Source organism: Engystomops pustulosus, chromosome 11 (genome assembly GCF_040894005.1).
Source record: "Engystomops pustulosus chromosome 11, aEngPut4.maternal, whole genome shotgun sequence".
NCBI classification, from domain to species: domain Eukaryota; kingdom Metazoa; phylum Chordata; class Amphibia; order Anura; family Leptodactylidae; genus Engystomops; species Engystomops pustulosus.
Genome location: NC_092421.1, coordinates 35,707,761 through 35,843,710, shown reverse-complemented (window position 1 = coordinate 35,843,710; position 135,950 = coordinate 35,707,761). Strand labels below are relative to the sequence as shown.

The 135,950-nt window shown below is 43.5% G+C and overlaps 4 protein-coding genes across 10 annotated transcripts; 1 reads left to right on the top strand and 3 right to left on the bottom strand.

The window, feature by feature from the left end:
* Window positions 1-4,974: 4,974 nt before the first annotated feature.
* On the bottom strand, window positions 4,975-25,455 carry TBATA (thymus, brain and testes associated). Of its 3 annotated transcripts, none has more exons than XM_072129990.1 (11): window positions 25,293-25,455; window positions 21,294-21,353; window positions 17,967-18,022; window positions 15,420-15,667; window positions 13,569-13,733; window positions 11,621-11,706; window positions 8,485-8,628; window positions 8,084-8,165; window positions 6,388-6,514; window positions 5,697-5,746; window positions 4,975-5,288 (listed from the first exon to the last, which is right to left on the bottom strand). In XM_072129990.1, the coding sequence occupies exons 3-11, from the start codon at window positions 18,011-18,013 to the stop codon at window positions 5,209-5,211; spliced, it is 1,029 nt and encodes a 342-aa protein (XP_071986091.1). In that variant the 5' UTR covers window positions 18,014-18,022; window positions 21,294-21,353; window positions 25,293-25,455; the 3' UTR covers window positions 4,975-5,208. The 3 variants fall into 3 exon arrangements, with proteins under 3 accessions (XP_071986091.1, XP_071986093.1, XP_071986092.1); XM_072129992.1 differs by having other exon boundaries at window positions 13,596-13,733; XM_072129991.1 differs by lacking the exon at window positions 25,293-25,455 and adding an exon at window positions 23,406-23,506.
* Window positions 25,456-37,061: 11,606 nt separating this feature from the next.
* Window positions 37,062-61,615, bottom strand: LOC140106602 (protransforming growth factor alpha-like). 5 transcript variants are annotated; one of them, XM_072131121.1, is made up of 7 exons: window positions 61,473-61,614; window positions 48,548-48,682; window positions 45,567-45,648; window positions 44,990-45,110; window positions 42,391-42,531; window positions 38,860-38,918; window positions 37,062-37,233 (listed from the first exon to the last, which is right to left on the bottom strand). In XM_072131121.1, the coding sequence occupies exons 3-7, from the start codon at window positions 45,640-45,642 to the stop codon at window positions 37,226-37,228; spliced, it is 405 nt and encodes a 134-aa protein (XP_071987222.1). In that variant the 5' UTR covers window positions 45,643-45,648; window positions 48,548-48,682; window positions 61,473-61,614; the 3' UTR covers window positions 37,062-37,225. The 5 variants fall into 5 exon arrangements, with proteins under 5 accessions (XP_071987222.1, XP_071987221.1, XP_071987223.1 ...); XM_072131120.1 differs by having other exon boundaries at window positions 48,548-48,679; XM_072131122.1 differs by lacking the exon at window positions 48,548-48,682 and having other exon boundaries at window positions 61,473-61,615.
* Window positions 61,600-88,705, top strand: SGPL1 (sphingosine-1-phosphate lyase 1). Its single transcript, XM_072131117.1, has 14 exons — window positions 61,600-61,856; window positions 68,860-69,025; window positions 71,690-71,757; window positions 74,333-74,480; window positions 77,071-77,150; window positions 77,404-77,532; window positions 78,958-79,046; window positions 80,423-80,531; window positions 81,857-81,955; window positions 85,098-85,244; window positions 85,492-85,730; window positions 85,934-86,080; window positions 86,957-87,077; window positions 87,256-88,705. The coding sequence occupies exons 1-14, from the start codon at window positions 61,845-61,847 to the stop codon at window positions 87,394-87,396; spliced, it is 1,695 nt and encodes a 564-aa protein (XP_071987218.1). The 5' UTR covers window positions 61,600-61,844; the 3' UTR covers window positions 87,397-88,705.
* A 3,313-nt stretch (window positions 88,706-92,018) lies between these two features.
* Window positions 92,019-105,083, bottom strand: PCBD1 (pterin-4 alpha-carbinolamine dehydratase 1). Its single transcript, XM_072129382.1, has 4 exons — window positions 104,903-105,083; window positions 96,776-96,907; window positions 96,496-96,576; window positions 92,019-92,471 (listed from the first exon to the last, which is right to left on the bottom strand). The coding sequence occupies exons 1-4, from the start codon at window positions 104,903-104,905 to the stop codon at window positions 92,373-92,375; spliced, it is 315 nt and encodes a 104-aa protein (XP_071985483.1). The 5' UTR covers window positions 104,906-105,083; the 3' UTR covers window positions 92,019-92,372.
* Between the last annotated feature and the right edge of the window lie 30,867 nt (window positions 105,084-135,950).

The window sequence follows — 135,950 nt, the reverse complement described above, 5'->3', positions numbered from 1 at the left end:
CCAATTTTTTTAACGGATAGGACAAACGATCAATTAAAATATTGGCAGTGGGAAGTGTTTTCTATTAAAACGTATTGCATTTAGTGTAGCTGTGTGCTGTCTGTTCTAAATACAAATAGCACAAGGTCAATTTTCACTGTTGTGCATATGCGCTGATGCTCTTATGAGGAATTAAAACGTTATAGCCCTCAGAATATGGCGACAGATAAACAAATGAGCTCTTCTTGCCCTATATTAAGATCCATCCATCTTTACATTAACTCTATGCAGCTCCTCAGTCCCTGCCGAATCAATATTTGCCTCACAGCATGCTGCTGCCACCAAGAATATAAAATTTAACCTATATATAACCTTAATGAACTCTATTCTAGGAGTCCATGTGCAACGTCTGTGCCAATGCGCATGGCAGAGCAATAGTTGCGAATAAGCCCTTTTCCTATGCAGTACATATAGAGGTAATTGAGCAGCGGTAGATTCTGCCTGGATAGGCAAGGGTTAAAGCATGGTAATGTCATCATCCAATGATGTTCCACTTTTTGTAACTGGAGTGTGATTGGAGAAGGAGACCACCTGACTAGGGATTAACTAAACCGTTAGTCAGGGGAGGAGTTAGAACAGAGTTCCAGAAACTTTAGAGAGAGTAGCTCTCTTCAGGCCGAGATCTCAACACAGGAGGAGCTCTGAGCACAAGCTCTGACTACAGGCCTGCTAGGCCTCAGCTCAGCAACTTCACATAGAGTGACACAGGACAAAGCTGCAGCTTCCAGGATTGGACACAGCTACATCCCAGCCTGCCCCTGCATCCAAGCTGGTGAGACAACTCCTGAGGTTCACTCTCCAAAATCACTCCAGTACTGCACTTGTACAGAATCGTTTGGCGTGTTGTTACCGTTGGTTGAATAAAGAACTGTAAGTTACTTTTATGCACAACATTGCCTAAGTCTGGTCCCTGCTACAGCTGCATCACCACCAAGTGCGCCCCATCCATCTACCAGGGACACACACACTACAGACTCTAAGGAGAACCAGTACATCAGCCCCTCCCTCCATATTTCTTGCACACACCACCTGCTGGAGACCTGCCAGGCTGTAGGACAGCCCTCTGTTCCCCATACCAAGCACCGTGACACTAGCGTGCCTAGACCGCAACCGCCAGCCACTCCGGTATTCTGGGCCCCAGCTGTCTCCAGGCCCCAAGAGAAGGCTAGGCCCCAGTGGGGGATGTTGCAAATGGTTCCATTTTTACAAACTGTGGTCTCCCTACTCAATAGTTCCTGTTGGACATTCATATTTGCCCACCAGAAGTAAGTGACAATAGTGGTGAATGCACTGGAGGTACCAATGAATTTAATGAATAGATCATGGCGTACTCAACACCAACACAAAGCTGACGAACTGTAGGCTGTGACCATGCTGTTCAGTTTGTGACCTCAAGTGCAACAAGACCATCCTCTACATGACCTTCAGTACATTGGAAGTAAGAGCAATTGGTCTGTAGTCTCCCTCCTCTCTTTGGCATTGAGTCCTTAGCCCCAGGAGGTATATAAGACATTTTTCATACCCTAGTTATACTAGATTCCCTTTTGTGAAATAGTAAGGTTAATATGGCACTAAGTTTACCCGTACATGTTTTCAACAGCGATGGAAAGTTGCCATGGGGGGCCTTGCACAAATTTAGTCTTTTTAACTCAGCAGAAACCTCAGCAGATAGTAGTTTAATAGAGTTTTGCAGATAACACAAGTTTCTTTAATTTCCTCAGTTGCATATCCTGGCCTACTCTGTTAATGCTGTCTGTTGTGTCTCTTTGCTGTCTCTAAACTAAAACAGTTGAAGTAACTGTTTAATTGGGCCTGAAAATAGCAGTTGTCTCCACCTTAGTCTTGAATTTAGCTATCTGCTTCATCCCGGGCTACACTTCCTTCAGGATAATTGTCAAACTTGCGGGATGTGGATCCTCTGGACCACTGCAGACGATGACACAAGCCACTACCTGGGACCGGAGTCTAAGTGGTACCCGGTTTTCACCAGAGCCCGCTGCAAAGCGGATTAGACAAGCTGCGGCGTTGTACCACCAGGTCGTTCCTCAGGCGTGACTTGTCTGCAGTGGCGACCAAGGTTGAAGTACAGAAACAGCAGTCAAACTCGAGGTCACAGTGCAGGCACAGGGTCAGGGCAGGCGGCAGAGATGCAACGTCAGAGTCCAATCCGGGGTCAGCAACAGGAGGTCAAAGCAGAGGGGTACGAGAACACAGCACACACGACTGCAGCACGGGGGAGCACTGGTACACGGGAACATGGAGGAGCTCATGTAACACAGGAACACGGAGGGACACAGGAACGCAGGAGACACAGGAACGCAGGAGACACAGGAACGCAGGCAAATCGCAATAGAGCTTTCCCTTAGGCTGTGAGACACAAAGATCAGGCAAGGGCTTGCAGGAAGACACAGGCTTATATAAAATTAGTGAAATGGCCAGTGCCAATTAATGGCCAAGCCGCGGGAGCAGCAGAGGATGCCGCGGGACCCAGGGAAAGTGAGAGAAGCCGGCCACCGGACCCCGGGGAGGCACGGTGCACCCGCGATCCGAGACAGGAATCGCAGGAGCACCCGTGACAATAATGTAGAGTGTTTTGGCATTTAGGCCAAAAAATTCATTTTTAGATTAGCAATTGTGCTATACTCTTTCCATTTACAGATGTAATGAGCTTTGCTCTGTGAGATGCACAGAGCTTGGGCTATTTTTTTAAAAACCTAACCCTGCAACTTACTCACGCTGTCTGGTGTGTTCCTTGCCTAAATTATGTTATTTGATCTGCAACACCCCTGCCAATGTATAGGCAGAGGAGTAGTTGCGAATAAGCCCTTTTGTCTGTGTGTCCCCAGTAGGTGAGCCTGTACAACTCACTAGACAGGCAAGGGTTAAATCTGTATTTGATATTGTTATCATCCAATGATGTTCCACCTTTGTAGTGTGATTGGAGAGTGAGACCACCTGACCAGGGATTAACAAAACCCTTAGTCAGGGATGGGTTAGTTCCAGGGGTTGTGTTTCAGAAACTTCTTAGAGCACTTGCTGTTGGAACCCAGCTCTCCTAGAGAGCGCATCCATTAGATTACTGAGTGACCAGAGACAGCGTGTGGTACACACCTCTAGTGCCCACACACACAGGACTCCCAGGATTAAAGCTGCAGCTTCCAGCATTGGACACAGCTACATCCCAGCCTGCATCTACAACCAGGCTGGTGACCCAACTCCTGAGGATCACTCTCCATGACCACTTTCCAGTCATCCAGACTATCTAACAATCCAGCCTCTGTACTGAATCGTTTGGCGCTTTGCCTACTGTTGGTTTGAATAAAGAACTGTAAGTTATTTTTGCACAACATTGCCTCCGTCTGGTCCCTTCTACGGCTGTCACCATCGAGGGCGCCCCCATCAATCCTCCAGGGACTTATACTACAGACACTAAGGTGTTGCCCCAGGGAGAAGCAGTACATCAGCCTCTCCCTCCATATTTCTTGCACACACCACCTGCTGGAGACCTGCCAGGCTGTGGGACAGTCCTCCGGTCCCCATACCAAGGACCGTGACACTAGCGTGCCGAGGCCGCAACCGCCAGCCACTCCGGTATTCTGGGCCCCAACTTCCCTAATGTTATCTTCACAAAACAGCATTAAATATAGTAGTAATAGATTATATGCAGATGTTATTTGTTCACTCTCATAGAAGGCAAAGTCCCGGTGCATGGAGAGGCCTTGCGGGCATATTGCAGCAAAGGCTTACCGGTAATACCCGCAATCGCCCAATCGCATCTTGCCGCAGATCGTTTCTCCCTGTGACGTCATCAGGGAGAGGCGATCTATCGCCATGACAGCCTTGGGTCTTCCGAAGACCGAATGCTGTCTCGTTTTTACCCATTAGTTACAATGGGCTAATTGCCCATTGTAATGAATGAGGAGGAAAATCTTTAGTATGGCAGTATATGATAGGATCGATCAGACAACCTAGGGTTAAAGTTCCCTAGGTGGTCTGAAAAATAGTAAAAGTAAAAATAAAAAAGTAAAAAAAAAAAATTTACAATAAAAAAACTAAAAATCCAATCACCCCCTTTCCCTAGAACTGATATAAATATTAATCAACAGTAAAAATCATGAAAACATTAGGTATCGCCGCGTCCAAAAATGCCTGATCTATCAAAATATAATAACAGTTTTTCACTGTGTTTAACCCTGCACTTTTTTGCCATTTTGAAAAATATAAAAAAATCAATAAAAAGTGATCAAAAGGTCGCACAGTCGTAAAAATGAAAGCAATGAAAACGCCATCAAAAGTCGCAAAACATGACACCTCCCAACTATGAAGTATGAAAAAGTTATTGGTGCCAGAAAATGGAAAAATAAAAAAAGTATATTTTTGTACAGGAGGTTTTAATTTTTGAAAACATTATAAGACCTATACAAATTTGGTATCCTGTAATTGTACCGACCCAAAGAATAAAGTAGACATGTCATTTGGGGCGCACAGTGAAAGCTGTAAAATCCAAGCCCACAAGAAAACGCCGCAAATGCATTTTTCACCATTTTCACTGCATTTGGAATTTTTTTTCCAGCTTCCCAGTACACAGTATGGAATATTAAATACTGTAACTATGAAATGCAGTTTGTTACGTGGAAAATAAGCCCTCACAGAGCTCTTTATGTGGAAAAATAAAAAAGTTATAGATTTTTGAAGGTGGTGAGTGAAAAATGGAAGTGAAAAAACTAAAAAGCGCCGGGTCGTTAAGGGGTTAAGCTGATTCATGTACTGGTATGACTTAGACAATACTACTAATATTTCTAGCTAAAGACAACCTCTTATGTGAGTAAAAAATATATTAAGGCAATACAAAGGCTGGTGTAATTTACTTATGTTTTATATGAATATTCACTTTAGTGTTGCTTGTGACTTTGGTTACTGGAAATAAACCACCCATTGAGGTGAAATAAATTTATTGTATCAGTAGCTTTATGTTTATTAAACTCAAACTACAAAATTGTCTGAAGTGAATTTTATGTTGATCAGATGTTGACAACTGAGAATGTTCAACAAGGGGTAAGAAAAGTGTGTGAATAAAAGCCAAAATTTTCTTGCATCTGAAACAAGACACTTGTCATAAATTACAATTAAACAGAATCATTGAAGTTTTTCTTCCAACTTCTAGGGTGGTTATTTTTCCTGGTCAGGCTTGCCTTGATTTTCACTGTCTTCCGCATGTATCTGGAGTACTTCAGCAGTTCCAATGCGTTCTGAAAAAGAGAGAGCATTCAACTGACCAATAGACCAAGACAGATCCGAAAAAACATTCACATTTGTATTTGACACAAAACCACAATAGTGAAGACATGCTCAGTCCAGCGAATAGAGGGGGCTAAACTGTAATGCTAGGAGATGCTGTCCAGTCATGATTCAAGAACTGTGACCAGTCATGCATCTGGGAGCAATTTCTAGGTTGATAATAGATGGGATGGGTCATAAGAAGTCAGGTCCAAACATCAAATCACAGGTTTGGATTTCATTCCAATTCAAATGAATGTGACAGCTATAAACCCAAGCATAAACCGAAGAGGCCACGACAATCACCTTTGGATAGATAATTAATTACAGATTCCAATTTTCCCCAGAATTATAAATGAATCGTGAATGTTTTTGGTTACCTGGCTTATCTTCTTCAGGAATAGGTTCTGGTTTCTGTTTGTATTCGGACCTTAGACACAGAAAAGTGAAAATAAGATTCTTGCCACTAATCCAACATAACTACATGTAGATGGTACAGCCCATGGCACAGCTAGGGCTTCTGAATCCTTCTTTGTGGTGGAGTCATGGACTCTTAAGAGAGTGAAAACCACATAGAAACAGCACTGTCTACAGTTCAAGTCATTAGGCATCCTGAAAGTCATGCTTGAGGTTAAGGGGGCTGGCTTATAAGGTAGCTAAGTGGCAATGTTTTCCTTATGCCATAATTTGCATATTTCCCAGAAAACCCCAGTAGAGCATCATTGGCCCTAAGTCTTTACATACCTGCAAGTTGGACGTAATTAGACAATTCTCCATAAGAAGAGCTCTTACTTCCCATCTGAAGACATGGGATATTTCTTACATTCGAATCATCTTATACCTGGTATCCTCATTTCCATATAAATGTTCCTTAGTTGCCTAGTTTATGTATTGCTCCCACCATGTAGCACCATTGACAGCTGCCTCCTCTGTTTATACTGGATTCCAGTTGCTTATGGCTACTTTTGTAGTATGGGCAAAACCTAATGCATCATACGTTTGTTGTACCTTTGATATGGACCCTATATGAAAATGGTTTCTTGATTCAATCGTTTCTGAAAATTTGTTTACCTGTTTAGATTTTTCATCTGTAGGTACTCATCTCTCGACAAGAGACCGGTGTTGTTCTGGGATTGTAGGGATTCCTGTTGAATATTGGCAGTAGCTGTCTGGATCATATTCATGACTAGGTCTTTTTCTGTGGAGCATTACAACTTTGATGAGCTTTAAAAATAGCTTTTTAACCTTGTATTTGTGTTTAAGCTTGTAAACTTTTACCAAAAATCTTTATTTATATAACAGGCTGAGCATACAGTAACTTCTTGTTTTGTTTGCTCTGGACATCCAGTGCAGATGGGACATAGTATGGAGATTGTTCCATCTATAAAGTGCTAGTCTATAACATACATCATCTAAAAGTCAGCACTTCAACAATTATTAATAGCTTATGAACTTAAAGGTAACTTAACACAAGGATTTAGCCCTTAAATTGTTACCATCCTGTTATTTTTTTTTTAATAAATATTGTTTATGAAAAATAAGAAACAAACAGTAATTAAAGGGGTATTCTCGTCTGGGCACTCACATTCAGTTTAATTAATCTGCCATATGTAAACATTTCTTCAATTAGATGTTATTAAAAAAACTGTTCCTTTATGAAGATAATTTCTCATAAATGTAGCCATGTTGTCCCTTATAAACAAGATAGCTTCCTCGGATACGGCCACCTCTGCTGCAGTGATTGCACAAAGAAACAAAAGGTTATTGTATATAAAATGTCTGGGAGTCACTACATGTCGCACAGCCGTCCTGTGGTAATGATTGCTGAATCCTGGTGGTCCGGCAGGACTCTATAGCGCAAGTCTGGCCACAGCTGCCAGAGTGTGACGTGGTCGTATCCAAGGAAGCTATCTGGTTTCTAAGGGACAACATGGCTACATTCATGGGAAATTACCTTCACACAGGAACATTTTTTTTTATTAACATGCAATTGAAGAAATGTTTACATAAGGAAAATGAATTTAATTAAATGTAAATGCCCAGACGTTATGTTCTAAAAGGCAATAACTGGGTGTCTATTACTATTGAGAACATCCAGGTCTTATAGCAGTTTGCAGTGGTGAAAAAACAGAATTAATGGTCACTGGTAATGCTACAGTGGATACTGTGGAAGTCAATGGCCAGACATGATCAGACATTTGGGGAAAAACAAAAAGGGGAAAGAAGCGCTCACAGCGTGAGGTAAAATTACATGCTGCATGTGTGTATGGTGGTCACCAGGTCTGGTTGTGCTTATCCTTTGGCACAACTCTAGTGTAGGTGTAAAAATAAAGCAATCTAAGAGCTTTTAGAGTTGCACTCCTCTATGCACCCGAGTTGGAAGAGGATGAAGGCCAGTGTTTTTGTCTGAATGGTGGCTTATTCTTGTAGAAGACTTGTGGTCATGTGGGAATTTAGGAATGTTGGATCGTTCTTGAAGATTTGGAGATACACCAATAACAAGTGACATTGCATGAGATTAGGAGCTCTGGTGTAGGCGTATTGGTTGATCTGTATAGGTGCAATCTTATCATTATCTTCAAGTCTGGATTGCTAGACTGTCTGGAGAACGTTGTGCTTTTAGCCGTTCTTTAAGAACAATAACGAACCATAAGTTATGGTGAACCGGGGCACAATGGGTAAAAAAATAAAGCTATAATGTAACAATACTCTTTTGACATAGGAATAGAAACATGATGTGGCATATTGTGTTAATACTTGCTCTCACCTCTCTGGCCAGCTGTCAAAAGCCACTGCTGGATGGCAGACAGAGAATCAGTTTGTAGAATCTGGCAAAGCAACTCCAGTATCTATTAACAGAAGAAAGAAACGTGTTACAGCGGCAGGTCAGTGTGACCTATTGGACATATGAAATACTGATGACTGGTCCACTTTGTTGGGACAGAGCTTGGATACATCAGTTATATTTAGTGTGTGGAAAGGTCAGGTGTACACAATGTTTCCAAAGAGTGACCAACATATCTAAGATCATGCACATGACCTTTAGGTAACTTTTGATCTCTATGAAAATGAAGCCATCTAAAAACCAACAGTGTTCTATTCGTACTAATACAATGTGGATGTGTCATGTGATGACTTTCACAAATCTCTCTATTTTCTCTAATTTACCAAAAGTTCTTGATCTTGGAGTTGAGTGCTTGTACTCCTTCCTTTGCTGGTTCGGTTTCCTTTTCGTGTCAAAGCTCTTGCAGATGCAGGTATTATACGTCCAGTCGCTGCTGAGTATTGTGTAGATCTTCGTGGCTCTTCTACCTAAGCAATGAATTATAATTGGCTCATTTTTCTAGAATCATGATTCTTATAACCTTTCCATTGGATGAGTAATCAATTACAGCACTAGCAGCTAGATGCTTAAATGTACATTCTATTAAAATATGAAAATAGTTATTCCATACAATGAGCCCTGTGATTGAAAAAAAGAAGGCAGGAAATCTGCTCTTAGACATCTCAGTACACCAAAATATAAAAATGTTAGAAAGTAGTGACAAAGAATTAAAACAATCATTTATGTATTATAAGATAACAAAAGAATATATATATGATCTGTAATTATAATCACAGTATAGCAGCATTAAAACAATAAAAATGAAGTCTATTCCAAAATGCTGCATTTTTCTTTGGTTCCCAAATCCATTGACATTTTTTTTGCAGCTGCTCACAAATAGGTTTTCTGGTCAAGGGGTGGTTCAATTTGCAGTCCCTTGGTCTCAGCTGTGGTTTGAGTAATGCAGGGCCTGCATAAATTCCCAGGGCTCAGTTCACTCAGGGCTAGTTATACTTTGTCCTGTGATCTGTAATACTGTCTGTTTCTGTTTGGCTGGACCTGAAACCCTGAACTTGTAACTGAGCCTTTATCCAGCCTGAGCTGGTACCCTGAATCCCAGTGTATCTGAGCTGGTATCCATCCTGAGCCGGTACCCTGAACTCCTGCTTGATCCACAACCCTGTTTCTTGCCTGATCTGAAAACTCAATCTAATCTGGAATCCCAACATGATCTGGAACCCTGGCCTGGAATCCTGTATCCAGTCTGACCTGGAATCTTGTCTCCTGCCTGATCCAGAACCCTGTACCTGAACCTTGTATCATGCCTGAACCCCAACCTCATCCAGAAACCTTAACCTTGTATTCTGCCTATATTCTGGAAACCCATACTATAACTTTTTATGTTGGGACTTTTTTTTACCTTTTAATCTTCACAATTACACAAAGGTTGAAATCTGTTAAAATTATGAATCTGCAGGTCAGCTATGGCAGCACGCTTTATTTTGAGATGTTTTGGCGGTGGATTAAGCTAGGGGAAAGGCAGTGGTCTTTACAACATTTTGCTATCTGTGACCTAATTTACAAATCTATTGATATATTTTGCTGTAGACATGAATTTTACATTTTATAGCCTTGTGTGAGCTACAGATATATTATATTATTACAAATATATTATATTATATTATTGTATTCCTTTTTTTTGTATCAGGTTTTGATTATTTCCCACTGACATTGTAGAGTAGTCTGCTTATATATACTTTTCAGGGTTGTAGTAACACAAGTTATTGTAATACCAGATGGCTATGAACTGCCGTTGCCACCTTGTGGTTAGTTTTTATTCTATACCTATCCAGATGTCCAGGAGGAATGTGGTTTAAAGTAGAATATGTTTTAAGAATCTTACGGTATAAAATTAGGCAATTGGTTAACTATACCCCCAATATTCTTTATTATTCATTCAGGACTGACAAGTTAAAGTATGGAAGATGAGTGACAATGTCTATACACAGTAGAGGCACAGAACGATGGTTCTGTAGAATGTGTATGTCAGTCAGAACTGGAATATTTTGTAAGTGTACATCCACACAATTTTTTTTTTGTCCCAGTGGCAGTTGGGAACCTGCCACCTCCTGAAACCCTGTAATACCACAGAAAGTAGCTTATCTGGCAACTTTAATATGTGTTTTTATAACGGGCCAGCGCTGCAGCATGCCTATAAAAAGAATTTATATTCCATTCTCTCATGCAGTCAAGGAGGTGGGAAGTTCGACAGAGTAGTCAAACTGTCGCGACTTCTGATGGCCGCATGCACCCTTCCCCCTTCCATCTCCTAGCAAAGCCAAGCCATGCCCTGCCGCAGGGCATGTCACGGCTGAAAGACAGATATCAGCCCAAGCTACAGTCAGAAGGCAGGACAGCTTGACTACTTCATCAAGTTTCCACCTCCTTGACTGCATGAGAGCAAGGAATATAGGTTCTTTTCACAAGAATGCTACAGCACTGGCCTGTTTCAGGAGGTGACAGGTTCCCTTCAAAATTTTGGGTGAACATGGGAAAAATGATTATCAATAAAGCTTCATTACAGACACCTTTGATAATTCTTACAGTTTATTATTGTAGGCTGGGGCTACAGTTCAATAAATTAACATCATCCAGAGATCTGTATGTAACTAGAGATCATCTTTAAGTCTGGTGTCCTTAAAGCGGTATTCTTATCTGGGCATTGACATTTCATTTAATTTCTCTGCCATATGCATGCATTTCTTTAATTGGATGTTACCCTTGTAAAGATAATTTCCCATAAATATATTCATATGGTCTCTTGGAAATGGAGGACAGCTGTCATTGGAATGCCCAGATAAGAGGACCCCTTTAAGGACAATTCAATCAGCCCTCCAAACCAAAGGTTCTGCCTCATTTTTATGTAGTGAGTTGCTCTGCAAGATGATATTGAAATGAGTCAGTGGCTCCTGTTAATAATAAAATTATAAACCCCCGACTCTGCATTGTAATCCTGTGAATTGAGTCAGCCGGGTGCACGTACTGCCTGTATTTATTCTGTATAGAGCTAGAAGCAATAAAATATAAATTCCGCGGCTGGTAAGGGGGGGGGATATTTTTGTGGCCACTTTTCATCATCAAAACAACCAAAATATATCTGATGGCCTCCATTTTGTTTCTGTCCGAAAAAAATGTATAGGATTCTCTGTAGAACTAATAGATGTATATTTAAAATGCATTTACAAATGTGAAGCAATCAGTATCTTTTGCTGAATATTTTTTACACTAGAAAAAGGAGTAAGCTGGGATTTGCTGATTGTGCTCCTCACCCCTCCCCTCTCCATAGGAAGCTGTGCTTCCGGGCCAAAGTGCTCTAACTTTTTTCCGGCCACGGCACGGTAAAGCCACCATATACGTTTGCGCGCATGGGGCCTAAGAAGGTAAGTTCTTACAAGGGTTACACTGCAGTATAATTAATACCTCCTGTTTCAATGGCTGTTTGTTTGTCGTGCAGACTTTTTCTGCAAGTTCTCTCAACTCCTCCCTCCATGCTTCAGACATGGAACCTGCAGAACCGGAGATTATATTTAGTGAGTGATGGATTTACAGTTTAGTTTCTCACCCTGTAGCTGAATACAAGAGCACATCAGTTAGATTGAAAGTTGTTAAGAACAATACACTGAATTAGATACAAGACAGTAAAATGTTTTTACAACATAGAAATGTATCAAGAAAATTTATCCTAAAATTGTTATTCTGCTTAATTCATTTTCTGTAGCAATGCCAGAGATACGTAAGGCCCACGTTTACTAAACTGCACTATGTTCAGTTTGCCTGTGTACAGGGAGCGCAAGATTCTCCATTTCTGGCTCCCATTCTTCATGAATCTGGTGCCCCCTGCACTGCCCTGACAGAGTGCACCAATTTTTGTTGGTGCACCTTTAAAGGGAACCAGTCATCAGAAATTGGCCTCGTAAAGCAGCTTAGTAGCTTCTAGATGATGTTTCTTTTATCACCTGGTTTGGTGGCATCATCCAGAAAATCAACTTTGAAGTGAGATGTAAATTGGTTTCATGAAGTCAAGGAGGCGGAGAGTTTATAACTGAAGTCAAGCCCTTACCTGTCTTAGAATGCCCACTTTATTGTAATTGATGGTCCTGCATCCAGGGACATCTTTGATCAGATTTCCAGAATGCATGATATCATTCCCATGGGAGGAGGTGTTCGGAGGAAGGGAGAGTTTAGTTTCAGTGGTAAACTCTCAGCCACCATGACTTTATACATCTGCAACACCCCTGCCAATGCAAAGGGTTAGGTAGGTGCTGTGAAACTCATCCCTCTTCATGCTCTGTGAGCCTGATCACCTCACAGCGAGGAACTATAGAAATGCAGTTGTAAGTCTCTGCCTGTGATCAGTATTCCTGTGTAACTGAGATGGTAGGATCGAGCAGGTTGGTTGAAAGGGCTTTCCACTTCACAAGGGAAGGTTATAAAATCCCTTTTGGGTAGGAGCTTGTGGACTGTCTGTCGATCTGTCTATCAAAGAGTCCAGGAAGTCAGCCCAGGAAACAGAGGTGTTTGGGGCAAGCTTCTCTGACACCTTTGCCTGTGAGAAGAGAGCTCCAACACAAGGATTCTACTCCAAAATTCCTAGCCTAGCCTGAAGCTAGCCTCCATCCAGCTAACGTTTTGCTGCTGTAATGGCCATTGCCTGTTGCCAGTAAAGAACTGTAAGTTATTTTTCACCAACGTGCCTCTGAGTGATCCCTGGATCCAGCTGTATACCATCATGGCTGCCCCATCCTCCAACACCAGGGATCCTAATCTACAGAACAGGGTTAGCCCAGGAAGAAACCTACTCTGTCAGCCGCTCTCTCTATTTTCTTTCACACACCACCAGCTGGAGACCTGCCAGGTGGTGGTCGAGGCCTCTGCCTTCGATACCAAGCCCTGTGATGACCGCCCAGCCCAGCTGCTAGACCATATACTGATCGTGGTTTATTGGACCAATTACTGATGACAGGTTCCCTTTAACATAGGGCTTGTCACACAAATCTGTCGGACTTTGCATGATAAATGTGGCGCACAGTCCAACTGGCACTTCTTAAATACCTGTGCAAGAAGTTTGCACAGAAAATAATGTGCAGAGTCCAACAGAAAACTGGCACAGGCGCCTTAGTAAATGTGGGCCTATACCCGTCTCTATACAGCCATCCCGGCAACAATGAATTCACCTTGCTTGACCTGTCGCTATATTCATTAGAGAGAAGAGATTGTTGGGTTCCATGTTATTCCCTATTATGTACATAGTGGATAACATTAAGTATTTGCCAACCCCTTTCTGAGCACAACTTCCGGGCCAGGTTTGACTATTACATGTTTAAATCCAAATAGCAAAATCATCTGAGTTTTTCTTATACTTTTATACCTGCCCCAAGAAATGGAACCATGTTACCATGTGGGTCTCCTATAGGTAAACTGGGTACCCCCAGGAGGTTTGTTGGAAGCTTGCTTTTTATCATGGGATGAGGGTAGAGAGGAGAAGTGACGTTCCACTCATCATTCACAATACATATTGGGATTCCGTTGAGCCCTGTTGTAAAAACCACACACAATTAAGTTCAAACAGTCCTTTTACTAAAGAAAATATTTTTAGAATCACTGGTAGGATATTTGCTCAGCTCTGCCTGCTCTATAACATGCTGCCTGCAGATAGGACACTGTGTACAATCTACTTAGCTCATTCTTTCTATAACATGCTGCCTGCAGATTTGACATGATGTACTCAAGTAGCACTGCCTGCTCTATAACATGCTGCCTGCACAAAGACCACTATATATAATCTGCTTAGCTTCTCCTGCTCTATAATAAGCTGCCTGCAGATAGGACCCCACGTACAATCCACTTAGCTCATCCTGCTCTATAACCTGCTGCCTGAAGATAGGACACTATGTACAATCAGCGCAGCTCCTCCTGCTCTATAACATGCTACCTCCAGATAGGACACTATGTAATATCTGCTCAGCTCCTCCTGCTCTATAACCTGCTACCTGCATATAGGACACTGTGCTCAGCTCCTTCTGCTCTTTAACATGCTGCCTGCATGTAGGACACTATGTACAATCTGCTCAGCTCCTCCTGCTCTATAACATCCTGCCTGCATGTAGGACACTATGTACAATCTGCTCAGCTCTGCCTGCTCTATAACATGCTGCCTGCAGATAGGACACTGTGTACAATCTACTTTGCTCATTCTTTCTATAACATGCTGCCTGCAGATTTGACATGATGTACTCAAGTAGCACTGCCTGCTCTATAACATGCTGCCTGCACAAAGACCACTATATATAATCTGCTTAGCTTCTCCTGCTCTATAATAAGCTGCCTGCAGATAGGACCCCACGTACAATCCACTTAGCACATCCTGCTCTTTAACATGCTGTCTGCCTATAGGACACTATGTACAATATGCTTAGCTCATCCTGCTCTATAACCTGCTGCCTGAAGATAGGACACTATGTACAATCAGCGCAGCTCCTCCTGCTCTATAACATGCTACCTCCAGATAGGACAATATGTAATATCTGCTCAGCTCCTCCTGCTCTATAACCTGCTTCCTGCATATATTCACTAAACCACAGATGTAGCACAAAATATCTTTGCTCTACACCCCACATTCTTAGTATAACTACCTGCAGATAGGACACTATGCTCAGCTCCTTCTGCTCTTTAACATGCTGACTGCAGATAGGACACTATGTACAATCTGCTCAGCTCCTCCTGCTCTATAACATGCTGCCTGCAGATAGGACACTATGTACAATCTGCTCAGCTCCTCCTGCTCTATAACCTGCTGCCTGCATACAGGACACTATGTACAATCTGCTTATCTCTATAACCTGCTGCCTGCATACAGTATACTATGTACAATCTGCTCAGCTCTTTCTACGCTATAACATGCTGCCTGAAGATATGAGGGCCAGAGAAAGGGCCACAATAAGAAGAAGAACAGAGGGGGCACAATAAGAGGGAAAGCAGAGGGGTGGGGGGCACAATAAGAGGGAGGGCAGGGAGGGGGAACAATAAGATGGAGAACAGAGGAAATCAGGGAATGGGGCATTGTAATAATTGTGATAATATATAGTGTTAGAGCCATTATTCTAGGTATATACTGTATGGCATACTAGGGGGGGTGGGATAAGTGGCGGAGCGCTTCTTCACCCTTGAGGTTGGGAGGTATGTTGTATATATTGCCTTTCTAATGTCATCCAGAACATACCTTGAATATGTGTAACACGATGGGGGTGGGGGTTATGCCTGGAAAAGAATGAGTGTTGACTGAAGTTTCCAAAACGAGAGTTGCTTTTAGTTGGGGGTCTCATTGCCTCATCACTGAAACGCAGTGGTGTATTCTGGGCAAGATTTTCCAGTTTTCCAGCCAAATCAGTGATATCTTGACTTTTAAACGTACTAGAGACTGGATTCTTCAAACGTTCCATCTTTTCTTTTGCAGTTATATGGTTGTTGCTATAAATCAAAACAAAAGCTATTAATATTTCTACACGTGAGTGATGTGCGCATCCGCCTAACGGTAATGTAATACAATTGTATGGGTTTTCTGTTTATTTATGTGCCATCTGAGTGATGGAAATTTACATTTAAATCTATGTGAAAGAACTTCTCCGGGACTGTATAAATATATTACAGTCCATAAGCACAATCGCAGAGCATTGTGGAGAGAAATATTCATGTATTCATCTGTGGATGTCCTATATGCAAATGAATAGCCCCATCTGGAGTAACTTCATGCCACAAAGGATTGCTGACAGACGACGGGTAATCTACCAAATTCTGATCTAGCATCTTAGCACACAGACATTCTTAGACATAGTTCTTATACATATTGGGGCACATTTACTTACCCGTCCTTTCAAGAAAGTGCACTGTCCGTGTATAATGCACTCTGGCGCAATTCACTAAATCGTGCTGATATCCTGCATATGTCACTTACCCGTTCAGGTCCGCCGGAGTTCACCTTTTTCTTCCTGGTACATGTAGCGGAATTTGGCGCAAAATGGAAAAAGTTGGGAAACCCGATGAAAATGTGGCCACAGAGCCCTTAGTAAATGAGCCCCATTGCCTTTGATACTCCTTTAATTGTGATATTGTGAATCCTCTATTGACTTCTTTTTATTGGTGTAATAATGTATGTGAGAGCAAACAGGGAACGATACAACCCATCCCACGCTTACCTTATAGCTATGAGATTGTGTCTCCTGTTGTTACATTAGGACATTTATTAATAATGAAGAAGCACACCACTGGCACACACAATCAGCCAATCACAGCTGAGAGCGCCGCGCAAGTCATCCCATTGACAAAATGCTACATTGTTACCCTGGCCAATGAAAAATATTTAAACCTTTTTCTTTTACTTGTCCCACTATGGGACAGGAAAAAGCAATCGTGTGATTGTTTGTTCATTATTATATCCTGCAATACTGATGTATTGCAGGGTATTAGCAGTAACAGCCTATGCTGACATATAACAGGACCTTACAGGCATTTATTATGTGCAGCCCTGTGGTATCATAGTATATAAGCCGGAAAGAGACGCAAGTCCATCAAGTCCAACCTTTAAGAATTAAATAAATGTTTTATCCCCATAACCCGTGATATTTTTTCTCTCCAGAAAGTCATCCAGGCCTCTCTTGAACATGTACATAGAGTCCGCCATAACAACCTCCTGCGGCAGAGAGTTCCATAGTCTCACTGCTCTTACAGTAAAGAACCTTTGTCTATGGTGATGGTAGAATCACCTCTCCTCTAGGCGTAGAGGATGCCCCCTTGTTATAGCTCAGACCTCGGGGTTTCCATAGCAAAGACCGGCACCCTCTGAAAACGCTGCAGGGGGCGCCGATCAAGCAAGGAATCTCCCTGCAGCCATTTAAACGCTGCAGTTGCCGGTATAGCTCTCAGCTCCAGTCATCCCCCCGCCTCCTCTCTGATGTGTATCTCATTAAAAAAGCCACACCCCATGCCCCCCTTGAAAACAAGATGAATAAAAGTTTTTATAGAACATTGAAAACGTGAATAAAACAGTTAAGAAACATTGGAATGCCTCTACACCGGTCTGTAAGGTATTGTGTCAGGCTTAGTATTGATGTTTGAGGTGACAGGTTCCCTTTAAATCCTTAGTGACAGAGCTGTGTGAGGGCTTGTTTTGTGTGTAACAAATTGTCCTTCAAAATGACAGTATTTATTATTCCATGCCGTGTACTGGGAAGTGGGAAAAAAATTCCAAATGCGATGATATTAGTGAAATGACACATTTGCAGCATTTTCTAGTGGACCTGTTTTACGGCTTTCACTGTGCTGTATAAAGTGTCATTTTTTGCAAGATGATTGATCATTTTTTATAGACTGTAAGCTCTCGCGAGCAGGGACCTCACTCATTTTGTTCCATATAAATGTTTGTGCTTTGTCATGTTTTATTATATTTGTATTTGTAAAGCGCTGCGGAATATGATGGCGCTATATAAATATAGATTATTATTAAATGTTTTATGTGTTGCGTTTTGGACATTTGGTTGCTATTTTTTTTTTCTTTAACGTACTTCTCTATTTTTGCATGCTACCTTAAAAAAGTGTATTTTATGTTTTTTGTGGTCATAGGGCTAGTTACAGGAAATCTTTCACTAAGTATTAGCTCTCCGGGCTGATTATTCATGCCTTTCACCACCGGCGTCATGCTAGGGGCATGAATTCACTCCTTCTGCGGGATAGATACCTCTCTCTCCAACATGGTCACATAGCTGGTACTTACTGCGTTTGACGTAATACAGGCTGTGGATCATTTGTGTCGCTCGGCATTTTATTGTCCTGTGTCATAAAGAGAAGCACATCATTACATTGTTGTAATCTCATCATTTGCTGGGTAGTGTATAGAAGAAGGTCTGCTGTCCATGCAGAATACAATAATCATAGACAAATATGTTGCAGAGAACAATCCCTTTAACGAGAATACACTGTGTACTCCCTAGTGCACGACTTACAGATTAAAAAAAAAAAGATACAATAAAAAGCCTGAAGTCTGGCAAGCTAAAATACACAAGATTTAGCAAAAACTACTTTTAAAAAAAAAAAAAAGCTGCATAAATTGTCGAAGCTGTGATCTCACTCCAGCTAAGAGGTGATGTAGAAGTGAAATAACACCTCAGGACAGAAGTGTTAGACTAAAGTGTTTTTATTGCTAAATTATTTTATCCCCTATCGAGAGAATAGGGGGTAAATGTCTGATTGCTGGAGGCTCTAACTTTTGGTATGGAGACTTCTAGATTCTCTCCAATACTGAGTAAAACTTAATGGGACACATTTACTAAGGGTCCACAGACCGGGATTCCATCAGGTTTTCCAGAATATTTCCATTTTGCGCTGTTTTGCGTTGAATTGCCCCGGGTTTTTGGCACTCGCAATCAGATTGTGGCGCATCGGCGTTGGCTTGCATGCGACAGAAATCGGGGCCATGGTCGTCAGACCCGAATCCTCGCCAGACAATGCACAGCGGGATCACGACAGGACCGGGTAAGTAAATATGCCCCAATGTATTGGTTGAAAAACCCATTGAGCTCAATAGCATACAGGATAGACCCCCAATGCACATACATTTATCCCCCACAGTAGGTTACTTATGATAAGTTTGGTGAAAATTAATGTTTCATACACTAAACTGTCAAGAATTATGTCATTTTAAAACTCCCCATAGTAAAATTTGTTACGATATTTACGCTTGTTGCTTGCTTAGTCTTGCTAATGTCATGGTTTTCATACATATGTTGGTGCTGGTGCTTTAAGCTGCATTGTGTGACAACCGACTAGGTACAGTGCACAGTGTTTATCCCGAATCCAGGACTAATACACTGGTGGCTAGAAACGTAGCATTAACAGTTACATGGGGATGAGTCCTAAAATTTGGGGCTGAGGAGAATGGGGGGGGGGGGTTACTGATATTGGACCTTACATGTTAGCAGCTGGTTCAGGTGCAGTGTGCCGCCAGGTACTGCCGCTGTATTGCACCTGACTAGCGCTTTGATAATCCAGTGTTGTTGGCTTGGTGTGCTGGTCTCAGAACTGGTAATTCTTGGGGATGAGGGGAGCGTTGTGCTGGGAATTCACTGTGGGCTTGTGGTTGCAATCATCTCCTCTAGTGTTAGTGCTGAAGAGGTGGCACGACACATGTTGTTCTTCCTCACGTAGCCCTCCTTGCGTAGCTTGTTGGTCCTTTGTTAACCAATACCAGTCTGCTACCTCTAGTGCTGTGGACTAGGAGGTGTTGGAGAGCCTTCAGGAGCGGTGCCACGTATGGGATAGTCGGTTTGTTGGGGCGGCCTAGACATTTGTAAAAATTATGGATTGCAGTGGCATAGGCAGTAGGGCAGGGGAAGCCCCACTCATGAGGCCCAGGGTGACCAGATCCGCTGGAGCAGCATTGGGGGGGGGGGGGGATTCCCGCAATTCCGCTGCCAACTAATGCGGGCTGTTGGTGGGCACATTGTTGGTCTAGCACTGCAGCATCTGCAACTGAGTGCGTGTCCAACCATGTGGGCGCCGGACTCTTTGGTCTCAGGTTTGGCAGGCGCTGTTGGCGGGGTCGTTCGGGAAAGGCCAAAAGAATATTAGTGAAAACGGGGGAGGGAGAGGAAAGGAGAGGGGAAAAAGGGAAAGAAAGCCGGAGAGAGGTTTGTAGGCAGCTGCTATTGTTGATCTTAATGTGACCTCCACTGTACATTTTGTAATTGCACAACTTCCTGCTCTCTAACAACGCACTTGTACCATTTTCTTGTAGGCTTTGTTTTTATGGCTTTCACTGTGCGCTCCAAATGATATGTCTCCTTTATTCTTTGGCTCTGTATTTTTGTTTTGCCGTCTTCTGATTCAAATGTCTTTTTCATACTTTCAATGACCTCTATATATATAACACTGACCCATCATTACATCACTACTGACAATAGATGATGTCACAGCTTATCTCCTCCCCCTTCTGTGCAATGATCTCTATATAGATAACATTGACCCATCATTACATCACTACTGACAATAGATGATGTCACAGCTTATCTCCTCCCCCTCCCTGTACAATGACCTCTATATAGATTACACTGACCCATCATTACATCGCTACTGACAATAGGTGATGTCACAGCTTATCTCCTCCCTCTCCCTGTACATTGTCCTCTATATAGATAACACTGACCCATCATTACATCACTACTGACAATAGATGATGTCACAGCTTATCTCCTCCCCCATCCTGGACAATTACCTCTATATAGATAACACTGACCCATCATTACATCACTGCTGACAATAGGTGATGTCACAGCTTATCTCCTCCCTCTCCTTGTACGATGACCTCTATATAGATAACACTGACCCATCATTACATCACTACTGACAATAGATGATGTCACTGCTTATCTACATTTCCTCCCTGTACAATGACCTCTATATAGATAACACTGACCCTTCATCACATCACTACTGACAATAGATGATGTCACAGCTTATCTCCTCCCCCATCCTGGACAATGACCTCTATATAGATAACACTGACCCATCATTACATCACTACTGACAATAGATGATGTCACAGCTTATCTCCTCCCCATCCCTGTACAATGACCTCTATATAGATAACACTGACCCATCATTACATCACTACTGACAATAGATGATGTCACAGCTTATCTCCTCCTCCTCCCTGTACAATGACCTCTATATAGATAACACTGACCCATCAATACATCACTACTGACAACAGATGATGTCACAGCTTATCTCCTCCCCCTCCTTGTACAATGACCTCTATATAGATAACACTGACCCATCATTACATCACTACTGACAATAGATGATGTCATAGCTTATCTCCTTCTTCTGCACAATGTCTGTGCATGGTATTGCAGCTCAACTAATTCACTTAGTTGGGACTTGGTGCTCATTCTAGCAGAGGATAAACAGGTATTTGTGGCCATCCTAAAGAACCCCTTAAAAGGTTACCACAAGCAGCATACACATAAAGTAGAGTTACTAATTTTTATTGCAGAATCTTTGTATGTAAGATTCCTGTGTAAGAAGAAGAAGTTTCATTTACCTGTTATGTGTTGCTATGCAGATGTAAATGTAGGTGAATGGAGCTTGCTTGTTCAGACTCCTGTGAACACAGAACAATACCCATTAAATTAGTATTTTAAGACAGGCTACGTTACCATAGAGCTCTGCCTGGACAGCACAACACTAAGTGAGAGGTTCAGTGGATGACAATGCTCATAGGACCCTGGACATACCACAACATACAATGGAGGAAATTAGCGGTCCCCTTGTCACACAATAATCCATTGTCATTGATTTTACCTTATTACATTTGTATTGCAGTGTATAAGATTTATCTCCGGTGATGAAACCTAGAACCTTCAAATTGATGGCCCTCCATAGATATAGGTGCAAGGACTACGCTACCCAGATTCTGCACATTTACACAATCCTTATACTCCCTCAACTTTTTTTATTTTCTGCAAAATTTTGGACCAACTTACTAAAATGTAAATCAATATATGTAATCCCTATAACATGTTTCCCTAAAGACACATTGAAATCAGAAGATAACACTACATATCAGGTCTGTAACTTACTCAACTTTATTAAAGGAAACCTACCACCATGGATCTACCTATTAAGGTAGATCCGATGGTAGGTGCCTCTAATGTTTGTAATGATAGCCCTGTTTAGGGCTAATCCTTTAGTCCCCTTTATCTTTTTTAATTATTAATTGTGATAATATGCTAATCTAACAAAGAGGCTACTGGGGCTTGGAGTAGCCGGAGCTGAGGCTACACGCCGCGACTACTCCACGCCGCAGTAGCCTCCTTGATCCTCCTAACCAGATATCTTCAGCGCACAGCTACACGGAGTTGGCGTTCTGCTCATGTGCAGAAGGCAGGGCACCGGCTCGGTGGTCTCGGGTCTAAGGCCAGAGCTACTGCGCATGCTCAGAACGTCGGCTTCTAGGACGAGGGCGCGCAGCTACGAGGAATTGCGTGCTGAAGATATCTGGGTAGTAGGATCAAGTAGGCTACTGGGGCGTGGAGTAGCTGCGCCGTGTAGACTCAGCTCCGGCTACTCCACGCCCCAGTAGCCTCTTTGGTAAATTAGCAAATTTAAAGATTAGAAAAGATAAATGTGACTAAAGGATTAGCCCTAAAAAGGGCTATCCTTACTTACATTAGAGGCACCTACCTCCATGGATCTACCTATTAAGGTAGATCCGGTGGTAGGTGCCTCTTATGTATGTAAGGATAGCCCTTTAAAGAAGTTAACTTTTTGTACGTATACAATTGAAAGCTGCGCCATGTTGGCACTTTGCGATGTTGGTTTTGGTTGTTGTTTAAGCAATCAGTCCCTAAAAGGTTCACCATCACTTTTTTAGCCCATTCGGTCCATGTCTCAAACAAGAGAATGATAAAACCTGCAGCCTCATATTTTCATAGGGGTTTACTGAAGCTACTACGGCACTGGTCTTGTATGGTGGAGGGTCTTGTTACTTTTCTTTCTTTGGCAAAATTTGATTGATCTCTTCTCCTATAGCAGATTTTAAGGAATGTCTTCTGAAGACAACTATTTTTACATTTGAGCCTGATCTGAAAACCATCTGATCAATACCATTTGAACAGTATTGTCAATGGAGGTCATAGTTAGCTATATACATAATTAAATAATTACACAATGGCCATTCTTTGTATGGTTAGCCATGTAATAATAGACAGATCAGGTAGCATGAGAGCAGATTATAATCTCCATAGAACAGTATCTGGTAATCTGCCACATTCTCTGTAGAGTTAGCAAAGCACAATGCACAGATTAGATGAATGTGGAGTAATGTCCGGATTTTATCAGAACCGGCTGACCTCTCAATGTATGTCCCCAACTGATTGAGAACCATTGCTCACAATTCAACTGTTTTTTGTGTGTTAATTTTGTAGAACGTGTAGATGATATCTATATTTTTTAAGCAGTTGAAGCTTCCAAAAGAGATTCCTAAATAATGGCACTGCATAAATGTCACAGCTGGTAGTATATGAGCCGCCCTAGCTGATAAATATGTACAAGACGCTTAAAATCAATAAACAAAATATACATGCGCTGACTATAAAGGACGAGACAGTTGGTTATTGTTATTAAAACTGCAGCGGTTAATCGGGTGACTGACCAGGTTTATCCATTGTTCCAATGTTGGAAGTGGAGTATCCCAAAAACTTTCCCATGATGTAGTAGGTGTCCACTGTAGTAAATCCCTCTACTGTGCTCCGTGTTTGCTTAAAGTCAATCAGAAAGAAGCAGTTTAGCGTGGGAGCCCCGGCCGGTGGTTCGACCACACACTGTATCGGAAGTTGATAGTGACGTCACCATGAATTACGGATGGGGCAAAGGGACACAGGTGAACTTGCACCAAACGCTTTTTCGAGAGCAACGGCTCTCTTCCTCAGGGTAGAGTTCTACCTTCTCTGCTTTTGCTGGAAATTATGAACTTTCCGTCATTCTCTGCCTAGGATTTACATCTAATGCTGACTAATGTTTGTTTCCAATATGTTTGCAAAAAATTTATATTTTATATTTTTTCAGCCTAACATCGCAAAGTTTCACACATGGAAATGGTTAAATATCTGAAGTGCTTAGCTTTGTCTCAGTCTCATTTTATAGAAAATGAATTCTCATTATGTGTTTTAAGCTTATACTATCTTCGGGAACTTATGTTTGTTGAGTGTTATGCTTATTTGTGTAGAGATTTCTGCAGTGTGGTTGGGAAAACACAGTTGTCATTAAAGCAAATAACTTAAGAGCTGTCAATACAGGTGTAAATACAGTAGTCGTATGCCAAATGAAATATATGGGGTGGGGACAGTGGATGTCAGGAGGAGGCTAACATTCAGTATGTTTTATACTTATTTAATGCTATATCACTTCAATTAGGGACATCTATGAAATGCCCAGAGCTACTTTCGCCATACAATAAATAATGAACTGATGAATCGTCATTCAGAGTCACCAACACGTTCAATGATACAGAAAAGGGGACATACAATGGAAAATTCATTGGTCAAATTTTGGGGTAACTGTAAACATGGCTGATTTATTTGTAGATGATGATGAATCAATTTACAAAGAATAATCAGAATGCCTCAGGGATCACACCAAAATTTTTCTAAGAGTAAGACGTAAAGGGGTGTTCCCATTTCAGCAAATAAATGTTACTGTGTATAATGAAATGTTTTCCAGTATACTATCTGCATTACTTTTTACTAGTTTTCTAGATCTCTGCTTGCTGTACTTTTATAGGAAGTTTACTTCTATGTTTACTTCCAGTGGACAGAAATCTGACCATGATCATGTGATGTCACATGGGTGCACGGCTCGTTAAAACCGATCTGCTTACTCCCCGATCCTAATGAGCTGTGCACCTGTCTGACCATGGTCAGATTTCTATCCATTGGAAGTAAATACTGAAAAATTGTATAACTTGTGGGTTAATAAACTACCTTATTTTTAATGTGTTGCCTTCTTGAGGGTGCGTTCACACATGGCATTTTGGATGCATCAAAACGTGTGAGTCGTAACACATGCGCCAGGATAAGTGGATCAGGATCAGAACGAATGCGTTTTTAAATGTCACAAGGCATTTGGCTACTTTGGAAGCGTTTTTCTTCATTGCTGTCAGTGTAAACAGATGTGAAAATGTTAACACAGTTGCTTTCACTTCCAGCAATGAAGAAAACGCTTCCAGAGTAGCCAAACACATTGTAACATTTAAAAACACATGCGTTCTGACGCACGCATCCTGACACATTACAAACGCCACGTGTGAACGCACCCTCAATGTAGAACCTCAAAAATGCATCGGCGAATAGGAATAGGTCATGTATGACTTTGATACATAAGTAAACGATTCTGTTTTCTGCACCAGAGACATTGGATAAATTGAAATTATACATTACCCTAAAGAGTTAAATGAGCAATCTCTATAATCTGTTACAGAAGTGTTACAAAAAGTTTCTCACTTTCCGATATTCTTTAGGAAAAGGAATTAATGTGTAATTACCTGTAAGTATTGGGCTGCGCAATCCTGTCTCACTAAGCAGCTATTAGCATTGCATGTGATATATGAGAAGTCCTCTTGTAGCATGTGGATGCCTCCTCTCTAGCGGGAGCCTGGCCAGACCTGCCCGGTCACCTCTATAGAGCAGTGTTTGCATTCAAGTCTCTGTCTTATTGAGGCTGTGTTGCTTGGATACAATTTTCTTGACAACAGCAGGACAACCCCCTCCTCCCCACTAAGTGACCATGGACAGGCGTAATGACATTGGCAAAATTCCTTTTTTTTGTTTAATACCTAAAGATACTTTATATTGCCTTTAGATAAGCTATGCTCTTTTAAGTCTGGTTTAGGGATTTATAACAATCACTTGTAATGAAGAGTTAATAGTAAATTAACTCGGAAAATCCAGCTTTTTCATGGTAACATGCCTTAAAATGCTTGTCTATTGACCATTGTCAGTCTAAGGGTCTTTAACAAGGCAAATTCTTCCCAGAATAAGTGGCAGCTGGAAACATAAAAAGTCGACTTGCCCTTGTTTATAGAAAATCTACCAACAAACATCAAGCATGATAAACCGGGCACTCTCAGGGCTCTTCCACATTGGCGTTGTTTTTCACGCCCGTGGTTCAGTGATTTCTATGGATGCCTCACAAGGCCATTAATTTGTAAGGGTGTTTTCACTGATCTGTTGTCCGTGGAAAAAATTATGATTCACGGATGCGGATCACGGAAGGCAATAGTCTATGGGTCCGCAAAAAAAACCTGATGCAACATCAAACATAAATTGTCCCGCACGTTCTTCATGAATCTGGCCCTCCCTGCACTGCTCTGACTGAGTGAACCAACTTGTTTTTGGTGCACCTTTAACATAGGGCGTGCGACACACTTCTGTCGGACTGATAAATGTTCAGGAGACTGACCGCCCCTTTAATTGTATAAATTTGCATTGGGTATAGCGCAGCCATCACACAAATGAGTGTCCAAGTACATGTACAAGTAGTTTGCACACAAAAGAACCTGCTTTGGTAAACCTGGGCCTTTTTATATTTGTTATCCATGGCTTCCTTTATTTTAAAATCAACTTTTATAATTATGCTAATTGGCCCCTGGGGTTGTTACCAGACACTTTGATTACTGCAGCCTTTTAGTCTGTCTCCCCCTTACACTGCTTGATGTAATCTCACTGCACCAGAGGAAGTTTTAGCACTTGGTGTGAGGGGTGAAGTGATCCTGTGCAGTGTAACAATGGACTCTCTCATCTACCCCCCCCCCTCTCATATTGTGGCCCCTCCCATCTCATATTGTAGCTCCTCTCAATCCTCCCTCATATTGTGTAACCTCATTTCCCCCTCATATTGTGGCCCCAATCATCTCCACCTCTTCTTTTGACCTCTCAGGTCCTCCAAATATTATGGCCCCTTTTTATATTGAGGCCACATCACTCCCCTCATATTGTGAACCTACCAGCTCCCCTTCATATTGTGGCTCAACACTCCTCCTCATGTTGTGGCCCCTCACTCTGGCTCATATTGTTATTCCCTTTATGTCCCCTCATATTGTTGTCCACTAATGCCCTCCTCATATTGTGACCCCCGCAGCTCCGTCCCATATTGTGAACTGACCCTTGTCATGTGGGCCCTTCTCATCCCTAAATTATCTTGTGTGCATTCCCTTCATATTGTGCCCCCACACTCATTCTGTGGGTCCCAATCCTCCTCTTTTCCATGTGTAAATGTAATTAAAAATAACAATCACCAAGCACTCACCTTTCTCCATTCCCCAGCAGCTCTCCTCCTCTTCACCTGCTGATGCTATGTGCAGTGATGCCAGCAGGCAGGGTGATGTCATGTGCCTGCTTGCCTCTGATGTACATAGCTGCAACAGGGGGAACAGGAGCACAGTATTGAAGTCCCCAAAGATTGGGGGTGGAGTCAGCGACAGGTGACAGAGGCAAAAGGTGTCGGATGGACCAGTCCAATCCTGCAGAGAACCCTTTAAGGCCACATTGAGCAATTTCTCGATCTGCTAATGTCAACTGCTTTGGACAACCTTCTACCCAACTCTTCTGTAACAGCAGAAAATGGAGGAAATAAGAATTTGGCAAGATGTTATTTCTCAATCCTTTGTGAGATATAGCTATCATTGAGTCAGCATCTTATATGTAGGAAAGCAGTTTTCAGCTGAGGTGTCCCTCTTATGATTGTCCTTGTTGCCATTCATGTGTCATTGCTTTAAAAATATAATTTTACCCAATTTTAGGTAATTTACAGAGGTTACCCTCACAATTCACACCAATTTACTGTCAGATTAGCTTATTCTAAGGGACTTTCTAACAAAGCAAATTGAGGATATGATTGCTCACCTTATCATTATCTAAATGTAGATAACTTAGATCAGATACCATAGAATTTATGGTCCTGTTTGCCCCATATCAGCTGCAGTATCTGTAGTGTAGACACCTTTGACCTGAACAGCAGCTTCTTGTTTATTCAGCTTTACTGCTTTGTAAGGGAATGTCAGCTTCTGCAATGTCTATAACACATTTGCTTTCCAGTATTTGCAGAGTTTTGTTTCTTCTATTTGAGAGACTGATCATTAAACATTACTGAGGAGAATACACTGTCTGTAGGAGGTATACCACATGCTGACTTCATACATTGCTTAATTGTTTAGATAACCTTATGAAGTAGCGGAAGAACATTGTACATACGTGCAAGAAGGTCCTTTGATGCATTCAGCCAAAATCATGTTCTCTGCTTGAACTACATTTATTAATAACCACTGCTACTTTCTTATAAGGAATTTTACTTGACAAAGGGAACAAGGATATTCATTTTTACATAAGGTGTTGACCCTAAGAGTGGTATGTTTGAGGTTCCACTTAAAGGAAACCTACCACTTACAAGTGGTAGGTTTAGACACATATACATGGCACCAGCTCAGGGTGAGCTGGTGCCAGATCATATTTTTGTTAGGGGAACAAAGCCCCTATCGCCGTTTTATAAGTTATATTAACTTATAACTCGGCGCACCGCACTTGGGCACGGCGCACCATGTGCGTGCCCGTGCGTGCGCCGGATTCTAACGTGCTGGAGAGGCGGTGACGTCACCGAGCTCTCCGGCACACGCGCGCCTGCGCAACTTAGCACGGCCTGTTTCCCCGTGCTAAGTTGCGCAGGCGCGCGTGTGCCGGGGAGATCAGTTAATATAACTTATAAAACGGCGATAGGGGCTTTGTTCCCCTAACAAAAATATGCTCTGGCACCAGCTCACCCTGAGCTGGTGCCATGTATATGTGTCTAAACCTACCACTTTTAAGTGGTAGGTTTCCTTTAAGCATGGCACAGTAGATTAGGCCAAACAGTTTTTGAAGTCTAGCTAGGAGGCAACAGTGAGAAAATCAAACTCCACCATGATAAACCAAGGACTCATAGATCCAGGCACCGTGACTGTGGTAATCTTCCTTTAAATTATGGGCTCTGGGGAGCGTTCCTAGAGCCTCTTTGTGCTGTAGCTTTACAGGCTGTTACACTGTGCAGGAGCACTTCCCCCCTCCCACAGTGTGAGATTACAGCAGGCAGAGGGAGGGAGGAAAAGGGGAGGGTGAGACAGTCTAACAGAATGCGAAGTTGCAACAAGGATGGGCTCTAACCTCTACCACAGCCCTTCTGGCCATAAGCATAATTTTAAAAGTTGATTTTAGAAGGAAGGATAACAAATATGAGAAGATTACCACAGTCACAGGGCCTGTTTTTAAACAGTTTTTATTGGGTACAATTGCTGCCATACATAATAATCAAAGGCATTGTGCCAATTTTCAAAAGACATGCAAAAAACAAAACAGGGGGATTTCTCAGGATCTCTACTGAGGTAACCCCAAAAATCACTTAGGAAGCGTAAGAAAAAATACAACTAGTGATTATAGGATATATTCTTGCTTCTTTATTTCAGCTATTTACAATGAAGTGTATTACGGAGACTTTTTGACGTGTTTGATTCTTCGGCACGGGGGACCACTCTGTAAATGAAAGGAATACGTGAGCGTATGAGAACCCTCCCAAAGTATCCTCATGTGTAATGTAAAGAATTATATAGAGGACTCACCTATCTTTATACGACTCAAAAATCACAGGTGGGCCAACTATGTAGCTCCTTCTGGAAGTGCCAGAAGTGGTTTACCCCAAGTATACGACCATCTGAGAAGTAAATTATATTGTAGATAGAAGAATCTGAGCAGAGTACAAAGAGTGAATAGCAAAGGGAAACGTGATAGATAATTGTCCGTGCGGGCTTGGGTCTTACTGACTATTAAGTCATAGAGAATCCCTACAATAGCCCCGATTTAGACATGACTCTATCACACCCTTGAAGCCTAGCTGCTAACTGTGGTCCTATTTAACCACAGTCCCGACTGGAACCTGACCCTGCGATAACTGGCCCTGTTGTAGACCTATTTAGCAGATATAGTCAGGTTTTAGTACATTTGTGTCATAGAAGTGTCACAGATAGGGTATAAATTCCAACTGCAGTGTCATAAATGTATGAGGTATGAATCCCAAATCCTGACCAGGCTTGTTTCTCCCTATTGGGCTCATCAGGGGATTGTTGAGTTCATCAACAAGGGCCCTATCTTGTGTAGCCATGCAAGAGTCTTATACCATCTCGTGAACATTATATAGTGATTTTGCCTTTACCTCCACATCTGTAAAATTAGGCTGAAGGTCCTTACAGTGCCTGGATCTATGAGTAATTGTCCCTGGTGTATAATGTTGATTTTGTTGGTAGATTTCTTTTAAGAACGTCTTGTAAGGAGGCTTTATGGTTACACATTTGAAGACGCCTAGTTGTTGGCACATAATTTAATGGAACATAAAGCAATTTCTTGTATAAAATTCACTGCAGACATTTTCTAGTGTTCTAGTGTCCTCTTAGGTGACCACTTCAATCTCTCTCAACAACAGGATTACAGGGCTAGCCTCACACAACCCACTCTCCATGTAGTATGCTCTGTTATACACGCTGGTCACTTCTCACATTGGCAACATGTTGTCAACTCTCTGCAACGTTACAAGACACATCTTTTACATACAAACTCTCACACCAGTCTCATACATACTTGTAGCCATTATAGATGATCAGGGAAGATATTCCCAAATCCTATACTAGTGGAATCTCCTCCTTTTTTATCACTACTTTCTTAATCTATAAATAGAGATGAACCCAAACGCCAAAGATGAGACCATAGTCATTATAGTCATATATATTCCAAGGGGATCCAAGGGTTCACGCAGAACAACAGCTCCAATTTGTAATCTTGGGACAATTTGGGACTGATATTCCACAGGGAAGAAGGGGACTCCTTGGATCATATATCACTATGATGTTACATCCTCTGCACTGTGGTTGGTCCATGAAACAGGACACTGCATGCTCCGATTTCAAGTCAACCGAAATAGCGTATGTGCTTCAACTGAAATGCATGCAATTGGTAACAAGCACCATGGGACACTTTAACTTACCTGTCCTGTGCGATCCCCGAAAGGGCATTGTCCGACCAGAATGCACATCTGCCGCGATTCAAGAAGAACGTGCGCCCGATTTCCTGCATGTGTCGCTTCCTTGCTTAGGTCCGCTGGAGTTCACCTTTTTCTTCCTGGTTCATGTGAGTGCTTGATCTTGCCACACAAATTTAAAGTTAAATGCCGCGGTTTGTCTGAATCCGTCGGATCGTCTGACGACCGGCCACCGATTTCTGTTGCATGAAAGCCGGCACCGATGTGCCAAAATCCGATCGCGTGTGACACAATCCCCTACTGATTGCCTATCCTGCTGGCGCGATCCCCGAAAAGTTGGAAAAACCCAACAGAAATGCGGCTGCGGGACCCTTGGTAAATAAGCCCCCATGTGTTTCACAAGTGAAGCCCCTTCCTGTTTCTAAATGCAAGTCAACTGGAATGTGTGAATGCAGCCCCAGTCTTACTTGTCAAACTGTGCGACTTGGAGTAAGTCACCCTCTTTTATTATATTTGTTAGGCATAATAATCAGTTGTTCCTCCAGGAAGCTTGTTCTGCTCTCTATTTGGCAGGCAGCTTCAGAAACATAAACCCTGTATACAATGCCTCTCTATGGTAGATTGCCATCTGTAGTAGGATTTTTACTGGGCAGCCACATGTTAACTTTTAGGTACCATATGATGAGGGGGGAAGGGAACACGAAGAGATCATACAAACATCGTGCTGCTGATATTTTAACCCAGGACCCTAGTACTTTAGGACATCAGATTTGACCTCTGGTTTACCAACTGTACAGCCCTGCTCAAAAGTGTAACCTCTCCACTATTAAGGAGAGGGATATCAGACCCCCAAGACCCTTATTACTTCTCTACCTCTTATAGCTACTCCCTGGTGTACACCAATAGTCTGTGTTACTCCAGCTGTAGTTTCAGTAGTTTCATTGTTATCAGCCCTGAAGCAATAGTCTGGCTCTACCAGCAACAGCCCACAGTGGGCTATTGGCTAACACTGGTATGAATGTGGCTCCTTATGTCATCTCTTGTGAAGTCCTTTACTACAGATGATTAGTCCTGTGCTATGTATTTGCTTCTGGTTATCGTTATGCAAAAGTCCAGACATGTAATCTCTCCACATACAGACCTTGATCTTGGTGATATACTCCGCAGACTTGGGCAAAGATGATTTTACTGTCTATTAACTAATGATTAATTATGTGGAACCTGATTACCGAAGATCAAGTTCATAAACAGTAACACATACGAGGGGCAGACATCTGAGCGTCAAGCTGAAATGTCCTAGACAGGGACGCTGTGGGGAATGTGCACCTTCGGTTTTTAAAAAGGATGCAACTTAACTATTTCATTACATGTATTCTGAAGTTTATGTTTGGATCTTCCATGTTATAGTATGTCCTGACCAGGTTGGAACATGCTAATAAATGTATATGTGTTCAATGTGATAGTGAATGCAGGGTTTAACTACTGTATGTTCTCTGTATTTGTATATCCTTGTTACTTCACTTCCCCTGTTTTGTGCCATATTTGCTTATACTTCTTTGCGGGAGACCTCTCTCTCTATATTAAATGTTAAAGGGAACCAGGTGACAGGTTCCTATAGGCACTATACAGTAGATAGCAATGGTGTTTTAATGAAATGTGTGGCTTACTTTGTAGCAAAATATGCAATATCCAACTTCAACTGGCTCCCTGCCACCACCTGCTGTGAAGTCCCGGGGGCTGCACTTTTCAAATTAACTAACATCCACCTGCTCGTTTGCATAATAAATGGACACAGGGCCCTGCTCTACATGATGCAGTCAAACCCTCTGCCACATCCTCCCTGTCCTGACCCACCCCCTAATGATGTCGCCTCACCCCACAAGGAAACTTTACGCTTGCGTGGTGAGCCTTGCATTGCCGACATGGGCAGTGAGCATGAAACAATTAACAATAGGTCATACATGGATCATGAGTGGTAGTGTATATTAGTATATTATATAGTCTCTTTAGATATTACTTATAAGTGTTAAGTGCCCCCATTTATTACATATAAAAACCTCACTCATATAATTAATATTTAGTGCCAGCCAAAGAAGTGATTTTATATATAAAGCTCTCAAAATATCAATTTAGATATTTGGCCTCCCAATAAATTATTTGAGATATATGTACCCCCTTTTTAATGCAATAAAAGATATGCAGCGCTCCTGTAAGGGTTCGAGATCTGTAGATCTGGGACCAGAATCTAAATGGCACCTGGTCTTTACCAGAGCTCGCCCAAAGCGGGATGGTCTTGTTGCGATGGAGTGCCACCAGGTCGCTCCACAGGTGCGACTAACCCGCGGTGGCAGCCAAGGTTGAGGTACCTTTGCAGGAGACAGTCTCGTGGTAAGGTTCAGGCACAGGGTCAGGGCAGGCAGCAGAGATGCAAGGTCAAGTCCAATCCAGGGTCGGCAACAGGATGTCCAGGCAGATGGGAACGGGAACACAGGAACGGCCTGGAACACGCAGGAGCACAGGAACTGGAACGCAGGAACACACAGGAGCACGGGAACAGTTATGCAGAAACACAGGAACAGGAATGGAGGAACACACAGGAGCACGGGAACAGGAGCAACCAGGAATGTATGAATACTCAGGGATAACGCAGAGGAACTTTCTCTATGGCAGTGGTGGCGGACCTATGGCACTGGTGCCAGAGGTGGCACTCAGAGCCCTTTCTGTGGGCACCCGGGCCATCGCCCCAGCACACCAGAAAGGACTCAAAGAATCTTCCTGCAGTTCCAAGCAACGTAAAAGATGTTGCTTTCAGTCATATTTTGATACTTACTTCACTATTTGGGACTGTAGGAAGAGGGAGACTGAATAGACAGGGCCGAATTATCTTTGGAGGACCTCCTGCTGGCCCCTACAGGTCTACAGAGGGACACTGTAAAGAAGCTAAAAAGATGCAAATTTTCCATCTTTCTACTGTGCTGCTGTCCTCAGGAGGCCAATATGATTGTTGAAGAACAGGGAGCAATAAGTTACTGCTTTAATTTTTGGTTGGCACCTTGCGATAAATAAGGGGGGGTTTTGGGTGTCTTTTTGGGCACTCAGCCGCTAAAAGGTTCGCCATCACTGCTCTATGGTATAGGTTCATAGATCCGCAAGGGCCAATTAACGGTGTGCTGGCCCTTTAAATGTCCCTTTAAAGTCAGCACATACGGCCTAGGAGACGGGGCTGCGTACACACGGACCATGGACAGGAATCAGGAGCAGGGAGAGGTGAGCAGCGCGAGCGCGGCCCTACGAACATGGAGGTGAGCCAGCGATATGGGTCGCGGGTCATGTGCGGGCCGCAGCAACAAAGACCGTGAGCTGTATGGGAGGTGCGCTCAATATATTTAATTTGTATAAGACCCCCTTCCAATGATAAAATAACATTTATTGTGCCTTTAAATTGGATTGGAAATAAAACCCGGTGTAGTTCTGCCTCAATGAACTCTGAGCGGTTTCCATTTCGGTTAACGTCTCACACATTTATCACATCGCTGACAAACCTGAACCTGCGTCTTTGTATAGAATGACACGCTGCACGGTAGTTGTTTAATGATTGACTCTTGACCACAAGCTGAGCGGCACGTGACACATTAGACGTCTCCTCCTACACAGTTTTTATAATACATTTCAAGTTTTGACCAACAGGGTCCCAGAAAATGTTCTAGTCTGTAAGGGCTCAATCAGACATTGTGTGTCCACAAAAAAATCCAGACCCTTGTGCGGTTCATATTGCATCCCCATCAATATTTTGTCATGCCCACAAAAAAAAATGTATGGGAAGCTTCATGATTCCATTATCATTATACAGGAATGTGACTGCCATCATTCATGTAAACTATACAGTAACCACTGATCCATGTGCCACCAGCAAAATAAATGGGTAGCATCAACGACCCTGTCTAAATTAGATATTTAGCTAATGTCCTGTAAAGGATAACATTGTGGGGGTCATTTACTAAGGGCCCAAATCGCGTTTTTACGTTGATTTACCCGAATTTTTATGTTTTGCGCCGATTTTCCCTGAATTGTCCCGTTTTTTGGCGCACGTGATCGGATTGTGGCGCATCGGCGCCGGCATGCACGCAACGGAAATCGGGTGGCGTGGCCGTACAAAAAAAAAACAACGAATTCGGAAAAACCACTGCATTTTTAAAAAAAAGTGTCGCTGGACACACGCTTACCTGCACTCGGCCCAGCTTGGTGAAGTTCAGTGCATTCTGATGAACTTCAGCGCAGCAGCGACACCTGGTGGACGTTGGGGGAACTGCCTTAGTGAATCGCCGGAAGACCCGAATCCTCCACACAAAACGCGCCGCTGGATCACGAATGGACCGGGTAAGTAAATGTGCCCCTGTATGTTGTACCTATACACTGACACTATATATAATGGTGTGTATGAGGCTACATTCACTGCATTTATATGGCAACTCATCTTAGATCAGCCTTCACATGTGGTCTTCAAGGCAGTAACTTATACAAAGAACCCTTTTTAGGATTAGGCACTGGGGGCCTGGATTCTGGAGAGTGTTTATAAGGTCTCTCTGTGTTCATGTGGGTTTCATAATACACTCTAAAGACATAAAGATATGGAATGAAAATGTTATCTGGGAGCTAAAAGAGGACACTATGGTCAAGATATGGTCAAGATATATGGCAATGTGTTGGTAGAAGGAAGTATGATAGAATTGGGTCCCACACCTATTGTGAAAATGGAAGTCTATTAACCTTTTTTGAACAGGGTGCATGCAAAAATAGACAAGCAATTAGACCTTTTTCGGCACTCCAATAGACCTGATTGAAGCATGGACGTAATTTCTTTGGCCAAGTGAATATTTTTATTTAAAAAAAAATTTACATATTCTCAGTGGATAAAATACCAAAACGCTCCACAAAGTTTGATACCCAATTTCTCCATAACAATACCCCATATGTGGTGGTAACCTGCTGTATGGGTTAACTCCAGGGCATTAAACGTCATTGTCACATTTTAATGGCTATACAATCTATATTTTTAGTTTTTTTCAATTTGAACATATAACGGCTTTTTTTTTTTTAGAGATTAGATGCACTGTACAAATATTTAATTTAGTAACTTATTGAGATTTGATTTACTCTTTAATGTATTGAGGAAAAGAAAATTGTCTCACATAGTTTTAATTTTTTGGGTCAGTTCACCGTACCATAAAAATAATATATTATCTTTATTCTATAGATCACTATGATTTTGGTGATATGTCATTTACATAGTTTTTCATATACTTTTACAATTTTACTGAAGAAAAACTAATATAGAGAAAATTTTAACTTTAATATTTATTGATTGACAGGTCTGGTTTAGGGCTTATTTTTATGTGTTTTTTTACAAGCATTATTTTTAGTGGTACCATTTTGGCTCACACATTTTAAACAATTTTTGTGAAGGGATTTTATAAAAATGTTACATTTTTGGCAAGTTTTTTTTTACGGCTTTCACCGAGCAGGTCCAATAATGTTTCTGATTCATTGTACAGAATGTTATGGATGCAGTGATACCAAATATGTGTATTTTTGTGATTTTTGTACTTTATTAGATATGTATAGGGAATGTTTATGTTTAGCGGACATTTACTTTATTGAATTAATTATTTTTTTTTTAAATAAACTTTTTATTTCTGTTTTCTTACAGGTTAGCTTGAACAATCAATCCTCTGATCGCATGCTCAGTGTGTTAAAGCCGGGTACTGCCTAGAGGAAGGGCCCAGCTCTTGACGACATTGCCTGGGCACTGGCCAGACCTCAGGGCTGCCCTCGGAGGATCGGACCCCCGGTAAGCGGCGTGGGGTGGTCTAATCCACTTAACAAGACCCTTACACTATGCAGTCATTTTTCCAATCAGGGGTGTTAGGGGTTGGTGTCAGCTGTAATATACAGCTGACACCCGCAGCATCTGGCCCGAAGCTGGACGTAGTAGTCTTCTGTCGGCAAGTCATTGCCGACCGTGACGTACTACTACATCCAATGTTGGGGATGTAGACAAATTTGGTAATTGGTCATGTGCACTGCTGTACAGTCATATAATTGATAATGCAGTTTACAGATCTGTGATTGTATCTTTGTCTCTAAAAATTGGTGTGCTCTTTATTAAGAAATATTCCATTCGTAAGGCAGGTGAGGCTCCATTGTAGTAAGATTATGTTTATCAAGGTATGAAAAACAAAGAAAAAAACAAACAAATGTATTAATTTATTTAAATATTTACCTTATTTATTTACTTTAGTGTAATAACATTACGGCCTCATAACCAAATATATATATATACAAATAAAAAATAGTGCTTGTATGAGAAATAATGCTGCACTCTTCTGCCTCTGTGTGTTGAAGTGGAAATCTCCTCTCTCGAATTTACACACCTAGAGGGAAAAAATGCAGATCTTTAAACACCACAAGGCTGTATACATAATTAGTTGATTTTTTATTGAGTTTTTGCTGTCGTTAGTGTTTTTGTGGCTTCTTTGCTGCTTTTTTTTTTACTCTATCCTGACCAGACATTAGGGCTTTTTTTACAAAGGGTCCGCGGATCCCATTCCCATCGGTCTGTTCATGGTATTTGGAATTGCACTGCTGCAACAGGTATTTAGAAGGAGATTGTGTCACACCCGATCGTATTTTATGCGACAGAAATCGGGACGGGCTGTCGACGATCCGACTGATTCGGATTGAGTGTGGAATTTAAGATTAAAATTGTGTCGCAACCAATGCACTTATACTGCATAGTGCTGATGAGCCGTTAGCAACACTGTCTCTATGATCAGACCCAGAAGAGCTCTGCCCCAGATTATCTGCCCCCAGGGATTTGTTTTCCCCTGTAACTGGGGTCCTTAAAGATTCACAGTGTAAGAAAAAAAAACTGTCGCCATCTTTCTGAGGATCATCGCTCCCCATGACGTAATCGGGGAGCGGCGATCTGTCGTCATGGTAGCCTCGGGTGTTCCGAAGACCCGAGGCTACTTCGTTTCAACCAATTCATTACAATGTGCTATCAGCACATTGTAATGAATGAGGAGTAAAATCCCCATATACTGCCATACTGTAGTAGGGCAGTATATGGTAGAATCGATCAGACAACCTAGGGTTAAAGTACCCAAGGGAGTCTGAAAAATAGTAAAAATATATATATTTTTTTAATTATAATAAAAAAAACTAAAAATTCAAATCACCCCCCTTTCCGTAGAACTGATATAAATCTAAATAAACAGTAAAAATCATAAACACATTAGGTATCGCTGCATCCGAAAATGCCCGATCTATCAAAATATACTAACGTTTTTTCACTGCGTTTAACCCCGTAATGAAAAATCACACCCAAAAATGGCACTTTTTTGCCATTTAAAAAAAAAAATTCTATAAAAAAGTTTGTAAAGTCCTAAAAATAATATAATTGAAAACATCAGCAAAAGTTGCAAAAAATGAAACCACCCACAGCTCCGTACACCAAAGTATGAAAAAGTTATTAGCACCAGAAGACGGCAAAATTAAAAAAACTAATTTGTACGGGAGGTTTAAATTTGTGTAAATGTATGAAAACATTATAAAACCTATACAAATTTGTTATCTGCGTAATCGTATTGACCCAAATAATAAAGTAGACATGTAATTTGGGACGTGAAATGAAAGCCGTAAAATCCAAGCCCACAAGAAAAGGGCGCAAAAGCGTTTTTTCACCATTTTCACTGCATTTGGAATTTTTTCCCGCTTCACAGTACATGGCATGGAATATTCAATACAATCACTATGAAGTGCAATTTTTTACGCAGAAAACAAGCCGTCACACAGCTCTTTACGTGTAAAAATAAAAAAGTTATAGATTTTTGAAGGTGGGGAGTGAAAAATGGAAATGAAAAAACAGGAAAGGGCCCGGTCCTTAACCGGTTAAAATATAAAACATGCTACAAACATAAATTTTTTGCTGCAAGTAACAGATATCAAACAACACCCCCAAATGCAATAGTAATTTTGATTTCTATGAAAAAATATACCATGGACTTCAATATTCTTCTTCAATGTCTGCTTACTCTGAGCTCTTCTCCTGTACAAACTATAAAGCTACAATTAATCATTTGTAAGCAAACACTCCTCGTTGTATTCAAACATTCAGGAGTTATAAGTAAAAGTAAAATATTTCAGTGTACACCTAAGCCAAACTGTTAGGGTGTCATCGAGCATAATGTATATCTGCTGGGTTCCAAAGCAAAACCGGTCCCGCCCCCCACAGCACCACAGTATCCTGACAGTAGGTGTCCTTTAAAGAAGTTGGTCACCTACAAGACTTTAATGCTGAGTATAATGCACAGCAATATTATACTATCCCTGGGGGCGTCACGTGACCTCTGTGCACCAGGGACTTCCCGTGATGTCTGGTGGATAGAGGGGGCCCTGCAGACATTACAGTATCATCCTCCTGTCTTAACCACTCCATTTCCAGTTGAGCATGTGGATGTGTTTGGCAGGAGGATGAAGTTGAGGAGCACTATGTCCTTTCAGCTGTGTTGGCTATGCCTGGATCGGAAGGCAGGGGGCACACAGAAAGTGAGGGTACACTGCTAGCCCCCAAGGACCCAAGGGGCATGGTATACAGCTGAGTTGCTTTGGCCATTAGTTATGTCGATAATTGGAGGTAACTTAGGAATCAAAACTTTTGACAGGTTTCTATAACTCGTGAAATATTTCTAGGAAATGAAGCCACATGTAGCTGGAAAACACAGTCACCTCCTAGTCAAAACCTAGTGGCTGCATATATAACAAACTGAAGGCGGTCACCCTGTAACATGACTGTGGACTGATGGGGTCACCCTGTAACATGACTGTGGACTGATGGGGTCACCCTGTAACATGACTGTGGACTGATGGGGTCACCCTGTAACATGACTGTGGACTGATGGGGTCACCCTGTAACATGACTGTGGACTGATGGGGTCACCCTATAACATGACTGTGGACTGAAGGGGTCACCCTGTAACATGACTGTGGACTGATGGGGTCACCCTATAACATGACTGTGGACTGATCGGGTCACCCTATAACATGACTGTGGATTGATGGGGTCACCCTATAACATGACTGTGGACTGATGGGGTCACCCTGTAACATGACTGTGGACTGATGGGGTCACCCTATAACATGACTGTGGACTGATGGGGTCTCCCTATGACATGACTGTAGACTGATGGGGTCACCCTGTAACATGACTGTGGACTGATGGGGTCACCCTGTAACATGACTGTGGACTGATGGGTTCACCCTGTAACATGACTGTGGATTGATGGGGTCACCCTATAACATGACTGTGGACTGATGGGGTCACCTTGTAACATGACTGTGGACTGATGGGGTCACCCTGTAACATGACTGTGGACTGATGGGGTCACCCTATAACATGACTGTGGACTGATGGGGTCACCCTGTAACATGACTGTGGACTGATGGGGTCACCCTATAACATGACTGTGGACTGATGGGGTCACCCTATAACATGACTGTGGACTGATGGGGTCACCCTACAACATGACTGTGGACTGATGGGGTCACCCTATAACATGACTGTGGACTGATGGGGTCACCCTATAACATGACTGTGGACTGATGGGGTCACCCTGTAACATGACTGTGGACTGATGGGGTCACCCTATAACATGACTGTGGAGTGATGGGGTCACCCTATAACATGACTGTGGACTGATGGGGTCACCCTATAACATGACTGTGGACTGATGGGGTCACCCTGTAACATGACTGTGGACTGATGGGGTCACCCTGTAACATGACTGTGGACTGATGGGGTCACCCTATAACATGACTGTGGACTGATGGGGTCACCCCATAACATGACTATGGACTGATGGGGTCACCCTATAACATGACTGTGGACTGATGGGGTCACCCTATAACATGACTGTGGACTGATGGGGTCACCCTGTAACATGACTGTGGACTGATGGGGTCACCCTGTAACATGACTGTGGACTGATGGGGTCACCCTGTAACATGACTGTGGACTGATGGGGTCACCCTATAACATGACTGTGGACTGATGGGGTCACCCCATAACATGACTATGGACTGATGGGGTCACCCTATAACATGACTGTGGACTGATGGGGTCACCCTATAACATGACTGTGGACTGATGGGGTCACCCTATGACATGACTGTAGACTGATGGGGTCACCCTATAACATGACTGTGGATTGATGGGGTCACCCTATAACATGACTGTGGATTGATGGGGTCACCCTATAACATGACTGTGGACTGATGGGGTCACCCTATAACATGACTGTGGACTGATGGGGTCACCCTGTAACATGACTGTGGACTGATGGGGTCACCCTGTAACATGACTGTGGACTGATGGGGTCACCCTATAACATGACTGTGGACTGATGGGGTCACCCCATAACATGACTATGGACTGATGGGGTCACCCTATAACATGACTGTGGACTGATGGGGTCACCCTATAACATGACTGTGGACTGATGGGGTCACCCTGTAACATGACTGTGGACTGATGGGGTCACCCTATAACATGACTGTGGACTGATGGGGTCACCCCATAACATGACTATGGACTGATGGGGTCACCCTATAACATGACTGTGGACTGATGGGGTCACCCTATGACATGACTGTAGACTGATGGGGTCACCCTATAACATGACTGTGGATTGATGGGGTCACCCTATAACATGACTGTGGATTGATGGGGTCACCCTATAACATGACTGTGGACTGATGGGGTCACCCTATAACATGACTGTGTACTGATGGGGTCACCCTATAACATGACTATGGACTGATGGGGTCACCCTATAACATGACTGTGGACTGATGGGGTCACCCTACGACATGACTGTAGACTGATGGGGTCACCCTATAACATGACTGTGGATTGATGGGGTCACCCTATAACATGACTGTGGATTGATGGGGTCACCCTATAACATTACTGTGGACTGATGGGGTCACCCTATAACATGACTGTGTACTGATGGGGTCACCCTATAACATGACTGTGGACTGATGGGGTCACCCTGTAACATGACTGTGGACTGATGGGGTCACCCTATAACATGACTGTGTACTGATGGGGTCACCCTATAACATGACTGTGGACTGATGGGGTCACCCTGTAACATGACTGTGGACTGATGGGGTCACCCTATAACATGACTGTGTACTGATGGGGTCACCCTATAACATGACTGTGGACTGATGGGGTCACCCTATAACATGACTGTGGACTGATGGGGTCACTCTATAACATGACTATGGACTGATGGGGTCACCCTGTAACATGACTGTGGACTGATGGGGTCACCCTATAACATGACTGTGTACTGATGGGGTCACCCTATAACATGACTGTGGACTGATGGAAATTACTTTTGGTTTTACTCCAGACAAGCTGCATTGCTATATCCCCATTATATCTTCAGATTTATGATGTGCTAATACATATAAACAGATCTGCCAAATTATAGACGAGTAATATGTAGGGTTATACTTACTACGCGCCAAGGTATGTGCTGCTTATTACTGTTAATATAAGCCCCAGTGCCACCACCACCAAAATAGAGCGAGGGTCCCCAGCCATCACCTGTAACAAATCCATAGACTGGCATCTATTACCCATGTAGCCTTTGAAACATCTAGAAGGGAAGAAGGGAGAAGTATATCAGAGTAAGTTGGGGTTACTGTTTAAAATGTTACTAACGTACCATTAAATGTTAGCCTGAAATCAGATGTTTAAAGAAATCTACCATCAAAATCCATCCTCCAACCAGAGCCACTTACATCCAGGCACTGTGACTGTGGTAATTTTCTCATATTTGTTATCTGTGGCCTCCTTCTTTCTAAAATCAACTTTTAAAATGATGCTAATGAGGAGCCTGAGGGGCTACCCGAGCCCCAATGTGATCTGGCTTTACAAACTATTACACTGTCTCTCCCTCAACCTTTCTCCTCCCTCTGCGTAATGTATTCTCACTGCAGAAAAGAAAGTTTCAGCACACAGTGGGAGGGGGAAGGGCTCTTTGCAGTGTAACAGCCTGTGAATAGGCAGCGCAGAGGGACACTGGTAAAACCCTCAGAGCCCTTTAGGCTCATTTTAAAAGTTGATTTTAAAAGTAAGGAGGACATGGGTAATAAATATAAGCAGATACCACAGTCACAGTGCCTGGATGTATGAGCAAGTGTCCATGGTTTATCATAATGGATTTTGATGGTAGATTTCCTTTGAAGGAAACCTGTCATGTGGATTTGGGAGACTAAACTAAACCAGGTTCTTATGGACTGGTTGTTTAGTGTCCCAAATAGTCCAGAAGAATATTCATGTGGGGGCGCATAAAAAAAATGGTTATACTTACCTTGCCTCTCGTTCTGCTCGGTGCCTGTATGGTCTGACAAGTGAAGCCGACTTCACTGCGCAAGCATCATAAGTACGGTGCATGCGCAGTGCAGCTGGGTTGTTATCTAGGCTTCACTTGACACAATGGGGCACATTTACTTAGAAAGTCAGAAACTTCACTAAAAGTGCTCTTTCCGTGTATAGGCAGTCCCCGGGTTACGTACAAGATAGGGTCTGTAGGTTTGTTCTTAAGTTGAATTTGTATGTAAGTCAGAACCGTATACTTTATTATTGTAACCCCAACAAAAATTTTTTGGGTCTCTGTGACAATTAGATTTTAAAAATGTTGGGGTGTCATAAGAACCAGGATTAATAATAAAGCTTCATTACAGACACCTCTGATAACTGTTACAGCTGTTTATTGTAGCTGAGGGCTAAAGTACAGTAAATTACCAGAATCTAGAGGTCCGTTTGTAACTATGGGTCGTCTCTAAGTCGGGTGTTCTTAAAGGGATCCTGTCCCCAGGGACCTCATTTTCACTAAAGACAGATTGTAAAAGCCGATGACACCTGCAGTGCAAACATGCCTCTCTGCCTTTTCTAAGCATTTGCATTACAATATAATTGTGTGTTATAACTTTCTCTTGCATCCTGACTAAATCCTGGGGTAGTCACAGGGGCTGGACTTTGGTTTGGATGCATTTTAAAAAACAACATGTGACCTGTTTGAGCTGCAGGCTGTCTCCATGTTTGTGCTCCTGTACAGCTTCCCCACTGATTTCAGGTTGACCAGACTGTGACATCTGAGAAGGAGCAGGAGGAGGAGCTGTACAGGAGCAGAAAGGTGGGGGCCAAGCTCTGAGGAGTGCATAACAGACAAGGCACATGTTGTTTTTTGAAATGCATCCAAACCAAAGCCAACCCCTGTGACTATCCCATGATTTTGTCAGGGAGCAAGGTAAGTTATAACACACAATTATATTGTAATGCAAATGCTAAGAAAAGGCAGAAAGAGATTTGCACTGTTGATGTGAAGGCTTCTGCAACCTGTCTTTAGTTAAAAATGAGGTCCCTGGTGAAAGGTTCCCTTTAAGTAGGGGACCGCCTGTATAATGCTCAGTGCGACCGATTCATGCGCCAGAAATCATGAATCTGTTGCTTCCTCGCTCAGGCCCGACAGAGTTCACCAACGTTTCTGTGGTGCACCTTTAACAAAGGGCTTGTGACACAATTAGCATGTTAGATACGCTGATCGGTCCAAATAAGTCGGACCGACCAACAGCATGCCCCTTAATTTGTGTCGCAAGGAAGCCAGCACAGCTGTGCCATAAAAGGGTCACGTGCCACACTATAGCGGCACAGACACTTCTTATATACCTGTGCAAGACGTTTTAGCCAAGAATAACATGCAAAGTCTGACAAAAGTGTGGCGCAAAAGCCCTTAGTAAATGTGCGGAGATGTGAGTTCAATGTGCATCATCCGACTCACATCTAGGTAAGTACAAAAGTTTCATATTTTAATTTCTGCCCACCAAAAGCGCTCATACAGGACCAGTAGTTGGTTAAGGGGCCTAATTCAAGCTGTCAGGTTCTCTTTGATAGGGCTTTATGTGAAATGTAAATCTGACTAATGTTTGATCGTCAAGTCCAGTTTACAATGTACGGTATGTGGTTGAATGCTGTATTTAACCCCCAGAAGGGACATCTCTGCATCCATTATTCTCATACTTTATACAGTTTCATGATTCGTGTATGCTCACATGCAAGAGGCTGACCATTCTGATATCAAGAGGCGGCAGGTACCATGGAAGCAAAAGTGAGAGTAAGTGTCCGGACATTCGGCAAATAAAATCTCAGCGGTTGCATTTGCTCCAAAGAAAGCTGCAAGACATAGAACATCATTACTAATGTGAATGCAATGTGATTGTACAGGTAATTAATAGAATAGTTGGCCCAGGTATATTTCTGCATTGTTTACTTTGAAATGTGAGGTCTGGGTTTGAATTGGATAGAATCGGATCCTATAATTTGTGAAAGCAGCTTATACCTCTGTACAAAGAACATACAAGATTAGAGCCTAAATCCCTGCAGTCTCTTTGTAGCAAGAGTGAAGGTATCAATATCCCCTCATCTGCACCACATAAAAACGAACAATTCCTTCAAGGTTGAATCCTGCAGGTTGAAATCAGGCAGATAGGAAGGCATCTTTCATTCTCCTAGAAGCCTGATCCTAGTACCATATGTCGGAAGTGATTGCATACTTGTAGGGGCTATAATATTCATACAGCCCAGGGCCCATGGCCGTTTAATTTACTCAAAGCCTAATAGAAACTCTACCTGCAGTGGCAACGAGGGCCCATCCAAGCATGTTCAATGTGTTCTCAAGATGGAGCAACATGTTTCCAAGCGACATTTGATTCTGTGTAAGAAAGCAGAACAAGAATTAAAGAGGCAACTAAGGATTATTCATTGTAAAAGAAAATGTTATGTCGCTGTCTCTTATCCTTCAATATCTCTGTATGTTGTCACTGAGTGGAAACCTAGATTGCTTCCAGGGGAATAAAAAATCTATACTAGTTGAAGGTACGGGACAACAGAGGAGTAGTATGGCACAAGGTCCTTGGATGACCAGGAGAAATATAATAACTGATGTCACCATAATATAATTGTCACGGCCACGGTTGCTCCTGTGACCCATATTCCGGGTTGCAGGAGCACCTGTGTGCCTTACTGTGCCCCCGGAGCCTGTCTGATAACTTACCTCTCCTGGTTCCAGCGGCGGCCTCCTCCCTCCCCGAGGTAGGCGCGTTTGTTCCCTTCTTTTAGGGCTCTTTAAGATTGAAAGTGCCAGCACGCTGATAATTGGTTCTGGCTGGCTGCCTGCCAAGATAATTTCCTGCCCCTTCCTGTGTCCCCTGCCGGATCTTTGTGCCCCATAGCCTTAGAAAAAGCTTTCCTGATGCCCTGTGCGATTCTCCCAATTTCCTTTTATGACCTCGATTTCATTCCTGACCTCGCTCCTGTGCTGCCCATCTCGACCTTCTCCGATTTCGTGCTGCCTGGCCTGACCTACTCCTACGTCCACGATTCCGATCCTGTGCTGCCTGTCTTGACCTCCTGCCTGTTCCCGACCAAGAGTTTGCCTGATGAATCTGTACTACGCCCTGGCTGCCACCGCGGACAAAGTCGGGCCTGTGGAACGACCTGGTGGTGCCACGCCGCAGCAAGCCCAACCCTTTTTGCGGTCTGGTGAAAACCGGGTGCCACTTAGATTCCGGTCCCAGGTGTCGGCTTACGCCATTCTCCGTGGTGGTCCAGAGGATCCACTACATCCGATTCTGACAAACCACTACCTCCGATCCTGTCAATTATATATACATATATATATTATATATCTCCGCCCCTTCGTGGGCAGGGCAATAGGGATGACCCGCAAGCCAGAAAGGTCCTCATAGTGTGTGAACCTAAAATGTTTGGACAAACCCGATATACTTTGAACAAATGTAAGTTCTCTATCAGAGGTAATGTCAGTGATATGTTCGGATAGTCTGTTCTATAGTTTTCGTATTGTGCAAGCTACATATTACAGGTTACATTTCTAACATGTGAATAGATAAACAATATGGCCACTGTCACCAAACATTTTAGGTTCACACGCTATGGGGACCTTTCTGGCTTGCGGGTAATTTTTATTGAATGTGTGTCCTGCTCATGAAGGGCAGATTTTATAAAATTCTTATACATTTTTTATAAACTCCTGATTTCTGTCTCTAAACAAGACAACCTCCAGCATCAGCTTACCCACCGCTATGTAAAGGTATGTTTGAGTCGGAATTTTTTTTTTTAAAAGTCCAAAGTCACGAATTTGGCTTTGCACAGCGTTGCACTGGCAGTAGCTTTTATGTTTATGTCAGAATGGTGAAGTGGTGGAGATAGTCCTGTGCAACATTTTAGCAGTGAAAAGTGGCAAAAAAAACCTCAATGAGATTTTTCTTTTGCGCCAAAAAAGCCCAGCAAAACCAATAATAAATAACCCACATGGCGCCTAAGTTTGTGGCTGTAAGGTTACTAAAGGGGGACAAGGCATATGAATACTTTAAGCACCTTCTAATGATTAAGAATATGGAGCAACCAAGTAAACAGAGGATTTATTTCATTTCTCCTGGTATGATACTGGGGGTTACTGATAAACTATATTTTCCATTTATCAAATATTTTTTCCCTTTATGGGGACCAATCATGTCCACCTATAAGAATCCTACTGATCACTAGAACAAGTCTAGCAACCCCAGATCTTTTACTCTGGTAGTAGAGGTAAAGTGAATGAAAGTTGTGGGAATAGGAATGCTACAGCAAAGGAATGGGATGCAACCCAACACCAATCCCCTATTATGTGTCCAGGAACCTGTGTCTCCACTTATTATTATTTACATTTTACTAAAGTTTATCCTTTTTATTTTTTTTGTTTTTATCTGTTTTACAAGTGTAAGTTTTGAAATAAACGGAATTGCTGTACATTATATGGTAGAAACGATCAGACCCCCTAGGTTCAAAGTACCCTAGGAGGTCTGCAAATATGGTAAACAATATGTAAAAAGTTTAAAAAATGTAAAAAAAAAAAAGTTTAAGCCACCCTTTCTTTTTCTAGAACCAAATAAATAAAAAAAAATGTTACCATGTTAGATATCAACATGTCCAAAGTCCCGATCTATCAAGACATTAAAGTTTTTGTTCCCGGCAAAGAAATATAGCCCCCATATTTCCGAAACAATATTTTTTCGCCTTTTTTGCAACACATAAAATTTTAATAAACAGTCCAAATAATTGTACATATTAAAACATCATCACATCCGGCAGAAAATGATACCCTACATGGCTCTGTTCACTGAAGTGTGAAAATGTTATTAGTGTCAGTATATGGCAAAATAAAAAAAATTCCTACAAAAGGTTTTCATTTTTTAAAATCTATTAAAACCTAATTAAACCTATATAAATTTAGTATCCCTGTGATCCTACCGTTTAAAGAAGAATGGGGGTGTTGTCATTTTGAGCCATAAAAACAAAGCCCCCAAAAGACTGAAGCAATTTCACTGCATTTGGAATTTTTTATTCCAGCTTTCCAGTACAAGGCATGGAATATTAAATACCATCACTGGGGAATATAATTTTTTATGCAGAAAACAAGCCCCGTACAGCTCTGTACACAGGAAATTAAAAAAATTATGGATGGGGGAACAATAAATGGAAAGGCAAATACATCATCGATGGGAAGGGGTTAAAGGAGAAACTGAATTTTGTTTACACAATGCTGATAGTACCTAGGAAACACAAATGACAGGAAATCTTCAGTCACTGTCAGACCTTCTAGGAGGTGTGATGTCTTCCTAATTATAGACTTGTCCCCTGCATGAAGAGTCACTGGGAGGTGCTGAGCGCACACCTTGAAGAACCTGCTCAGGGATAACATACAGTAAATGGTTACTGTGTATTTGCCTTCAGGAAAACAATACAATAGTCAACAAGTGCTGGTGAAATAAACAAACTTTATGACTCTGATGATTTTAGGCTCATGCCCTAGTTTAAGTGATTGCATCTCATCTCTATGGTACTGCCAGACATTGCCACGCACAGTGATCCATTCTCTCTAGCAGTACCAAAGAGATGTATAGAGTCTGCCACTGTTTCCTCCGAAAATAAGACTATGGGACTCATTTACTTACCCGGTCCTGTCGCGATCCAGCGGTGCGTTCTCCGACGAGGATTCAGGTCTTCTGGCGATTCACTAAGGTCGTGTGTCCGATGTCCACTAGGTGTCGCTGCTGCGCTGAGGTCCGCTGGAGTTCACCATCCTATTCCTGGTGCATGTAAGTGCGTGTCAAGCGACATATTTTCTTTTTAAAATACCGCGGTTTTTCCAAATCTGTCGGGTTTTCCGATTGCCACGCCCCCGATTTCCCTCACATGCAAGCCGGCGCCGATATGACGCAATCCGATCCCGTGCACCGAAAACCAAAGGCTATTCAGTGCAAACTGGTAATTTTCGGGAAACCCGACGAAAATGACCGATTAGGGCCCATAGTAAATGAGCCCCAATGTCTTATATTAATTTTTGCTCCTAACAACGCTATAGGTTTCATTTTCAGGGGATTTCGATGAATGAACAAAAATTCAGATTTAATGGGTCACATTTACTAAGGGCTTTGTGCCAGTTTTCTGACGGACTTTGCATGTTCTTGTAGGTGTAAACTGCTTGCACAGGTATTTAAGAAGTGTCTGCAACCAGATGCAAAGTTTGTTGCACGCCGTATGTTAACCCCTTAAGGACCAGGCCCTTTTTCGTTTTTGCGTTTTTATTTTTCACTCCCCACCTTCAAAAATCTATAACTTTTTTATTTTTCCATGTACAGAGCTGTGTGATGGCTTATTTTCTGCGTAACAAATTGCACTTCGTAGTGATGGTATTAAATATTCCATGCTGTGCACTGGGAAGCGGGAAAAAAATTCTAAATGCAGTGAAAATGATGAAAAAACACATTTGCGCCATTTCTTGTGGGCTTGGTTTTTACAGCTTTCACTGTGCACCCCAAATGACATGTCTATTTCATTCATTGGGTCAATACGATCACGGGGATACCAAATTTGTATAGGTTTTATAATGTTTTCATACATTTACAAAAATTAAAACCTCCTGTACAGAAAAAAAATTCTTCATTTTGCAGTGTTCTTGCGCTAATAACTTTTTCATACTTTGGTGTATGGAGCTGTGGGTGGTGTAATTTTTTGCGACTTCTGATGACGTTTTCAATGCTTCTATTTTTAGGACTGTTCGACATTTTGATCACTTTTTATAGAATTTTTTCTATTTTTCAAAATGGCAAAAAAATGCCATTTGCGACTTCGGGCGCTATTTTCCGCTACGGGGTTTAACGCAGTGAAAAACGGTTATTATATTTTGATAGATCGGGCATTTTCGGACACGGCGATACCTAATGTGTTTATGATTTTTACTGTTTATTTATATTTATATCAGTTCTAGGGAAAGGGGGGTGATTTGAATTTTTATGTTTTTTTAATATAATTTTTTTTTTTTTACTTTTTTTTATTTATTTTTTTTACTATTTTACAGACTCCCTAGGGTACTTTAACCCTAGGTTGTCTGATTGATCCTACCATATACTGCCATACTACAGTATGGCAGTATATGGGGATTTTGCATACCATCTATTATAATGTGCAGATCGCACATTATAATAGAAAGCCCCGATCATGACAGCCTGGGATCTTTGTGTGATCCCAGGCTGTCATGGCAACGGATCGCCGCTCCCCGGTGACGTCACGGGGAGTGACGATCGGAGCCAAGATGGCGGCGCCCACGCGCCGCCGGCTCTTTAATGCCGCCGGCAGCTTTGCCGGCGGCAATCAAAGGGTTAACACCCGCGATCGGTGCAAGCACCGATCGCGGGTGTTAGCGACGGGCGTTTGCTTCATTATGAAGCAAACGCCCGGTGAGTATGAAGAGGGCTCAGCCTGTGAGCCCTCTTCATACTCCCCCATGCGCAGTAAGACGTAAGGGTACGTCTTATTGCGCTATGGGGTTAAATCAAAAAATTCGAACCCTGTTGGGAAAGTGCAGGGAAGAGACAGATTCATGATTTCTGTTGCACGTTCTGGTGCACCAGAATTATGCACGGAAAGAGAACTTCTAGTACAGTTTCCCACATTCTTAGTACCATAAATGTGCCCAATGTTGAAGAAAAAAAATGTTCATTTACTGTAGTTTCCACTATTTCCATGTAAATCAATCAATGGTACATTTGCTGATCCTGGAATTTTAAGTCATCATCATCTTCTGGAACCTCATCATAACTTTACAAACCCTAAATTTCATGCTGAATTTCTTGTGACTCCATTGGCCCCAATCTCTCATGTTTAGTGATAACACTTTCGATAAATGAGCCCTTATTTTCTCCTTATGGGTCTTATTTTCAGGGGAGGCCTTATATTTATTAGCTTGAAATAAATTGTGCTAGGTCTTACTTTTTGGGGTTGTCTTATTTTCAGGGAAACAAGGTAGCTTGACAATTTAATTGGGATCACCCCTCTTCTCATAATTGTTTGGTGGTTTGTCTACTTTTCTCCTACATTTATGGGCTGAGCACAGCACCACTAGATCTATCCTAACACAGGCAAACATACTACTGTTACATCTATCCTGCATATGGCAGCACCATACTACTCCTCCTAGGGGGGACCATTTCTCCTAGGGGGACACAAAAAATATATATACAATGAGTATGGAAAGTATTTCAGACCCCTTTAAATTTCCAAAAAACTGAAAAGTAGATATTTTTGCTAATTTATTAAACAATAAAAACTGAAATATCACATGGTCATAACAGTATTCGGCCCCTTTTCTCAGTATTGCGTAGAAGCAGCTAGTACAGCCATGAGTCTTCATGGGAATTGCAACATGGATTTGGGGATCCTCTGCCTCTTCTTTGCAGATCCTCTCCAGTTCCCTCAGGTTGGATGGTGAATGTTGGTGGAAGCCACTTTCCAGTCTCTCCAGAGATGCTCACTTGGGTTTAGGTCAGGGTTCTGGTTGGGTCAGTCAGGAATAGTCACAGAGTTGTTCTGAATCCACTGCTTTATTATTCTAGCTGTGTGCTTAGGGTCATTGTCTTGTTGGAAGGTGAACCGTCTACAGTAGTCTGAGGTCCAGAGCATCTGGAAGAGGTTTTCATCTTTATTTCAATTGCAACCAGTTCCCCTGTCCCTGCCCACATAGCATGTTGGGATTGTATTTGGCAGGTGATGAGCAGTGTGTAACGTCCGTGTCGAAATGTCGCTCTATCCGTAGTTGGCAGAATAGATGGCGTTAATTTGTGTGTGAACTTTGGCTTAGTGTTTGGATTAACTGAGCCACACCCTGCTCCTTGCATTTCAGTCCTGCCCAGCAAGGGTTACTAGCCTGATGGACAGTTCCCCCAGTGTGCTGCTGGAGGCGTGTCCGGAACTGCCTTATATACCTGCCTATTCCCATCATACCTTGCTGGTTATTTCAAGTCTTACCTGTGTATCTAATGCTCTTGATATCTTGTTTGGTATTCTGTGTTTTGTTTCCGATTCTGTACCTTTGCAGCCATCTTGGTTTTGACCCGGTTTGTTTGTCTCCACTTGTCTGCCTATATCTGTTGTTTGTCCCTCAGTATCGTTTACCTCCTAGTGTTATCCCGCTTTCCCTGTCTCAGTCCTGTGTTAGTATTCTGTGCACCAGTGTGAACACTGGTCTATTCCTGCATTCCGGTTACCTGTCTGCTCCACCATCCAGCAGCACCTGCCAGACAAAGTAAGTCTTTCCTGTCATTTTGTAGGGTCAGTCAGGGAACGTCAGTTAGGTTCCTGATAGTGGGTTCACCCTTATCAGGGTGGTTTATCTGCTTTAGGCAGGGCCTTAGCCCGCAGGGATGTCGCAGGGTGAGTTGGTTGCGGTTGCGCGGTTTGCAGGACAGGTGCTGAAACAGTGTCTGGTTTTCTCCACACATACCGCTTAGAATTAGCACCAAAAATATCGATCTTCGACCAGAGAATCTTATTTCTCATAGTCTGGGAGTCCTTTGTGTGTTTCTTTGCAAACTATATACGACTTTCATATGTCTTGCACTGAGGAGAGATTTCTGTCGGGATAATCTTTCTTAAAGTCCAGACTGGTGGACGCTGCAGTGATAGGTGACTTTGTGGAACTTTCTCCCATCTCCCTATTGTATTCCTGGAGCTCAGCCACAGTGATCTTGGGGTTCTTCATTACCTCCCGACAAAGGCTCTTCTCACACGATTGCTTTGTTTGGCTAAACAGCCAGGTTAAGGAGTTTTGGTTGTCCCAAACCTCTTCCATTTAAGAATTACGGAGGCCACTACGTTCTTAAGAACCTTAAGTGTTGCAGAAATTCTTTTGTTACCTTGGTCAGATCTGTGCCTTGTCACAATTCTGTCTCTGAGCTCCTTGGGCAGTTCCTTAGACCTCATGATTTTCATGTGTTCTGTCATGCACTGTGAGGTCTTATACAGACAAGTGTGTGCCTTTCCTAATCAAGTCCAATCAGTTTAATTAAACACAGCTGGACTCCAAAGCAGAGTAGAACCATTGAATACTATGTGACTATGTGATATTTCAGATTTTCTTGTTTAATTAATTAGCAAAAATATGTACATTTCAGTGTTTTTGTCAAGATGTGGTGCAGAGTCTACATTAATGAGCAAAAAAATAACTTTTTTGATGTTAAAAATTGGATGCAATGAAACAAAGAGTGAAAAATGTAAAGGAGTCTGAATAATTTCCGAACACACTGTATTTATATATTGTGGAGACAAACGTGGCACACACTAAACAGATAGAAGACATAGTTAAAAGAAGTGATGATGGAAGCCCTGTAATGTCAGTCACTATATATTTTCTGATAAGGCCTTCTTCTGCGGCATCATTGGGTCTATTATGCATGTTGCTATCCCTGTCTTGCATTACTGTGTGTATTATCCCTGTACTGTGACATCCCTGTGTGCATTATCTATGTGAGTGAATATTAATCCTGAACTGTGTCATCTCTTTCTGTATTATTCCCATGCTATGACATCACTGTATAGATTGTCCCTTTTATCCCGTTCTTTTTACTGCAAACTCCTTGCACAGTCTGAGACACATTTCTGGTGCCTGCGACACATTGCGGTACGGCTGCACTATGCCCGACACAACACTAAATTCTGCATTGAAATGGCCGTTGCGATGCACAGTCATACAGGGCGCCACATTTACTATGCAAAGTCAGACAGAAGTGTGTCGCTCGTCCTATGTTAAAGGTGCACCAAAAAAAATTGGTGGACTCCAGATACATGAAGAAAGTGTGCCGGAAATTATGAATCTGGCACCCCCTGCACACCACACAGTGCAGTTAGCACTGTTTTTAGAAAATGTGCCCCATTGTTTATCACCCTTTACTGTGACATAACTATGTATATTATCCATGTACTGTAACATCACTGTGTATTGTATCACTGTTTTGCCTCTGGATATGTTGAATGGCAAGCCTAGCAATCTCGGAGATACTCCCAGATGACATAACATCCCATTGACGCCACCTAATGGCAACAGGTGATGCCCCACTCGCTGTAGGTGGTGATGGTACGTGTAGGGGGGGATGGTATCCTGTATGGGGGGCTGGGTGGTTGGTTATTATGTGTATGGGGGGGGTAATGTGTATGGGGGGTGGGGGGTGGTATTGTGTATGGGGGGGTGGTATTGTGTATGGGAGTCGGTAATGTGTATGGGGACAATGTGTATGGGGGGGCTGGCAGGCTGTATAGTACAGGGGGCTGGCAGTCTGTATAACAGGGGGATGGCAGGCTGTATACTACAGGGGGATGGCAGGCTATATACTACAGGCGGCAGGCAGGCTGTATACTACAGGGGGCTGGCTGTTTACTACTGGGGGCTGGTAGGTTTTAAACTACAGGGGGCTTGCAGGCTTTATACTACAGGGGGCTGGCAGGTTGTATACTACAGGGAGCTGGCAGGTTGTATACTACAGGGGGCTGGCAGAATATATACTACACGGAGCTGGCAGAATATATACTACAGGGGGCTGGCAGGCTGTATACTACAGGGGGCTGGCTATATACTGGGTGTAGGCTGTGACCAATACACTTCCCACCCTCGGCTTATACTCGAGTCAAAATGTTTTTCCATTTTTTTTTTTTTTTTTTTTGGTACCATTGGGGGTCTCGGCTTATACTCGGGTCTGGACGGTAATAATAGAATTAAATAATGTGCAGATACTATGTGTAAATGAAGAAATAGGAGGCAAGTTGTAGAAATGTATAATTGAAAGGATGCTCATTTATAATTTGGAGGAGATTATATGTATAATAATAAATGGTATAAAAACGTATCAGTGCATTTTGTATAAAATAATTGATTATGCAGCATTGTTATATAACACATTTTTTAGTACGGGAAATGTAAAAAAATAATTAGAAGGGACATTAAATAGATAAATTAATTCATTAAAATAATTCACAGGGGAACCATATATTATGTAATTAATCATGCGGGAACATAGATACTTTTTAAAGGTACAGAATTATTTATTTAGTATAGTAATATATTTGGGGGTAACAATATAATTTTTGACATGCTCGGGGCACAGAGGGATTTCATAGATTCTTTAGAATTACAGTGTGGGACATTGTTTTGTCCAGGTGACATTATACTATAAATAACAGTGGTATTTTTAGGGGCGCAGTGCGGGGGATCTGCTTCCCAGAAAATTCTGCAACCAGATTTTACGACAATTCTGGACATGAAGGAGAAGACATGACACCTGTGAGGTGCTAGATGCTACTTCTTCCTGTGTCAGATCAGTATTGTATTCACTGAGTAACCTTCTAGTGTGAGACAGCGCTCAAAGTATGTACTGTTATATCTATAGGATCAGAGAGCCAGGACTTGTCTATGTGGTGAGGGATGCCATAGTGAGGTGAATGTCATCAGTTCTTATAAAGGCTTTCAGTATTTCCTTATTGGAAGGTTGGTGCAGTGCGAACACTTACATCCCTAACCACAGCCCAACCACCAGCAGAAGCCCTGGAAACCAGGGGCAACTCTTATACTATCCCTAACCACAGCCCAGTCACCAGCAGAAAGCCCGGGAAACCAGGGGTAACTCTTATACTATCCCTAACCACAGCCCAGCCACCAGCAGAAAGCCCGGGAAACCAGGGGTAACTCTTATACTATCCCTAACCACAGCCCAGCCACCAGCAGAAAGCCCGGGAAACCAGGGGTAACTCTTATACTATCCCTAACCACAGCCCAGCCACCAGCAGAAAGCCCGGAAACCAGGGGTAACTCTTATACTATCCCTAACCACAGCCCAGCCACCAGCAGAAAGCCCTGGAAACCAGGGGTAACTCTTATTCTATCCCTAACCACAGCCCAGCCAGCAGCAGAAAGCCCGGGAAACCAGGACTAACTCTTATACTATCCCTAACCACAGCCCAGCCACCAGCAGAAAGCCCGGGAAACCAGGGTTAACTCTTATACTATCCCTAACCACAGCCCAGCCACCAGCAGAAAGCCTGGGAAACCAGGGGTAACTCTTAATACTATCCCTTACCACAGCCCAGCCACCATCAGAAAGCCCGGGACACCAGGGTTAACTCTTATACTATCCCTAACCACAGCCCAGCCACTAGCAGAAGCCCGGAAACCAGGGGTAGCTCTTAATACTATCCCTTACCACAGCCCAGCCACCAGCAGAAAGCCCGAGACACCAGGGTTAACTCTTATACTATCCCAAACCACAGCCCAGCCACCAGCAGAAAGCCCGGGACACCAGGGGTAACTCTTATACTATCCCTAACCACAGCCCAGCCACCAGCAGAAAGCCTGGGAAACCAGGGGTAACTCTTATACTATCCCTAACCACAGCCCAGCCACCAGCAGAAAGCCTGGGAAACCAGGTATAACTTTTATACTATCCCTAACCACAGCCCAGCCACCAGCAGGAAGCCCGGGAAACCAGGGGTAACTCTTATACTATCCCTAACCACAGCACAACAACCACCAGCAGAAAGCCCAGGAAACCAGGGGTAACTCTTATACTATTCCTAACCACAGCCCAGCCACCAGCAGAAAGCCTGGGACACCAGGGTTAACTCTTATACTATCCCTAACCACAGCCCAGCCACCAGCAGAAAGCCCGGGAAACCAGGGGTAACTCTTAATACTATCCCTTACCACAGCCCAGCCACCAGCAGAAAGCCCGAGACACCAGGGTTAACTCTTATACTATCCCTAACCACAGCCCAGCCACCAGCAGAAAGCCCGAGACACCAGGGTTAACTCTTATACTATCCCTAACCACAGCCCAGCCACCAGCAGAAAGCCAGGGACACCAGGGGTAACTCTTATACTATCCCTAACCACAGCCCAGCCACCAGCAGAAAGCCTGGGAAACCAGGGGTAACTCTTATACTATCCCTAACCACAGCCCAGCCACCAGCAGAAAGCCCGGGAAACCAGGTGTAACTTTTATACTATCCCTAACCACAGCCCAGCCACCAGCAGGAAGCCCGGGAAACCAGGGGTAACTCTTATACTATCCCTAACCACAGCCCAGCCACTAGCAGAAGCCCGGAAACCAGGGGTAACTCTTAATACTATCCCTAACCACAGCCCAGCCACCAGCAGAAAGCCTGGGAAACCAGGGGTAACTCTTATACTATCCCTAACCACAGCCCAGCCACCAGCAGAAAGCCTGGGAAACCAGGTATAACTTTTATACTATCCCTAACCACAGCCCAGCCACCAGCAGGAAGCCCGGGAAACCAGGGGTAACTCTTATACTATCCCTAACCACAGCACAACAACCACCAGCAGAAAGCCCAGGAAACCAGGGGTACCTCTTATACTATTCCTAACCACAGCCCAGCCACCAGCAGAAAGCCCGGGAAACCAGGGGTAACTCTTAATACTATTCCTAACCACAGCCCAGCCACCAGCAGAAAGCCCGAGACACCAGGGTTAACTCTTATACTATCCCTAACCACAGCCCAGCCACCAGCAGAAAGCCCGGGACACCAGGGGTAACTCTTATACTATCCCTAACCACACCCCAGCCACCAGCAGAAAGCCTGGGAAACCAGGGGTAACTCTTATACTATCCCTAACCACAGCCCAGCCACCAGCAGAAAGCCCGGCAAACCAGGGGTAACTCTTATACTATTCCTAACCACAGCCCAGCCACCAGCAGAAAGCCCGAGACACCAGGGTTAACTCTTATACTATCCCTAACCACAGCCCAGCCACCAGCAGAAAGCCCGGGACACCAGGGGTAACTCTTATACTATCCCTAACTACACCCCAGCCACCAGCAGAAAGCCTGGGAAACCAGGGGTAACTCTTATACTATCCCTAACCGCAGCCCAGCCACCAGCAGAAAGCCCGGGAAACCAGGGGTAACTCTTATACTATCCCTAACCACAGCCCAGCCACCAGCAGAGGCCCGGGACACCAGAGGTAACTCTTATACTATCCCTAACAGATGGAGGGAGATAGGGCTTAGCTTATCCTTTGTTTCACTGCCCCCGCTAGTACTTAGAAATTCCCTTCTCCCTGAATATTTCTATGTAGTAGTAGGTGGGCCCCCAAAAACAATTTCACTGGTGGGCCCCAGGTACCCCAGTCCGACCCTGGTGGATGGGGTAGTACTAGTCATACCCTACATACTATGTGCCTGTGAATGGTGAAGTATTATTAATAAACTATATACTATGGGGCTTATTTACTAAGGGTCCGCGGATCGCATCTCCGTCGGACTTCGCAGCGTTTTCGGAATTCAGGACAAGTATTTAGAAGGGGACTGTGTCGCACACAATTGGATTTTGGCACAGCAGCTCCGGCCTTCATGCAAAAGAAATCGAGGGGCGGACCGCCGGACGATCCGACGGGTTTGGAGTGAACGCGATCCGACGGGTTTGGATTTGAACATTCAAATTGTGTCGTATCCAATGCACTTACAAGCACCAGGAAGAAGATGGTGAACTCCGGCGGACCTGAGCGGGGAAGCGAAATAGGGCACACGATCTTAGTGAATCGCGGCACAGTGCATTCCGGTCGGACAATGCACATCGGGGAACGCACCAGGGACGGCTAAATAAATGTGCTCCTATGTGCTGGTGTAGGTGGATGGTGTAGTCATACACTACATACTATGGGCAGGTGTAGGTGGATGGTGTAGTACGATTAATACCCTACATACTATGTGCTGGTGCAGGTGGATGGAGTAGTACTAGTTATACCCTACATACTATGTGATGGTGGATGGTGTAGTACTCTTAATACCCTCCATACTATGTGCTGGTGCAGGTGGATGGAGTAGTATTAGTTATACCCTACATATTATGTGGTGGTGGATGGTGTAGTACTATTAATACCCTACATGCTATGTGCTGATGGATGGAGTAGTACTACTCTTGCTATACTATGTGCCTGTGTATGGAGTATTACTACTCTTACTACACTACGTGCCTGTGTATGGAGTAGTACTGCTCTTACTACACTATGTGCCTGTGTATGGAGTAATACTACTCTTACTATACTATGTGCCTGTGTATGGAGTAATACTACTCTTACTATACTATGTGCCTGTGTATGGAGTAGTACTACTCTTACTATACTATGTGCCTGTGTATGGAGTAATACTATTCTTACTATACTATGTGCCTGTGGATGGAGTAATACTACTCTTACTATACTATGTGCCTGTGGATGGAGTAGTACTATTACTATACTATGTGCCTGTGGATGGAGTAATACTACTCTTACTATACTATGTGCCTGTGGATGGAGTAGTACTACTCTTACTATACTATGTGCCTGTGTATGGAGTAATACTACTCTTACTATACTATGTGCCTGTGGATGGAGTAGTCCTACTCTTACTATACTATGTGCATGTGGATGGAGTAGTACTACTCTTACTATACTATGTGCCTGTGGATGGAGTAGTACTATTACTATACTATGTGCCTGTGTATGGAGTAGTACTACTCTTACTATACTATGTGCATGTGTATGGAGTAGTACTATTACTATACTATGTGCCTGTGGATGGAGTAGTACTACTCTTACTATACTATGTGCCTGTGTATGGAGTAATACTACTCTTACTATACTATGTGCCTGTGGATGGAGTAGTCCTACTCTTACTATACTATGTGCATGTGGATGGAGTAGTACTACTCTTACTATACTATGTGCCTGTGGATGGAGTAGTACTATTACTATACTATGTGCCTGTGTATGGAGTAGTACTACTCTTACTATACTATGTGCATGTGGATGGAGTAGTACTACTCTTACTATACTATGTGCATGTGTATGGAGTAGTACTATTACTATACTATGTGCCTGTGTATGGAGTAGTACTACTCTTACTATACTATGTGCCTATGGATGGAGTAGTACTATTACTATACTATGTGCCTGTGTATGGAGTAATACTACTCTTACTATACTATGTGCCTATGGATGGAGTAGTACTATTACTATACTATGTGCCTGTGTATGGAGTAGTACTACTCTTACTATACTATGTGCATGTGGATGGAGTAGTACTATTACTATACTACGTGCCTGTGTATGGAGTAGTACTACTCTTACTACACTACGTGCCTGTGTATGGAGTAGTACTACTCTTACTATACTATGTGCCTGTGGATGGAGTAATACTACTCTTACTATACTATGTGCCTGTGGATGGAGTAATACTATTCTTACTATACTATGTGCCTGTGGATGGAGTAATACTACTCTTACTATACTATGTGCCTGTGGATGGAGTAATACTACTCTTACTATACTATGTGCCTGTGGATGGAGTAATACTACTCTTACTATACTATGTGCCTGTGTATGGAGTAGTACTACTCTTACTATACTATGTGCCTGTGGATGGAGTAATACTACTCTTACTATACTATGTACCTGTGGATGGAGTAATACTATTCTTACTATACTATGTGCCTGTGGATGGAGTAGTACTATTACTATACTATGTGCCTGTGTATGGAGTAATACTACTCTTACTATACTATGTGCCTGTGTATGGAGTAGTACTACTCTTACTATACTATGTGCCTGTGGATGGAGTAATACTACTCTTACTATACTATGTGCCTGTGGATGGAGTAATACTATTCTTACTTTACTATGTGCCTGTGGATGGAGTAATACTACTCTTACTATACTATGTGCCTGTGGATGGAGTAATACTACTCTTACTATACTATGTGCCTGTGGATGGAGTAATACTATTCTTACTATACTATGTGCCTGTGGATGGAGTAGTACTATTACTATACTATGTGCCTGTGTATGGAGTAATACTACTCTTACTATACTATGTGCCTGTGTATGGAGTAGTACTACTCTTACTATACTATGTGCCTGTGGATGGAGTAATACTACTCTTACTATACTATGTACCTGTGGATGGAGTAATACTACTCTTACTATACTATGTGCCTGTGGATGGAGTAGTACTACTCTTACTATACTATGTGCCTGTGTATGGAGTAATACTACTCTTACTATACTATGTGCCTGTGGATGGAGTAATACTACTCTTACTATACTATGTGCCTGTGGATGGAGTAGTACTATTACTATACTGTGTGCTGTGATACCTCCGGGCCGGCCGCTGTGAGGTAACGTTACAGTACAGCCGCCATGCACTTCCTTCCCTGCGGCACTAGGTGTCACTACAAGCGGCAGTTATTAACCCTCTGCGCCGTTGCTATACGAGATGGCGTCGTCTCTAAGCGTGAGACAAGGGCAGGAGGCGGCTGCTCGGGACGCCATTTCCGGGGGCAGTGAAGGAGGAGCCGGGGGGAGGCAGGAGGAGCTGGAGGAGCCGGCTGCTGGGAATGAGCAGCACAGCTTTAAATCAGGGGAGTAGAGCGGCCCGCTGCCATAGGAGATAGGAGGGTGCGATCTGCTGACGCCTCTATTACCGGGTCACCGTCCTGTGTGTACAGGGACTGACTGACCTGCCGGACATGGACCTACAGGTGAGACCGAAGAGCGCTGATCTGGGACTGATACTGTCGTAAAGGGCAATGGGGCAGACCAGGGACTCTTAAAGGGATCATACAGTAATGATGATTACGTGTTTATGCATTACTGTAACTTTATAGAAAGTGAGTTGTGATGCTAATGGGTAGGAAGGGGCTCAGATCACATGACAGGGGGCTCAGATCACATGACAGGGGGCTCAGATCACATGACAGGGGCTTTGTGTTATGTAATTGTAGTGATTGTGGCAATACCCCCTTCTCTATTACATAACCATAACAGGGTATAGGGGCAGGGGTCGCCAGGATGGGGTGAGGTAATGAACTGGTCCTATTGTTGTACTGGATTTGCAGTAGGTCAGCTATGCCAGGGTCACCCTCCAGATCCTCTCCACATACCTGACCCTACCGGGAAGCGTAGGATTGGAGGTGATCTTATCATCGGAGGAAAGCTGGGGCACCTCCATATGTATTAGCTGATTGTCAGCTCCTTTATCTAATGTGTCCATCATGTTGGATGTCTCCACACTCAGATGGGGGATCGGGAGAGAGGACATGTACCTGGCGTGTGGCCGCCCTATCGTCACATGGGTAGTTAGATGATGGTCAGACAATGTGGCATTTTAGGTTGTTGTCTCTTGACCCGAGTAACCCTATCTCCATTGTAATCACAGTAACCAGACAGGTTTTGCACATCTGGTTTATGCGCAGGGTGTGAGGTCATGTGTTTTTTTTTTTGGATCATTAAATTATTCCAATTATGACCTGTCCCTGCAGAATGCTGTCCATGTGGAGGTGATGGCGGCCAGCCTCAGCACATCACACTGCAGTCATTGTCCTGCATCGTATAATTTATTCTCCAGAACTGGTCCTGCTGCTGAGTAATACACAACCTGGGAGCCGGACATATCTTTCTAGTGTCATCACCTCCCATGGCTTCCGTCCTCTTAGTACAGCGATGGATATGAACGCTTACTACCAGTTCCTGACATCTGTCGAGGTGTCATACAAATGGAAATTTCTAGGCTTGGTCTAGTTGGCATGTATTTGGGTTCATGGTGTGATGTCGACCGTTATCCCACATGTACAAGAACTACAGGTGCCTCTGGTGATGTGGTCAGGGTTCTTCTTTCCCTTGTGTGCTGAGCTCAGATAAGACATCACAGTATAAAGGTCCTGATAAAATAAGGATATCACCTTCACATCTGGACTTTACACCCTGGTGATGGGGCAAAGGTCCATGAAGAACTCAGTCAGTGTTGCTTACACATCTGGTACATTTTGTAAAAATGGTAAATTCCTGGTAATCCACTTTATCACTAGTATGATGGTCCTGCATTTATGGATTGAACAAAGCGCTAGTTTACATGTGTGAAGAATGTGCTATTGACTTTAGCAGCCATGTATAGGCCGTCCCTGATTACGTACGTAGACATGTTGGGGGTGCTGGAGAATTAGAGAAGGGACCGCGGCTCAACCCTCTTCTCTCCATAAAGAACAGAAATGCATGGCCGTTCTTAGGGCAACTATAGAGCAGGCCCTATCTCTTTTGCGGCCACGGCGCGGTGAGCACTCATACTGCGCAAGCCCACAACTATGGGGGATATACACTCACCGGCCACTTTATTAGGTACACCATGCTAGTAACGGGTTGGACCCCCTTTTGCCTTCAGAACTGCCTCAATTCTTCGTGGCATAGATTCAACAAAGTGCTGGAAGCATTCCTCAGAGATTTTGGCCCATATTGACATGATGGCATCACACAGTTGCCGCAGATTTGTCGGCTGCACATCCATGATGCGAATCTCCCGTTCCACCACATCCCAAAGATGCTCTATTGGATTGAGATCTGGTGACTGTGGAGGCCATTTGAGTACAGTGAACTCATTGTCATGTTCAAGAAACCAGTCTGAGATGATCCTAGCTTTATGACATGGCGCATTATCCTGCTGAAAGTAGCCATCAGATGTTGGGTACATTGTGGTCATAAAGGGATGGACATGGTCAGCAACAATCCTCATGTAGGCTGTGGCGTTGCAACGATGCTCAATTGGTACCAAGGGGCCCAAAGAGTGCCAAGAAAATATTCCCCACACCATGACGCCACCACCACCAGCCTGAACCGTTGATACAAGGCAGGATGGATCCATGCTTTCATGTTGTTGACGCCAAATTCTGACCCTACCATTCGAATGTCGCAGCAGAAATCGAGACTCATCAGACCAGGCAACGTTTTTCCAATCTTCTATTGTCCAATTTCGATGAGCTTGTGCAAATTGTAGCCTCAGTTTTCCTGTTCTTAGCTGAAAGGAGTGGCACCCGGTGTGGTCTTCTGCTGCTGTAGCCCATCTGCCTCAAAGTTTGACGTACTGTGCGTTCAGAGATGCTCTTCTGCCTACCTTGGTTGTGAGGGGTGGCATCAACAAGGCATTTCTGCCCACAGAACTGCCGCTCACTGGATGTTTTTTCTTTTTCGGACCATTATCTGTAAACCCTAGAGATGGTTGTGCGTGAAAATCCCAGTAGATCAGCAGTTTCTGAAATACTCAGACCAGCCCTTCTGGCACCAACAACCATGCCACGTTCAAAGGCACTCAAATCACCTTTCTTCCCCATACTGATGCTGGGTTTGAACTGCAGGAGATTGTCTTGACCATGTATACATGCCTAAATGCACTGAGTTGCCGCCATGTGATTGGCTGATTAGAAATGAAGTGTTAACGAGCAGTTGGACAGGTGTACCTAATAAAGTGGCCTGTCTTTATAGGCAATGGTAAATTTGCAGCTGTATAAACGTCCCCCATACGTTTTGTGTGCATGGAACCTTAGTCAGAACTGCTATATTTTATAATTGTAGCTCCAGACAGAAAAAAATTTCATCCCAGTGACAATTGGATTTTTATAATTTTGTGCTGTCGTGTAGACAAGGACTATCAATAAAACTTCACCTTATAGCTGATCATTACAGCCTGGGACTAAATTAAAGCATCCAGGGAGGTCACAGCGGGCAGAGAGGTCTGTCTGTAACTAGGGGTCGGGGAACACTTAGTGTGCAGTAGACTTTCCTTTACTGTCTGCTATTGTGGTACATATAGCTGGGGAGACCCAGTTCTGTTTCATAGCTTTTGGTGAACTTTTCTAAAACTACCTTAGGTCTCCTGTACATGAATTGTGTGTAATAGCGGACCACAAACATCTGACCCATGGTCCTTTGTTTGCTGCCTGTGCGAGGTCCTCAGACAAGGACTAGACAAGGATTTCTTTTGTTGTCCTTTGTCTGTTGATAATCTATTATGCCATCAGCCGTACGACTTCCTCCTAAATTGTGGTTACAACACGACGAGGCCTGAAGCAGACGTGTCTATACCCCCACCTCTTCCCCCTCTTGAAAGCTGCAAGTTTCAGACAGAAAATCTTTGAAATCTTCTTCATTTTATGATGACTCAGAATCTAGTAAAGTCCCATTTGCTGAGTTTGCCGTGAGCAAGGAAGAGTTTTTGCATCACTTCATTTCTGGAGGACCTCTGTACACACATTGTACTCATTCCCATCAATTCTGACAAACAAGCAAGAGTCTATTCTACCTCAATATCTTGTAGTTCTTTGTTTTTATATCCACCTGGTTCCTCTCTGTTGTTACTTAATACAGGAAGAATTGTTTGTTGTACCCATGCCCGCTCCTGGCGTTCTGTAAATAAGATGCTGGAAAGCAGTGAGTAGTTGAATATTGAAGGCCCTGACTATATCTAACGGACGATGATTTAAGCCGACACCTGGATGTGGTACCACCAGGTCGTTCCACAGGCGCGACTTTGTCCGCAGTGGCGACCACGGCGAGGTACAGAGACATTGAGCAGAATGGTAGTCGGAGACGGGCAGGAGGTCAGGACAGGGAGCACAGGATCAAAGTCAATAATGGGGTCACAACAGGAAATCACAATGTCAGCACAGGGCATAAGAACAAAGCTTTCTTTAGGGTACATGGCACGAAGGCGGACACATGAAAGGGCCCGTATTTAAACAGGAAGGGCAGAAGGCCAGCGCCAATTATTAGTGCGCTGGCCCTTTAAATTTCAGATCGCCGGTGCGCGTGCGCCCTAGGAGCAAAGAGATCGTCGGTGGATTGCAGGACATTAAGTGAGCTGGCAGAGGTTCTGGGGAGTAGAGAGGGGCATGGGTGCGCCTGCATCCCGAAGTGAGGGTCGCAGAAGCACCCGTGACAATCGCCTTCATCGTAGATGCTCCTAGAGGCCCAGGTCATCAGTCCATTGTGTAATACATATACCTGGTCTATGCCACCAAGCATGGGGCAGAAATGTCTCTTCCTGCCCTTCTTCAGGCTGTAATGTATGCTATCATTTTCTGCTGTATTTAAAGTAAATGGATAAAGCGCTACTATCTCAGGTGAAAGCGGATTTGCTCTCTTTGTGCAAGATAGGATAAAATTTCAAGTCTTACTAATATCACGTGGCGACATTTGGCAGTGGGTTGAGTGGTGGCACGGCGCCAGCTCACTAGTAATTAAACAAGTGGGGTAGGCAGTGTAGTTATTACTACTTATTGTAGATGTAAACTGCCCTGGTGGATGTACAGAAATTGTAGCGGATTACATTCACGTTTGTGGGTTTTACATTTTTACCAATCCCAAGACAAGGAAATTTAGTGTTTTTACTGCAGTTTTATTAAGGTGAGAGGTGGACAAAACTTGTGTCATGTGATGTGTCCCTTCATGGGAATGAGACAGTCCAGAACTTGGAGGAACTTACCTCATAGATCAAAGGGGTCATCCACTTCATTAAAGGACACCTACCATCAGTTTTACGTGTCCACTAAGAAGTTTATTAGGAAGAATGTTCCCCAAGACTTCTTTTATTCTAACTATTTACACAGAGATTTCAGCAATATAGATTTATTTAAATTATGGTAATTAGTCTGGGGCGCCATTGCTACGTTAGCGGAAGAGCGTGTCTTGTAATAACTTATTCACCCCCCCCCCCCCCCACCTAGTCTCGTCTGTCACCTTCTCCATGGACCGTGGGCGGGCGGGACATGTATCGCAACAGGGGGAGTGAATTTATAAGACGAGAAGCTCTGAGGCACTAGGGTGGTGTAGCTGCAGCCCCAGGCTAATTAGCATAAGAATTTATAAGCATAATTTTTGTTCTTGTAACTGCTTATTCACAAATATCTAGCTGTAGTAAAAGTATCCGTATAATACATTAACAGTATTAGACTAGTCGATCCCAGACTTTCACCACAATAACAATTAGTATGTGTCTCTTTTTCCTAAATGTCTCTTTTAGCAAATACTTTTGATAGGTTCTAAATAAATGTAATTGACTGACAGAACCAATGCTAAAAGTCCAGATCTGTGACTCCTAAACTAGGAAGAAGCAATCACAAAGATCAATTAAAAATTAAATGTTGACTCTTTTCCATAAATATCACTTTTCTCAGCTTCTCCTGCTCCACAGAATGCTGCCTGCATTTAATACACTGTACAATCTGCTCAGCTCCTCCTGCTCTATAACATGCTGCCTGCATATAGGACACTATGCACAATCTTCTCAGCTCCTCCTGCTGTATAACATTCTTCCTGCATATAGGACACTATGCACAATCTGCTCAGCTCCTCCTGCTCTATAACATGCTGCCTGCAGATAGGACACTATGTACAATCTGCTCAGCTCCTCCTGCTCTATAACATGCTGCCTGCAGATAGGACACTATGTACAATCTGCTCAGCTCCTCCTGCTCTATAACATGCTGCCTGCATTTAATACACTGTACAATCTGCTCAGCTCCTCCTGCTCTATAACATGCTGCCTGCATATAGGACACTATGCACAATCTTCTCAGCTCCTCCTGCTGTATAACATTCTTCCTGCATATAGGACACTATGCACAATCTGCTCAGCTCCTCCTGCTCTATAACATGCTGCCTGCAGATAGGACACTATGTACAATCTGCTCAGCTCCTCCTGCTCTATAACATGCTGCCTGCAGATAGGACACTATATACAATCTGCTCAGCTCCTCCTGCTCTATAACATGCTGCCTGCATATAGGACACTATGTACAATCTGCTCAGCTCCTCCTGCTCTATAACATGCTGCCTGCAGATAGGACACTATGTACAATCTGCTCAGCTCCTCCTGCTCTATAACATGCTGCCTGCAGATAGGACACTATGTCCAATCTGCTCAGCTCCTCCTGCTCCATAGAATGCTGCCTGCAGATAGGACACTATGTACAATCTGCTCAGCTCCTCCTGCTCTATAACATGCTGCCTGCTTGTAGGACACTACGTACAATCTGCTCAGCTCCTCCTGCTCTATAACATGCTGCCTGCAGATAGGACACTGTGTACAATCTGCTCGGCTCCTCCTGCTCTATAACATGCTGCCTGCAGATATGACACTATGTACAATCTGCTCAGCTCCTCCTGCTCTATAACATGCTGCCTGCAGATATGACACTATGTACAATCTGCTCAGCTCCTCCTGCTGACTGCACACTTCATTTTCATGTAACATTTTGTCATCTGCCTGTAATCTTTGTCCTTGAATCCTGTCCTATATGTGCACAGTTCATGTGTCCTTTCCAGACCCATTTCGCAACATTTTAAGCTTTGAGAATTGTGTAAAGTTCTGACACTTATCTTTTAGGGTTATATTTTTGAGTTTTTGTAAGCCAAATGTTTCCCACTAACTAAAAGTATTTGTACACACTGGAATGCACTAAAGCTTCCAATAATGGTGTTGACACCATAGAAGGGTTCACATATGCAAATATAAAGTGTGAATGACTAGATGCCTTTTTACATCAAAATACCATGGACGATTATGTGGTAATATAGAATTGTTTCCATTCAATCACTTCCCTTTCTTGGTTGAACTCGATGGACATGTGTCTGTTTTTTTTCCCCGCCGTATAATCTATGTACACATATGCTCATATATACAGTGTAGTCACACCTTGATATTTCTTCTTCTTCCAGAAAGCCATAATGGACTATAAAGAAATCGCTCTACAATGTGTCCTTGACGCTCGACGCTTTATAAACAATTCCTGCAAAGATCTGGAGGCGTGTCATCTTATCGCTCTGACATTTGCCTCCACAATGGTGTCCGTATGGGCCTATAACTTTCTATTTCAACAAGAGAGTAAGTATTTGCAGTCCTTTTGTTGTTTCAAAAAATGTACCCATTATAATTAAAGTAAATCTACCGTTTGATTTGATGCATTATGAAGCAAACACTCCTTGAGAATGCTGTAGCTACCCCTGAGCTGAGTGGTTTTGCTGAAAATACAATTATAAAATTCAGGGTAATGAGGCTCTGTCGCCCCTTTGCATGGCTCAGCGATTCACTTCTTAGACTGCTCAGGCGAATGCTGTAATCACTGACAGGCAGAAATAATCAATCGCTGCATCATCCCCCAGCTGCTGTGTATGAGTGATCCAGCTCAGGCTGATTAGTCCTGTCTGCACAGTTTAGACCGCTCCGTGTAATGGGTTTATGTACTTAAAGAAGCATGCAATCCAGCTTTACAAGGCCCTGAATGTTAAAAGATTTTTCAGTAAAATCACTCCACTCAGGGATTAAACAAGATAAGTTTCTGCATCAGTGTAGCTACAGCATTCTCAAGGTATGTTTGCTTCATAATGCATCAAATCAAATGGTAGATTTCCTTTAAGGCTATGCAGGTCTTGTCCTACTTGCTTTATTATTGGCGAATATTTAATTTTTTTTTAACGCTTTACAATCTAAGGATGCAGAATGTACCTGGAGAATAAGAGATTACCTACAATGTAAGCAGTGATGCTTTTGTAATGGGCCAAAGATATTCATAACATATCCATAGGAAAGGTCCTCAGTATCCAGTTGGTGAGGGTCCATCAGCCAGCACCACACAGGTAAACTGCTGAGGTCGTTCTATTGGCTTAGGGGGATGCCGGTGCCAACTGGGAACTTATTACGGTACATGTTATTTAGATCTGTAAAACTCAATTTTATTTGGGCGACTTTTACAATGGGTAATAATCCAACAATTTTATACAAATGCTACAAATTGCAACAACAAATGTTGTTGTTTTATTACTTTGTTTACACAGGCATAAACAACATTGTATGTGAGGATATGGGATGGTAAATACTTAATTAAAAACTAAGATTAAAAATCAGTTTGGAAACTTAGTGTGATTAGACATCACATGAATATAAGTTTCCAAACTGATTTTTAATCATAGTCCAGGGTGATGTCATCTATGGTCCTGTTACATTTGCATTCTACACAATGTATGTATTTTATCACATGAAATCACAGCATGTCCTCATGGAGGCATGGAGGACTGCCATGGGGGACTGCCATGATACATACATGGTGTAGACATTGCAAACTTAACTGGGTTAAGGGCCTTAGATGACATCACCCTGGTCACATGACCTACTGAGAAGAGGGAGGGACTGACCGAGCCGGTTCTACAAGATAAAGTAGATTTATGGGGATGCAAGGGAAACTATTTTTAAATGGGATGTCAATTAGTTTATAGGGCTGTATGGGACCCTTTCACTGCATGTATTTGAGAGAATGTGGCGACGGGCTCACTTTAAGTTGACATGGACTCATTGGGGCGATTTATCAGTGCTTTTACACCATAAACTAGCATGGAAACACTAGAGTAATCACTATTTTTTGTGCCTACTACACCTCCTCCACGCCATGTACCTTGTATCTATATGAATTATCAGGCATAAATATAAGGAATGACTACTATTTATTTAGCTCCTATGTGGGGCTTGTTCTCTCCTGGAGGCTCATTGTCTATAACCTTTGTTTCTGTAAAGAGGAAACAGCCGCCCTTTTCCTAACTTTGGAGACGCTCACAGCGAGGCACCTGTGTGATATCTGCAGCTCTCACTTATCAGCCCCAAAAAGTACAGAGTGCGTACAATGTGAATAATACATGGGATCCGCTGTAACAATGTCACCTTATGCTCTGCTCTCTTCACCGCTCCATCCTATAATCTGCATTTTTAATTCTTTGTATTCCCCTCTCATTAATCTCTATTAGGATTCTGGAATTACATTACAAGACACTTTATGATGCATGTACCATACAGTTTATGGTATTATTGTTGCATACGTCCAGCCCATGCTGTCTATTATAATAATAATCTTTGTTTCTGTAGCGCCATCATATTTCGTAGCGTTTACAGATCTCCATCTTACAAACTAAATCCATTTGTCTCATTCAGCTGAAGGGACTGAGGGATAGCCATAGAAGTCCCCACAACATTCGTGTGTAAGGGGCCTAACCCTGATTATGTTTGGTATTTGATTCCAGGAGGCACAGGTCCTGTGTCCTGCTATCTTCTGGAGGATGGCTCCGCTCCTTTGTCACAACCACTCCCATATCAGTGGTTGGAGTTGTATGTGAATCTTTTTGCTCACCCCTCTAACCATCTATATGGGAGTGGTTATGACATTGGGGGTGCACATACAGCCCCCTCCATCCACTGCTGCTGGCACATGACCCGTTGGCAAATACAAATCTTTTTAACTGTAAGTAGGGTCTTCTACTTGCCTTATTACAGTTTCTGTAAGTGCTTAGTTTAAAGGTTTTTACACAGCTAAGTAACAGATATCCCATCCATCACTGGTAACGCCCATCTGTCCATTTATATATACATTTCTAACCAATGAACTGTTACATAATTGTTGAATGGGAAATAACATTCTTCAATAGATTCGGCGTTGGAGAGGGTCTTTAACAGTGTTTTTATTTTCTTCTTTGTGGATTTTAATATGGTGAATTCTTGATACAGGTATAAAGTCCAGATGTAAGAAGCAGTTTTTCCGCATAGTCAGAAGATTGCCATATATAGGTTCAAAGGTAAGGAAACTGGAGCCTAAACTTTGTTTGTCTCTGTATTGTGTGTGGCTTGAGAAGTGAAGGCCGCATAGTTATTTGTAGGATCACAGTGCGGCCATTGTGTGGGAACAATAGGAAGCTGCATTGTTCTTTCACTCCATCAATCTTCTTAAAGCCAGCTCTTTACATTACACCAAGTGACTTCATCATCACGGGACCCTCTGGCCGTCTGCTTCTCTCCGCTGTCTCAGGGTTTACTTCAGGTCATTGTGCTGAATGGAGGCCGTGAAGGGAGAAGCAATGTTTTCTTGTGGATTTCTTTACAGTGATGCAATCCATTATCACAAAGACATTTCACAGAAACGAAGATAGAGATATTATATATATTGCAGAGCCCACACAGGTCCTGACTTGGTCCTTACGTGAATAGATTTTGGGAAAAGTGGGCAGCACTCCACAATTCTGGTTTTAAAAGTTGTTTATCTTTATTGCAGGAAGTGGCCACTTAATGCAATAAAGATCACCAACATTTGAAAAAAATATATATATAATATTAAAAGCTAGAAAGTTATTGGTCATTAGAGACTTCCATGACTTTTCCCCCATTGCTGGTCATAGATTGCTGCAATTGATTCTCTCCTGTTATCTTTCTTCTCGTGCTCAGTTCACATTCAAGGACGAGTTCACATCAGTTATTGTGAGACAAAACCCAGAGATCCATTCTACCTTCTCTCCCTATAGTCATTGGAACGACTTGTACCTGTTGTGTACGTTTTGATCACTTTTTTTGGCTCAAAATGACTGCAGGAAATGACAGAAAACCTGGGTCTGGGGCTACACATTTAGTTTTTAGCATACAGCTACAACATACTGCTGGGATGGGATTTTAGCTCTCTTAAGTTTTTAGGGAATATTCATTCATTGCATATGATTTTGTACTAAAAAATAAAGTTTTTGTGTCATTTTGATAGTTTTCTTTGTTGAAAGAAATGTGGACAAAACCCATGTAAAACTGACAGATGCCCATGTTGTGAATAAACCCCTCATATGTAAGAAGCGTGTATATACTCTGCATACGTATTTGCGTATGATGAAGTCCATGCCCCTCCGACGCTGCTGGACACAGGTGCAGGGGTGGATGAAGACTAGCTTGGGCCACGGGTTTTAGGAATATTACAGACCCTACAAGTCTATCATAAGTTTCTACATATGATACTAGAATCAGCTTCCTGGAGGATGAGTCTCTTTTGCTTTTTTCAATCTACGGTTTCAGGACCTTTGGAGGACCTTCACAAGTCCAGAAATGGCTCTTGTGTATTTACAGCATGATCAGACATATGAGGATTTCATGAGTGAAGGTCCTTCTGTGTATAAAATTTGGTGGTTTGTATGGCTTGGGCTCCGAGCTACCACCCGAACCTCCTATAGCAGTGGTGGCGAACCTATGGCACTGGTGCCAGATTTGGCACTCAGAGCCCTCTATATGGGCACCCTTGCCATCACCCCAGAACAGGGTTCGCCAGTAAGGACTCAAGGCCTCTTGCAATCACAGGCAGCACAGGACCCTAGAAGGAAGCTACAATGATGATCCAAACTTCTTCTCCTTCTTTCTACTGTATTGGTGTCCTCAGGTACCTATACAATTTAAACCTGTGACAGAGCATGGAGTAATAAGTTACTGTTTAAATTGTGGCTCTGGCACTTTACGAAAAAAATGTGGGTTTTGGTTATAGTTAGGGCACTCTGTGTCTAAAAGGTTTGCCGTCACTGTCCTATAGTATAATCCACTACTGCACATCAGGGGGCTCTGGCCTGGTGTAGAATAGCCCTGCAGCCCACGACCCTTCACTCGTGCACGTTCGCAGGCTGTAGTGAGTTTGCAGTCACAGGGCAGGAAAACCGTGTCTGCTGGCGGTATGTCACATACGAGATGTGAATGTAGCTTTATACATTCTCTGCAGTGAACTATAAACCTTGAACCCAGATAAGCCTGCGGATGACCCATGCCCTAATAGACTGATAAGATAAACATAAGGTTTATCACCAATGAGATCCTTCTGTACTCCTTTGCCAATAAAGTTTTTTTGCTAAAGAAATGTTGCAATTGGTCTCCTTTAAAATTCTATAAGTCTTACCCTTTTGTTGCCATGGTAACAGACTATAAACAACCCTTGTGTAGTCTTAACCTACAATCTTTCATCTCTTCCCAATTTTTTTCTAAAACAGCAAATGCAAGCAAACAAATAGTATTCTCACAACCTCAATGCTTCTAGGCTGCTGTTACCTTGGAGGCACAAACTTTTCAACAGTGGTGGACATGAATGAATAGATTAAGGAAACTGTTTACAATTGTTACGTTATTTTTTCATGAATTTTCTCATTTTATAGGAAAAATAAATAATTTTTTGATGTGTTCTTATCACTGTTGCTTTTGTGAGGTGTGACCAGGGAAGGCCATAACCTTTGGTACAGGTGACATGTGTGGAATGTCTACAAGCCGGCCATAGGTAAAGGGTTCACTTTGCAATATATAGGCCAGGCAGCTATGTGCAATGTGTGTGCCACAAGTCTAGTAATTCCCTTTTATTTTGCACAGATCCAGAAGGAACTGGATAAAGCTTTGGATGAAATGGCTCATCGACTTCTAAGTTCAAAGGAAGCAATTAGCTTTGTGAAGACTCTTCCGCACAATGGCCTAAAGCAGGAACAGGTTATGGAGAAGTTGAAGGAATACTCTGCTCTAGGTATAACTAATGCTCCACACTGGTTCACCTGAAATCTTTTCATCACATAAGGAAAAGGATAGTCGCATCTCATACATCCTGCCAGATGGCGGCGTCTATGCTCCGTGGCGGTCATAATTGCCTATTGCACCCTGGCCTCCGCTGAGCATACACACTTGGAGGACCCTATTAATGTAATTGTCCTTATACACCCTGAACATAAGCTGCAGCGAATCAGTGCTTGCTACTGATGTTCACTCCTCCTCCTCCCTTCAGGGTGGGGAGCCAAACCATATGACATATCCTACTGTACGAGCATACAGCGGGATATGTTGTAAGGTTATATGTAGGGAATCCTCTCGATGTACTCTTATAGTGGTGGGAGAAAAACATTATTTGAACCTGCACCAAGTCCAGCTACAATCCTGGAATAGAAATGCATTTTCAATTTACTTTTCCTACAAACAACAGTGGGCAGCTGCTTCTGTACAAAGTTGTCTTCCAACAAGACTGTGAGGAGAAGGCGAGGACATGATTGGGCTTTTTAAAAATATAAAGAAGATTTAATTATATTTTTTTCATTTGTAGTGGTATTATGAAGCATAATCTTGGGAATGCAAAAAAAAGCACATGTTGTTGGTTGAACACAACATTTCACCACATTCCTCCACTATGATTGCATCCTTAAATGATGGCGTTCTGGTGTTGGCATGTCTCTCTGGTCCTGACCGTTTTCAATCAATTTTGGATCTATATTGTGAGAAGGGTGGCACAAGGCCATGTAATCTTGGAGACACCTTTACTTATACACTCTGAAAATCGTGTCCAACCACAAGTATTCATATACACATTGTGGGGGTGTAGCTCAATGGTAGATACTGGGGCTTATTTACTAAAGGTCCAGGGCCGCATTTTCGTCGGGTTTCCCAACTTTTCGGGGATCGTACCGGGGATTGGGTCGCACACGATTGGTTTGTGTCGCAATCTCGCCAGCTTTCACACGACACAAACCGGGGGCGGGCTGTCGGACGATCCGACGGATTCGGACAGCGCGCAGGATTTAACATTTAAATTTGTGTCGCAAGCCATGCACTTACATACACCAGGAAGAAGAAGGTGAACTCAGGCGGACCTGATCGGGGAAGCGACACATGCAGAATATCGGGCGCGCTCTCATAGGGAATCGGGCAGACTTCATCCTCGCCGGACATTTCGTATCGGGGATCGTGCAGGGATCGGGTAAGTAAATGTGCCCCACTGTTTCTGCACAGACACAATTGTAGGTGCAAAAGTTAAATGAGATTTATTGTCTCTTTAAGCTTCAAGCAAAATAAACTCGCTTTCTTCAGCTTATAACCATAAACTTAAACAGTCCTTTCTTCAGGTATAACAAATACAAATGGAATGAACTCACCAGGGCAGCAGTATAGCATCCCAGGAACTCTGAGGCAGCAGTATAGCATCCCAGGAACTCTGAGGCAGCTTTCCTCCCACAGCACATGGAGGACACCAGCTTCTTCTCACACATACACAGCTCCTCTCACCTGAGCTGAGTATGGGAGCCACCCCCCCCCCCCCCCCACCCAAACTTCTAAGTAACATAGCATTACTGGCAACAGCTACTGGGTTTTTACATCACCAAGGCCAGGTACCTTGGTGACACATACCTGTCATCAAAAACTTCACCAGTTGTCCACTTACAACATAGAAAGGTGTAAATCTGATCAAAACTACCCTGAAACTGGTAAGTGCCTGTCTACTATTGAATGGGTGGATCTGAGCTGAAGCTTCGTCCTATGGAAGCAGAGATCCAAATTATTGACTTTGGTTGCTCTGGAACGGTTGGGGCCGCAGAGAAAATTGTTTTGAGAATCGGTGAGACAATAACTATTACAGGCGGTCCCTTACTTAAGGACACCTGACTTACAGCTGAACCCCTAGTTAAAGACTGACCCCTCTGCCCACTGTGACCTCTGGTGAAGCTTTACTATAGACTCAGGCTGCAATAATCACCTGTAAAGTGTAATGAAGATTTATTGATAATCCTTGGTCCAATTATAGCAAAAAATATTTTGGCACTGGAGCAAATAAATACATTTTGTCTGGATCTACAGTGATAAAATAATAAAATATACAGTTGCGACTTAAATACAAATTCGACTTAAGAACAAACCTATGGAAACTATCTTGTATGTAACCCGGGGACTGCCTGTATAGCTCTTAATTGTACCATCAAAATCCACCATGATAAACCAGGGGCAGTTACTCATAGATCCAGGCACTGTGACTGTGGTATCTTCTTATGTTTGTTATCCATGGCCTCCTTCCTTCTAAAATCTACTTATTGTGCTAATGAGTCAGAAGAGCTCTGGCTTCATGGGCTGTTACACTACCTCGGCTTGCCCCTGCTTTCTCAGCACTTCCCCCTCCCCCCTGCCTGCTCTCATCTCCCACAGTGGTAGGCAGGAGGTGCTTGTGAAGCTACATCATGGAGCTGGTGTGTGATAAATCTCCCCCTGTGAGCCTAAATCGTTATGAGATATAATTGTAATGTATGATGAGAGTAGTAGTTTTTCTTGTGTAATACTACAACCCTATTCATCTCTTCTAGGTGAGGTATCTTGGGAACAAGGCAAAGTATCTGGAACAGTTTATAGCGGAGATGAGCGTCTTACCCAACTTCTAGTGAAGGTAGATCTGATACTCTGAATGATATTATTTTTATTTTACCTGATCTCTAGAATATTGGGTTGATAAATGCTGATTCTAAGATACACAGAACAGTATATGTCCTTGTGATTGGTTTATGAGGTCTTTTGGAGCACATAGACTCCTGTTATATCTTTCTTTGATGCTGCTAGGACAGTGTACGGTAAGTAGGCTTGTGTGTAAGGCAATACTGTATCCCAAGTCTTACATTGACAGCCGTTGTCTTTGCTTCTAGGTGTATGGAGAGTTTGCATGGACCAATCCTCTACATCCGGATGTTTTCCCTGGTGTACGTAAAATGGAAGCAGAAGTTGTAAGAATGGCGTGTAATCTTTTTAGAGGTGGTCCTGAGACCTGCGGAGCTGTGAGTTATTGGTTTTATACCTTTTGACTATTAATCGCTGTCCCGAGCCCCATTATGGAGCCAGGTATCTGGAACAAGCCATCATGGGAACAATCACTCCTAATGGTGGCCAGTGTTAATGTCCCCCTGATCAGCTGACAAATCAGGAAAGGCTTATTGCATCTTTTATACAATATTAAAGACATAAGATCATCAGGCAGTCCCCATCCTGCTACTGATCCATACAAGTGAACCGCACAGGAATGATCCCACTAATGGACTTTGCTTTGGTCAGTGCAGACAAACAAGTGATCCTTGTAAGATCCTATGCAAAGGGATCTTATACATAGAATGGAGCAATGATACCTGATCTGTGAGATCCATCATCTGACCCCTCACTAATAAGCTGCTGCAAATCTGCTTTTTATACCCTCCGCTTTTTTGCACTGGACCTGATGAGCTTATTTTTTTTGAGAGATTGGTAGTTGTATCTGACAGATCAGACATTGATGGTCTAGCCTGACAATAATAACACCATCTATTAAAATTTAAGGCTAGGCACTACACCCATATATTAAGAAGGTCTGTATACAGTAGGCCAGTGGTGGGAACCTATGGCATGGGTGCCAGAGGTGGCACTCAGTGCTTTCTGTGTGGGCACCCATGCTGTCACCGCCCCCCCACCCCCCTGTGATTCTTGTTCACACTGATACGATTGAAAGCTGTGACCAAGCAGGGACTAATAAGTTACTGCTCAAATTTTACCATCAGTATCACTGCATCAGGCCAAGGTTGTGTTATGGATTCACACATACGGATGGTGGGAGTAGGATATTCTGTATTTTTTAATCTCACTGATCTGTATACAGGGGATTGGTGGACAATAACAGACATCTCTGCCCCTATGTTAGGGGATCTATTTAATATATTTATATGTTAATCCTTGGTAACCTGCCAGAAGCGCTGTGACCAGGGGAGATCTACCATGTGAAAGCTGAGACTTCATGCTAATGGCGCACTTGTTTTTTCAGTCTTTTCAGTGTCTTCTGTAAAGAGCAGAAACCTGAGCGGCTGAGCTGATGTGCAGGGCATGTGTTAGTTTTCTATCTGTTTGTATCCCTTCCCAAGGTCACAGACTGATCTGAGAAGACACGGAAGTCCGACACAGCTGTGCTCTGTGCACAATGACTGTATGCTGGTTATTGAGCAACAATCTGTTACATCAAATAGTCAACATGTTTCCAGACAATAATGATTCTTATAAATGTGGGAGTTTGACTTTAACCTATTTTGTTAACTTTTTTTGCTTTTTGCTTCTCTTATCAACTTTTAGCTTAGCTCAGTTATATCAGGTTCATGTTTATTTCCAGTTTTTCTGCTTTTACATCTTAACTAGAAATGTTAATATCCTTATCACTTCATCCTTATGGTTTGTTCTTTTTCCAGGTGACATCTGGAGGCACTGAAAGCATCTTGATGGCCTGCAAAGCGTATAGAGACCTGGCCTATGAGAGAGGCATCAAGTACCCTGAAATGTATGTACAGCTATGTATTTTATAGCAATATACTGCAGTATTACAGTGTTAGGCCTTATGCACATGTATAGAAACAGGCTGCAAATGGGTAGTTTGGGGCCAAATTGGCTTGACAGTTACGCCGCCAGGCTCTCTCATGGTGCGGTAAGACCCGCTGTGCTCACCGAACCATGATCGTGCACCATAGATCTGTTTTGTTTTTGTGTTGGCCACATATAGTCATGTGTACGAAGACTTACAGTGTTACATTATCAGTTTAGTGGTGAGTACAAATCACATCCTAGATTTAAAGGGGTTTTCTCATGTTCAGTATAGGATGGGACCCTGAATTTTTCGAGGGTGCTGTGTCTGCCAGATTCATGAAATGTGTCACACGTTCTTCATGAATCTGGCGCCCCCTGCAGTGCTCCGGCAGAATGCACCATTTTTTTCTGGTGCACTTTCTTAATGCTTTAGAATTGTGGTGCACAATCCAACTGTGCGCCAGAACACTCCATTTGGTGCACATATATTGGGCCCAGTTCACATTTCAGTAATTTTAGCTTACTGTAAGCCAAAACCTAGTTTGCAACTACAGTACTTTTTAGTGCAGCAGTGTCTCCCAGCTTTATCGAAGGTTTCCTATAATGCTAGCAGTGTAACCCTGGTGGGACTGTTGTAGCTCTAGGAGCTGCTTACTTTAGTAAGAGAAGGACATTGCCAGAGCTGCTGCATACAGTAGCTTCAAAGGCTGTCACACTGTCTCATTCTCCCCCTCTGCTCCCTCAGCACAGTGGGAGGGGGAAGTGCTCCTGCACAGTGTAACAAAATGTGGATCTGCAGCATGGAGAGGCTTTGGTAACATCACCCTTCTGTCTCATTAAAAAGTTGATTTTATAAGGAAGCAGGCCATGGATAACAAATATAAGATTCCCACAGTCACGGTGCCTGGATCTATGTGTAACTGCCCCTGGTTTATCACGATCAAATTCTGATGGTAAATTTCCTTTAAGTAATGTCCCATAGGACAATGAGATCATCATAAGCTTTATTACATACTGGTGACAATGTACCTGGACTTCAATATAGCCAGGGGAAGAATCTTTACCAACCCTGTGAGTTGTTACAGGCTATTAAATATTTTACTTCCAAAATATTTCCGAATATCCCAGAATATAGAAAGACCTCATTGTGTTCCTGTCACTGTCCTACATGACAGGTTTGTGGCAGTTTTGCAGGTCTAAATCCTCATGACAAGGTCCCTTTAAAATTGTTAAATTTCTAAGAGATTTTACCTCTTTACAAATGAATCCACAGCAGGAGCCCCCCAAATTCTGTAAGCAGTAGGATTGTTCGATCTTTTTGTGCATAGTAGTAACTCTATGATTGTATTGTAGCATTGCTCCGGTCAGCGCCCATGCAGCATTTGACAAAGCGGCTCATTATTTTGGAATGAAGATGGTGCACGTTCCCCTGGATAAGAAAACCATGAAAGTGGATGTCAAGGTATAACATTTATAAATCCATTCTACTGAAAGACCATATTGGATGCAGAGGTGTATGTACCACTAGCTGTTACCCGGGATATTCACCTGAGATGATGTAACGGTGGATAGATGATCGCAGGTCTGAATGTGACTGGAGTATATATGGCAATAGACTGCAGCTCCTGAGTATCTCTCGCCATCTTTATATCCCATATCACATTATATTACTTTCCATATTACCTCACATATAAAAAAAACATTGGCTGGGAGGGGCTACTAAAAAAAAAAAGTAAAAATTGACTTGCCTCTGCTGTCCCTGCGCAGTGCACTGCCGTCTCTCTGCGATGCGTTCACGCTCACCCGTCCCTCATAATACAGCTCTGGGAATATGGACAGGTGGGAGTGGCCGGCCAGAAGCTGAACGCACGGGACACTGACCAGAGAGACGGCAGAGCGTGACGCCTGGAGGGACCGCAGAGGTAAGTGAATCAGCCCCCTCCGGGTCACCAATGTTTTGTTTTTTTTCTACGGTCTTGGACAACCCCTTTAATGACCTGTGGTGAAATAGAAACTGAGCTGAGACTGGTTGTTGGCAGCGGAGCTGTGCTTGTTTGCTGTGCTTCTGTATATGGTGGGGAAAATTTCAACTAAATGTATATACAGTTTGTGATGAATGAGATCTAAACAAAAGGTATGCCAAGCAGTGCCACCTCCGCCATCATACCCACCGCATTCTACAAGGCCCAGGAGAGTTTGAAATGGGGCTGAAATACAGTATAAGGCTACATTCACACGACCGTTGGGGGACGTATATACACCCCCCATCTCTCCCCGTATTACGGAGCTGTGCGCCATGTATCTCTATGGAGAGGGGTGGGACGAGCAGCGCTCATTCTCTCCTCCTCTCCCGTGCTCCGACATGTGCCCGCCATGCAATACATTAGGTACGGCCCGTAACACGGGGAAAGATAGGACTTGATATCTTTTTACTGTGTACAGAGCGGCATGGTGCCGCACGTGGGGGGACGTGCGGGGGACTTCTATGGAGGATGTATGTACGTCTAATAGAGAGTGAACATAGATGGCCCCTTCAGGGTGTGAAGAAAATCACTTAGTGAAATTAGTTTTCTTAGTATAGCTAAAACTGTGCAGGTTAAATCCTTTAATAAATACAATGATGATATTATTATTGTAAAATGAAAATCGGTTCTGAAGTGATAATGTAATGCCATGGGATGGAAATCCAAGCCCCTTGTGGTCCTGGAAATGCAATTTGCGCTGTTCTTAGGTTTTACAAAATGTTCTCATTATCATGAATTTTTATGTGAGCCGTTTTTATTTCAGGCCATGAGAAGAGCAATCTCTAAAAATACGGCAATGCTGGTCTGTTCTGCGCCCCAGTTTCCACACGGGGTTATTGATCCTATAGAGGAGGTGGCTCAGGTAAGTGATTCTGTCTAGTGACCTTTGTGTTATACTAAGGTACATGGCTTTGTATATCCTGTACACAGTTTCCTAGCATTCCTTAATTTCTTGTTCTTATTCAGAGTTGCTTTCTGAGATTTGCATTTTGGAGAGTTCCATCTTTTCCCCTATTGTTTAGAACTGGTAAGCTTCAGTTGTCGATTGTTTCTAGTGACAACCAGCAGGAAGTAATGTCCCCACATACTGTACATAGAATGGTTATTGTCAGAGCGGAATGTATTCTCCAGGAGCCATTCATAGGATGCATCATTAACTCCTTAGTGACGCGGCCTGAAAAGGCTCTAGTGACCGGGCATTTTAAGGAAAATTTCATATGTTTAAAGGCCATAATTTTTTTTTTCTTTTTTGCATGCTACCTTACAAAAAGGCTTTTTTTTTGTAATTTATAGGACTCTTTTTTTTTTTTTTAATTTTCAAATTAACTCAAAATGAACATAATTAATGAATATTGTTTTGGTCCTTTTGATATATAATATATATAATCTTGGGCAAACGGGGAGACTATGGCGATGCTTTTTGTAGTGTAGCAGGATTTTTGTTTTATTATATGGGGAAATATAATATTATATGGGGAAAAAAAACCCTCATAAAAAACCCTGAGGGGAAATTTTCCCTTTTTTTTTTTTTTTTTTTTAATTTAATTTAAAAGAACTATATATAGGGAAAAATATAGTCTTTATTAAACATACACAAATGTATACAGAAGTATATCGGCACAAAAATGGAATACCGGTAGATTAAAAACTAGAATACAATGCATGTAGAGACAAAGTAGCCAACAGAGACAGAGGCAAAAATTGGCGTGGAATCAAGAGGTAATGCAGGATAGGTCAGCAAACACCAATGAACGGCACATAAAAAATATGCAAACAGAGAGGTAGTAGGACCTGAAATATAATTACCATACCACAGATTAAGACATGCACTGCACGACCCATGCACTGCAGACGTGCAGTGCATGTCTTAATCTGTGGTATGGTAATTATATTTCAGGTCCTACTACCTCTCTGTTTGCATATTTTTTATGTGCCGTTCATTGGTGTTTGCTGACCTATCCTGCATTACCTCTTGATTCCACGCCAATTTTTGCCTCTGTCTCTGTTGGCTACTTTGTCTCTACATGCATTGTATTCTAGTTTTTAATCTATTCCATTTTTGTGCCGATATACACAAATGTATACAGAAGTATGTTTAATAAAGACTATATTTTTCCTTATACATAGTTCTTTAAAATTTTTTCTCCATGTGCTCTATGCTTTGGATGTATGATATCTACCTAAGGCCGGCAGCACACATGGCATTTTGAACCCGTTTTTTTGGCAGTTTTTTTAAGCAGCCCGTTAAAAAACGCATCCTTTTTTGACTGGTTTTACCAATTATCTTAATTAAAAACGGCCCGAAAATGTGTTCAAAATGCCACGTGTGCCGCCGGCCTTAGTTACAGAGTGAAACAATCACCTGTGACTGGGAATTCTGATCAGAGCGGGACTGGGTTTAAAGAGGACCTGTCACCCCAGAAAAATACCTCCACCAAATTATTTTCCCCTAATCCCGTCGCCAGCCCCTTTTATGTTTATTGAATTTTTTAAAAAATGTGTGTGTGCATATTTAGTTTTAAACGATCCGACCTCTTATCAAATACAGGTCCCCAGGCAGTCGGCCGTATTCATGAGGGGGCCGGCCGACACACCCGCTTCACGCCCCTGTCAGTCAGGGACATGTAGGAATCGCCGGCAGCAGCAAATGTATTGCACAATCGCTGCTGGCTCTATGTGATGCGGCGCACTGACAGCGGCCGCAGAGGGGCTCATTCACAGTGCCGGTTGAATGTTCGGCCGGCATTGTGAATAAGCCCCTCTCCGGCCGCTGGCAGACCCAGCAGCTCTGATTAATCCCGTTAGACCCGGCGGTTGCTCTGGCTCCGCTCATTCAGCACAATACCGCTTCTCCCTTCTCCGCTCCTCACAGCAAAGAACCGCATCTCCGTTTTCTGTAGTGTCTCCGGTCCTGCTCCCACGCTAGCTGGGTCAAAGACATTGCTGCAGACTCGGGAGCTGCACCTGCTGACATCTAAAGTCAGCAGGCGGTCCGAAGCGAGTCCATAGATCAAAGGAGGTTCATGTCCAGGCACATTGGAGTATGTGATGCAACAGCTCCCAACCATTTACCTCACTAGAATAGAACTGAAGAACAAAGCATACAGTATACAGTGTTGTGGTTCTGGCACACAGCTGTACCAGCTACCAGCTTGCTGGGGAAAGTCACAGGACAATGATTGGGCTTCTTGGTCCTAGGGACCACAAAGAACGTGAAATCCTGTAGTCTAAACAAGCCATTCATTGTTAGACGGAGGTCCTGTGAGCCCTCCCCTCCACATCGCGCCAAAGTTATTCTAGGGAACCTAACAATACAATAATCATAAACATAATAAAATCTATAGTAATTTCAATGGAGCCAATCAACCGATTTTCACTAATAAACCTAATGACAGGTTCCTATAGCACTATACTAACTATTGCCCACACTGCTTTTGTTTAAAAAAGAAAAAGCATAGTTCCCATCCACAGAAAATGAACTTTGTAAGCTTAGCTGGCACCCTGCCAGAATGAGGCGGGAGTCCCAAGGGATGTGTGTTGTTCATGCCAGGCAGTGTGTGATTGTCTACCAGCATGTGCCTCTTACCCCTCTCCTCAGCCGACGTCATCGTCTGTCCATCATTCCCCTCCCTTTGGCAATACAGAGCAGAGACATGAGTTGATTCTCGAATTAATAACACACGCCCTTGGGACTTGCTGCTCCTTTAGGCACGGTGCCAGGCAGGCTAACAAAGTTCATTTTCTTAAAGGTTTATTAGTGAGTCCTTTTAATATCTCCATGATCATAATGACCCAACGTGGAGGTATTATTTGGCGTGCAACGTATAAGTCGTAAAAAATAGGGCCCTCAAGAAAATGATGTAAATGTGTTTTTTCGTCACTCTTGCACCTTTTGAATTTCTTTTCCCCAGGACACAGCACTGCATCAAGTGGTGAAACATATTCACAACAAATACATATGTATGGAGACTCCTTTGTCTTATAATACTTCTTTCTTCTTTTAGCTGGCATTGAAATACAACATCCCATTTCACGTGGACGCATGTCTTGGTGGATTCCTCATAGTGTTTATGGAGAAAGCTGGATTCCCGCTCCCTCCATTCGACTTTAGGGTGAAAGGTGTGACCAGCATCTCAGCGGATACTCATAAGGTATCATACAGAAGGGAGAGAATGTCTTGTATTTCCTGATCACTGCAGAACATTAGTGGTTACACTGCGATATTGAACGTACTTTGTGTTTAACCTTTAGATAATGAATGTGTGTGATCTGTGGGGGGTCAATCAATCAGAAAGTTGGGCTCTTTCCTGTGGCTAGGTCCTAACTTGTTTCATGGGAAAGCCCCTTCAAGTCACTACATATTTCATTACCTGTTTCTTCTTTTGTGTTTCTTTTCAGTATGGCTACGCTCCTAAAGGATCTTCAGTAATACTGTATAGCCACAAGGACTACAGGCACTACCAGTTCTTTGTGGCTTCAGACTGGCCCGGTGGCCTGTATGCTTCTCCCTCTGTAGCCGGCTCCAGACCTGGTGGGATTGTAGCGGCTTGTTGGGCAACAATGATGCACATGGGAGAAGATGGATATGTTGAAGCCACCAAGAATATTATCTCCACTGCACGGTTCATCATAAAGGAGTATGTGCAGTTATATAGAAACAGTGACTGCAGATTATTTTTTAATTTAGTTTCTAAATAAATAATTTTTGTTTAATTTTAAATTAAGAGATTGCTAATAATCATTAGCAATATATATCTTACATGGCTCCTGAATTATCTGCTGTACAATGTTCACTGACTTCCGCCATATAATATTTTTATTTTATTTTTTTTACTTCAAGGTTACAAAAAATAAAGGAAATCTTTATTTTTGGGAATCCCGAGGTTTCCGTGATAGCAATTGGTTCAGAGGTTTTTGATATCTATCGCTTATCCAACTCTTTGACAGCAAAAGGCTGGAATCTGAACACACTCCAGTTCCCATCAAGGTAAATGTTATAGCTATAAAAAGGAATATATTCACAAAGACAAATGTATATTTAAAGGAAATTTACATCAATATCCGTCATGATAAACCAGGGACACTTACCTCATCGATGCAGGCGCTGAGACTGTGGTAATCTTATTATATTTATTATCCATGGCCTCCCTCCTTCTAAAAGCAACTTTTACAATTATTCTACAGGCTGTTCTATGTTTCACAATCCCCCCCCCCCGGCTCCCTCAGCACTCCCCCCCCCCCCCCCCTGCTGTAATCTCACACAGTGGCAGTGCCCCTGCACAGTGTAACAGCCTGTCAAGCTGCAGCATGGAGAGGCTCTCAAAAGGAGCCCCTTGCAACATATAAGAAGAATATCACAGTCACTGTGCCTGGGTCTATGAGTAGGTGTTCCTGGTTTATCATGCTTGATTTGGATGGTAGATTTCCTTTAAAGGGAATGGGTCATCAGTTTTGACCATATTAAACTGCAGACAGTGCTAGGTATAGACTCTGGACATCTGTGTAATCATACCTATGTAAGTAGGTAGCAGCAGCACTGTGAAAAGTGAATTTTTGATCCAGGTTTGCAGCTCCTGTAAGTGCAAGTCTTTTGGCCTGCAGATCTTTATAGTCTTTGCAATGAACTGTCCAATAGCCCCTCCCCTCTCCTAAGTGACTGCTGTAAGTATCCAACCAAAACCTTGATACAGCTCCTACTCATAGAAGAGGGGAGGGGCTGTGGTGCAGCAGAAAGCTGCTGACAGATTCCCTTCACTATAATCACGAATATGAATATTGACATTATTCTTACTGTGAGCTCAGTTAATTAGTTGGTCAATGTCGGTAATAAACCCGTTTCTAAATCTAATTTTCTCTTCTTCAGCATACATATATGTCTCACACTGCTGCACACAAAACCCGGAGTAGCACAAAATTTTGTAAAGGACGTCCAAGATTCTTTGTCAGTGATCATGGAAGATCCTGGAGCCAAAACCACTGGAGTGGTAAAGTCCATTTTGTTTTTATACTACACATATTCTGAAGTATTAAATCTTTTCTTATTAACACATTAAAGTAGTATATAGATTTATATCTATACACATGGGTCAGAGCTGAATATGCCGTAATACATCTTAATAGGGAGAAATCTTCATGTCAATGTTTTTTTTTTCTTCTTTTAAGGGTGCAATATATGGGATGGCGCAGACGATTCCTGACAGGTCCTTGGTCACAGAAATCTCTAAAGCCTTCCTGGACTGCTTGTATCTCACAGAATTGCCACCCAGTGCCAAACAGACTAATGGCTCCACTGGGCACCACTAGGCAGCACTACCTTCCTTCAGGCGGTACTATTCACAGGGCAGCAGAATCGCTCAGAAACTGCTTTTTATGACCTTTTTATTTTTTGTTGACTTTTAAGGATGTGTCTTTTTGATATTTTATATGACTAAGATACTTGTCACATAGAAATATTTTCTCCCCTTTTCTACAGAGTCATTTACGTGCCTCACAGGTTCTAAAAACGTTCTGTTCTTGTTCATGCTTATTTATAATCATGGCATCTGGATTTAGTAACACTTAAACTCAAGAAATCCAGGGTAGAACGTGCTGTATTTCCATCCTACCCTCTCCCTGCTTTCCATACTGTGACCATATTAGAAGAGAGGATGGAAAGCAGGGGGCTGGGGCAGTGTCTTGTATTTGTAGGATACATAATATGATGATACTCTGTTATGTGCAGTCAAAGGGGTAATACCACTTTTGGTAGGAAAGTGCAGAGCCAACAGTAGACAAATGGGCGTGGCACTTTACTAATTTGAATAAAACTAATCATCATGATTGAGCATCTAGTCCAACAGAGATCCTGATTGCTAATGGATACTTGGTGAGATATGGGAATGCAGAAGTATACAGCCCAACAGGATCTTTAACTCTCTCTATATGTTGCTTCTATCCTTGAATCCCTGTAATGTTATGTTAAATATTGACAAATAATGGAGTTCTACTTTTCTTGTGCTACATTTTTGTAAACAAATTTTACTGTATGTTCTGTCCTGCCGGTTGTGTAATATATTGGCTATTTTTTTTTTTTTTTTAATATTCCTGATTTAAGATGATGCAAAAAAAAAAAAGATATGTACAGTTGTTATCATGGATAATATTAGAATGTAGTGGGATCGGATGTCCTCGTACACCTAGAAGATCATGTGAAATGTTCAGATGGTCACTGTACTCCATGCAAAGGGAAATGGAAAGCCTCACCCTTGAAGACACTATCACCAATACATATCAAATGGATGGCTGGGCAGCTGCTGGTTTTAGTCAATGTATCTTTATTTTGACCTGTTTTTTTTTTTTTAATTCTTTTTGTGGTTTTTTTTGGGTGAATAGTTGTGACTAACCCAGGGTCTTAAGAGATTAGCCGTTGGTTGTGTCTGCTGCAGTGTTCCTAAATGTATCTTTCCAAGACAGATTATTTCTTTGTTTTGCAACTTTTTTTTAAAAAAAAACTTTTTGGTATAAAACGAAGTACAGCTAACCCCATGCTCAGTTCCTTAAATGTACCGAAAAAGTCGCAAAAAAAAAACCAAACAAACAACCTGCATGCTGACATATTTTAGAATTCCTTACAGTTATCCTCTGAAGCACAAAGGGGGTAGGGGATTAGCGCAAGCGTAGACAAGTACATGTAGTTCACCAACTGCATACTAAGCTTTTCCTCTCCAATAACTTGGTACCACATTAGTGAGACCTACCTCAGTCTGAGAGTCACTGGGCTATGGCTAGCTGGCTGGTGAGTGGGGCTCCTTATTTGGTTTTGGATGCCTGTAACTGACCCTAATGTGTCTCCGCATTCTCTCTCACACTCATAATAATGTGTAATTGTCATTTTGAACATTACCCACATTACTGTATAAAGGAGATATGGCTGTAAGTGTTTGACTTCTGGGACTTCGCTGGTTAGAAGAATGGAGAAGTCATTTATTACTAATTTGTAGCACAATAATCTTTTCATATATGTAAAACAACTATAGGCTCAAAGCCAGACCTATTTACATTACTGTATACACAGGGAATTTCTTTAGAAAAGGGAACTTGTGCATGAACTAATGTCTTTTACCTTTAGAACAGCAGTCTGGAACGTAGCTGAATAATGGGGGTCTGGGAGCCGTCTGCCTGCACTAGTTATGTCATTGAATAAGGACACCAGACACGTGCAGTAAATATGTTCTTTCATGTTTTGTTAGGTTCATAGCATGGAATAACTGTGAAAATGTTAATTATCTTTACTGTATTTTAAAATTCCTGCATAAACTACATCCAGTGGTAGAAGAACTGGGGAGCTGAGAAATCATACTTTTCTGTATGTAAGTAGCAGCAGGACTGTGAAATCCTTTTAAATGCAAGGCAGCGGGTCCTGTAAGTGCTCTGTAGATGTGATTGAACAGCTCTCTGGGGTTGCTAACACTGTCAGCAGTTTTGTAGGGTAAAACTACTGATAGATTCCCTTTTATTATACTTATTCTAATATTTGATATTCTAAACCACGCACTGTGACCATACAGTTCTGAATCTAATTTGGCAGCCAGTATTGTAATCGATAGTAGTAGGAGAATGAGTTTGTCGTCACCATTCCCGTCAGCTCTGTCCCAACGCCCTGATCCGTCATGCTGCTGGAGGCAGGACTCCAGAATGGTTATATGGTAATAGAAATTCTTGAGATCTGTGAAGCTTTAACACATTTTTATAAAGGTTTAGACCTTTTATCATTTATTTGATTGATGAAATCATAGGAAATGAAACACTTCTCTAATAAGCAGGTAGAGAACAAATCTGATATAGCTACATATCTACAGCAGTTACACTTACATTAGGCATAATTGTCAGTAAATGGACAGGGAAATGTATATGATGGCTCCTGACCAGCTGAAATCTTACTGAGCCTAACCTGTTCATCTCCATTGACCTTATCTAGCTAGGGTATTGTGTTATTGCATGTAAAATTATGATAATATCACCAGTTTGACTTGTAGTGGTTTTCCAGGACTAACATGACCACCTATTACAGGGATAGGACATCAATATTTCAATCCAGGAAAACCCCCATTAAAAAGTTGCAATGAACTTCTCAATCCCAGGTGAATTTTTTAGGTTACACAGACACTAGATCACACCACTGCATGGCTTGTCCTAACAATCCAATAACCCGTAAATGTAGTCAGACTTGTGTCCTCTCTCATGACTGTGGATGATTCTATGGATGTTTCCAGCCTGGCAGATGATATTTGTTAGATATTATACGGTTGTTTAGGTAGTTTTTGTTGTTTTAATCCCTGATTTGCAAAAAATCCCCTGGACTACAATGTTTTTCTGGAGTATGTATGACTTTGCCGTTTTGTCTAAAATAAATAAATAATATGGTGTCCCTGCATAACTGTTCATTGTAATAATCTAATTGCTAATAATCATATTGTCTGTCACATTGTTTATAAAATGTTTGTCATTTTGTTGTAGAAATTGGTTGAGTTTAATGTCAAGTGCCTTTTATCACCTTGTAGGTGGCTGATTCATTTTAATGTAAGATAACAATAAAATGCACACATTTACTACTAAAGCGTCCCGGGCAGAAGCCTGAATGTTCAGACTAGTTTGTATTGTGTTTGATTTATGGACATACAGTATTGTGCAGGGCAGTATTGAGGCTCCTTGGGTGCACCAGATATAACATTTTTTGCAGGCAAGCTGGGTCACCACAATAATTATATCTCTAGGGTCCTTATAGAGAATCCAAACTAAGGGCCCATGCACACGAACGTATGGGGGACGTATATATGGCCGCATATACATCCCCAATAGTTGTCCATGGTCGCATCTCCTCCACTCCAGCGTGCCCCCGTACGGCCAGGCGGGCACATGTCAGTGTGCATGGACCCTAAGACTGCATTCACACGAATGTATGATTTCTCCAGTCCCCTATTTCTGTGCCGTATGAGACCGTATATATGTGATATTTTTTATCCATATGTAGCGTGTAGTTTACCCCATAGACTTCTAGGGCATATAGCACTGAAATACAGAGAAAATAGAAATGAATGTGGCTGTATGTAACCCGTATAAAAAAACTGTATGGTACGGATAGTATGTGGCCATTTTCATAAGTTCGAGCTGTCTTTTTTTTTTTTTTACAGTTAACAGGTATAATAAAAAATGGCAATAAAAGATGAAAATAAGGTATGTTCAGGGAAGTAGAGCTGGGGACAGTTTTTTGATTCGTGGATTCAAGCGAGAGCAGCGGTGAGGAGTCGGGCAGCGCTAGAGTGGATTGGAAAGCAGTCCCGCCTCCTTGACGGCATAAAGGAATAACGGGAAGAATAAAAGTTGTTTTTATGACACAACAACAACGACAACACAGAGTAACAGGATTAGAAGAATTGAGATGACTCTACAGTGTTCTCTAAGGTACTATCAGGGGTTTATTTAGCTGATAGGAGGTGACAGGTTCCCTTTAATTTAAAAGAAAGATGTAGCTAGGGGGGAAGCGACTGGGGAGGAGATATGGGCGACATAGGAGGGCTTTTCTTTTATTTGGAATCGATCCATCAGATTCCTGAGTGGGGGGGGGCACTCCTCACCGGCCACTCCCAAGGGACTAGGGACACAGCTCTGCATACAAAAAGGTAAGCTTTCATCTAATTTACCATCCCCCCCCCCAGGGGGACATGAGGGAGCCAGCGTAAGGGTTCCTTATGACAGGTTCCCTTCAATACTTACACCTTTGTGATGCTTTCAGCTCTTGTGCATTAGTTCATTAAAGCACAGGAGCTGCTCTGTACTAATCCTTCTCCATTGAAAGATCTACAAAAGTGCCAGGAGTAACACAACTCTGTGAAAACCAATTAATATATATATATATTAAATTAATGTGAAACGGCTTACAACAGCAGCAAAATTAGGCATTTATTCAAATTCTACATGTTATATTGGACAAAAATAATAGTACATATAAAATATTTCACTATATATGTCTAGTAATACTGTTATACATAGAGATATAAGGTCTACAGTAAAGTTTTATTTCCTTCCAGTACACAAGATGATAGAAACTACAGGATCAATGCACACAGCAGGCTTTGGCAGTACACATACACTGCAGGGTGACGTGTGCTTCTATCATACAGGTACTGATAAGCAATGCATCCTGGGAAATGCTACACAAAAGAAAAAGACATTTCCTAATGCACACAAAATCAATGCTGTTCCTCAGATATCCGGGTCTATTGTAGTGCTGCCGCCTTGTGCTAAGACAGAGTGGCAGCAACTTGTTCGATGAAGCTGGCCAGGTTAATGTCCCTCTCGGAAAGACCTCCACATTCATGAGTGCTCAGCGTGATGTGAACCTGGAAAACACAAGCAGATTCCTAACTATTACAAGATGTTTATACATTTTTAGAATAGTTACTTTTGATCCTAGAATTTGAAGGGTTTAGTGAAATGATGAGTTAGAAGTGCAGAGTTACTTGGACTTGGTGATATGTATTAAAAAACTGATATCATTTCTAACAGTAAATATCTCATAGAACAAGAATGTTACACGTCCTAAAGATAAACAAAGTAATGAACCCAAATATTGTTAAAGGACATCTACCGCCAGGATGAAGGATAGTAAACAAAGCACACTGACATACTGGTGTGTGCCTCCCGGGCAGGATCTGCTCTTCCATTAGATTCCAATGCTCTTGTTGCTTCCGATGCCTGAGGGGATCAATTGTATCATTTTAAAAGCCTCTTTTTATTTGTAAAAACAGGAGCATAAGAAGCTAACAAGAAGAGCAGGTCCTGCCAGAGGGGACACACACCAGTATGTCAGTGTGTATGGTTTACAATATTGGCGGTCCCCTACCTAAGGACTATGAGACGACTCCTAGTTACAGATGGACCCCTCGGCCCACGGTGACCTCTGGTGAAGCTCTCTGAATGCTTTACTATAGTCCCAGGCTGCAATAATCAGCTGTAAGGTGTCTGTAATGAAGCTTTATTGATAATTCTAGGTCCCAATACAGCAAAAGATTTTGAAACTCCAATTGTCACTGGGGCAAAAAAAAAAATTGTCTGGATCTACAATTATAAAATATACAGTTTCGAATTAGATACAAATTCAACTTTAGAACAAACCTATGGAACCTATCTTGTACATAACCCAGGGACAACCTGTACTTGATCCTGGTGGTAGATATCCTTTAAACTGAATACACAATTAGTTCCCATTCTAGTAATATTTTTTATTCAATAAAAGCATCCATGCCCTTCTTGATCATGTGTAATGTATCAGCAGCTAGCAGAAAGGAGATAAACTAAAATGAATCCCATTTTAGTGAGCGGATCATTGGTAAAGTGATAAAGCAGTATATAATGGAACACATATTGAAAAGTAAGAAGCAGCAGCTACGGTGCTTGCATTTCACTTCATTTTCATTTCACTTTATATAGTTGTTGTATGCAGACATTTTAATCCATATAGCTTTATACAGGTAGAGGCCAATGTACTGCTGCTCAGGAAAAACTGGTAATACAGTATGTATCACTAAGGCAAAACTACAGCACTATCATTCTTCAAATGGGAGGAGATCCCAGAGGTTGCACAACATCTCCAATATTCTTTGGACCAGAGGGCATTGCAGAAGGTGGACTACATCTCCGACATTCTCCAGATGGGAGGCGAACACAGAGGTTGGACTACATCTCCATCAGTCTCCAGATGTTGTACAACATTTCCATAATTTTATTGACCTGGGGGAACCCAGAGGTTGGGCTACATTTCTATCATTCTCCAGACAGGAGGAGGTCCCAGAGATTGGACTACATCTCCATCAGTCTCCAGATGCGCAAGGAGGGGTTCCAGAGGTTGACCAACATATGAAGTTTCAGTACAACGGTGGAAGGGGAAAATGCTTTCTACACATTTTGCCAATCTGCAGAATTGAGGGGATCTGGTAATCATAATTTTAATAGTTGATTTAGAAGAAAGGAGGTTATGGATGACAAGTATAAGAGGATTACCACAGTCAGGGAGCCTGGATCTATGAGTAAGTGTCCCTGGTTTATCATGATTGATTTTGATGGTAGATTTCCTTTAAGTCCCTAATACAATAAGATAGCTTTTGACCTGGCCCTTGACCTAAAGTAATGATGCAGTTGTTTCTTCAGGGCAGTAGACCCTACCTTCCAGAAACTTTACACAAACAGAGAGGAAAGGGTGTCTAGAAGGAAGTAGCACTTTCAAGAGCTCAGGTTCAGGTTGTTTGGCCATGGATGAGGACAGTAACAGGGAGCTTTCCTGGGATTGCTGTTTTGGCCAGCTCTTCAACGACTGATAGGACTTCTACCCAACTGTAAGTATCAATTACACAGACTGTTTCTAAGGGCTGTTTCACCCAAACGTGTGCAGCCCGTGTATACATGCTGTTTGGTGACACGATCCCCTGGAGTCCCTGCATTATATAGAAATGTAATAGTTAAGACAGTTCCAGCACAGCTGTATGGCCATAGCATTATATAATGTAGAGACTTCCATCCTCTGCTCTGTGTCTACTACCCATGGGGTCACCATACGGCATGTATACACGGGCAGTACACGTTGGTGTAAAACAGCCCTTAATCTGGTTGCTTATTTCATTGTTTCTTATCTGGACGTGGTCTGAAGTCACTTTTGTAGTTTGTTACTCTTGATGCCTTTCTCTAGTGTAGAGACTGCTTTAGCCCATTATGTTACAACTCCCCCATATATGTACATGATCAGCCAAAAGCGCGTGTGCGATTATTGGCAAGAATACTGTCAGAACCTCCCAAGAATTAAAGGTTCAGGCAGATAACTACTTGCCTGATGTTTTCCTCTACTCCACCCTTATATAAGCTGTGCAGTCAGCGGGGATAGTCTGTTGGCCCTATTCACATTAGAGGGATGGCTGAACCTGCCAAAATTGGTTGATTCAATGAATTTTATTCTAAGTGACAATTCACATCTCTCTCATGGTGCATTCACACGTTGCAGTTAAAACTGCATCGCAATCAGCTTTGAGGTGCTTTTAGGTGCAGTTTTGTCAATTTAGCAGGTGAAAGACATAAACTGAAAGGGTGAATGAGATTTGTGGAGCAGTTTCCCCTTAAAAATCAAATTCACTCGTTCAGTTCATGTCTTTCTCCTGTTCAATTGACAAAACTGCACCTAAAACCACCTCAAAGCTGATGCGATGCAGTTTTAACTGCAACGTGTGAACGCATCCTCAGTTGTTGTGAGACAAAAATCAGGTGTGGTGGAACATAGAGAGGAGGAGCAAGCAGGAGCAAACTAGGAGAGGCTGGGCCCCATAGCAGATTTCCCTTAAAATATATCTCATGTACTGATACATAAAGTATACACTCACCGTATATATACACATACATGAAGCATAAACAAAGCATATGCACACATACAGTATATACAGCATATGCCCACCATTTATGCACATACTGCATATAAATACAGCATATACATACACACCATATTGACTCATACAACATATACAAAAAAACACACACATCATACACTGAGGAGGAGGGCCATTCACTGTGCCACTGTGGCAGGATGCAGGGATTTCAGCTGTGCGGTCTGGTGAGGGGGAATTCAATGCGGCCGACTGTGCCGTGAGGCAGGGGGATTATGGTCCCCTGTGATGGCGGGGTGATGGGAGGCTGTGGGCAGGACAGCCTTTAGAGCTCAGCAGGGACACAGCGGGAGGGGCCCCATATTATGGCCCGGCTGTGCGTCCCCTGGTCCCTTATCATCACAGGGCCGTCACTCAGCAGGGTCACAGAGCGAGGTAATGATATCAATAAATTATGACCCCAGCCCTGTGTCCCCGGCCCCTTAACTTCACGGGTCCCTAAAGCAGCACTCGGAGGCATCTCTGTGAGCTCACAGGCTGTCTCCCAAGCACAGAGTTTGCCAGACATGGCATTTTCCTGCAGTCTCAGGCAGTCCAAGTAACGCCCTGCTATTTTAAAGTGACCCATCCTGTGCTGCTTTGTCCTGTCCGAAGATTGGTTGCCATGGACAGGGTCGGATTGGAGCTCAAAGATTCTGGTAGCAATAAGTTTGTTACTGGCTAAATTGCCGTGTTGGCACTTTGGGAAAAGCTAGTGGTTTTTGGGTCTCATTTTGGGCACTTGATCTCTAAAAGATTCGCCATCACTGCCCTATAGTCCCTGGAAAGACCTGCACCTGTTCTGTGTATTAGACTACTTATGGTTTTGCTCCCAATAATTGAAGATGACATGTGAACTGGTGATAATGCACAAAATTATGTGCATTTTTGTTGTAAAAACACAGACACATATACATCTGTATCCCGGCTGAACAATTTATTATAGTGCCATTCTCTTTACCTTGTTGTAGACATTAAACCATTCTGGGTGGTGATCTAACTTTTCAGCTTGTAATGCAACTCTGGTCATAAATCCAAAAGCCTAGAAATAGACATGTAGGGAAATTATGTTATTACATAGAAACATTCTTATTTATTATGTTTTTTTGTTAATGTTTTATAGTGGACAGCAAGAGTAATGTCTCAATCATGATGACAAAAGCAGTTTCCTCTCGACACAGTAATTTCACATTGATCAAAGCTTTAACATCCTCATATTTATTGCTTTGTTTCCAGCTTACCCGATTGAAGTCCTTGAAGTGGAATTCTTTGCAAATAGCATCTCTACCGTCCAATTCATTCCACCCTACTGCCCTCAGGTTGGGAAGGAGCTGTTCCCGTTCCTCTCCACTGAGTCTGTGAGCTTTTCCTGCCTTTCGATACAAAAATTTTAAAAGAAATATAAAATGCTCTGATTAACTTTTCTTAGATAAGGTTTCTATTTATGGAGGACGAAACATTGCATCGAGGCCCAGGGATTTAGGAGCCTCCATTTAAGGAGCCCACTACAATAAATAAGGGAGCTTTCACACGTTCAGTTTTTTCAGATACAGATTCTGATGTCCAAAGCAGGAGTGGAGTGAAATAAAAGAGGAGGAGCAGCTTCTCCCAATGATATGTTCTCACCCATTATGATCCACATTTGGCTTTGAAAACTGCATCTAAAAAACTGAACATGTGATTGCGGACTAATAATTGGGAACTGTCCACCCGGGGCTGCCTGGGGTGTGCCCCCTCTTCCCACTTAAAGGACACCTGTCATCAGGTCTGTGTCACTTGTCCTGCCACTACTACCTGTTGGAGCAGCTCACAAGGATCCCATCCCAGACTTTATCTAGTCAATTCATACATTAATCATTGTAAAATCATCATTTCTTTTTTATGTAAATGAGGCTGGTCACATGGTCAGTGATGTCACCCCTGTTACCCCTCCCCTCTCCTCCCAATGCTCATGTCTGTGTGTAATACATAGTACAGCATTGCTGGTGTGTGTGCTGCATCTGCTGACATGCTGCATCCTCCTAATACACAGAGACACAGACATCAGCTACACAAGTACCTGACATGTTCTGCTATAACATGGCTGTATCCTGGAGCTGTTGTATCTCTTCTATACACACACACATGCACACACAGGCTGCAGGGGGCGTGGCCACCAGCACCAGGAAGCACATCATTATACAGCCTCACACCATTATACAGGCTGTCAGTCAAGCACTGGGGGTGTGGCTGTACCTCCCACTCATGAATAAGCTGGACAGCTTGAATATGCTAATGACTCATTGGACATTTCACAGGTCATTTGCATACAGCTTTAGGAACTCATTGCTTAGGTTTACAGGCATGTAGAGGGACACTGAAGGGATAGAGGCAATGCTCTCTAATGGCAGGTTATGAAAATATATTTAGTTTAGGGGGGTTATTTTGCCTGATGGGTTCTCTTTAAGAGATGTACACTAGGTTATTTTTTTAGTACGTGGTTCTACATGCAGCGAATCACATCGGGTATGTATAGACACTGGCCCACATTTATCAAGACTATTTGCAGCCCGTACTATGTGCAGTTTGTCTGTGGAGTGTGAATCTGGCGCCCCCTGCACTGCTCGGGAAGTGTGCACCATTTTGTTGATGCACTTTGTTCATGCTGCAGAATTGTGGCGCACGGCAGTAATAACCCTGGTGCAAACTCCAACTAAGCACTAACACAACCCTTAGGTGCACATTTTTTCTGTCTTGTGGGGTACAGTGCAGCCGTGACACAAAACTGGCGCAGAAACTTTATAAATACATGTGCCAGCAGTTTCCACATTCTTTTCAGTGCAAAGTCAGACAAAAAACTGGTGCAAACACTTTAATAAATGTGGCAAATTGTTGTTAAGTGTCAGGTTCTGCTCTGTAACACTTGACTGTTGCCCTCATCTTGCTGTAGGTGGCGCTGCCCGGAGCGAGTGGCTCAACTCGCCTCATGGCTAGTGCACCACTGCTGTCTAAACATTTTGAATGGGAGCTTAGCAGCTCTTTGCCCATGGTTAAGGGGCCCTCATACAGTGGCATATTATAATATGCCTTGAATGGATTGGCCACATGGGACCAACGCATATACGATGGGTTTTGATGAATATGGATTTGTGATGATAATACAGAGAACAGATGTAAAGCAGCATTGTGAGTATAATGGATCAAGTCCCAGTTAGAGTTCAAGCCTCCACCAAACCTTATCCGCAGGAATGTAGTAGATAATATCCAAAACAGATGAAGAAAGGCAGCACTCCATACAATTGAAGGTGTTTTATTCACCCGTGGCAAAAGGTGCAACGTTTCAGCTCTTCAGTGGAGCGATTTTCAAACATACTCCATTGAGGAGCTAAAATGAGCTGAAACATTGTACCTTTTGCTATGGGTGAATTAAACAGCATCAATTGGACGGAGTGCTGCCTCTATGCATCCGGTTTTGAAATGTGATGATAATTATTGGTGACTTTCAATGCAACATCTTGTAGAACAAATGAGGAGGCCAAAATACATAAGTGGAAAAGAATAACTTTATGAAAATTTGGTACGTGCATGGACAGGAGCATGTGAGGTGATGACGGACATACCTGCATGTGCTAGGACAAAGTGTCAAGACCTACACTAAACCTACAGCTGTCCCTGTCACCCAAGTAGATATATTTAGCTCCCCCCTAACAAGGGCAGTACCACATCCTTGCCCTAATCAAAAAACACCCTGCATTCCCCTTCCCTGACACGTTTCTTCCTGCTGTAGGTTTTTCAGAGGGTCTGGGGTGGAAATGATCAAAAATAAACAGAACCTCCAGAGTACAGGAGTATCCCTTGGGGTGTCAAAAATACTTGGATGAACCCAAGTGTAGGGTCATCCACTGGGTACCCAGTGCGGAGCCCCATATGCTGATCCCTATTTGGTGGTGTAGAAACGCGTCAGGGAAGAGGAATGCAGGGTGTTTTTTTGATTAGGGCAAGGATGTGGTACTGCCCTTGTTAGGGCGGGAGCGAAATATATATCTACTTGGGTGACAGGGACAGCTGTAGGTTTAGTGTAGGTCTTGACACTTTGTCCTACCACATGCAGGTATGTCCATCATCACCTCACATGCTCCTGTCCCTGCACGTACCTGACATGGAGACGACCCAGTTGACGGTCGGATACCACTGAATATTGCTATATTGTCAGCACACGTCAGATGTGGTAAGAACTATCTATCTGTCTTGTTTTCAAGGTGTCATAAGGTATGGTGCTTGGCACCTTGGAATCAAAAGGTGCATGTGTATCCCCATTGTCTTGTCCACAGCCACTGGGGGTTGTGGTAACTAGTATAGTTGCATTGCTTGGCTTCTATAGTATGGATTGATGGTTTTATATTTGACTTTTTCTGTTTTAAGGCATACCTAATAAAAATCATAAGTTTTAGTTCAAAGCCATGCTGGTAATTACTTTCTTTATCTCCCTACACTTTTGCTCTTTTTTATGTTTATGTTCTTCATGTCTGTCACTAGTAACACTATAAACCTAATTTCTAAGATTACTCCTAATACAAGGGTTTATACATATTTCACATATGGCGTTGTGTTGCATGGCTTCTTTCATGTGGTCAGACGTCATGTATTTCTAGTAAATGAGAGTAAACAAGGAAAGGTTACACACAAGAACATTGTTCATTTTACTGTGATGCTCAATGAAACAGACGTTCCTGTAACTTAGCAACCAGATGGGAAAATAGATACTGCTCCATCATGGCAACAATCGCTGAATGACGGAGAACTATGATTAAAGGAAAAAACTGCTTCTACCATTACGGAAGCCCAGACTCCAGACAGCATTTATCCATGAACGTAAAACCTACATTTCTGACTTATTTGCATAATATATGACACATAATAATATATTACATATGTTAAGTAAGCAACGCACTTCAGCTGGGACTACTAAACTATACTGTTTTTAATGGTCAAAGATTCTAGATTTTTTCCAAGCAGAAACAAACCCTAAGCTTGTAGTTTGTTTCAGAATTACTTTTAAATGGAAAGGTGTGAGTGGATCCACCTGCAGGGAGTTCTGAATCTAAGCAACTTTTGAAGTTGACCAATAAAAATATCAGCAATTTTTTTTTATCTTCCCCACCTACTGGATACAAAGACTATTTTTTTTCTTTAATCTACCAACTGAAAATGATTCCTGTCTGAAAACACCTAATTTACATTGTCTCCTCCTCCAAGTAGCCCCCAAGGCTTTGGTCTTACAGCTTCTTGCTATTCCTTTCAACTAAGTTTACTCTTTTAATGGAAGTGAAGATAATTATATAATTAGGATTTTTAAAATTATTTGGGATTTTTCACTTATTATTTTTGCATGTAAATAGGCAACTTATTGTTAATAAAGCATCAACTTTGGTAGAATGTTTTCTTGATTTACAGAGAGTTTGTTTTAACTGTGTTCCATACGTTTCTCTTAGGTCTTTTCTGATTTCCTCCAACAAGCACCTACTCCCTCCTAGTGTGTATGGATTAGGGTACATTCACACTACTGTACTGTGAATTTCCTTACCGCTTTTAAAAAAAAAAGTAAAAAAGGAGGTGTAAGGTATAAGTTAAAAATCCCATTGACATCAATGTAAATTTTATGTCATCCGTTATGTTCAGTTTGGCAAGTATCCGTTATCCATGTGAAGAAAAGGTACCGTAGACACCATCATATTTTTCCATCAGAACAATGCATACATAACAGATACTTGCCAAACTGAACATAACGGATGACATAAAAATTAGATTGATGTCAATGGGATTTTTAATTGATACCTTATACCTTCGTTCTTTAATTTTTTTTAACAGAGGTAAAGAACGGAGGTTTGAACAGTAGCGTGAACTTATCCTTTCAATGAGAAATCAAATTGTGGATGTGCAAAGAGTTAAAGTTACACCCTTTTATATAATGGGGGTCATTTACTAAGGGCCCGATTCGCGTTTTCCCGACGTGTTACCCGAAAATTTCCGATTTGCGGCGATTGTACCTGAATTGCCCCGGGATTTTGGCGAACGCGATCGGATTGTGGCGCATCGGCGCTGGCATGCACGCGACGGAAATCGGGGGCGTGGCCGAACGAAAACCCGACGTATTCGGAAAAACTGCCGCATTTAAAAACCGAAAATGTGTCGCTTGGGAAGCGCTTACCTTCACCTGGTCCAGCTCGGTGTATTCCGACGCGTTCAGATGATTTTCAGCGCAGCAACGCCACCTGGTGGACGGAGGAGGAACTACCTTCATAAGTCCCGTCCGGACCCGAATCCTGTTCAGAGAACGCGCCGCTGGATCGCGAATGGGCCAGGTAAGTAAATCTGCCCCAATGTGTAGAGAATGTGATAAGTAGTACATTACTAATATTCTGCATTATCCCCTTTGCACACCACAACATACTATAAGCCAGGTCCTACCCAATTAATTAGCAACCGTTCATGACCCCTCCACACCCCTCAACGCCCCCTTAGCATGGAGATGGCGTGAAGGGGAAATGATCGCAATTGCTGGGTGGTTTGCTAGCAATTGCGTTTATTTCAGGTTTTCTACACTAGTTTTCTGGCATAGAAGCTCTGATAAATGTCCCCCATTGAGTACCTCCTACACATGGCTGTCTGCAAAGGTTGTACCACTGTTTTTTTTTAACCGGGAATGGCACAGGTGCAGGTAAGTGTAACTAGTATAGAATCTGACTCTGTATAGACATTGGTGTGATACCGACTGTGATAAAATCTTTGGCATTTCTATGTAGTGTTATTATGCACCCCACTAATGGCAGGGCCACACCTCGGCAAGTGCCAGGGCCCAAAGCTGCTGGGGGGGCCCACATAAGGCTGTACATTGGGAGTGAGGGATGCTTATATAAAATAACAACTAAGAGGCTGGTTGGTATAATAACTAGGGAACATGAGACTGTTTTAGTTTCTGAATTTTTAATGCCACCACGTGAGTTCACTGCAAAGGGGCCCACTGAGGCTCTGCTGCCCAAAGGCCTACCGAAACTTGGAGCCTACCCAGATGCTGAGTACAACATAGTAAGCCATAAATACAGGATAATATATATATATATGTAATAGAAGAAAACTGGGATATTCACTTGTAAAGAATGTTTCAGTCCCCAATCTGTTCCTGTTTTAAATGTGGCTTCTATAAAATGGAAGCACATGTTATTTCCACCGCGGTCTACAATAACTTCCAGACGCTTCCCTTGTGTTTCACATTACACTTGCATTAAGTATTGAGCAATGTTCATTAAACCATGGCGAGCAGCCGGCTCCTCATGTAGTCCCACGTGTATTAACTGTCTCATGTCCATGGCTCTGGCCTGTTATCACACACTGGATTATTCAGTATTGGCAAATCGAAAGTAAGCATATAAGTTTATATGACAGTCGCCACATGTCCGATCTTGTCATTGATTATCTTTGTAAATGTATGTCCACATTCTTACTAATATGTTACTACTTCTTTATATTGGGGCCATTTCCTGTTCTTCTATTGCTTGGAAATAAGGTTTTGGTTGAGGACTCCAAGCATCATAGTGGTAAGTGATGCAGGGAGTCTTTGTAGCCCTGCTGGACAACAAATAATCATGTTTTCAGTACTGTACGGATATACCACAGGAACTTGGGAATCGCACTGAAACAAGCTCTATGGTGCACAACTTTGCCATAGGTTTTTTTAACAGACGGCACATGGTTACTTATTGATGGATTTGTGCTCACAGCCATTATTTTCACGAATTGAGTGACCGATCCGTTAAAAAGTAGAGCGTGTCCTAGTCAGAATAATTGCTTACGGATCATTTATAGACTGTAGTTCATGAGAATTAGTGAAAAACATCTATTTTTCATGGCCAATATTTGCAAGGTTTATGTGCAGGAAGCCTTAGACAGGGGCTACGCAGTGCATCACCCCAATAGGTTGGCCACTATAAATCTGTTGGTAGGTAATTGGCTGCAATTTGTGTTATAAAACAAAAATTCCTAGCAAACATTATGTTACACGCATCCTTTGTTGTAGATTTTGGCTGCTAAAATGCCTCCAAAACCGCAACATACAAAACCTACGTATATCTGTAAAGAACCTTTTTTAATTATATAACAAGTTAGATGTTAGATTCTTCACCTGAAAAATGTTTCAATTATTATATAATATGTAATTTTTTTCAAATTTTATGATGACTTTATGATAAAGTTTTAAATGCAACATCAAAATACATCTTGTATTATACTATTCTTTGTGTGAGATTTGGACACCATAATTGGGTCAATAGAGTTGGAGTACATGACATTTTACTGCAGTTATATTGTGGCTGTGCCACACATAGGTCACATTTATTAAAACGTTTGTGTTAGTTTTCTGTCTGCAAACTGCTTGCGCATGTATTTATTAAGTGTCTGCGCTGTTTTGTGTCGCGGCTGCTCTGTGTCCGACAAGACAGAAAAATGTGCACCTAACGGGTGCGTGTTAGTGCTTACTCAATTTCCTCAACATTTATAACTGACGTGCGCCACAATTCAGTCTGCACCACAATTCTGCAGCATGAATAAAGTGCACCAAAAAAATGGTGGCACTTCCCGAGCAGTGCAGTGGGCACCAGATTCATGAAGACCGTACTCCAGTTTTGATGAATCTGGCGCCCCCTGCACACTCCACAGGCAAACTGCACCTTGGACAGACTGCACTAGTTTTGATAAATGTGGACTATTGCCTTTGGACCCCATGTATATACTGTACATGAGACTATCAGGAGTTGCACAAGTTCAATAGTAAGCTATAAAAGCACCCCCCAGTGTATACATAACTGTATACTGCCCTATGGCCCTTTAAACTGATGGAAAACAATGCCAGTCGCCTACTTGATGTCTGCAGTTTTCTTCCTCCTTTCTGTGTATTGACCACAGCCTTTACCCTCTGTTTAGGCTTGTGTGTATACAATATGTATCATTACTATGTTTATTATAACTACTTGAACAGATACAAAGTATATTCTAGGTCTAATATAATAAATGCAATCAGCAAAAACATCCGAAATAAAATCAGAAAATAAATTTGTCATCTGTTCCCCCAGAGCATAGCGTGTAACAAGAATTAAATGACATACTCTCCAGGCCCTGCCATAGCCAATAGGAGGAAAAGTCAGGTGAAGTTTCTATCCTCAGCCTTATCATGCAGCAGTGATCTCTGGGCTGTTAATTAACTAATGTACTTTGACTTGTGTCTCCTCCATTGCTTACACATATCTAGAACTGCTTAGGAATCGAAATCTTTCTGCTCTACACAAACTAGAAAATGACAATGAAAAGAAAGAGCGTCTAGTAAAGCATCTCCTTACCATGTCTACACAGGGGATTATCAACCGGTGGCTCAGCCGCTGTGTCTGTCACTTGCTGGAGCTCAGCTCCTGCTTCTAGCTGGGAGTTTAGGAGGAGGGGGACTGGGAATCCGCCCATTGCAAACAACCAGGGCTGAGCCTCATTGAATGCACAGGGTGATTCAGCACCACAGCTTTCCACTGGATGGGGTTGGTGGCCCTGCTAGTATATAGGACCTGCTCATGTCCCCGGTTAATGATTTCTGGACCAGATGAATCCTCAATGTACTGTGCCAAAAAAAGAGACTTTGTCTACAGCTTTGGGTAGGCAGGGTTTAGGATTTGTTACAATATAAGAGATAAAGTGATTTATAGTAAGTTATTCCCACTTATAGTAATGTAATCATTAGTTGGTAAATTTTTTTTTCCAAAACTTAGCACAAGGCCTATTGCCCACGTGTGAGTTACATGGGTCAACTCACATCAAATTCGCATAGTGTGCTGGAACGTCCGGCCCCAGCGCTCATAAACCGGAACTGGACTGACACAACATGTTCTGGTTGCTGAGCATTCGGGCCGACGTTCCAGCCAGCACATGATGCGAGTTTGATACAATTTAAACACGGGCAACTACCTTGTGGGCAATATACCTAACACCCTGTAGTACTATATTTTAAACTTTGAGAGCCTTTTTGCTACTGCCCCAAATATCTGATGTGAGATTATGTAATCCACAGCACCTCCAGTGGAAACTTAAATTCACCGTATGTAGCAAATTTGGCATCGTGCCTTCGGCATCCTGCAATGAGACATTCACTTTCCTGAAACGAAACACTATGCTCCACTATTATTTATGGGTTATGTTTAATATTACAGCTCAATTCACATGAATAAGCGTGGATACATGATCAATTTACTCTCCCAATACAGTCCAGCCGGACTAAAGTGACTTAGTACATTCAGCTCACCTGTACAGGATTTGGGCGGTTATTTTCCCTCCACATCGACACATTGGGGAGATTTATTCTACACCAGTTTTCTGCAGTGAAGTAATCGCAAATTCTTGCGCAGTGCAGGAATTTACAATTAAAATTGCAAATATGCCACTTCTACGCCATGGGGAGGGGGTGTCGAGGGGCACAGCGATGGCGTTCTCTTTCGCGCAAAAGTACACCTGGTGCTCACTCCAGAACACATGCATTTCAATGGGCACAGTAATAATCTGATGCAGCATTGTGTAGTCCAATAGGCGACAAATGCAATGCAATTCATATGCAATGGAGATGAATTTTAACTGAAACACATGCGATCGGGAACGCGCAACACGTGTTTTGCAATGTTTACCTCTTCCTGCTGACATTCAATTGTGTTCCTAGACACAATACGATCTCATCACCTTAGGGTGATGGCCCACGTGGCGTTTTGAACGCGTTTTTGGCCCCTTTTTAAGCAGTCCATTAAAAATGAATGCTTTTTTGAAAAACGCATCCGTTTTTGAGAATTATTGAAACCTGTCAAAAACAGATGCGTTATTTAACGTATGCGTTTTTTAAGGGACTGCTTAAAAACATACCAAAAACGGGTTCAAGACGCCATGTGTGGCATCACCCTTAGGCACGCATCCATTGTGCTAGCGCTACGTTTGTAGTCTACCCTCAAGGGGAAGATTCTGGAATCTGTTCTTCTTTAGAAGTCAGACAGACACATATTGACTGGATTTTAAATGCAGTGATGTTTATGTATTTGAAGTGTACAATACCATCTGTACCACGTATGTCTATGTGAATGTGGTTTTCACACAGTATCTGTATACATGAAACAGGTTTTTTTTAATTATTTTCCAAAGCTTTATTGACTTAATTTCAAACATAAATTACATCACACAATTAAAACATCTTCACATTAATATCATTTTATGCACATTCCACATAATGATTCTGCTTAGACCAACCCACCAATTCTGGGGTTATTCATAATTATCTGTGCATATTCTTACTCATTCCCACTTACCCCCCCTCCCCCACTCAGTACCGATGGAAGGAAGAAAAAAAAAAGGAACCTACATAAATCGAGGGAGGAGAGAAGGGATACTTGAAGCAGTTTTTGAGTTTTAAATCTTTATACATGAGTGCAATTTGACATCACCTTTGAATGGGTGTTACAAGTTTTAAATATTGATCCCCTTTCCTAGGCTTTGTGGCACCTCTTCTTACTACTTGCTGTTTGTTCTTGTATACTACAGAAACCTAACATACACTTATAAACATTTGGAATTGGCCGTCCGGGATCGGGATGTTAGATTGCAAATACTTTGGATGTGGCACAATCCCAAAGCACCATGTGCCGTCACCTGACATTTTGTGGTTTGGTCCACAATAATCTTCTTCCATGTTTTTTATAGATGTAGAAAATATGGCAGAAACAGTAAAAAAATAATAGACACACAAGGGCAGATTTATCAAGGTGCCTAAGAGTAAGAATGCGCTTAGTTGCCCATGCAACCAATCACAGCTCGGCTTTCATTTTACCAGTGCTCATGAATATTTTGAAGGGCAGCTGTAACTGGTTGCCACAGGCAACTAAGCACATTCTAACTTTTAGCATCTTGATAAATCTTATTGTGGGTAAGGAATGGATTGTTTTTGCAGATTAATAACAAACATGGAGGTCTCAATAAGATCTTAGAAAAGGTTATCAGATATTAGATCAGACCCGCAGGTTTAAGCCCTGCTTCTGCTTCAGAGGCCTGTGATGTCACATCATGTATCATGTCCTATTTGTAGCTCAGTCGCTTTCATGTGAACGAGCTGAGCTGCAATACCAAGCACAGCCACTATACAATGTATGGCACTATGTTTGGAGAGTCATTGCTTAGTTGATCAGCAGAGTGTCTAATGTTTTTTTTAACATAAATTTTTTATATTATTCAGAATTATACAGTACAGGGAGTTAATAATCCCAGTGATCCCCCCCGGGGTAACCGGATTGCACCAATGCAAATAACAACGCAGTAATACAAATCTTATATTGATGAACTATCCTACTGATCAATTAAAATAAATCCTGGGCTGCCCCTTTAATTCTAGGTATAAACACCATGTTGTCTAGCAGCCAGGTATATTGATCCCATTACTGTGACGGCCTGTCGAGAACAAAGGCTCTCTATAAATGGAGCCATAATTGATGGGACTCAGAACTTTTATCCACCCACACAAGTTTCCACACAATAGGAGAACACTTCTTTCAAGCGGCACACATTGTTGTGTCAGGAAGAGTTATAGGTATCGCAGGACGTCCCAGGCCATGTGAACTTTTTGCAGTGCAGACGTTTTGGGGCTTTGCTTTGGAATTTGCTTTTTCTATTTACTGACAGCATGAAATACTTTGCTCTTCAAATATTGTCTCTCCTTATCTTATGAGCAGCCGGCAGCACGTCCAGCAGGTCATGTTATGTAGCCGTAGTGTGTTATACTGATTAAAAAAAACTATGAATCTTAAAAAAATCAACAAGAAATATCCCAGAGGTAAAGGGTTTCAGATATAATGAACCTTTATTTCCACCTTAATTCAGAAGTAAACATCTTTAACTTTGGATATTCTAAAGCGTACGATAAAGTAAGGAAGGGCCCATCTGTGTATGTCATGAGTGATCACAGCCAGGACTGCCACTAGGCACTCGGGGCCCCTAATTGGCATATTTTGTGGGTCCCCCACAGAATGATCATCTACCCCTGTGTACGCAGTTCCCTACGGTTTTCTGTAACTTGGGGCCCCTCCTCCTTGGGGCCCCCTGAACACAGTCACACTAAGCCTTCTCTGATGGCAGCCCTGGTCACAGCAGATGTCCCCTCATGATCACCCATGGATTGCCAGCCTCACAGCTTATTGGTTAATAGTAAGGCCCAGTTAGGACTGTGTGTTGCCATATGGGGTCCATGCGCTGGAATTTGTCATGTTTAGGGGCACTAAGAATAACCTATGTGAACAATGTGATTCCAAAGTTACTGCACACACAATGCTCACTGTTTCAGCGAAGAAATTGATATCAGATATTAGAATCCACAGTGTTACTTTTTTTGTTGCTGAAAATTTGCAGTCGATCTCTCCAAAAAAAAATCCTTTATGGAATCTGCATTCTAAAATAACAGAAACCACATCTTCATTTTGCTACATAGTGGGACCAGGCATCAAGCCCTCCACCCTCAGACTACGGAATTGCTCCCAAACACATTAAATACCACAAGAAAAATAAGGAGTCTCTCAATTCTCCAATAAAAATACATAAAGTTTTTATTTCATTAATATGTTAAAAATTAATTACAATGGATGTTAAATGGAGGATATCCAAAAATATTGGTCTGAGTTAATTGCCTACTACACTAACAAGAGGGTATGTTCACCATAAATCTATCACAGTTATTGCTTGTTTCCCCAGTAGGTAAATAAAGTGCATATATGCCTGGAGAACACTTTCTTAAATACAATATTTTAACCTTGGTGAAACTTTAAATATAAGAACAGTGTCTTACCCATGATGTAGTGCAAGTAGGAACAACACCCAGACGCCCCTAAAATAACAATCTGAAGTGAATGTACGGTAAATATATCACATGGGTGCAGGCTCTTATGCGGTACAAAGTTTGGGTGAATATTTTGTATTTTTTTTAATGAGAACAATAGAACTGATAGATAGATATAGATATTTGGGGGGAAAAATCTTGTCTTATGTTCAAAACTCTTTTTTTTTACTTCACAACTTATGACTATGAATATCATACTGTCATTCCTCATTGAACTTGTAGAAAAGACCAATGAGATCCCCACGGTACAGAGAACACGGTACACATGCCATGGCACTCTATTCACTAACTATGTGACTAAGTGTTTTTTCGGCTATCTTTAGCACTTCCATAGAATAGAGTACAGTGGCAGTAGCCATCAATGAGAAAGGGATGCCCAATCTTTGTATCACAGGGGGTTTCCAGTCTCATGACATGAGCACCTTGTTATCCCCAATCATGGTGAACTTCTTCTAAACATCTTCTTCTAAAATTAAAGAGGACAACCCCTTTAAGTAAAGATTCTTTCTGCTTTGCATGTTGGGATACCACGTAAGACTTATACGATTTGCACCACACCTTCATGTTCCTTATGGCACTGTAGGGGTTCAGCACTGACAGCTCATCCCCAGCCATGTCTGTATTGTAGCCACGGATGCTGTCTGGCTTAGCGGCAGTGATACGACATGCAGGGGTGGATCTGATTACATTAGTTGTGTTCAGTACAAAGACCTCTCATTCATATCATATGTTCTCATTGCCCTGATGCCTCTCTGTACATGTGGTTGACTAATAAGCGAAGCATCTTTGGTTATTGCATACAGTGACGCATGCTGCAGTGCAGTCAGGGACTCGAAGAGTCGGATGCTGGAATGAAAGATATTTACCTAATGCCAGGTTTTACTCCACTAAATTACCAGCCTCCTCAGGTAGAATATGAAATGTCCATTCTAGAATTTCCTCTTTTATGTGAAGTCTCATCCATTTACCTATATAAAAATCTCCCCAATGTCAGGCAACTATGACTCATATCATCCAATTTTCACATGAGTCAAGTTTAGAGGTTGCAGGGGTAATGTCACTTTAGAAGCCCCTATCTTTGGTTCTATAGCACCTACAAACAACTTTTTGTGTCATATTAAAGATAAGAATCTCATCTTTCAGTTCACATCAGAATTATGATAGAGTTATAGAACTCGACATATAGTGAATTAAAAAATAGGTGTGAAATGGAGCTTGCATTTATAACTATATCTTCAGCTGTCTGCATCTCTGTTTCTCTAGCTGAAAGCCATAAGCCTGTTCATAAGATGTGTTCTGAAAGACAAGATTCTTATCTTTAATGTGACACAAAAGGCATGTTTCTAGGTGCTATAGAACAAAATATAGGGGTTCCTGAACTGACCAACCCCCTGTGAGCACTAAACTTGACTCATCTCTTGAGTCATATTGGCCTGACTTTAGAGGAGATTTTCTGTAGATAGATGGGGAAGATTTCACAAAAAAGTGGTGATTGTGGAAAGGACATTTCATACCCTACCAGAAGGGACTAGTAGTTGAGTGGGATAAAACTTGGTGACAGGTTCCCTTTAAAGGTAGGAACCCTAATGCAGGAGCATGTGAACCAAATCCCACATTATTTTATCACTTAGGGTGATGCCACACATGGAGTATTGAACCTGTTTTTGGTCCGTTTTTATGCAGTCTGTTGAAAAACATGTGGTTTTTGAAAACGCATCCATTTTTGACAGGTTTAACCAATTATCTTAATTAAAACTGGTCAAAAACGGACATGTTTTCAAAAAACGCATGCGTTTTTTACGTGCTGCTTAAAAATGGACCAAAAACGGTCTCAAACGCTGTGTGTTTCATCACCCTAAGCCATAAGATGGGGGCATTGTGCCGGTCAATACTGGTGTCCTTTTCCATGTTTAATCTAGCTCCTAGTCATCTGGTAGATAATGCCACCTACTATTCTTATACATAGTGGTGATTGGAGTTGTCTAGGATAACAGTAATTACCACCATCACTGCCTCCCCAATCCTGCAAAACAAGTCTATTGGCTGGTCTCAATTGATCAGCTAAAATCATCAACCATGAATGTGCCCCCAGTCCATGTGTCAGGAACAGGAGGAATCTTACCCCAATCACTTGTATTATAGGTTATCAGCACCATAATAGAAGTGCGGTTTTGGGCCGAGGTCAGATTTTGACTCCACCGCACACAACCTGTCTGCATGAATATATCCGAGCTGCAATGATGGTGATGTGAGATTTCGGACTAAATATTCACATATTTATACTAGTGTATTGACAACAACCTACCCTAATAATGAGAACAATGCTGCCCTGGCTTGAAAGGATTGCTGACCAGTGTGAATGCTTTCCTCATTTGCAAATGTAAAATAAAGATCTTTGAGATGTAATGGCAAACAGTGCAAGGACAGTGAGGACATCTTGTAGACATCTGCTTCACAGCGGGGGTAATGATCATTAGTGGGACGCATAAGGTCAACTTGGAGTAAACCCATGTGAAAAGTACTGGGATTTGTCAAAAACGGACACATGTATGTATATGGACATGAGCTTAAGACAGACGTGGCAAGAATACTGCAAAGTAAGAATCATTTTAAAATATGAAAGTGTTTAATTTTTATCAATTAACTGAATGCAAAGTGAATGAGCATAAGAAATCTAAATCAAACATAGATGTGGATGTGATGTAGGATCATTCAAATCATAGATTGTGAGCTGTTGCAATCATGTTTTATTTTTCTTAATTTTTCCACTTACCATGTTATTACTCTGTAACCTCTTATTTTATTTGCATATGTCTCCAGTGATGCAGAAAACCAGATAGCTTCCTCGGATACGACCACGTCACACTCTGGCAGCAGTGGCCAGACTTGTGCTATAGAGTCCTGCCGGACCACCAGGATTCAGCGATCATTACCACAGGACGGCTGCGGGACATGCAGTAACTCCCGGACATTTTATATACAATAACCTCTTGTTTCTTTGTGCACTCACTCCGGCAGAGGTGGCCGTATCCGAGGAAGCTATATAGTTTCTAAGGGACAACATGGCTACATTTATGAGAAATTATCTTCACATAGGAACATTTTTTTAAATAACATCCAATTGAAGAAATGTTTACATATGGCAGATTAATGAAACTGAATGTGAGTGCCCAGACTAGAATACCCCTTTAATGACCTCTCGGTCAACTGAACGTGATGTCATCACAGCATCCGGTTTAACATTTTTTTTATGTGTATATATATATATATATATATATGGATTGACTTGTTTTATTTGTTATGCCTGATGAAAGCTCCGGTACGGAGCTAAAACGCGTCGCTACAATAAAGCTCTTTTATGAGACGAGGCTCTTCAGAATTATTCATCCACCGGGCGCTAGTCTGCCATTTGCCTATACCACGGGATTGCGTACATTATCTCCCTTGACGAGGTCACAGGCTGGATGGGCTGCCATCACTACTGCATCTCAAGGTCTATATCTCACCTGAGACCAGGTGAGAATCGACACTGTTTTCTATACCTGTACTTCACCTTACCTTACGTTATCACACTAGGGTTGCGCCCCTCTCTTGTGCTTGTCCCCCGGTGACTAACATGCAAATCCCTGCATGTAGCACCATCCTCCAGGTCTTATCACTCTCTAAGACAGCCGGGACCCTTACTGAAGGTTCTGTGCCTGCTGTAGAAGGATCTGTAAAGGATAGGTTCAGTGGTTGTATATTATACTAAATACAATAGTGTATATTGTATACGTGATTGTTCTAGGGGAAAGGAGTTATTTGAAATTTCATTTATTTTTTAATTTTATCATTTTAAATATTTTACTATATTTTTAGGGACCCTAGGGGACTTGAACTCTAGGGAGGCGTAGAAATACAGCAAAAAAAAAAAAGAAAAGAAAAGAAAAAGCCCAAAAAACAAAAGGTTCAAATTTCAAATCCCCCCCCCCATTGCCTAAAACATAAACATACACATGTTACATATAGCTGTGTTCCAAAAATGTAAAGATGGTTATAGTTCCCGTTGGTGGACCCCGTAATGGAAGTACAAACCTACAACTCCAATCAAAAGGTCATACATTCATCAAAATGGCAGCAATGGAAATATCATCTGTCCCCCAATAAATGACACCTTACACTTCTACACTGTTTCCCTGAAAATAAGACAGTGGAGCAGATTTATCAAGCTGTCTGAAAGTCAGAATATTTCCAGTTCCCCATGGCAACAAATTACAGCTCCCCTTTAAAATATTCATGAGCACTGGTAAAATGAAAGCTGAGCTGTGATTGGTTGCCATGGGCAACTAGAAATATTCTGACTTTCAGACAGCTTGATAAATCTGCCCCAGTGTCTTATATTAATTTTGGCTCCTAAACACGTGCTAGGTCTTATTTTCAGGGGATGTCTTATATTTCCATGAAAAATAATTTGCATTTATTGTTGGACAAAAAAATCAACTTCTCTAACATTATCCTTATAACTCTCCAAACATATTTCATGCTGAATTTCTTGTGACTTCATTTCTATTGGAATCATTGGCCCCAGTCTCTCATGTTTAGTAAAAGCACTTTCCTTAAATGACTCTTGTGGTATCTCACAACCTCTTGTGGTATCTAAAACATCTACTAATACTAATGTACGGCGTGGGGGGGGGGTGCTGCTGCAATGGCGGCTGCTAGGTCTTATTTTCAGGGGAGGCCTTATATTTCTAAGCCTGAACAAAATTCTACTAGGTCTTATTTTCAGGGGATGTCCTACTTTAGGGGAAACAGGGTATATACAACAAAGTATGAAAAAAGTTATCGAAGAAATTTCTCTTCATACAAAAGGTTTGAATTTTTTTATTTTTATTAATACCTAATTAGAAATGAGCGAGCACTAAAATGCTCGGGTGCTCGTTATTCGAGACGAACTTTTTCTGATGCTCGAGTGCTCGTCTCGAATAACGAACCCCATTGAAGTCAATGGGAGACTCGAGCATTTTTCAAGGGGACCAAGGCTCTGCACAGGGAAGCTTGGCCAAACACCTGGGAACCTCAGAAAATGATATAAACACCACGGAAATGGACAGGAAACAGCAGGGGCAGCATGCATGGATGCCTCTGAGGCTGCTTAATCGCACCATTAAACCAAAATTATGGGCAACAGCATGGCCATGACAGAGTGACCGAATGAGGCTAGATAGCATCTAAAACATCCAATATTTGACCCTGACACTATAGGGGACTTCATGCAGAGGCAGCGGCAGCAGCGGCAGGCTAGAGAGTGTCATGGCGACATACCCTAAATGGACTCAGGCTTCAAACCAATGGGTGGCAGAGAGGAACCAAAGGAGGTGAACAAGAAGCGCTGAAATGATTTCCTATGTCAACAAAAGGTAGACGGTATATTTAGTCGATAACACAGCATGGTGGCGACATAGTGACCAAGTTCCATAATGTATCTGGTGAAACACCCGAAAAATGAGCCTGACACAGCGTGTTTTAATAAGGGGATGACATGTGGAGGCAGACATGGAGACGACTTCCATGATTAAGAGTGACAGTATGGGGCATCCATATTGCTGCTATGATTGCAACTTCAGGTCTCCAGCATGGCGACGACAGATGGGCCGAGTTCCACTATGTATCTGGTGAAACACCTGAAAATTCTGCCTGACACAGCTCGTTTGATAAGGGGACAGTGGATGGAGGCAGTAAGGTCGTAGTAGTAGATTACAGGTGCTGCAGTTAAAACTATGTTAGTTGGATCTTGGGATGGAGCTGGCGGTCCGAGCTTTCGCCTGTCCAAGCCCCTGTCTCTCGGCTCCTCCCCAAACAGCACTTCTAAGAACATTTTGTATAAGATCAAGTGTAGTAGTGTTCTTATAAGTTTGGGTTATGGCGGGTGAGGGGAATGTAAACAGATGCGCAAGAAGCGCTGAAATAATATCGGTAAATGATAAAAGTTTGCCAGTATATTTTGTGGATTACACAGCAGGGTGGCGACAAAGTTAACAAGTTTGATGTGGAAGCCATGAAAACAACCCAAAATTCTGCCTGACACAGCTCGTTTGCTAAGAGGACGATGTATGGAGGCAGCTATATAGACGACATTGGGAGGCAGCTATGGAGATGATGTGTGGAGGTAGCAATGGAGACAACGTGTGGAGGCAGCTATAAAGACGACGTGTGGAGGCTGCTATGGAGACAATTAAATTTGTATAGTGCCTGTATGTGGCAGTCCAAAAAAGTTTTCAAACCAGAGGAGCAGGTAGGTGGTCCTCCAGAAAAATTAAATAGATTGAGTGCCTGTATGTGGCACTCCCAAAAATTGTTTAAAATAGAGGACCGGGTAGGTGGCCCTCCAGAAAAATTAAATACATAGAGTACTATAGCTAGAGCCAGTTGGCCCTGGCAAAAAATAGCCAGTTTCCTCTGCTTTAGTGTACAAAGAGGAGGAGAAGGAGGAAAATGAGGAGGAGGAGTGCATACATTATTCAGGTTGAGCTTCTTTCACCTGGTGGAGAATGGAAATCCTGAGAAATCCAGGCTTTATTCATCTTGATAAGCGTCAGCCTGTCAGCGCTGTCAGTCGACAGGCGTGTACGATTATCAGTGATGATGCCACCAGCTGCACTGAAAACCCACTCAGACAACACGCTAGCGGCAGGGCAGGCAAGAACCTCCAAGGCGTACAGCGCCAGTTCGTGCCACATGTCCACCTTTGAAACCCAGTAGTTGTAGGGAGCTGTGTGATCATTTAGGATGATGGTATGGTCAGCTACGTACTCCCTCACCATCTTTCTGTAAAGATCAGCCCTACTCTGCCGAGACTGGGGACAGGTGACAGTGTATTGCTGTGGTGACATAAAACTGGCAAAGGCCTTGTAAAGCGTACCCCTGCCAGTGCTGGACAAGCTGCCTGCTATCCTACTCTCCCTCGCTACTTGTCCCGCAGAAGTACGCCCTCTGCCGCTAGCGCTGTCAGAAGGGAAATACTGTTTCAGCTTGTGCACCAGGGCCTGCTGGTATTCAAGCATTCTCACACTCCTTTCCGCTCCAGGGATGAGAGTGGAAAGATTATGCTTGTACCGTGGGTCCAGGAGAGTGAATACCCAGTAATCGGTGATGGAATAAATTCTTTGAACGCGAGGGTCACGGGATAGGCAGCCTAGCATGAAATCTGCCATATGCACTAGAAGAATTCACTCCCCTCACTGGCCTGACTGTCCATCTCCTTCAACTCCTCTTCTTCTGCCCATACACGCTGAACAGTGAAGGTCTGAGCAATGCTCCCCTCTTCTGTCTCGCCAACATTCTCCTCCTCTTCCTCCTCATCCTCCTCCACCTCCTCCAACATGCGCTGAGAAACAGACCTGAGGGTGCTTTTGCTATCAACAAGGGAATCTTCTTCCCCCATCTCTTGTGACGAGCGCAAAGCTTCTGACTTCATGCTGGCCAGAGAGTTTTTCAACAGGCCAAGCAGCGGGATGGTGAGGCTGATGATGGCGGCATCGCCACTGACCATCTGTGTTGACTCCTCAAAGTTACTCAGCACCTGACAGATATCAAACATCCACGTCCACTCCTCATTGTAGACTTGAGGAAGCTGACTGACCTGACTACCAGTTCTGGTGGAAGTTGACATCTGGCAGTCTACAATCGCTCTGCGCTGCTGGTAAACTCTGGATAACATGGTTAATGTTGAATTCCACCTCGTGGGCACGTCGCACAACAGTCGGTGAGCGGGCAGTTGGAGGCGGCGCTGCGCTGCCCTGAGAGTGGCAGCATCTGTGCTGGACTTCCTGAAATGTGCACAGATGCGGCGCATCTTCGTGAGCAAATCAGACAGATTGGGTATGTCTTGAGGAACCGCTGAACTATGAGATTTGACACATGGGCCAGGCATGGCACATGTGTCAGTCTGCCGAGTTGCAGAGCCGCCACCAAGTTACGGCCGTTGTCACACACAACCATGCCTGGCTTCAGGTTCAGTGGTGCCAGCCACAGATCAGTCTGCGCCGTGATGCCCTGTAATAGCTCTTGGGCGGTGTGCCTTTTATCGCCTAGGCTCAGCAGTTTGAGCACCGCCTGCTGTCGCTTAGCGACGGCACTGCTGCTGTGCCTAGAGCTACCAACTGATGGCGCCATGCCCACGGATGGTAATTCAGAGGAGGAGGTGGAGGAGGGGTGGGAGGAGGAGGAGGCATAGTAGGCCTTTGAGACCTGGACCGAGGTAGGCCCCGCAATCCTTGGCGTCGGCAGTATATGACCAGCCGCAGGGTCAGACTCGGTCCCAGCCTCCACCAAGTTAACCCAATGTGCCGTCAGCGGTATATAGTGGCCCTGCCCGGCAGCACTCGTCCATGTGTCCGTTGTCAGGTGGACCTTGTCAGAAACGGCGTTGGTCGGGGCACGCATGATGTTGTCGGACACGTGCTGGTGCAGGGCTGGGACGCCACATCGGGAAAAGTAGTGGCGGCTGGGGACAGAATACCGAAGGGCGGCCGCCGCCATGAGGTTGCGAAAGGCCTTGGTCTCTAGCAGCCTATAGGGCAGCATCTCCATGCTAAGTAGTTTGGAGATGTGGACGTTGAGGGCTTGGGCGTGTGGGTGGGTTGCACTGTACTTCCTCTTGCGCTCCAGCGTCTGGGGTATGGAGAGCTGATCGCTGTGCATGGAGACATTGGTGGATGCTGTGGAGGAACATGGAGGCAAAGAAGGGGTTTTCGCACGGGAGGTGTTTGGGCCGGGGTCCTGGGCAGGGGGCTGACTAGCAGAGGCAGCAGATGACACAGGGGAAGGAGCAGTGGTGTGCCCGGCTGGAGGTGAACGGCCTTAGTTCCATTGAGTGGGGTGTTTAGAATTCATATGCCTGCACATACTGGTGGTGGTTAAGCTGGTAGTGGTGGAACCCCTGCTGATCCTGGTGTGGCACTGGTTGCACACCACAGTCCGTCGGTCATCCGATGTTTCTTTAAAGAACCTCCAGACTTCCGAAAATCTAGCCCTCGCCACGGAGCTTCACTACGTGAAACATTTGGCGCTGATGCACCAGTTCTGGCCCTGCCTCTCCGTATGGCCCCACCACTGCCTCTTCCAACCTGTTCTCGTTGAGGACTCTCCTCCGTCTCAGAAGCACTGTGTTCACCCGGCCTATCAACCCAGCTTGGGTCTGTCACCTCATCATCCTCCGATCCCTCAGTCTGCTCCCCCCTCGGACTTCCTGCCCTGACAACAACTTCACCACTTCTGACAACCGTGTCTCCTCATCGTCCGACACCTCTTTACACACTTCTTCCACTACGTCAACAATGTCATCATCACCCACAGACTGCGACCGGTGGAAAACCTGGGCATCGGAAAAGAGCTCAGCAGCAACCGGACAAGTGGTTTGTGACTCTGGGAAGGGTCCAGAAAACAGTTCCTCAGAGTATGCTGGTTCAAATGCCAAATTTTCCTGGGAGTGGGCAGACTGGGTGGAAGGAGGCTGAGGTGGAGGAGTGCTGATTTCGGTGACATGGGTGCACTGCGTGGAAGACTGACTGGTGAACAAATGGCTAGAAGCATTGTCCACAATCCACGACATCACCTGTTCGCATTGTTCTGGCCTCAACAGTGCTCTACCACGAGTCCCAGTAACTTCAGACATGAGTGTAGCTCTGCGGCGTTACCCTGCTCCCTCATCAGCAGGTGGTGTCTCACCCCGCCCAGGACCACGGCCTCTGACACCTGCAGTAGTTGGACGCCCACGTCCACGCCCTTGTAATCTACCCCTAGCCCGTGACCCATCTCTGACTACGATGCTTCTCAATGTCTCTATACCCAGCCTTGGTAGCCACTGCGGCCAAAGTCGCGCCTGTGAACGACCTGGTGGGATCTGGTGGGACCACGCCGCATCAAGTCCAACCCGCTCTGCAGTGTGCTTCGGTAAAAACCTGGTAACACTTAGATTCTGGTCCGAGGAGTCAGCTTACGTCATCGTCCACAGTTGCCCAGTGGGTCCACTACCCCTGGAGCCTGACAAATATATATAAATACTGTATATATGTCACGGGCACCCCCGCGATCCATACCACGGATCGCGGGTGCACCCGTGCCTCCGTTGCGGGCACCCCCGCGATCCATATCACGCACCCATGCCTCTCTCCGCTGCCCCGGTCCCGCTCCTGTGCACTCACCTCTCCTGGCTCCCGCTCCCGTCCGGACTAGGTCTCGCACGCGGCCCCGCTCCCTAGGGCGCGCGCGTGGCACTGTCTCAAGATTTAAAGGCCCAGCGCACAGGTGATTAGTACTGGTCATTTCCTGTCTTGTATATAACCCTTTGTTTCCCATCATTCCCTGCCGGATCTTTGTGCCTCTTAGCCTTAGAGAAAGCTTCCAAGCGAGTATTCCTGTGTTCCTGCGTTCCAGTGTATTCCTGTGTGTTCCCGTTCCTGAGTCCTGTGTTGCCGTGTTACCTGTGTTCCTCCCTGTTGCTGTGTGCCTGTGTTCCCGTTCCCACCTGCCTGGACCTCCTGTTGCTGACCCCGGACTTGAACCTGACGTTGCATCTCTGCCGCCTGCCCTGACCCTGTGCCTGGACCTGACTACGAGTTTGTCATCCGCTAAGGTACCTCGACCTCGGCTGCCACCGTGGGCTAGTCACAACTGGGAACGACCTAGTGGTATCCTGCCGCAGCAAGTCCAACCCGCTTTGCGGCGGGCTCTGGTGAATACCAGGTGCCGCTAGGCTCCGGTTCCGGGTGTTGGCTAGTTACATCTCCCGCGGTGGTCCAGAGGATCCACTGATCCTAACAATATATTTGGCATCCCTGCAATCGAACTGACCTAAAGAATAAAGTACAGGAACACACAGTAAAAGCTGTAAAAACGAAGCCCACAAGAATATTGTGAAAATATGTTTCTAGTTTAATTTCACTGTATTTGGAGTTTTTTTCCTGCTTCCCAGTGCATGGCATGGAATATAAAAGCTACAAACCTGGAATCCTTAAATCTGTAACCTGCTTTCCTCCTACCTATGGTTGCATAACCTCTGATCTAATCCACCCCTCCTCCTCCCAAGACTTGATTATGTACAATTGTTTTAAGGTTAAAGGATTCTATTAATTTACATTTTTAACACTTCTATGCTTTCAACCATTCCTACTTTTACATACCTAGCCACTCATCATGATCATGATTTCCATAGCTTATTACCATGTCCTATAATGTGCATTGTAGATACCCTGTCCTTCTAAGTATACAGTCAGCTCCTTATTTATAGCTGTGTGACAATCGAACTATAAATTGGTCATTCTGACACTCTATCCACAGTCATCCACAGCACTTATGATAGATGATCACTGTCCTAGGCCATTGCTAGATTCCAACAGAAATGAATCCAAAAGCATAATAATGTGATGACATGTTTATTTTTATCCTAGATCAAATATTTGTGGATAGATTTGTTATATAACGTATAATATTAGCACTATATCAGCATAACATTATGGAACATTAGAGAATGTTCTGATTCATGGTGATTCTTCACTGTATGGGTTACTTTGGTATGAGGTGGGTACTTCTTATCACAGAAACCTCTCAGCCGTATTATGCTGATGTAATAAATCCAGATTTTAGACAAATACAATGATATTTTTATTTCTGTCCACTATGTGGCAGCATAACCTTATGTTTTATGCAGTGTAACATCAGCTGAACGTTTTACTTCTTCCTTAGTAATGTACTGCTGGTCATCTGCCATTGCATCCTGAGTGCACTTTTCAGTATTCTGGAAGTATAAAGGGGCATTTGAAAGTGTTTCCAGGTTTACAGCAACTAGATGGAACATAATTAGAGATGAGCGAACATGCTCGTCCGAGCTTGATGCTCGGTCGAGCATTAGGGTACTCGAAACTGCTCGTTGCTCGGACGAATACTTCGCCCGCTCGAGAAAATGGCAGCTCCCGCCGTTTTGCTTTTTGGCGGCCAGAAACAGAGCCAATCACAAGCCAGGAGACTCTGCACTCCACCCAGCATGACGTGGTACCCTTACACGTCGATAGCAGTGGTTGGCTGGCCAGATCAGGTGACCCTGGGATAGACTAGCCGCTGCCCGCGCTGCTCGGATCATTCTGTGTCTGGATGCCGCTAGGGAGAGGGCTGCTGCTGGTCAGGGAAAGCGTTAGGGTGTTCTATTAGCTTACTGTTAGGCAGGAGTGATTCTCAAAGAACCCAACAGCCCTTGTTAGGGCTACAATAACGTTCTACTTTTTTTATTTTAATTTGCATCTAGTACCATTTTGTGAGGAATTAGCAGGGGGACTTGCTACCGTTGTGTTTAGCTCTTAGTGGCACACATATCCATAGCAAAGACCGAAGTGGGAAAATTTAGTAGGGGTTGGATTTCAATTAGGCACTAACTCAGTGTCATCTCATCTGGCATAGTAGTGTGCTTTGATACTTGGCTAGAAAATAGCCATAGGAGAATACAAAGAGCTTACTTACGCATACAGTAGCGTTCTATATATTTGATTTCTGGTTGATCTGCTGGTGGCTGTACTTTCTGCAGTGCATGTACTAGCCAATTCTGAGCAATTTGTAGTGAGACTTGCGACCGCTGTGTTCTGCGCTTAGTGACGCACATATCCATAGCAAAGACCGAAGTGGGAAAATTTAGTAGGGGTTGGATTTCAATTAGGCACTAACTCAGTGTCATCTCATCTGGCATAGTAGTGTGCTTTGATACTTGGCTAGAAAATAGCCATAGGAGAATACAAAGAGCTTACTTACGCATACAGTAGCGTTCTATATATTTGATTTCTGGTTGATCTGCTGGTGGCTGTACTTTCTGCAGTGCATGTACTAGCCAATTCTGAGCAATTTGTAGTGAGACTTGCGACCGCTGTGTTCTGCGCTTAGTGACGCACATATCCATAGCAAAGACCGAAGTGGGAAAATTTAGTAGGGGTTGGATTTCAATTAGGCACTAACTCAGTGTCATCTCATCTGGCATAGTAGTGTGCTTTGATACTTGGCTAGAAAATAGCCATAGGAGAATACAAAGAGCTTACTTACGCATACAGTAGCGTTCTATATATTTGATTTCTGGTTGATCTGCTGGTGGCTGTACTTTCTGCAGTGCATGTACTAGCCAATTCTGAGCAATTTGTAGTGAGACTTGCGACCGCTGTGTTCTGCGCTTAGTGACGCACATATCCATAGCAAAGACCGAAGTGGGAAAATTTAGTAGGGGTTGGATTTCAATTAGGCACTAACTCAGTGTCATCTCATCTGGCATAGTAGTGTGCTTTGATACTTGGCTAGAAAATAGCCATAGGAGAATACAAAGAGCTTACTTACGCATACAGTAGCGTTCTATATATTTGATTTCTGGTTGATCTGCTGGTGGCTGTACTTTCTGCAGTGCATGTACTAGCCAATTCTGAGCAATTTGTAGTGAGACTTGCGACCGCTGTGTTCTGCGCTTAGTGACGCACATATCCATAGCAAAGACCGAAGTGGGAAAATTTAGTAGGGGTTGGATTTCAATTAGGCACTAACTCAGTGTCATCTCATCTGGCATAGTAGTGTGCTTTGATACTTGGCTAGAAAATAGCCATAGCAATAGGATAGCATTGTTTGGTTTTAAAAACTCAAAAAAAAACAAAAAACACAAAAAAAAAAAAAAAACACAAAAAAAAACAAAAAAAAGTAAAAAAAAAATAAAGTTATAACTCTCATTTTAAAAATGTTTAACCCGAGGGCTAGGGGTAGAGGACGAGGGCGGGGACGTGGGCGTCCAACTACTGCAGGGGTCAGAGGCCGTGGTCCTGGGCGGGGTGAGACACCACCTGCTGATGAGGGAGCAGGGGAACGCCGCAGAGCTACACTCCCTAGGTTCATGTCTGAAGTTACTGGGACTCGTGGTAGAGCACTGTTGAGGCCAGAACAGTGCGAACAGGTGATGTCGTGGATTGCTGACAATGCTTCGAGCAATTTGTCCACCACCAGTCAGTCTTCCACGCAGTCCACCCATGTCACCGAAATCGCCACTCCTCCAGCTCCTGCACCTCAGCCTCCTCCCCCCCAGTCTGCCCCCTCCCAGGAAAATTTGGCATTTGAACCGGCATACTCTGAGGAACTGTTTTCTGGACCCTTCCCACAGTCACAAACCACTTGTCCGGTTGCTGCTGAGCAATTTTCCGATGCCCAGGTTTTCCAACAGTCACAGTCTGTGGGTGATGATGACCTTCTTGACGTAGTGGAAGTGTGTAAAGAGGTGTCCGACGATGAGGAGACACGGTTGTCAGACAGTGGGGAAGTTGTTGTCAGGGCAGGAAGTCCGAGGGGGGAGCAGACTGAGGGATCGGAGGATGATGAGGTGACAGACCCAAGCTGGGTTGAGAGGCCGGGTGAACACAGTGCTTCTGAGACGGAGGAGAGTCCTCGACCAGAACAGGTTGGAAGAGGCAGTGGTGGGGCCAGACGGAGAGGCAGGGCCAGAGCTGGTGCATCAGCGCCAAATGTGTCAACTAGTGAAGCTCCCGTGGCGAGGGCTCCTGCGGCGAGGGCTAGATCTTCAGAAGTCTGGAGGTTCTTTAAGGAAACACCGGATGACCGACGGACTGTGGTGTGCAACATTTGCCAAACCAGGCTCAGCAGGGGTTCCACCACTACTAGCTTAACTACCACCAGTATGCGCAGGCATATGAATGCTAAACACCCCACTCAGTGGCAACAAGCCCGTTCACCTCCGGCCGTGCACACCACTGCTCCTTCCCCTGTGTCAGCTGCTAGTCAGTCCCCTGCCCAGGACCCTGCCACAAAAACCCCATCGTCGCCTCCACGATCCTCCACAGCATCCACCAGCGTTCAGCTCTCCATACCCCAGACGCTGGAGCGGAAACGCAAATATAGTGCAACCCACCCGCACGCCCAAGCCCTTAATGTGCACATCTCCAGATTGCTTAGCCTGGAGATGCTGCCCTATAGGCTAGTAGAGACCGAGGCCTTTCGCAACCTCATGGCGGCGGCCGCCCCTCGGTATTCGGTCCCCAGCCGCCACTACTTTTCCCGATGTGCCGTCCCAGCCCTGCACCAGCACGTGTCAGACAACATCATCCGTGCCCTGACCAACGCCGTTTCTGACAAGGTCCACCTGACCACGGACACGTGGACGAGTGCTGCCGGGCAGGGCCACTATATATCGCTGACGGCACATTGGGTTAACTTGGTGGAGGCTGGGACCGAGTCTGACACTGGGGCTGCTCATATACTGCCGACGCCGAGGATTGCGGGGCCTACCTCGGTCCAGGTGTTTCAGGCCTACTATGCCTCCTCCTCCTCCCACCCCTCCTCCACCTCCTCCTCCGAACTACCATCCGTGGGCACGGCGCCATCAGTCGGTAGCTCTAGGCACAGCAGCAGTGCCGTCGCTAAGCGACAGCAGGCGGTGCTCAAACTGCTGAGCCTAGGCGACAAAAGGCACACCGCCCAAGAGCTATTACAGGGCATCACGGCGCAGACTGATCTGTGGCTGGCACCGCTGAACCTCAAGCCGGGAATGGTTGTGTGTGACAACGGCCGTAACCTGGTGGCGGCTCTGCAACTCGGCAGACTGACACATGTGCCATGCCTGGCCCATGTGTTAAATCTGATAGTTCAGCGTTTCCTCAAGACATACCCCAATCTGTCTGATTTGCTCACGAAGGTGCGCCGCATCTGTGCGCATTTCAGGAAGTCCAGCCCAGATGCTGCCACTCTCAGGGCAGCGCAGCGCCGCCTCCAACTGCCCGCTCACCGACTGTTGTGCGACGTGCCCACGAGGTGGAATTCAACACTGACCATGTTATCCAGAGTTTACCAGCAGCGCAGAGCGATTGTAGACTGCCAGATGTCAACTTCCACCAGAACTGGTAGTCAGGTCAGTCAGCTTCCTCAAGTCTACAATGAGGAGTGGACGTGGATGTCTGATATCTGTCAGGTGCTGAGTAACTTTGAGGAGTCAACACAGATGGTCAGTGGCGATGCCGCCATCATCAGCCTCACCATCCCGCTGCTTGGCCTGTTGAAAAACTCTCTGGTCAGCATGAAGTCGGAAGCTTTGCGCTCGTCACAAGAGACAGGGGAAGAATATTCCCTTGTTGATAGCCAAAGCACCCTCAGGTCTGTTTCTCGCGCATATCGGAGGAGGTGGAGGTGGAGGAGGATGAGGAGGAAGAGGAGGAGAATGTTGGTGAGACACAAGAGGGGACCATTGTTGAGTCCTTTACTGTTCAGCGTGTATGGGCAGAAGAAGAGGAGTTGGAGGAGTTGGAGGAGGAGGAAATGGACAGTCAGGCCAGTGAGGGGAGTGAATTCTTACGCGTTGGTACTCTGGCGCATATGGCAGATTTCATGCTAGGCTGCCTATCCCGTGACCCTCGCGTTCAAAGAATTTATTCCAGCACCGATTACTGGGTGTTCACTCTCCTGGACCCACGGTACAAGCAAAATCTTTCCACTCTCATCCCTGCAGAGAAAAGGAGTGTGAGAATGCATGAATACCAGCAGGCCCTGGTGCACAAGCTGAAACAGTATTTCCCTTCTGACAGCGCTAGCGGCAGAGTGCGTAGTTCTGCGGGACAAGTAGCGAGGGAGAGTAGGCGAGCAGGCAGCTTGTCCAGCACTGGCAAGGGTACGCTTTACAAGGCTTTTGCCAGCTTTATGTCACCCCAGCAAGACACTGTCACCTGTCCCCAGTCTCGGCAGAGTAGGGCTGATCTTTACAGAAAGATGGTGAGGGAGTACGTAGCTGACCATACCATCGTCCTAAATGATCACACAGCTCCCTACAACTACTGGGTTTCAAAGCTGGACATGTGGCACGAACTGGCGCTGTACGCCTTGGAGGTTCTTGCCTGCCCTGCCGCTAGCGTCTTGTCCGAGCGGGTTTTCAGTGCAGCTGGTGGCATCATCACCGATAAGCGTACACGCCTGTCGACTGACAGCGCTGACAGGCTGACGCTTATTAAAATGAATAAAGGCTGGATTTCTCAGAATTTCCAATCTCCACCAGGTGAAGGAAGCTCAACCTGAATAATTGATCCACTCCTCCTCCTCCTCATTTTCCTCCTTCTCCTCCTCTTTGTACAGTAAAGCAGAGGAAAATGGCTATTTTTTGACAGGGCCCACTGGCTCTTGCTATAGTACTTCATGCATTTAATTTTTCTGGAGGGCCACCTACCCGGTCCTCTGTTTGAAACAATTTTTGTGAGTGCCACATACAGGCACTCAATCTATTCCATTTTACTGCAGGGCCACCTACCTGCTCCTCTGGTTTGAAACATTTTTGGGACTGCCACATACAGGCACTCAATCTATTCCATTTTACTGGAGGGCCACCTACCTGCTCCTCTGGTTTGAAAAATTTTTGGGACTGCCACATACAGGCACTCAATCTATTCCATTTTACTGCAGGGCCACCTACCTGCTCCTCTGGTTTGAAACATTTTTGGGACTGCCACATACAGGCACTCAATCTATTCCATTTTACTGGAGGGCCACCTACCTGCTCCTCTGGTTTGAAAAATGTTTGGGACTGCCACATACAGGCACTATCCAAATTAAATTGTCTCCATAGCAGCCTCCACACGTTGTCTCCATTGCTACCTCCAAAAGTCGTCCATATAGCTGCCTCCATACATCGTCCCTTTATCAAACGAGGTGTGTCAGGCAGAAATTTGGGTTGTTTTCATGGATTCCACATCAAAGTTGTTAACTTTGTCGCCACCCTGCTGTGTTATCCACAAAATATACTGGCAAACTTTTACCATTTAGGGATATTATTTCAGCGCTTCTTGCGCATCTGTTTACATTCCCCTCACCCGGCATATCCTAAACTTATAAGAACGCTACTACACTTGATCTTATACAAAAGGTTCTTAGAAGTGCTGTTTGGGGAGTAGCCTAGAGACAGGGGCTTGAATTGGCGAAAGCTCGCCTGGCAGCGGAGCGCCAGCTCCATGCGCATCATGCGCTTCTTGCGCATCTGTTTACATTCCCCTCACCCGGCATATCCTAAACTTATAAGAACGCTACTACACTTGATCTTATACAAAAGGTTCTTAGAAGTGCTGTTTGGGGAGTAGCCTAGAGACAGGGGCTTGAATTGGCGAAAGCTCGCCTGGCAGCGGAGCGCCAGCTCCATGCGCATCATGCGCTTCTTGCGCATCTGTTTACATTCCCCTCACCCGGCATATCCTAAACTTATAAGAACGCTACTACACTTGATCTTATACAAAAGGTTCTTAGAAGTGCTGTTTGGGGAGTAGCCTAGAGACAGGGGCTTGAATTGGCGAAAGCTCGCCTGGCAGCGGAGCGCCAGCTCCATGCGCATCATGCGCTTCTTGCGCATCTGTTTACATTCCCCTCACCCGCCATATCCCAAACTTATAAGAACGCTACTACACTTAACTTGGTGCAGGCTGGGACCGAGTCTGACCCTGGGGCTGGTCATATACTGCCGACGCAGAGAATTGCGGGGCCTACCTCGGTCCAGGTCTCAAAGGCCTACTATACCTCCTCCCACCCCTCCTCCACCTCCTCCTCCTCCGAATTACCATCCGTGGGCATGGCGCCATCAGTCGGTAGCTCTAGGCACAGCAGCAGTGCCGTCGCTAAGCGACAGCAGGCGGTGCTGAAACTGCTGAGCCTAGGCGATAAAAGGCACACCGCCCAAGAGCTATTACAGGGCATTCCACATCAAAGTTGTTAACTTTGTCGCCACCCTGCTGTGTAATCCACAAAATATACTTGCAAACTTTTACCATTTAGGGATATTATTTCAGCGCTTCTTGCGCATCTGTTTACATTCCCCTCACCCGCCATATCCTAAACTTATAAGAACGCTACTACACTTGATCTTTTACAAAAGGTTCTTAGAAGTGCTGTTTGGGGAGTAGCCTAGAGACAGGGGCTTGGATTGGCAAAAGCTCGCCTGGCTGCAGAGCGCCAGCTCCATCCCAAGATCCAACTAACATAGTTGCAGCACCTTTAATCTACTACTAGTTCACTGCCTCCATAATAATAATAATAATAATCTTTATTTATATAGCGTCATCATATTCTGTAGCGCTTTACAAATCATAGGAAACAAATACAAATGTAATGTAACAGAGCACAACATTTGTATGGAACAACAGGAGTGAGGTCCCTGCTCGCCAGAGCTTACGGTTTATGAAGATGATGGGGTAACACGAGGTAAAAGAATATTTAACGGTCAAGCCATTCTTCTTAGGGAATAGAAAAAAATATAATAAATGGAATTGCTGTCGCTTGAACCACTCAGCCGTCATCTTATATACCAGGTCCAGGGTGAATGGGACTGCAGAGAAGTCTGGTGCCTGTTGGTTGCTGGATAACAGATGGGAGGACGACACAGGACGGGTTAGTAGAAGAGTTAAAACTTCATGCAGTTAATGAGTGTTATAGGCTTTATTATTATTTTAAACTGTATTCGAAAGGAGACTGGCAGCCAGTGCAGCGACTGGCATGAACTGTAAGCATACATGGTCCCCTTATCAAACGAGCTGTGTCAGGCAGAATTTTGGGTTGTTTTCATGGCTTCCATGTTAACTTTGTCGCCACCCTGCTGTGTAATCCACAAAATATACTGGCAAACTTTTATCATGTACCGATATTATTTGAGCGCTTCTTGCTCACCTCCTTTGGTTCCTCTCTGACACCCATTGGTTTGAAGCCTGAGTCCAATTAGGGTATGTCGCCATGCCACTCTCTAGCCTGCTGCCGCTGCCTCTGCCTCTGCATGCCGTCCCCTATAGTGTCAGGGTCAATTATTGGATGTTTTACATGCTATCTAGCTTCATTCTGTCACTCTGTCATGGCCATGCTGTTGCCCATAATTTCGGCATAATGGTGCGATTAAGCAGCCTCAGAGGCATCCATGCATGCTGCCCCTGCTGTTTCCTGTCCATTTCCGTGGTGTTTCCATCCTTTTCTGAGGTTCCCAGGTGTTTGGCCAAGCTTCCCTGTGCAGAGCCTTGGTCCCCTTGAAAAATGCTCGAGTCTCCCATTGACTTCAATGGGGTTCGTTATTCGAGACGAGCACTCGAGCATCGGGAAAAGTTCGTCTCGAATAACGAGTACCCGAGCATTTTAGTGTTCGCTCATCTCTAAACATAATGTATGAGCCATGTGTCCTTTTCCTCTAGTATGATATGAAGAAGTCAAAAAGTTGTACCTAGAACTAGAAGGATGTACATGACTTATATATAATACTGCATCACTACATTGATATCTTTTTCCCGTTTACAATCTAGTAGATTCACAGTAGATTGAAAAAAATGTGTGAGCATGGTCTAAAACTATACCTTTGGCTATATAACAGTATTGCTGTTATCTATGTTATCTATGCTGTTCTTTCTGTCAAGATTTAACAACAAGTTTGTACTATGAAACAATTTTCCAATATACTTTTGCAAAACGCCTGCCAATGTGCAGGCAGAGGAGTGTTGCGAATAAGCCCCTCAGTCTGTGTCTCTCCCCAACAGGTGAGCCTGCAAAACTCACCTCGGGGATTATGCAGTCACATAGAGGTAATTAGCAGTGGTAGACCCTGCCTGTACAGCAAGGGTTAAGATATGTAATGATTGTTATCCAATGATATTCTTCCATGTGAACTGGAGTGTGATTGAAGAGTGAGCCACCACCTGACCAGGGTCTAATAAAACCACTAGATAGGAAGTGGCAAGTCCTCTTTTTAGCCACCTCTTACCAGAGAGGTGAGCTCTTAGGCCCCAGCTCCTGACACAGGAGCAGCTCTTTTCAGCCACCTCTTACCAGAGAGGTGACGTCTTGGAATCCAGCTCTCCTAGAGAGCAGACCTTGCAGATTGTCAGTGACCAGAGAGATAGTGTGACACCTTCAATGCTACACACAGAACACCCAGGACAAAGCTGCAGCTTCCATATCTGGACACAGCTACCCCGCAGCCTGCACCTACAACCAGGCTGGTGAATGTACTCCTGAGGATCACTCTCCATGACCACTTCAGTAATCCGGAATCTCCAACAATCCGGCATCTGTAACAAGATCGTTTGGCCAATTACTGTGAGTTATTTTGCACAACGTTGCCTCTGCTGTTCCCTGGATACGGCTGTAACACCAAGGGTGCCCCATCCATTACCCAGGGACTCATACTACAGACACTAAAGGGGTGGTCGCCCCAGGGAGATTCAGTACATCAGCCTCTCCCTCCATCTTTCTTGCACACACCACCTGCTGGAGACCTCCCACACATATCCCATATCACACAGCTCTGATTACTCATTAATTACTTATTAATGAGCTGTGCACCTGAGTGACATGACATTACTAGGGACACATTTCAGATTTCAGCTAGGGTGTTTACATTGCATTTAAAATGCAATGTAAATGCCCAGGGGTGGGGCTTGGCCCGGTTGCATATGTGTTTCCATTGGAACACTTTCTGCTCTCTGCACAAGTGAAGAGGGAGCAGGGGGCAGGGAGAGACAGTGTAACAGTCTGTAAAGCCAGATAGGATAGTCCCTCGGGCTCATTAGCATAATTTTAAATATTGATTTTAGAAGGATGGAGGCCATTCATAACAAATACCACAGTCTTAGGGCCTGGATCTATGAGTAAGTGTCCCTTGTTTATCATGCTGGGTTCACATCCATATAAGGACAATTACATCACTGGGAAACACCCGGAACATCAGTAGCAGCCAATCGCTGGGCTGCTGTCAAGTTCAGTCCTCCCAGTTTCACATGGGAGGGAAGGAACAGTACGAAAAATTCCACTGGATGACCATCAAGTGTTATACGTTCTAGCCCTCTGTGGTATCCGCTCAACGTATCCTTACAACAGAGGACTAAAAGCAAGGCATGAACCTAGCCTTAAAAGATGACATTTTTAAATGCTTTTTTTCTTTCATATTTGGATTATCTTACATATTTCAATTTTATTATAATATTATACACAAAATGTATTTTACTGTTTGTACTCGACCTTGTGCTGCACTTTACACCTCTTTTCTATCTCACAGACTTTAGATAATTTTACCTTCTATCTGTCTAGTGCTTATACCACCCACATACTATTAAACCATAATTGGGTAACATATGATTTTAAAGAACGATTGTCCAAAGTGCATGTGACGGCAAAGTGTTCTTGTTAATGTCAGAAGGCTGGATGGACAGAAAAGTTCGCAAAAATGCTAATTAATTCCTATTGACTCTGTAAAACCTATCGCAGTGGTGCGAGATCTCCCCATCCGTGTCTGTCACATCTTGATTTGTCCTCACTTACAGATAATTGGTGGCGCTGTGTTCTTCATGTGCTTGTGGCGGCGCAATACTCCAAAACTATCCTGACATAATGAACTGGACAATTAAGAGATGTAAAATAGCTGCGGGATGATAAGTGGGTAGCACATTAGCGCAGACAAGGCATGACGCTGATAGCCATGCTAATAACATTGTACCCAAGCGACTCCTGCTACTATCTCATTCTAGCTGAGATGAGTTTCTTATACAGGCAGTCCCCGGGTTACATACAAGATAGGGTCCATCGGTTTGTTCTTAAGTTGAATTTGTATGTAAGTCAAAACTGTATATTTAAAATTTTAACTCTAGACAAAAAATTTTTTTTTGGTGTCCAGTAGAGATGAGCGAACATACTCGTCCGAGCTTGATGCTCGTTCGAGCATTAGCGTACTCGAAACTGCTCGTTGCTCGGACGAATACTTCGCCCGCTCAAGAAAATGGCAGCTCCCGCCGTTTTGGTTTTTGGCGGCCAGAAACAGAGCCAATCACATGCCAGGAGACTCTGCACTCCACCCAGCATGACGTGGTACCCTTACACGTCGATAGCAGTGGTTGGCTGGCCAGATCAGGTGACCCTGGGATAGACTAGCCCCTGCCTGCGCTGCTCGGATCATTCTGTGTCTGGATGCCGCTAGGGAGAGAGCTGCTGCTGGTCAGGGAAAGCGTTAGGCTGTTCAATTAGAATAGTGTTAGGCAGGAGTGATTCTACAAGAACCCAACAGCCCTTCTTAGGGCTACAATAACGTTATACATTTTTTTTTTTTTATTTGCAGCTAGTACCATATTGTGAGGAATTTGCAGGGGGACTTGCTACCGTTGTGTTTAGCTCTTAGTGACACACATATCCACCTCAAACACCAAAGTGGGAAAATTTATTAGGGGTTTGATTTCAATTAGGCACAGTCTGCCATTTACTTTTTATTTTACGTTTATTTTTTCATAACTCAGCGTCATCTCATCTGGCATAGCTGTGTGCTTTCATACTTGGCTAGAAAATAGCCATAGGAGAATCCAAACGGCTTACTTAGGCCTACCATAGCGTTATATATATTTTATTTCTGGTTGATCTGCTGGAGGCTGTCCTTGCTGCAGTGCATCTACTACCATATTGTGAGGAATTTGTAGTGAGAGTTGCGACCGTTGTGTTTAGCGCTTAGTGACGCACATATCCATCGCAAAGACCGAAGTGGGAAAATTTATTAGGGGTTTGATTTCAATTAGGCACAGTCTGCCATTTACTTTTTATTTTACGTTTATTTTTTCGTAACTCAGCGTCATCTCATCTGGCATAGCAGTGTGCTTTCATACTTGGCTAGAAAATAGCCATAGCAATAGGATAGCATCGTTTGGTTTTAAAAACTAAAAAACACAAAAAAAAAAAAAACACAAAAAAAAGTTAAAAAAAAATTAAAGTTATAACTTTCATTTTCAAAATGTTTAACCCGAGGGCTAGGGGTAGAGGACGAGGGTGGGGACGTGGGCGTCCAACTACTGCAGGGGTCAGAGGACGTGGTCCTGGGCGGGGTGAGACACCACCTGCTGATGAGGGAGCAGGGGAACGCCGCAGAGCTACACTCCCTAGGTTCATGTCTGAAGTTACTGGGACTCGTGGTAGAGCACTGTTGAGGCCAGAACAGTGCGAACAGATGATGTCGTGGATTGCCGACAATGCTTCGAGCAATTTGTCCACCAGTCAGTCTTCCACGCAGTCCACCCATGTCACCGAAATCGGCACTCCTCCAGCTCCTGCACCTCAGCCTCCTCCCCCCCAGTCTGCCCCCTCCCAGGAAAATTTGGCATTTGAACCGGCATACTCTGAGGAACTGTTTTCTGGACCCTTCCCACAGTCACAAACCACTTGTCCGGTTGCTGCTGAGCAATTTTCCGATGCCCAGGTTTTCCACCAGTCGCAGTCTGTGGGTGATGATGACCTTCTTGACGTAGTGGAAGAAGTGTGTAAAGAGGTGTCCGACGATGAGGAGACACGGTTGTCAGACAGTGGTGAAGTTGTTGTCAGGGCAGGAAGTCCGAGGGGGGAGCAGACTGAGGGATCGGAGGATGATGAGGTGACAGACCCAAGCTGGGTTGAGAGGCCGGGTGAACACAGTGCTTCTGAGACGGAGGAGAGTCCTCGACCAGAACAGGTTGGAAGAGGCAGTGGTGGGGCCAGACGGAGAGGCAGGGCCAGAGCAGGTGCATCAGCGCCAAATGTGTCACGTAGTGAAGCTCCTGTGGCGAGGGCTAGATTTTCAGAAGTCTGGAGGTTCTTTAAGGAAACACCGGATGACCGACGGACTGTGGTGTGCAACCTTTGCCAAACCAGGATCAGCAGGGGTTCCACCACTACTAGCTTAACTACCACCAGTATGCGCAGGCATATGAATGCTAAACACCCCACTCAGTGGCACCAAGCCCGTTCACCTCCGGCCGTGCACACCACTGCTCCTTCCCCTGTGTCAGCTGATAGTCAGCCCCCTGCCCAGGACCCTGGCACAAAAACCCCATCGTCGCCTCCACGATCCTCCACAGCATCCACCAGCGTTCAGCTCTCCATACCCCAGACGCTGGAGCGGAAACGGAAATATAGTGCAACACACCCGCACGCCCAAGCCCTTAATGTCCACATCTCCAGATTGCTTAGCCTGGAGATGCTGCCCTATAGGCTAGTAGAGACCGAGGCCTTTCGCAACCTCATGGCGGCGGCCGCCCCTCGGTATTCGGTCCCCAGCCGCCACTACTTTTCCCGATGTGCCCTCCCAGCCCTGCACCAGCACGTGTCAGACAACATCATCCGTTCCCTGACCAACGCCGTTTCTGACAAGGTCCACCTGACCACGGACACGTGGACGAGTGCTGCTGGGCAGGGCCACTATATATCGCTGACGGCACATTGGGTTAACTTGGTGGAGGCTGGGACCGAGTCTGACCCTGCGGCTGGTCATATACTGCCGACGCCGAGGATTGCGGGGCCTACCTTGGTCCAGGTCTTTCAGGCCTACTATGCCTCCTCCTCCTCCCACCCCTCCTCCACCTCCTCCTCCGAACTACCATCCGTGGGCATGGTGCCATCAGTCGCTAGCTCTAGGCACAGCAGCAGTGCCGTCGCTAAGCGACAGCAGGCGGTGCTCAAACTGCTGAGCCTAGGCGATAAAAGGCACACCGCCCAAGAACTATTACAGGGCATCACGGCGCAGACTGATCTGTGGCTGGCACCGCTGAACCTGAAGCCAGGCATGGTTGTGTGTGACAACGGCCGTAACCTGGTGGCGGCTCTGCAACTCGGCAGACTGACACATGTGCCATGCCTGGCCCATGTGTTAAATCTCATAGTTCAGCGTTTCCTCAAGACATACCCCAATCTGTCTGATTTGCTCACGAAGGTGCGCCGCATCTGTGCGCATTTCAGGAAGTCCAGCACAGATGCTGCCACTCTCAGGGCAGCGCAGCGCCGCCTCCAACTGCCCACTCACCGACTGTTGTGCGACGTGCCCACGAGGTGGAATTCAACATTAACCATGTTATCCAGAGTTTACCAGCAGCGCAGAGCGATTGTAGACTGCCAGATGTCAACTTCCACCAGAACTGGTAGTCAGGTCAGTCAGCTTCCTCAAGTCTACAATGAGGAGTGGACGTGGATGTCTGATATCTGTCAGGTGCTGAGTAACTTTGAGGAGTCAACACAGATGGTCAGTGGCGATGCCGCCATCATCAGCCTCAACATCCCGCTGCTTGGCCTGTTGAAAAACTCTCTGATCAGCATGAAGTCGGAAGCTTTACGCTCGTCACAAGAGACGGGGGAAGAAGATTCCCTTGTTGATAGCCAAAGCACCCTTAGGTCTGTTTCTCAGCGCATATCGGAGGAGGTGGAGGTGGAGGAGGATGAGGAGGAAGAGGAGGAGAATGTTGGCGAGACACAAGAGGGGACCATTGTTCAGTCCTTCACTGTTCAGCGTGTATGGGCAGAAGAAGAGGAGTTGGAGGAGTTGGAGGAGGAGGAAATGGACAGTCAGGCCAGTGAGGGGAGTGAATTCTTGCGCGTTGGTACTCTGGCGCATATGGCAGATTTCATGCTAGGCTGCCTATCCCGTGACCCTCGCGTTCAAAGAATTTATTCCAGCACCGATTACTGGGTATTCACTCTCCTGGACCCACGGT

What these genes read in the sequence shown, in the direction of transcription:
- TBATA (XM_072129990.1), bottom strand. Translation starts at nt 18,013, where the DNA reads ATGCCGAGCGACACAAATGATCCACAGCCTGTATTACGTCAAACGCA. An exon ending in CAGATGAAAAATCTAAACAG is followed by an intron (nt 5,747 to 6,387) that starts GTAAACAAATTT and finishes TCTGTGTCTAAG; the next exon opens with GTCCGAATACAAACAGAAAC. An exon ending in TCCTGAAGAAGATAAGCCAG is followed by an intron (nt 5,289 to 5,696) that starts GTAACCAAAAAC and finishes TCTCTTTTTCAG; the next exon opens with AACGCATTGGAACTGCTGAA.
- SGPL1 (XM_072131117.1), top strand. An exon ending in TCTCAGCGGATACTCATAAG is followed by an intron (nt 85,245 to 85,491) that starts GTATCATACAGA and finishes GTTTCTTTTCAG; the next exon opens with TATGGCTACGCTCCTAAAGG. An exon ending in ACACTCCAGTTCCCATCAAG is followed by an intron (nt 86,081 to 86,956) that starts GTAAATGTTATA and finishes TCTCTTCTTCAG; the next exon opens with CATACATATATGTCTCACAC.
- PCBD1 (XM_072129382.1), bottom strand. An exon ending in ACTTCAAGGACTTCAATCGG is followed by an intron (nt 96,577 to 96,775) that starts GTAAGCTGGAAA and finishes GTCTATTTCTAG; the next exon opens with GCTTTTGGATTTATGACCAG. An exon ending in GGTTTAATGTCTACAACAAG is followed by an intron (nt 92,472 to 96,495) that starts GTAAAGAGAATG and finishes TGTGTTTTCCAG; the next exon opens with GTTCACATCACGCTGAGCAC.
- LOC140106602 (XM_072131118.1), bottom strand. Translation starts at nt 58,914, where the DNA reads ATGTGCATTGTCCGACCGGAATGCACTGTGCCGCGATTCACTAAGATC. An exon ending in CCATCTTCTTCCTGGTGCTT is followed by an intron (nt 45,649 to 58,803) that starts GTAAGTGCATTG and finishes TTTCTTACACAG; the next exon opens with AATCAAATGTCGCTTGGAAA. An exon ending in GGCCCTCGTTGCCACTGCAG is followed by an intron (nt 45,111 to 45,566) that starts GTAGAGTTTCTA and finishes TATGTCTTGCAG; the next exon opens with CTTTCTTTGGAGCAAATGCA.